At 37.6% G+C, this 140,090-nt stretch overlaps 3 protein-coding genes across 14 annotated transcripts; all 3 read right to left on the bottom strand.

The window, feature by feature from the left end:
* Nucleotides 1-18,587: 18,587 nt before the first annotated feature.
* Nucleotides 18,588-38,999, bottom strand: uckl1b (uridine-cytidine kinase 1-like 1b). Of its 9 annotated transcripts, none has more exons than XM_032576244.1 (15): nucleotides 35,234-35,570; nucleotides 32,694-32,887; nucleotides 30,703-30,809; nucleotides 29,556-29,726; nucleotides 28,042-28,113; nucleotides 26,988-27,177; nucleotides 26,804-26,865; nucleotides 23,625-23,644; nucleotides 22,370-22,468; nucleotides 22,169-22,262; nucleotides 21,690-21,752; nucleotides 21,474-21,596; nucleotides 20,512-20,619; nucleotides 20,256-20,412; nucleotides 18,588-20,116 (listed from the first exon to the last, which is right to left on the bottom strand). In XM_032576244.1, the coding sequence occupies exons 1-15, from the start codon at nucleotides 35,299-35,301 to the stop codon at nucleotides 20,037-20,039; spliced, it is 1,608 nt and encodes a 535-aa protein (XP_032432135.1). In that variant the 5' UTR covers nucleotides 35,302-35,570; the 3' UTR covers nucleotides 18,588-20,036. The 9 variants fall into 9 exon arrangements, with proteins under 9 accessions (XP_032432135.1, XP_032432068.1, XP_032432117.1 ...); XM_032576226.1 differs by lacking the exons at nucleotides 23,625-23,644; nucleotides 35,234-35,570 and adding exons at nucleotides 25,718-25,734; nucleotides 38,871-38,999 and having other exon boundaries at nucleotides 19,982-20,116; XM_032576217.1 differs by lacking the exon at nucleotides 35,234-35,570 and adding an exon at nucleotides 38,871-38,999 and having other exon boundaries at nucleotides 19,982-20,116.
* Nucleotides 39,000-40,363: 1,364 nt separating this feature from the next.
* znf512b (zinc finger protein 512B) lies at nucleotides 40,364-77,482 on the bottom strand. 4 transcript variants are annotated; one of them, XM_032576148.1, is made up of 19 exons: nucleotides 77,124-77,482; nucleotides 76,733-76,883; nucleotides 76,443-76,618; nucleotides 73,649-73,780; nucleotides 60,027-60,106; nucleotides 59,746-59,874; nucleotides 59,318-59,487; nucleotides 58,947-59,224; nucleotides 58,759-58,830; nucleotides 55,418-55,552; nucleotides 54,608-54,735; nucleotides 53,550-53,642; nucleotides 51,355-51,453; nucleotides 49,550-49,804; nucleotides 49,141-49,464; nucleotides 48,482-48,583; nucleotides 48,207-48,269; nucleotides 45,673-45,771; nucleotides 40,364-44,811 (listed from the first exon to the last, which is right to left on the bottom strand). In XM_032576148.1, the coding sequence occupies exons 4-19, from the start codon at nucleotides 73,776-73,778 to the stop codon at nucleotides 44,467-44,469; spliced, it is 2,502 nt and encodes an 833-aa protein (XP_032432039.1). In that variant the 5' UTR covers nucleotides 73,779-73,780; nucleotides 76,443-76,618; nucleotides 76,733-76,883; nucleotides 77,124-77,482; the 3' UTR covers nucleotides 40,364-44,466. The 4 variants fall into 4 exon arrangements, with proteins under 4 accessions (XP_032432039.1, XP_032432031.1, XP_032432048.1 ...); XM_032576140.1 differs by having other exon boundaries at nucleotides 76,443-76,883; XM_032576157.1 differs by having other exon boundaries at nucleotides 49,550-49,702; nucleotides 76,443-76,883; nucleotides 77,124-77,479.
* A 3,745-nt stretch (nucleotides 77,483-81,227) lies between these two features.
* Nucleotides 81,228-137,451, bottom strand: LOC116728208 (sterile alpha motif domain-containing protein 10). The gene is made up of 5 exons (XM_032576129.1): nucleotides 137,089-137,451; nucleotides 108,730-108,914; nucleotides 96,714-96,882; nucleotides 89,125-89,265; nucleotides 81,228-83,586 (listed from the first exon to the last, which is right to left on the bottom strand). Exons 1-5 carry the CDS (start codon nucleotides 137,099-137,101, stop codon nucleotides 83,564-83,566), a joined length of 531 nt encoding a protein of 176 aa, XP_032432020.1. The 5' UTR covers nucleotides 137,102-137,451; the 3' UTR covers nucleotides 81,228-83,563.
* Between the last annotated feature and the right edge of the window lie 2,639 nt (nucleotides 137,452-140,090).

The raw sequence follows: 140,090 nt of genomic DNA, 5'->3' as shown, positions 1-140,090 counted from the left end.
AGGATGGAGGAGATATCGATGTGGCAAAAAGATCGGGGGAAGGGTGGTAGTGAAGACACCTCTCACACCTAAACACATATTTTCTCTCAGTGTGAACTTGGACATTTGTAGAATGCAGAAGTTTAGGGAAATGGTAACTGAGTACATTTAGTCTTTAAATATTTCTATCTAAAACAAATTCATACTGTATTCTTTGTATTTCTTCAAAGTAAATGCATAAAAAACATTTTCCTTTAGATAACAATGAAGATCAGGAACCTGCTTTACCTGCCCTTTGTGTGCATCTGTTTGTTTGACATTAGAGCATTGCTTACACATCTCTACTTTTCCAAAATAACATTACCTTTCCACCGAGAAGTCCTTACTCACATCTCTATTAGAACGGAAATAACTGGAAAGTCATACTATTTAAGCTTCTGATGTTCTTTGTCTTGTTAGATTATGTGGAAACTAATATTATCCTAAGTGCTGTGTTAGAATACACAGTTACGTATATAAGGATTTAATTTATTAGGAGCAAAAAGCTATCTAAATCAGCCTAGCCCAATGTGAAAAATAGCATAAACTCATTTAATTTAATTAGTGGCAAAAGTACTTTAGTAATCCCTAAGGAAAAATAAATATTTGAATTTACTTTACACAATATGTTTTTTAAAGAGTCCTTAATTATGCTGATACTTATGGCCAGAAAGGATCTCTTTTAGCCGTCAGTCTTGCAGCTGTTCTAAAGAAGCCTCTGACTGAAGACAATATACAGTATATGTTGAAGAGGATGTTGAGAGTTACCAGTTATGGCCTTCACTATGTGAATAATCCTTCTTTGCTTCATCATCTCCTGGGGTTCTAGAGTAGTCCCCAGAACAGAACCAGCCAACAGATGATGGAAGAAGAAATCACATTCTCTGCTACAAACTGCTAGAAGACATTTTGAACAACATTGAAAAACAAAGGTGAGCATAAGGTCCCTTGTGCTGTGGGGCCACCTGTTTAGACACATAACAATTTGTCTTCAAAAACTATTAAATATCTGTCAAGAAGTCATTGATCAAGGGGATTATTGATGCCTCTTGTTTGTTTGTAGAAGCAAGTGCATAAAAAATGGACCAAGATTTCTCTATGGTGGTGTAAAATGTCGTTGCCAGATATCATCAGTGCTTGGTGGCAGTTTTTGCTGGTGAGTGTGTTTTTAGATTGAGGGGACAATTACATTTTCACATCAGAACAGGTTGGTTTTGAAGACTTTTTCTTTTAAAAAATAAAACCAACATTTGAAAACTGCTTAACGTATTTTCTTTGGTATGAGATTGGGTTGATGATGAACTAATGCATTCAAGTATGAAAAAAAAAGGAAAAGAGAATCTGTAAGAATGCATTCTCACAGTCCTGCATAACTTTCAAGAAGCTTTATAAACCTTGCTGCACAAAAATGAAGGATGAATATGGAACATCATACATCAGCTCCTTTAATGACAAACCAATGAGTTATAATTACCAAATGCAACAACCTCAGCCCTCTGGCAAAGCATTTTTCGAGAGTAAATTTTGTCTAATCTAATTGCTTATTTCATAATCAAAGGACGTTAGACGATTAAACCATTTTTTCTCTAGAAATTGTCAAGTCTCTAGAAGGCAGCTGGAGAGACTGAACTGGAACGAGGCTGCAGTTCCGCACCATGTCAGCCCTAAAGTCCTGAAGGCCTGTGCGGATCAGCTATGTCGGATTCCACAGCCCGTCTTTAACCTTACCGTGACTCAGGAGAAGGTTTCTGGTGCTATCTAAAACATCTCGCCTTGTTTCGGTACCTAAGGCTGTTCATCCATGAGTTCCCAATAACTATATTTCAATCGCTCCAACATCACACATCGTAAAAATCCTGGAGAGAATCATACCAGATCCACCGTCTTCTGCTTAGCAATGCTTAGCAACATGATAGCATGTTGTGGAACAAGGTAGGGAGAGCTTTACATATTATTCAGCTTACAGCAATCAATCAAGTTTATTTGTGCCTCATATTTCAGCAACAAGGCAGTTCAAAGTGCTTTGAAGAGACTTGTCTATGTTACAAGAACATTTAATTTCCCATTGGGATTATTAGAGCAATATCTTATTGAAATGAATGAAAATATCACATCTTAACAGTGTAGCCTTGGATAAAAATCCTTCAAGAATGTATCACTTCACTTTTTGGTTAAAAAAAAAAAAATCAACTGTTCTGTTCAATGCAACAGTCATTGATTCAGACGCTGACTTTAAGCTGTCAGCCTTAAGCAGGGAAAGGAGAGATCAGGTAAGCTTACCGCTTTACATCTTTCTTGTTTTTATTTTTTCTCCAGCTCCAAGACCTCACCTGAAGAAGTGTCAAAAGGTGATGCAATTTTAAGATGTCTTTACACTATTCCCCTCAGGCTAAAGTCTACTTTATACGGTTTGAGTAGCAGCAACAGTGGAGAGCTGTAAATGCAGTCCTGCTCACCATTATTGGCACCCCTTCATGTTTTGCATAGCTGAGTGAATATCTTGAGAAATAAATGGAAATGTTCAAAACTTATATCAGCGGGATCTTTCGATTTGAGGTCCAAAGTAATTTAACAAAGACAATTACTATTTCAACATAAATATTTTAATTCCAAAGGACAAAACAGAAAACCAGCATGTGCACTAATATTGACATCCCTCCTTAATATTTGGTTGCACAGCCTTTGGCAGCAATGACAGCCTCCAAACGTTTCTTATATTCATCTATAAGCTTCTTGCACTTCTCGGGTGGCATTTTCTCCCACACTTCTTTTGCAATATGCTCAAGCTCTTGTACATTTGCAGGGTTCCTTTCTCCAAAGGCAGATTTCAGCACCCTACAAAGATTTTCAATTGGATTGAGATCAGGACTCATTGCTGGCCATTTTAAAAGAGTCAATTTATTCCCTTTCAACCATGCCTGCGTGCGTTTGGAGGTGTGCTTTGGGTCATTATCTTGCTGGAAGACCCAGGATCTTCGCCTCAAACCAAGTTTTCTTACACTGGGCAACCATTTCGCTCTAGAATTACTTGATAATCTTCTGATTTCATGATGCCTGTGATACAGTCGAGGCCTCCAGTACCAGATGCCACAAAGCAGCCCCACAGCATTATGGATCCTCCATCATGCTTGACTGTTGGTATGGTGTTCTTTTCTTTAAAGGCTTCATTGCGCCGTCTGTAAACATACGGTTTGTGTCAATTACCGAAAAGCTCCACTTTTGTTTCGTCTGTCCATAAAATGTTGTCCCAGAAGGCTTGAGATTTGTCCAGGTTCTCTTTTGTGAAGAACAAGCGTTATTTTTTTATGTCTTTTCTTTAACAATGGGGTCTTCCTTGACCTCCGCCCATAAAGCCCCACTTTGTTTAGTGTGCGGCATATGGTACTTGTTGAAACAATCACACCAGACTGCTCCAGGTTGGTCTTTAGATCTTTAGATGTTTGACGTGGAGTTTTTTCCACCATTCGCACCATTCGTCGAAGACTTCTGTCATCAATTTTTCTCTTCCCCCCATGTCCAGGGAGGTTCTTGACTATTCCATGCCTGGAAAACGTCTTAATAACATTACGCACCATTGAAACAGGGTGCCAATACCATTGACATGGTAAACATTATAGGTTTTCTTTGTTTTCTCATAATTTTTATCTTTATAAATGTTTTTTTTTTTTTAATCATTTGCTGTTTTGCATCAAGCACAAGCTATCAGCAGTAAAATGTTGTTTCACTTGATGAATTTTCTTCAGGAAATATTCCATTATATGTACTTAAACTTCATGTGTGCCAATAATGGTGAGCAGGACTGTAAACCTAAACTTGTAAATTTGATCACAAATGCATTGTATGTTATGCATTTCATATAACAAATTTTAATGGATTTGTTATATATAATATATATATGTCAGGCTCGGACCAGCAAAATATTTTTCAAGTTATGCAATTATGAAATATGAACCGGCCAACATTTTCACCGCATTTACTATTATCTGCCTGGTTCAGAATAAAACTATTTTAGCATAAGCATTGTGCAGACACCTAAGGATATAAACAGAAAATGAACAAACAAGCAAATGAGTAATGCGATGAGATTAGACAAAACTGTGACAGAATGTGGAGAAGCTAAAGTTAACCATGATTTAAGACAAAGAAGATGATTTTCTATCAATTTCCTGTAAAGGTGGGTATTTTCAAGCCTCTAAAAACAGAGGCATATCAATGTTTCCGGTGAAGTCAGATTGTAATTGACTCTTAAAAAAAGACAATTTCCTGAAAGAACAAAAATATTCAGAGCAGAAATTAAGCCAAAACTGTACAAAAAATATTTGCATTTAATTTTTTTTTCAATAATTTTTTGTGTTGCAGCTCCAAAATTTGACCTAGCTGCATTTGGCCACTCTGTATAAAGGTTGAATGCATTTGCTATGGATGACCTTCTGAATGGTGACTTTAGTACCATTTGGGCTAAGGTCTGACTTCTTTGGGCTCTCTGACCACTCTGAATTTATAAAATGATCTTAAACATGTGTCATCTTTTTGGGATATCATATATCTTCTTTTATAACCTCTTAACCTACATGTAAATGAAACTGGGAATACATTTTTAACATAACCAATTGTGGAAAACAATTGTCTTCTGACAGCGATGTTCAGCCTCTGTATTGGCTTTTCAACTAAGTAGTTGAGGCCAAACAAGCTAAATATGCCATTAATAAGTGGCAAACATGCACATAAACCAGTCAATCCAAACAATATAAATATTGCAATTAATTCATTCTTATCAATTGATTTTCTGAAGATGACTGTCGACTCTGATTCAGCTCTTTTATGATTAAATTGTTTAATTTATTACCCAAGCTATGTGTTTTTTTTAATGATTTCTGCATAGCTAAAAGTAAAAACAAACACTGGCTTCTAACTTTGAGTAAGTAGCATTTCAGTAGTATTTTAGTAACATCAAATTTAGCTGTTTGTACGTTCTTCTATACTCCATGTAGTCACATCCTGCTTTAAAGCGGCCAGAATAGATATGAAGAAAAAGAAGCCTGATTTGGAATATCTGACAGTGCTATGTCAATTTCATATGCATTGTCTGTAGCAAAAATCTAATTATGTGAGACTTATAGCTCCGTCCTCTTAATGGCATTTTCTTTAAGCTATAATCATTCTAAAACAGGCTAGTTGTGATGGAGATAGTCTAGATAGTCTAAATAACTGATGAATTAAAGTAAAATTATAGAATCACTCACTCAAGATCAGTAGAGTACATCATATCTATAGATACATGATGTTGATGTCTCTTTGTTAAAAAATAGTAAATGAACCAGCTCAAAATAACATAATGGTCTGATTTAAAAAAAAAAAAAAAAATCTGTCATTGTCTAAATTAATGAGATAATGTTTAACAATTTCAATGCAATTTACCAACTAATCAACAACAATCACAAATTATCCCACACCACTGAAAAAGTTTCTGTTTTTAATTTGGTTTGGCTTAGGAAATTAGGACACATTCACTCTGGTGGCAGCTAAGCAATCATGCAGTTGGTATCATGGGCATAACAGCGATGCAGGACACCCTGAAAGCACATTTAACCAACAAAAAGAAAGTGTAAGAGTGCTATTGGTTCACATGTCAATGCACGAGGAACTCTTCAACAAAGAAAAGAGTGCAGAACGTAGTTGATACAACGCATTATTTATTTTAAAATACTAATATTTCTGTCAATACACAATGAATGTACTATCAGCAGATTTAAAAACATGTAAAACACCACGTCAGTATTCATATAGATTATAGTTTTAGATTCAGAAAGGCTTTGAGGTGCTTCAGGTTGTGTCCACTACAATAAAATATTCCCTAACTCTGAAAGGTGAGGATACAACTATCCTCACCTGTACAGGATACAGGTGAGGATAGATATTAGGTCTATCTTGTGTGTGGAAGATGTGCAAAAATTTTGCTAAACATCATAAAATATAGAAACATCAGAAGGATAGAGGGATTTTCCCAGCACTTGCAATGTCCTGGTTTAGAGTTAATAAAATGTATTTGTTTTAAAACACAATGGTTTAAAATCTGTTGTAGTTGGACTACTGTGAGTTTTGTTAGATTGGCACTTATAACAAAAAGAAAAAAAAATAGCATTGCCATTTAAATACCAAGCTAATTGTGATGTCAGCTAAACTGTGGTGTTAAATGGTTCACCAACAATTGGACCTTAGCTCCAAAGTGTAAACAACTTAGAAAATAAATCTGATCAAATTGTATAGAATCACTCTGGGAGCTAAAGTAAACAAGGAACTGCTAGCAGCTACTTAGTTACTTACAGAAAAGGACTCGGCACCTACTAACAACAAAAGGAAGAGACAGTGGAGGAATTTAAATCAAGTTGGCTGACAATAATTCTATATTATTTGTATTTATATAAATGCCTTTTTAGTGTATCTGTTTGTATCAACCAACGGAGAGCTGCTTCAATGGCACACTATTTTTTCTGGGCCTGTTAGCTGTCAGGCCCTGGTGGTAGGTGGTGTCTCACATTATGAAGTTTTTGCTCAGTGTTAAACATATAATTTAAAGTCAGCAATTATTTTACCTTTTTTGAGGTTTTGCTTCAAACCTAGTGACAGTCAGGTGAATATTGATCCCGGTATCGGCTCCCTTTAGTTGTTAGGTTTGCAGTGATGCATTTGCACACAGCTGCACAAATCAGGCCACTCTGCTTTTGTCACATTGTTAAATACATGCCCACTCACAATAGCAAATTTGACAGACAATGAATTTTTCAAAGGGAAGTTTTATGTTTTAGGGTCATGATAAACTTTTTGTAGTTTCACACTTCCTGAATGCAAACCACATCCGTTCTACACTGGTCCGTTTGTGGTTGGAGTGACAGTGGACTCAAATGGCTCACATTCTGCACCTAGCAGTCGATAGTAAAAGAAGTTTCCTGTATGTAAGTAGCTGCTAGCATTTCTCTGTTTACTTTAGTTCCTTAACCAAAAGTGCAGTTGTCAATGGAAGAGAGACAGAGTACTTGATAAATTGTCATGCATGATGAGTTTGGACAATGAGAGTAACCACATGCATAAGGAGCATTGCACACAGAAAAACCTCTGCCATGGGGTTAAAAGTTGGCCTTCCATCAACTGAAGAACATTTCTAGGATTAGAGGACTAATGTCTCAGCAAGAGCTAGAGAAACTCATCCATGTCTTTAGTCACATTAATTACTGCAACAGTTTCTACACAGGTCTGCCTACAAAATCAGACAGCTGCAGCTGATCCAGAACGCTGCTGCTCGCATTCTCACTAAAACCAGGAAGATGGAGCACATCGCCCCAGTTCTAATGCCCCTACACTGGCTCCCTGTAGCTCAGAGAACAGACTTTGAGATACTGTTGATAGTTTGTAAATCACTAAGCGGCTTAGCTCCACACTATGTTAAAGATCTTCTGTTGTATCAACCCGCCAGACCTCTCAGGTCTTCCGGTTCTGATCTGCTCTGCATCCACAGAACCAGAACCAAACATTGAGAAGCAGCATTCAGCTTTTATGCACAACAAATCTGGAACAAACATCTGAAAAACTGCAAAACAGCCAAAACATTGAGAAGCACAATGTGACAGCAAACCACACCAAAAAATATAAATAAAATTTAAAAAAATAGAGTTCACTTCTGGCCTGGGCCAAACAAGTAGACCAACGGACCTTCCTGGTGTGAATACAGCCTTAGTGTTAACCTACACACCAGACTGGACTGGAGACACTGATTAGTGATCCACTGTAAAACTTCCACAGAAGATCTTTCATCACCACAAGTTTAATTACCTATAATCAATCAACCAAGCTTATTTGTATCGTAACAAGGCAGTTCAAAGTGCTTTACATCGTAAAATCACTGTAGCTAAGGATTTCTGATGATGTACTGACAAACTTTTTTTTTTGTTTTTACAAATAAATATGTGAAAGGTCTGGGGTTCATTTGGTATGAGCTTTATGTACTTTTTTCCCCCCACTAAATAAAAGCCAATGTAACCAGTTACCTCTGATAATCATTAAGAGAGTAATTAAAGTCAGCATGTGATCTATGAAGGCCTCCGAGGTTTTTCAGAGAACGTTAGTATCAATAAGTATCACGAACACAGCAGGAGGTCCAGGATAAAGTTGTGGGGACGTTCAAAACAACATCCCAAGCTTTGACTCCTACCATTACTTGATCGTCCACCTAAACTGAGAGTGAACACCGTAGTGAGATCAAAAGAGCCGTCTTAGGCCTCCAGGAAAAGGATTGTTGAGTCTCATGGGTTTGGTGAGGATTTAAAAAGCTCTCAACTTAATTTTAAATAAGTCATTCCTCTCCCCTGAAAATAGCGTAGAAGTGCAGGACGCTCAAAGCATCTGCTAACATGCGTAGGTCTGGTGTTCCGTGCACAGTAACTTCAACTTGAAAGAAGACTGCAAGGTGCTAAAACACACCAACTTACTAAAATGGCATAAGAAAACCTACAATGGGCTCTTGCTGCTGTTAATATGAAAGTGAATATATGTGCATTCAGAAAAATACTGCAGCAACTGAAACTTTAAGGAGAAGTGTGTAAAGAGAAAACACAAGAAAATCACCAATGTCAGACTAACATTTTTTAGAATTAAAATAGAAAAAGATCAAGAAGAGAAATGTCCTGAAAAAATTAATTTAAGATGAAAACATTTGGCCACCAGAATTGATACCAACTGCTTCAAGGTTGAAGTAACTGTGAAGCATAGAGCTGAAAGTGTCATGGTTTGGTAATCTCTTGGTACAGCATGACTTGGCCACCTTGTCATCATAAAATCCATAGTAAATTGTTAATGATGTTTCAGAAAAATGTCAGACCAAGCGTTTAAAAAAAAAAAAAAAAAAAGCTGGAACAAATTGACCCAAAAAAAACCACCAGTGTACTGTGTAAGACATTTTATTATTGTCTCAAGTTTAAAGTTTGTATTAGATATTAAGCCGTAATTAAATTATAAACTGGTACAAATTTTTGTCTGTAGAGCTACAAAGCTGATGAGATCCATTGTGGAGCGTTAAAAATCATGTCACACTTATATTTTTAAACAAACATCGAAAAAACATGTATCCACTTTATTCAATTTCTCAATCACCCACCACATTTAGTTGATCTGTCATTTAAAGTCTCCAAAAAATACATTGAACTTCATGGTTGTAATATGACACAAATGTGAAAAGCTTCAAGGCAAAGCACTGGGATCTAGCTCTGCCTTCTGAAGCATTCGGTGGGATGCATGTGATGCATTTTTTTTGTCATAAAAGGTACTTGTGCAAAAATGCTTTTGAAAAAGTAAATCATTTTATGTAAATACTGTACATATTATAGAACATCTGTGTGATAAGTAATAACATTTTATCAACCACATTTTTGTTCTGAAACCTTTAAGGAATGAGGATTAAGGTTAGGATTAGGAAAAATGTGAAAGTAAGGTTATTTTATTAATTAAACTTTTTCTCGTATCTGTAACTGTTGCGCAAACTAAGATTATTCATAAAAAAAACTTTTATGAATTATCTCTATTGAATGAGTGAATGTGAAAGATCTGAAATACCTATAGCTCATTTCTTCTTAGCCTACGCTCACAAGTGCGTCGTGCCTGTAAAGTAAAATCAATACATTTTGCAGGATGCTGTGAAGAGATCTTCATAGCATCCTGTGGATCTTATGGATGTTCTTATGGAACATCCATAAAAAGCGTCCTTCCTTGTGTTTGTTCTCAAAACTTCATTCCTTCGCTTTTTTCTCACAGAACCTCAGTTCTGGCTCTGCCTCCCTCTTTTAATTTCTCTTCTCATCCTTCCTTCGTGCTTTCTCTCTCTTCTCCCTCTCTCTCACACACACGCACGCACGCACAGGCACCCAAACACACTCTCTCCCTTTATTTCTTCAGCCTCTTCACAGTCCAGATGGCCTAGCTGCCCCCACACTAACTCCCCCACATACACTCACTCCAACCGCTCCACCCCACTCCTACTCTCCCCCTTCCACAGGAACAGCCCTCCCTTTTCGAGGAGTAGACCTCACCCCCCCCCACCCCCCACCCCACCCTCCCATATAAAAAATTTAATAAATAAAAAACACTACCATTGTGCTCAGATTCACGATCTGCACAAACACATACACTCAGATACTCTCCAATACATATCTACTGTCCCTCCACAGACCACAGGCTTACAAACGCCCACTCTCACACACACTGACACACGAGATCTCCTTCAGAAATCTGAATTTGAGCAGCACAATGACTGATGGGAGCTGTGTAGGAATGCTGGTATAGTAGGTGTGATGCACGGCACAGAAAAACAAGTCATCGGAGCAGATCGTGGCTCAGCTCTGTGTTGGATGTTTCATCGTTGTTCAGACAGCAGAAGAGAATAAACTCGCAGACACCCTTCAGTGTTGATTCACACAGGGACAGTTTGTTTCAATGAGATGTGCATCTCAGTGCTGTGGCTTTAGCATGAGAAAAAGTGCCTTAAGAGTTGGCACGTATAGTGCTCATATTTTATGATTGACCTACGAGGGGTTAGGTCGTATAATGGACAGGGCTGTTTTTGGAGGTGGTGTCTGTTTGATGAGGTAGGAGGGTGGAGTTGTCTATTAGTGTTTTAGGGCTTAGTGTCATGGCATAAAGGGTTGGGGGTGTCGGACAGAAAGGAGGAGGGTGTGGTTAACGGTTGCAGCACTCACAGGAAGCCGTGAAGCAGGGAAAGGGGAAGTGAACCGCCCCCACACTGTTCCAAGGCCGTGGCGGTACTCTCCTCGAGGTTGGAACTAACTGACCTCAGAGCTCAACTCACACCACACCTTGCCTCTCACACACACACACACACACACGCACACACATGAAAACAACTGATAGCTAAATGATAAAGAGTCTGTTTCTCTTGTGTAACGCTTTCAGGGAAAACAAATTTAAGAAGTTCTCACTTCTTACTCACTTTTATCATTTGTGTTACATGGAAACCAGTCGCACTTCATTTCAATTGAATTCAGGTCAGAACGATTTTATAGACATGCCACCAATTCAAAGGACTCATCTCAAAAGAACTTTATATAAGCAAGTCATATTCATGTTACGTTATATAGAAATATCGGCAACAACTCCAACGCAATTCAAGCCAATAATGTACATAGACATGCATTCACTGGCAGACTTCTGAACTGATCCTACTTATATCCCATTTCACACAAATTCAGCGGTGTAAAAGGTTTTCCATCCACGGGGGCCGAGGTGATTGCATTCAGTCACTAACTGTGCAGCAGTCCCTCCTCCTGAGAAAGCAACTGGTTGTTTCTGCATTAAAATTCAAGGTAAACTGCACACAAAAGTAAATAAACAGGAGCCAAGAAAAAAAATCACCCATATTTTGCTGAGATATACACTTCACTCTGTCAGCTGAAGGAAAGTCATGTTTCATTTAGAAGAGGAGTAAAATTGCTTAGAAGCCAAATTGCAGCATAACATATTAAAAAAATCTAATCCGACCTTTTGTTTATTTATTAACTAAATACACATGTTGATTTGAAACATTTTAAATTCAGATCACAAGTCTCCTGACCACCAGTACCTAAAAGCGGAAAATGTAAAAGTGCTTTTAATGTTTATTATCATGTGTTTATTTTCCTTTGTCTATGTAATAGACATTTTTCAAATGCCAACAAACAAAAACACACATTCACACCTACTGAAAATAGGACAAATTAACCAGAAATATATTTTTTAGAACAGTTTACCGGAAAGCTGGAGTACCCAGAAAAAACACCTGTGTGTCACAGGGAAGCATGAAAACTTACAGGAACTTTCCAGAAAGACGAAATGGGAGGCACTGAGTTTAAGCTGACAATACCTCTGTCATTTAAGGTGTTTCTGGAAATACTGAGCTTTGTCATAAAACTAGTTTCTAACTTAATTTGTGTGTGAACTCACACAGCATAAAAACAACCTAAAATTCTTTCTGGAAGGTCTTGGTATTGTTGTCCCATTAAGGTCAATGCTTTTTTTTTTTACAGATATTTTTGGTTATACTTAGTCATTGAATTGTAAGAAAAGACATAATAAGAGCCGTCTGATATGACGTTATATATATGTACTGTATATACTGTATATATACATATATATATATATATATATATATATATATATATATATGTGTATATATATATATATATATATATAAAGATCATTTTACTTTATTTTATCTGTAACTTAAAGACTTTTGTGGTTTACGAATCAGATACCACCAACTTAAAATCATACACACACACTGTATGCTGACAACCGAACATCTTGTACTCACACCCACACACAGACTGTAGGCACGTATATATACAGTTATGTTCAATAAATGTTCACTAAATTAGAATATGAGTTCCGAAGGGGATCGTTAGGGAGATTAAAAGTAGCATTTGAAAACAGCAACCTTGAATTAAAAATTCTTTTTACTAAAACCACATTTCTTTATTAAAATATTTTTTATTCATCTAACGTATTCTAATCTTAATACATAACCTTTAAGTGGAAAAAACACTATAAGTAACAGAAATTATGTTTTTAAAGCATACGTAATATAGATAATGTGTTTAACTTGAATGAATGAATGAAGTTGCTAAAACATTATCATACCATTGTAGAACATTCCCAATTATATTTAAATTGAATTATATGTCTGTATAGAGTCATGAAAACATGATTCTATACAGACATTTATGGGGCAGATTAGAGATACTGCCCCATAAATTTTGGTGCGCTCTATTTATGAAAATGACATATGTGCTCTTGGCCTCACATTAAGGTGTACCTAAAAGCACCGGGGAAGTAGGAGGCAAAAAATCAATTACAATCTACAAATTCTTTTTAGAAGAGGAGTACAAAAAGGTCAACAAGTCATCCTGTGAAGTGATTTCTTTTTCTGTCAGGAGCATGACTGACACACTGTGAGCTAAACCGATGATCGGACTGCGTTGTACACCTGCCAGCATGGCCTCACACTTGGACACCGGCTTCTGGCTTCTCAGCCCTTCCACATGTTCATTCTCAGACAGATAACCACAGGCAATGTGCCTCAAACACGAACACGGCAGCCATTATTGGCTGATTCATACGTACAAAGTTGTGGAGCAAACAAAAATTAAAACCAGGAGGGAGAGCATGCACATTCAAAAATCATCCGCTTGCACCTTAAGGAACATTTAAGAAAACTAAGTAAAGTTTTATTTTTAATGATTTTTTTATCACTGTTTAATAAAAAAAAAAAAAACTAAAAAAAAACACAAAAAAACGAATATGATCAAATTATTGATTCGGTGACTTCTTCTTTCAAACCTGAACATTAATGAAAATAAAGAAAAGGTTGCCGTTGTTATATGCCAATCAGTTCCTTTTTGTTTGCAGAAACTTTTCTCAGAATGGAGGCTTATAAATTAAATTCAGAGTTTCTGTGAATTCATTAAACTGTAATACAGTCACAGTAAAACACACTAAAGATTCGGTGGAACCAACAAAGAGAGCAGCCCAGTGTTGTTCTTTGATTACTGACCGCAGTTCACCAGTTTCAGAGTCCTAACCATTATATCAGAAATTAAACTGTGCTCTATTTGTAACTTAGTAAAACAGAAAAGTAAAACAATTTCTTTATTGCATTGCTGTGAATAAGACAGATATTAAAATCCCCATACCAAAAGTAGAGAATGATCTTATTGGAAATAATAAAAGCAATTAGTTTCCTTTTGTATGTAATTTTTTATTACTGAATTACTGCCAGTAAAATAACTGGTTTATTATTACGTTAAAAAGTATATTCATAAAACCTCTTTTGAGATTTCTTATCTGGAGAGAAGAAAACAAAAGCATCAGTTTATTGATTGTGCTGAAATGGAATAAAAAGAGACAGAAATGTATATGACATATATGTGCTTAGCTATAGCGCAAAACGCCGTATTGTATCTTCTGTTTCAGAAAATGACATACAGATACTTTTAAATGAATGACAATAACCACAGACACAAATATCCATTGTTATTTCATTGGTTATTTATTGAATTTAGAAATAAATCGTCATGGGTTTCCATATCTACAACATGCTAAATGGAAAGCATTTTGTTTTGGGATTTTTGTGCACAACTCAAGCAAAAATGCAGTAATTTATTACTGAAACATTTCTCTGACCTCGTGTTGGGTAAAAGATGGATGGATTTCAGAGATAATTTTCTTTTGCAGCATAGAACATTGAAAATCTAACCATACATGCGTTGCTTCAAGTCAAATTAAATTTACAGACGCATGAAATAAATACCATCCAAAATTTATAGTAACTGCCTACACCTCAACTCCAATCAATTCAATCGAGTTTGACCCGATTTACAATGAAAATATCTCCTTAGGACAGTTTACAAGACAAAGACATATTCAAAAGATTAATGTTGTTCAATTATATGGATTCAAATGCATTTCCATGCATTTCAATTTTAACCTAATTATAGGAAAGTGTAGTCTGATTTCCGGTATAAAGCCAATGGGTTTGAAGTCAGACAATTTTCAAGCATCATTGTCCTCTCTTGATCTGAAACAGCCGTCTGCAGAAAAACACACAACAACTGAAAATGTCCTTCTATACAAACATAGATGAGTCTGACCAACTTTCTTTGATTTGTAGGCAATTTTTTCACATTAGAGAATAAGTTGGGAGAGTGTTTACTCAAAATCTTAAACACTGAGGGAAATTGTTAAGCAGACAGGAGAGGGCCCTGATATTTACAGTCTATGCAAGTTTTACGTTTCGAGACTGAAATTGTCATTCTAGACAAGAAAAAATCAGCCCTGAATAATAGCAATTGTCTTCTAGATTAAAATCAAAGGAAACTTTGTCATGAATTTAACTATGACTGACAGCATCCTTCACTGCTCTTTGGTTAACGTGCACATTGCTCCCTCTTCTGGTTAACAGGCAGCAGCATTTTAGAGGAGGAAATGGCTGTTTTCTTTGTTTTAGAAGAATTGATGTTAAGAGTAACTGTCACTTACAATTCCCAACTTATAGAATAGCAGAACTGTATTATTTGACAAGCATTTTCTTAAAAAAATAAGTGAAATCTACATTTATTTTACCAAAATAATGAAATACCTAATCTTAAAATGAGTCAAACTTCAGCTTTCAGGCTTTTAACTCAGTCTGGACAGCTTTGTGGATTTTTTTTTTAATTTTCTCTTTTGGGGTTTCTTCATACACTGTGCTGAGGAGAGTTGGCGTTTCATGGGCTGACGAACCTGAGATTGAGCCTGAAATCACCATTCTCAGGTTGGACAGTCCTGGAAAGAACCACTCAGTAGTCAAAAGAGCGGCCGCTGGTCTCGGTCAGGCCGCTCCGTGAGCCTCAGCTCCAAGGCGAAGGCAAAGAGTCCAAGGCGAAGGCAAAATTTCCTGACAAACATAAAAACAAAACAAAACAAAAAAAAAATCCAACGGGTGAAAAAATGGGAAATATGTAGCCCTTAAAAAAAAAAAAAAAATCTGATTTAGTTACATCTTTGCAAATGTAGAATGGTCCAGACAAATTTTATTCACTTTTGAGGCAAAGTTTCTACCTTATTATGTCAAGTTGCCTACAAGGCTAATTACAACATATAAAGGTGCATCTTCTTAGTTTTATAAATGTTGCTAAACTACCTACCGCCTATTTGTCTCCTTTTAGATAAATTTATGTAATTTCAGTAGATGTGAGATTTATTCACCTGTCCAACATGATAAAATGTTTCAGGCCTGAGATGAATGCATGAGATTTTGGCGGGAAGAATCATCATCCAGACTGGGGAAAAAAAGTGGGAAACTCCTAATAAAAATTACAATCAAAAGATATTCTCTTTGGTTTATTTTAAAACTTTTTTCCTGTTTAATTGCTTCGCTCATTTTCCGTAAATGAGTCATTGTGCTTATAAATTGATATGGTTTTAAGTTTTAACGTCAGACGCTATTATAAAGCCTAAATGCTACCATAAAGGTCGATTAAACGATATAAGAGGTGATGGGCTTTTTTTTGTCTATCTGTTTTTAAAATTCGATCTCAGAAAACTTAATGCACAGTCTCTGAAGCACCACAGCACCACATTTGTCTTTCTGTTGCCTGCTGACCTGCACTCACAGAGCAATTAAACACTCAGCCATCTGAGCGTAATGCACAAACTGCATCTCTCACTGGAAACATCTAAATCACCCTGGCCTGGCTTGATGAGGACTGTCCAGTCTCTCAGAGCTTCTACTCTCATATTAAAGTATGCAGATGGAGAGTGCACGATGAGACGCGCAGACAAAGAGAGAGGGCGAAGGGAGAAGGAGGGGGGAGAAGGGAAAGATAGTACTTTACCCTCTCAAACACGCTAATCTAAATCCTCTTCATGTGATTCAGAAATACTTCATTGTCTGAATAATTCATTTTCAACTCTGAGCACTGAGCTGCTGCTCTCCGTTGGCCTACATCACATCACATGTCCAACCCTTACACCCTCACAGCCTGATTGCACACTAAACCAAACAAATAGCAGCCATACAACATAGTTATTTCCCCACATTCCTATTGCAGTAATCATGGCACCTTCGCATAGCCTAATCCTGAATTAAGACCCTTGGAAGTGTTCAGAGCATGCTACGTACCCACATGGCAGACCCTGAGGTTCCTCACACCACAGTTCAAGACAAGGCAGGTAGACACCGTCATGTGAAGCACAGAGCAAAAGACACAAAGAGAGCAGAGGAGCAACCTGGCTGAAACCGTGTGATGTGAGATGAAAAAAGAAACACAGGTCTCTGAGTTTTAACGGCCACTCCTGCAGTCTTCAGCAAGCTGTGACCTCATCATGCTCTGTGCTACCAATGGGGATGCAACAAAACACACAGTGACACGCCACCTTCCTGTTTGTCACTGCCGGTGCTGAACTTTCCACTGACAGTTTCATTCATATAGTTTTCATCCATTTTGCAGAGGATTTTTTTATTATTTTTTTTTTAAACCATGCTTTCTTTTCAAGCGATCTCTTTTACTAAATAGAATCAGAAAGAGATTTCTATGTTAAATCATTCAAAGAATTAACATTTGAATAAAAGCACATCAATCAAAACTGTAAAAAAGTCTTTTAATTGCACATAAAAGTATTGAATTCTTTTTAAAAAAATGCTGCTGCTGAATGTTTGATATTTTTATCTCTTGCATGTTCGCTCTCCATCCCCCTCACAGCTTCCCTCTAAAAGAAAAATCATGCTTTGTGCCTGTCGATACCCACCCAGCAGGCCAGCAGTTTGTAATTGTCTCTCAGCCTCATGAGATGTGTGCCAATCATATTTTATGGTGACTGACGTCTCGACAGCTGTCAGGGCGATAATTATGGAAACTAATGGAAGATACTGAGGTTACTTTCCATGAGAAGAGGACAACCACAATATCCTTCCTGTTCTTCCTCTGTAGCGCAGGTAATGTGCGACTGTGCTGAACGGCTTAATATTAAGTCTGCTGCATTTGCTAAGGTGCATTTCACTTGCATCTGTTTTATAAAAGTGATGAAAGAGCAAAATTCACCTTCTGTAGGGAAGCTCGGGGAAATCGGTTTTTGTTGCACTATTGTCTGAAGCTGCTTTCAGATACATTCACACTCACTGAACTTTTTCACATTTTTGTCACATAAACTATGATGTTCTGTTTTTTTTGGTGAGATTTTATGTGAAAGGTCGACAGAGTAGAGCACAGTTGTGAAGGGGATGGAAATAATAAAAAAAATTAAAAAAAACCTGAGAAGTGCAGTGTGCATTTGTATTCAGCCTCGTGTACTCTGGCACCCTTAAATAAAGTCCAGTGCAACAAATTGCCTTCAGAGGTCAAACAATAAATATATTCTAAATGTGCGAAACTTAATCTTAGTATAATGGTTCTGCAAAGCCCTCAAGGTGTTGCTGGAGAACATCTTGATCATCTGACAGGTGAGTGTTCGATCCATCATCCTAAAATGAATATTTGACACAAACGAATACCCACCTCAGCTGACTGGCAAGGCAAAGATCATGAATCAGGGACGGAGCTGTGAGGCTTATAGTGACAGAGACCCATGTCTCAGGTATGAGAATATGTTCAATATTATGTATGGCGGAAAAGCTAATGCTGCTTATGCACCCTAAAAATATCATCACAATGAAAATACAAAATGATGGCAGCATGGTGTTATAGAAATGTTTTTCTTAAACAGGGACATGGAGATAAGATTGGAAATTCTGACAAAAACAAAGAAGTTAAAAACGACTAAAAATCTGAAACCTGGGTGGAGGTTCACCTTCCAGCAGGACCAGAGCAGAGCTACAATAGAAGAGTTTGGATTAAATTATATTCATGTAAGAATAGCTTAAATCTGTAGTTTGATTAAATCAATACTCAAAACATGATGTTCACACACACCTACCACCCAATCTGAATGGAAATCAGTTGTTTCGCTTACAAGAATCACGCATCATTTCAAGCATTGAATAAAAATGTACACCACACTTTTCAGATTTTTTTATTTGCAAAATAATTTAAAAACATTGTATGATTTTCCATCAGCCTTACAATAACACAATGCTTTATTCTGGTTTGACACAAAAAAGTGCAAATAAAACACATTGACATTTGTGGTGATTGCATAATAAAATGTGAAAACGTTCAAAGGGTATGAAACGGCACGCAATCATTTGATTTCAGTATGGAAAGAGTTTATTGGTGAGTAACAGGTTGCAAAATGGAGGAGCAGAGATAAGCAAATATGACATATGTTCAACTAACATGATGCAGTATTTTCCACTTTTCAATAAAACGTAATTTTACTGTACTTTTTTACATTTCCGCTTCAGATAAACGCCAATATTGCAAAAATGTAAATTATAAAAAACACTACAAACACTCAACGACTTGACCTTCAAGATATGAACTATAGAACTGGTGAGGGTCAATATTGCAGAGTGTGACCCCAGTTCTGGTAAACTGAATAATTTACAACAATAAGAACAATGAAACTTAAACAGATTAATATCATTTATTTTCAATAAAACTCCCCAATCAAAACATTCGGCACATTGTGGATATTTTTATACCATCATTGCCCTCTTTTCAAATCACCAATCCCACCTACTGGGTTAAAACTATATGCCTAATTTTATGCAGATAACCCATTTCCACAGCAACAAAAAGATGCACGCCCGTCCCACTCAGCTGCTTCATACATAGTAAAAAAAGATGTAAAAGACAGACATCCAGCCTTAATATATACACCACAAGTACATACTTAAAGCTGTATAATGAACTTCGGTTTTCAACATCCTTTTTAGGCTGGATAGGTCAGCATCCACGTTGAAGGAAAAGGTTGAGAGAGAGCTAAAAAAAAAAAAAAACACAACACCCACACATTTTCCGATTGAATGGTCCTTCAGAAAAGCCTCACGGCGATGGAAGTTGAGCAAGACGGGTTCGTGCTACGATTTTACTTTTCTGAAAGTTACAAGGAAGGAGGCATGTTGTGAAAAAAAAGTAAAACAACAAGAGAAAAAAACCCAAAAAGCTTCAGTTTTTTTTTTTTTTTAAAGTGTGCAAGCTCACATTCAATTGTGTCGTCCACAGTACATGACTTAAGGCAAGATATACATCTTAAAACTGCACTTTTTTAATAGATTGTCACAATTTAAATATTTTAGCTCTATAACAAACTGTACAAATAAAAAATATTTTGGATGCATAACAGCAAAGTCACTCAACAGTGTTCAAAATTGATTTTTAAATGCAATAATTTACAAGTTAGTCTATTTGCAAACTCCCGTTTCCTGATTTTGAATTATTTTGCATGTCTTTCCTGTTCGATCCCTGAAGGATGCAGGCCGGCCGCAGTCAGAAAGAGAAGGACGAGGAGCATGTCTTCAGATTGCCCCCAAAAGGCCTGAATCCTTAAAGCGTGAGCAACAATCAGTAACTGGGCTCGTCTAAGTCCTCGTCGCTCCAGTCAGGCGGTGCGTCCGTTCCAAAATACCGATCTCCAAAATTTCCTGTGCAGAATAAAAAGTCGTTTTATAAACTGGAATAGGCTAATTTTCCCTTGGTCAGATGAACCGACTTTGACACACTTTTTTTTTAGCTTAACAAGTAAGACTAAAAAGGAAAACTAAAGATTCAAACAGCACTCACCAATGCCGGGAATGATGTGAAAAACATCATTGACCTTCTTGTCCACGGCTGTGGTGATGATTTTCACCTGTGGGAATGCGTAGGCCACTGAATGGACTCCCATTTCCGCCATTAGCAAAGAAACTAACAGGATCTTGTCCTCCTGAACATCATGGTCCTGAAAATGAAAATAATAATAATAAAAAAAAAAACAGGTTAAATATTGAATGCAGCTTAATGAATGCAGAAAAAGGAAGATTTTTGGAGCAATCAACACCAGCAGAACTCGAACAGCCATCATGGCAGCAGCCCCAGTGGACACAGTGCAGTCCATCAGAATCACGTGGTCCTCGCTGATGTCTTTGGGTAGACGAAGGTAATGAAGCTGAAAATGTGCAGACAGGATGTGTGTGGTTAATACCAAAAACGTGACCTAACTGACCTGCTGCTATATTCGGGGCTCCTGCACTTTCCTAAAAGTCAAAGTTAGGAGCGCTTCAAACACCTGCTCATTGAAACCTTTATATTCATAAAATTGCATGCAACCGTTTTATTTTAATTACTCGTCCAGTGAAGTTAAGTTTTAAACTGCGTTTACTGAGAAACAGAAAGGTAAAGCAATTTCAGTTTTAAACACTTTATTCAAAATTCAAGAAAAACATGACTTAGAAGTGTTGTTGAATGATGCAGTATTGATTGTTACATTCTCCTCACTAGTATCAACTTGGTATCCATATGATTAAAAAGTTACACAACTAAAGATCTACTATAAATAAATACATAATTAAATACAGAAATAAATTTAACAGAACAGTGAGCTCTATTAATAAACTATACTGATAATATACTATTATGAAACAAGTTTGTGTTTTTATTATCATCACATGGAAAACACAATTATAGAAACAAGCAAAACAAATCTTGAAAAATATTTTTTAAAATTCCTTTCAACTTTACAAGCTTAGTGCATAAACACTCACATTTTTATAGTGCTACACGATTACTATACTCTTAAATTAGTTTGGATTTATATGTATGGTCATTATTTGTCAGACCAGTTATATTTCTATTTCAATGTTTTTTCCCAAACTGGTCAACTGCAAGGACAAATTTGCAGGAATTAAAAATAAAGTCTTCCGATTCTGAGTTAAATAGATCCTTGCAAAGGAAAGGAAAGTATGTTTAGATAGTAATGTGTGTCTAACAGCTCTGATGTTGCTACAGTAGTGATCGTTGTACCTCAGGTTCCCCTGTGTCCTGGTTGGTCTGGATGAGGATCTTCCCGATGCGGACGTCTTTACAGACGGCCCTCAGGGCTGGTTCCATGGTCTCCCCAGCTCTCAGGATGGACACCCCTGTAATCTTTTGGAGGAATAAATTAAAATGAAAAGAAAATCATTTTAAGTGGCTTTAAACTGTGACTATTGGAAAGAAAGCTAAATGAAGCTCACTCACTCTCTTTCCATGGAAACTCCTGCCTTCGTAGTCCTCTCCCTGGGGGGTCTGCACTATGTGGACCTGAGTTAATATTGGACAGCATCACAGTATAAACACAGAGCTGTTCAGAATGCTGTATACTGTACTGCAGACGTCTAGAACATACATTCAGACACGCTAAAGGGCATTAGAAACTCATGTGAGTGAGTGAGAGATGCACACAGCAACCCAGAATTAAGGTTTAAACTTTCCATTGTGGTGAGTTTCTAAGTTTCCATGCTTGTGTTGCAGGTCATCTCAGGCTGCATATCTCTTTCTAACACAAGCACTTCATCTTTCCATTTGTCTTTATTTTTTCACACTGTTCACATTTTAAAGCCATCTACATGTTTTGTTCTCACTGCGTCCTGAGCTGATTGTTGGCTGCCTTTATGCTTATTATGTTCTACAATACAGACTCCATGCGGCATAAATTGATTTATTTATATGTATTTAACCTGAGAGGGGAGAAAGGAGAGCGCTCGCTCAATCAACAGGCGCATCAACCTCTTTGAGTAGAAGATGAACTCATCGCGGCTGGTTTCCTTGTTTCTAAATGAGATGATCAGTGAAAAAATAAGAGTTACAAGGTTTATTCTGACAGCAGAGGCTTTACTCTGCTAAATCTTCCATTAGGGTATTTTTCTTTAAGCTTTTACCTGATGATGGTGTGCATGCCCCTGACTTGGGGTGTGCTCTCCAGAACGCTGAGGGTCTGGGGGAGGGGTTGGGCCTGGTGTGCAGAAGCCAGGGCTGCCCTGTAACCACGGCAACAAATAGTAAAGCGGGGGTGGCAGAGGGTGAGAGTGCCAAAAACAGAAAGAAAGATGGACAGAGACTTGAGTGCAAGCACAAATGGAGGCAAGCGCAATTAAGACTTGTGCAGAAATCTTGTAGAATTCACACAGAGGCGTGCACACACACTCTGTATATTCATATTCAGAAAATACACACACAGGTGAATTTACATGCAGATAAAACATTAAATCAGTAAAGATCTTTTTTTCTGTAGTAGTTAGAGAAAATTTGAAAAGCAAAACAAAATTGCAAGAGTAGTTCTGGACTGAAAAATAAAAACCACAGAAAACTGCAGAGTGCACAGTTTTAGCAGAGACCGGGATAATGGATAAAAAAAAAACATTACAACTAAAAAGAAATCAGAAATATTCTTTTCAATATTATTTGTAAGAGTAAAATAAATAAACGTCATGTTGAAGGGAATATAACACCATATTTCAACAAGTAATGTGAAAACCATCTACACCTAACACTTTCTTTGTTTTTCAAAGCTGATAAGTAAATCACGAGGCACTTTTCTGAAATTTAAAATTGTGTATGAAAGTAAATTTCATGCATATAAAGTTCGTCACAGAGTTGTTAAATTCCTCTGTATTGTGGTGGTTTGTTATGTCTCAAAGCTACTTCTTTCAGACAATACTTCTAGACTCTTCCTTCATCTTTATGGATAGATACCCACGTAAATATTTACTTTGACAACTAGAATTTGAGCTGGAGACTTTGCTACCTCTACAAATGCAGTTCAGATGAAATGCCATTACTGTTAAGCAAGTGTGTTTCCGACACTGGCTTTTTTCCTTCATGCCGTTTCCTTTTCTAGCTATTTCTCTATTTTCAGTAAGAAAATTACAACGTACATCTGTAAAGGAAAGCTGATATATGCCCTTTAAACAAAAACAAATTAAAAGTTTTCTTTTTTTCTAATTGGTCTCTGCTTAACCACTCAGACATTAGGTCTGAAAAAACTAACTGGTTGATTTTGATTTCCAGAGGAGCAGAAACAGTTATAAACACCCAGTGATGCAGTTATGTTGACACTACAAAATATCTACACCATCAGAAACATTACAGATTAGCAAAAGGCAAGAAAAGAAAGATTGTAGCAGATCTGCTCACATATCCCAGCGAAGTTTCCTCTAAAGGGAGATTTTTTTTTTTTTTTTGACAAGACAACAATCACACAGAAGGGGACAAAGAAAAGACAAACAGATAAGAGAAGACAAATGAGAAGAGACACAACATCAGGTGAATGAAAGGATGAAGGTTGATCAGACAGTGTAAAGTGTGACAGCTGCGACTATGTAGAAATATGTCAAATTGTCATTTCAATTCCAAAAGAACCGAAAATTAAAACAACAAAAAAACTCAATAGTGGATGTATTCCATAACATTAAGAAAGCCTAGAGCTATAGTCCATGGTTTCACATATTTCTACAGATACAGTAGAAAACAATCACCTTTTGGATCAGATTTTGATATCTGCATGTGCATCCAGTGTGTGTACGCGTGGGCGGTGCACAAGCGCTGGTGCGGCTGTCACTCTTTCACCGTGTAAAACAGTAAAGGTTGGTATTTCAGCTCACAGGCCCCAGCACATCCTGTGTCTAAAGACAGACACCGAGCTCACTTCCTTTCTCTGTCTGCCTCATGTACTGTGGCCGACATTCAATGGAAAAACTCGCTGCTTTGTAGTAGGGTATTGGAAACTTTCTCTGTGGCTGAGGTATGTGATAATCAACAATAGTTGCAGCGAGCGCTTCCTTTCTCTTTCTCTGCTTTCTGTTAAGAGTCTCTTTCCATCCGTCTCTGTTGTTGCCACTTAAAGGAGGGGTCAGTTGCTCAGACTCATGGCTGTATTTTTAGACACAGGAGTCAGGAAGAGTGTGAGCTGTCATTTCTTTAAACATAAAGAGAGGAAAAACCAACACCTTTCACTGCGTGCTGGCTGCGTCGCACCACGTTTAAACTTTTTAAACTACAGTTTCCATAGATTTGGAACTGGCCCACAGATTCAGATTTTACAGTCTTGAAACAATCACATCCCTTTAATTTTTTTTTCACATTTTTCTCACATTCCAACCACAGTTCTCATTATGCTTTTATGGGATTTTATTGGGTAGACGAACAAAAAGTTTAATATTATTGCGATGTGGGAGGAAACTGACATGTTTTTCAAACAAATAAACATGAAAATTGTGTCATGGATTTGTTTTCACGGCCCCTGAGTCAATACTTTGAAGGACTAGCTATTGTTGAAGCTACAGCTGTGGGTCTTCTGTGGCATGAGAACTAGTTCTGCGCATTTATAAACTGATTACTGCCCTGGTCTCAGGTTTGTTTGTTTTTTTGCAGCCTTCAACTCTTAAGGAACTTGTAGGCCAAATGATTAATTTTAGTCTAATGCTGTGTAGGATTGTTTTTTGTAACAATGGCTTTCTTTGTTCAACCTCACCATTATGGCTGTCTATGGGAAGTGACGGGACTAATTATCCCGACTAATGATTCTCCCAGTGGATCTCTGAAGCTCAACTTGGCTGGTTCTCCGATTTAATCTCTCCTTACCCAGCCATGTCTTAACGCTGTGTCACACTTTTTCCATTTTCAGATGATGATTTGAACAGTGCTTGATGAGGTGTTCAAAGTTCGGCATATTGGTTTAGGACTTACCTCTGCTTAAACACTTTCACATCATCTCTGACTTGTCCGCTGTGTTAATTGATACTGATTGTTTTCTAACGAAGCTCTGAGGCATCCAAAGACCTCTTTATTATATACTGAGATTAAATTAAACACATATATGCACTTTATAATGAGGCAACTTCTGAAGGTAACTGGCTGCACTGTATGTTATTTTGGGGTGCCAGAGTAAAGGGATTTTTTATGCGTAAAAAAAAAAATTGAAAATATGATTTTTCTCCCACCTTCTGAAAAAAGACTTGAAGTTTGTGGTTGTAGAGTGACAAAATGTATGAATATTCTTTGCACAGCTCCGTAACATATTACTATATAGTGGACGGCTTAATTCCTCATTAATACAAGATGCAACAGCACCACCTGCTGATGCGTCCTGGCAGCCAGCACGACAGAGAGGAAGACATGTTGGTTTGTGCTCAGCGCTTTTTCTATCCCTTCAAGTGGAAAGCTAAAGCAAGTGGTGAACTGGGAAGATGTCGAAGAGAGAAAGACATAGAGGATAAAGGCCACACTACCTGACGCTGAGCTCACGCTGTGAGCAACGGAGGGTGAGGAGGAGGGGAGAGAGTGAGAGAGCAATCCATCAGCAGCATGTGTGATACTGTGTTTGTGGTGGGGAGGACATAAAAAAAAGCAAACGCCATGGCAAAAAGTGCTCCCCACAAACAAAACTTGCGATTAGTGCAGTGGTACAGGAAAACCAAAAGTCAGTTTCATATGTCGTCTCATTTTAACAAACATATCATTGGTGGGATCACAGGTTGTGTAATGGAGAAAGAAGCAGTCGTGCCTTTAAAGACAATCTTGCTCTTTGTGTCCCAATTTCTTAAAGCTACGAGTCAAACTTTCTCCACAGAATCAATCAAAGTCTGCTGAGATACAAACTGTCACCAATAAAGCAGGATATCATGGTCAGTTTTTCTGTTTGTGCCATTTTGCTGCAAGTCATCACTTAAGATAGAATTAACCATCTTAAGCACAGCTTCCATGGGACAAATGAATCTGGTTATTAAAAAGAGCATCTGGTCAGTTATTTCTGTTTGCTTTTGCATTGTTTTTATTTTTGCCTCTTTCTTCACCTGCTTTTAATTAAATTTCCTTTTAATGACAATATAAAACATGGAGTAATTTTTAAAGATAACCAAAGCAGACTGGAAAACAACCTGCATTCTTAATAAACTGTGTTGAAATCTACAAAACCACTACAGCGTTCATTAAGCCATCTGATCAGCTTGATTTTTGTGCCTTTTTTGGTGTTATCAATTCAAATACACACGAAGCAGAATTAACAGTTTCCCTCTTAAGTGCATGTCTTCTAAAAATGTGAAATTCAGCAGGAGAAAGTCAAGAATACAAATCCAAAGAAATTTAAAACCTTCACTAACACTCAGGCAGTTCAGACATCCTCCACAAGAGGGCATGATGACCCTTGCATGCTAAATATAAAAATGGGCGTGAGCAAAAACAACTCTACCGAGTGCATATAGTTAGGAAGTAGTACTTAAAAATAAAAAAGATGGAAAAAATGAAAAGGAACGGGGCTCTATTGAAATCTATTATAATATCTCATTGCTTAGATTTGTGAGTATGACCCTTCTTACCTCCTCCAGCTGACTGTGAACATGCTGCACAATCAGGTCAATGGCTACCATGTTCCCACCACCTGACAGGATGACAGAAGTCTGTAGTTTCAGGGTTTATTTGTCTTTTAGGCCACAGTTTCGACTTTTATCTGATTCTATCTGATTCTGAACTAGTCCATGCAGTCAGTGTGTAAGCGCTCACCACGTGGCACCACTAGATCCGCCAGGCGCATGGTGGGCTCGATGTACTGCTCAAAAGCGGGCTTCACAAACTTGTTGTATTGTTTGATGACACCCTCGATGTCTCGGCCTCGTTCCGTGATGTCCCTCCGCAGCCGGCGCACTAAACGGATGTCAGAGTCGGTTTCCACAAAGATCTTCATGTCGAGCAGCTGCCGGGATGCACCACACAATTAGAAATGTTTGGTTATATGAAGCTTTAGTTCAAACTGATAAACATAAAGTAAAACGACACTGAGAATCTTATTGGTTGGTGGTGAATTCACCTCCTTTCAGATTTCAGATTTCATTGTATTATATTTCATAATAAAAATTATGGTGAAATTCTTCAAGGCAAAGACTACTGTAAGTTGATTAAGCTTATATTTTTTTGGAAAAAGTCCAATAAGGCTGAAACAAAGGGTGTCGTAACCTAGAATTATTTATTGTTCTTACAATTTGTGTCAAATTTACTTAGTATAATGTTTTCTTTTAATTAAATATATTTCAGTAATGACAAGCTTATTGGCAATATATATATTGCCAATATGCTATTACTCAAAATGTAACTTACATTTTACATAAAAATAATGTTTCATTTTTAATTATCAGTAAATAAAGGTATCTAGAATGCACAGTCAAGCTTGCAATTGGCAAAGTTTGTTTAAATATTTTTAGAAGTTATTTCAGCAAGAGACCCATATAAAATAACAGTTAAAGTAAGGACAACTTAAACACCTGCTACAATGAAAAAGAGAAAAAACAAGGGCACATTTTGAATATCCATATTAAATAAGTGACATTTAACAGCTAAAAACAAAATCTAGAAAGTCAATCAAATGTATCTTTGCAATTCTCTACTCATCTATATCCACCCACATGTGAATACATGTGAGGCTTCTGCATTTGTTTACTTTGCAAACAGATAAAATGAATATATGTGTCTAATTAAAAGACCTAGTAAGAAATGAATACACTAACGAAATACACTAAAGCAAGCTTTTTCAATGATTTGCAGATCAATATTTATGCCGTACCTGCAGGAGGGCTTTATCTGCAAAAGACATGATTCCCTCAAAGATGATGACACTAGCTCCATAAACAGTTTTCTATAAAAAACAGACACAAAACATTCAAGTTAAATGCCCATAGAAACAGTGATATAATGACAGATCAGATTCATGAAGTGATATCTCAGTAAGTTTTAATAAATGCTGAAAAATGATCACTGTTGCAAAAGTATTCCTACCCCTTTAATGGTATCGTAGACATTATGACAACGAATTAATTTAGTCTGACTGCTCTTCCCCTTCACTCTGACCAACTTAACTTTCCCTGCTGAAGAAAAAACACAGCATAATGCTGCCACCACCATGTTTGATGTTTGATTAGCATCAAACATGGGCAATGTGCAGTGTTTAATATTGAGTTTCCACTACATGTGTATGCAGGTTTTGGCCAGATCAGATCTGGGCCCACATGCCCAGAGATTATCAGAGTTCTCTCAGAGAGCTCCTAGCTTAGCCTAAAAAATTCCTGCTAAGAGTCCTATCTTAGAATCAATCACTTAGCATTAATGCTAAGTGATTGATGCTAAGAGTGATTGATGCAGCTGCAGCTAGGTGTGATGCTATCTTCTAGGGACTGTGATTACACAAAACACAAAACAAAATAAGACTAAAAAACAAACAAACAATAATATGTTGATAGAAATTAACCAATCATACACTCTAGACTGGATAAAGAAAAATGTGTCATGATGATGAAAATGAATTTATTGCCACACTGAATCAACATGTTTGATGGCAACTTATTTACATTCCCATCATCATTGTGGTTTGTCATGGCTTCTTGCCATGCTGGTCATTTTATTAGGTCATCTATCAAATAGATGGAATGGTATTTGCTCAGCTGTCAGCAACTCACTGGGATTGTTTGCTTATATAAAGTTGTTTGATCAATACAAAATAGGGAAGTAAAAGACACATAACCAAATAGGACAGAGAAGCAACGCCTACAGCTTTATCTATTTTATAGAGAATATTTCTGCTTTCTGTTGATATTTCTTCCCATCTTAAGACACTCTTATACTAAATAAAAGTCCTCCTCAACACTCCCAACATTTCATGAGTTTAGGTGCTCTCTAATAGCCTAAGGTGCTTTGGGAATTCATTTTACCATACCGAGGTGAAATTCTAAAACAAATCTTAGAATTCCAAAAAATCCAGGAAAAGATTTTTCTAAAATGTCATCAATAGGAGCTACTTTTGCTCTCTGGATTTTTTGTCCAGCATTTTCTTTTTGTTCTGTTCTCCATAGGCTTGTGCTAAACTGCACAAGCCTATGGTCACCTTATTTGACTTTCCTCTTGCTACTGCTCCACAAAGGCCGGATTTATGGAGCGAATGCAAATACACACAAGCTTTTTCAGGTTTCCGTTTGTAAAATATGTAAAAACTTTGATAAAATCCCATTGAAATAGTTTTTGCAACGTGAATAAATGTGAAAAAGCTAATAAAAAACAGGCCAGGCTGCGCTAGGTCGTCCTTACCCACTCTTTCTGTCTCCCATGAGTTGTGAAGTCATAGACGGGGATTTTCACACTTTTGCCCTGTTTGAGTTTGCGCAGGGTGTGTGTCAGCAAATCAAAGTCGAAGGCATCTGGGTGGTCAAAGTTATAATCATTCCTGGCTGCCAGCAGCTGCTCCTCAGGGGACAGGACCTGAGGACAGGCACATCGTTTCAGCACAGCGCGACTTCTACTGTAAGAAATTAGCCTGTGTTGTTCTTGTTTATGCAAGAACGAACTGAAAACATTTCATAAACATGAAATAAAAAAAATATCTGCAATGCTCTATCACAATCATACACAGTCAAATACTGCCACATGATATACACATGCTTGTGTGAAAACACTGATCCCTTCAAGAGCAGTCGAAGTTAGGAACCTAAATTTAGTAAAACATCATGCGCCACTGTGACGTCTGTACCAGGTGCTGTCTCTGTATGTATGCGTGTGTGTGTGTGCCCTTAGGCTGGTTGTGCTTTGAAAAGTCCAGACCTCCTATTTGGCAGTTTCTGAACACCAACACCTCCTTCTTAAGTGAGCTGATTACACACTTAATATGATAAACTGATGTTCCACGCTTTGTGTGGGCTGTAAGCTACTCCACCAGAAAAAAATGAAGTCGCTAATGTACAAAGAAATCCCTGTTAGCGCAGCGAGAAAACAGGCTGAGAGCTGTAGCGGTGCTAGTCCTTGGTCGGGTATGACCCCCTGCAGAAAAGGATTACACAACCAGCGTGGGCGAACTTGCAGAGGGGTAAAAATGAAGTCTCTTATTTAATTGAACTTCACTGCACTCTTTTTCTATTCAGTCTGGCCTCTCTCTCCTCTGTCACTCCTCTTTTCCCCCTCAGGATTCAAACTGTATTATATTTTGGTTTCTTTTTCTTCCACTATATTTCTGTCCTTCAGGCCAGTGGGAGGATTTAAGGGAGCCTGATGTGAGTAGGCACCAAAAATCTTTCAATTTAATGTTATGGTCTTATTTTCTTCAGTCTAAATTAACTTGCATTGATGAAAACTATACAAAAAATGTATGTGTGCACACACACACACACGCCCACACACCCCCGCCTGCACACGCGCAAACACACATCGGTTCATGTCAGACACGCTGCATCATTATAAGTACCTTATAAAAAGAGTCCATTGAGAGCAAAACAACCCATGGCACATCTAAAGCTTCAATGATTTTCCTGGCAACTGTGGTTTTTCCTGAAGCGCTGCCTCCACAAAGACCTGTCAGGATAAGTTTGGGAAAAAAAAAAAAGACGTTACAATATGTATTTATAGAATAAATAAAAGACAAGAGCTACACATATCAAAAAATGTATTATCATACAATTGGTGCATGCAATATTGATATTACAAACTAATGTTCTTAATATAATCTTTATCAGCAATTATTCCAAGTGTCACAGATTTTGCATGCATAACATAATCAGCCTGTTGGATTTGGAGCCTCACTGCAGCCAAACTGCCACAGATCACAGTGTCGCGAAAACTAAAGGTCACAGAAAAGAGATAAAAATATTCCAATGATAGAAAACAAACATAAGTGAGAGAAACATTTTAATAAATTGCAAAACTTAAAAATATATATCACTACTACATGACTTTCTAATATCATGTAGCCCAACTGTGATGTCATATAAAACAAGCATGAGTCTTACTTCCAGCAGGTTATTTTTTATATTATATTGAGAAATTATTGCCGGTGGATGCCCCATAAATATTACTATGCCAGAACAAGCAATATTTGTTAATAGTTTTTTTTTAATCAAAACTTTAAAGCTTTAGTAAGCAAAAAAAAGAGCAACGACAAATCTGCTAAATAAGGAAACTAAAAATGCTTTAACTGTGACAGTAATATTTTCCAATATAAAAAGCCAAACGGTCTTATGATATTAATTTATCTCATAATGTATAAAGCATTGGCAGACATTGCTGCTGTGAAAATGCTCTCAAAATATTGTAGGGATGATTATCAACCAACAAAGTGTCCAAATCTTGCTGACACTTAAGAGTGTGTGAGTAATCCAAACATTCAGTTGCACCTCTCAGGTTGCGAAGCATCGAGGCAGCAACGCGTAGGAGTTTTTCTCACTTCTTGCCTTACTTTCACTGACATCCAGCTCCTTCTGGCCTGCGTTCTCTCACACTGTAGTAAACAATTCGGGTCAGAACCCAATGAAATCGGGTTCTATTTGTACGCTCTGTTTACATTTACATCAGCTGCTTTTTATGCAGCTGGGAAGAGGATCAACAGTTTGGAAATACAGCTTTCACTCATCACTGGAATACAATATAAAGAAAAGTAAATCAGTGGTAATTTCTGCAAAGTACAATTCTTATTAAGTATGACCATTATGTCAAACTTGTCAAATCTAATTGAAAATGGAAAAAGAAAAACATATATCTTTTATTAGATATCAAGGTGGGACAGTTTAGAAAAATGGTTAAGAGGTGAATTTTTGACTTTCTTTTTATTACTGAAATGAAATTCAAAACCTTTATGTAAAACATAGAACACTAAATATATTACCCAATAAGCAGTATTTAATTTTTTGACTATCTGAAGCAAGTTATATATGGTTATGACTCTGCTTTTGACTTCATTGGTTTTTCAACGAGATTGTGCAATGAACTTTACGGTTTGCAGGAAGCAGCTATGTTGTTATAGTTATGTTGCTCCCTGTTGACAGTTATCAATAACAGATTTAGGCAACTTTAGAAAACCCCTGTTGTCAAAGCAAATCTCAGGAGATATATATTTTCCTATATGGAGGAGTTAGTAATGGAAAACACAAGAATGTTTTGATCTATGTGCCACAAACATGCAACAAGTCAGATTCAGGATGACATTTTTTCAGTCAGTTCATGAGGAAGGCTGTACTCCTAATCAGACTGGTTGCTGAAATGCATCATGGGACTTGAGGTTTTGTCACAAAGTAAGAGCAAGGAAACACCTCAGTCAAAACACAAATGATTACATTTACTTTTTAAACACTTGGACCACGGAGAACAGTGTTTTCCCAAAATATATACTGTACTATGCTGTTATGAGAAGGTAATCTTAATAAAACAAATTTGTAAATAAACTGTATGTCTGCAGTTTCCTACCAATGACGAAGGCCTCTTTGGACTGTGTTCCATGCTCATTGTACCACGGTGGGCGACCGGCTGTGTAGATGGTTCGTTTGGAGGTGAGGAGCAGCGGAGGCTCAGATTTACACTGGCTGGTGGTCCGTTTCCTGGGAGAAAGACCCAAGCTGACAGAGGGCAGCAGCCGGTCCAGCGATCCCTCACTGCCTCCACTTTAAATAAGCAAACACAAAAGAGATCCCAGCTTAAGTGTTTAGAGCAAAAAAAACACATGACATAATGAAAATGGTCCAGTTAAATGACAGACTGTACCAGCGATGACCTACTGTATCCCCAGCCATTGGTTAATGTTTAGTTTATTTTTTACATCTTCAGCAAGTGAACTTTGTACACCATTGTGGAAAAGGCAGCAGGTAAAGAGGGCATTTTTACAGCTGATTTTGGATAAAAGCTTAACAGATAAAGAAGTTCATAAACAACCTTAGGTCCTGGAGATAAAAATGGGTTAACACCAGATTTTAAATTTGTCCCCAGCTTTTGCTAAAAAAAAAAAATATAAGAAGACAGCCAAACATTCCTTTAGATGGAAGCAGAGACCTGTGTGTATAAATCAGCTCAGACAATTCAATCAAATGGATCCAACTGTTCAATCAGAGCACAGGCACAAAGACTTTAAAATGTATTCATTGCCCTTGGATTTTTCATATTTAATCACAAGCTTTGTTGTGTTTTATTGGGATTTTATGTGAAAGAGCAGCGCTAAGTGGAACGGGTTGATTGGGTGACACTTTGTAGAACCAACTGTTGAAATTACATAATTCTGCAAAATAGCTCAAACTGAATTGGATTGGGCAGAAAATATATAGTCCAAAGTCAAGTAGACATAGTTCTGGACTTTGACTAGGTCATTCAAAACCAAGAATATCCTTGGATCGAAATCATTCCAGAGTGGATTTGGCTGTCCTGCTGAAAAACGAACCTCCACCCAAGACTTTATAGTCTCTCGCTGGTTGTTCTGCCAGACTTCCCTGCATTTAGTTCCATCCATCGACTGACAGTATCATGCTGTGGGAACACTCTTTAAAACAAAAAACCCTGATCATTGATCGACAGCCACAGAGGAGGAAAATCTATAACCTCTCCCTGCAGTGAGCCTTACTAATAACTGCTGAGTCATGCAGTCAGTTGTCCAACTGAACAAAACGCATCGTCCCAGTAATGAAAAAGGTAAACAAATTACAACAAGCTGATTCAAATTAGACACAAGGTTCTCACTGGACAAAGACACAAAGTGAATTTGCATGAACTACTCAAAGCAAACACAATGGACATTCAAGTCTTTTGCAAGACAGAGAAGCAATGCTGATTACTGCAAGGACTCTGTGACTCATGACCAAAATAAAGCATCTACAGAAACTAATACTGAGTTGGAACAGCAAAAGTGGAAATACAGCTGCTTCACTTTGCAGAACAAAAGCAATGCAGCAACTAATTGCTTAATGGAAGTGTTTCCTCAGGCGAGCTACAGATCAATTAACCCATAATACTGGAAAAAAACAAACATTATATTGTAAAATCTAGCAGAATATTGTTAAGTAATCAAATCCTAGGAGAGCGCAAAACAGTACAAGTAAATCTTCAGATTACTCTTAATTTCATAATTGTCATTTTAGTTTTTTGCAAAAGAAAAAAACCCTAAATTTTTGACCAAAAAAATAAAATCTAACCAGTCCCCAGTTTTTAGCAACACTTACTGTAGTATGCGAGACATCCACACCTCACCCAGACAGGACTGTAAAGAGCCAGAGGCCATAACTACAGGCTATAAGAGAGGAATTCCAAGACGTCTGCTGTCATCCAGTCAATTCTCTGCCTCTAAAATCTTTACTCAGATCACATAGTTCCTCAGGTAGTCAGGAGGCGGTCGGGAAGCAAATGAAAAACTGGCAAAGATTTATCTTATCTCATCAGAGTCACCTGAGTGAAGCCAGGGAGTGTACTCAGACAACAGTCAGAGCTACACATGAGACGCGGCTCGCTCAAACTGGGTTATCAGTTAAAGCCAAACCACGGTGCCATAATAGATTAGCCTGGCTGGTGGTGCTGATTCATGCTCTTGCTCATTGCTCCAAAATGCAAAGTGCACACCATGGATGCAGCTTTGAGAGGAGGGAAAAAAAGGACAAAAGGTCAGATTGCAGGTAAACAAGAAAACTTTTTGGAGTGCGCGTGTGAAAAAAGTAAGCTGGTAAAAATTTTTGCAATTTTAAAATATCCCTAGAAATGCATAACAATACCAAACATAAACTGACATTTAATTACTTAAAAAAACAAACAAGCTAGAGCCTTTCTTGCCTCAATTTGTATAACAAAGTTGATTAGTAAGACGATACAGTCGCATGATTCCCCAGAGATCTTCTCAGTAGATAAACAACAACAATTTGATTCAAAAGACAACTCATGACGACATTGTTCCGCATTCGGAGAGGAAAAAGCTCCTTTGGAACCTGAAAATAAGATGTCAACATTGAAAATATATGAATAAATAAGACACTTACCTGCCATCAGGTATTAGAGTCCAACAGCCAGATATTCTAGCTCCTGAGTAAGCTGGTATAGTGTTCATGACAGGAGCAACTATTTCGGATTTGCTTGTGTTTTAGTTCAACACTTCTGCCAACAGGTAATAGTTTTAATACATCGGAGCACAGTAACACGTTGAACCACCACGCCCCTTGTTGCAAAACATCCAGCGACACTAAGGAGTTGGAGATATGAGGGGGTATTAACTTGGGTGAGAAACGAAACTTAAAGCATCTGTTTAGGTTTCAGATTCTCCTTCCTTTGGACAGAGGAAGACTCCACAGCCTGGTTGTTAGAGAAAACGACAGAGTGAAACTGCAGAGCAGTTTTTTCCTCCTCTTTCTCTGCTCCTTTTCTCTGCTCCTCCCCTTTGGCTGTCCAGCCAGCAAATCTCAGAGGATCACCTACCCCTTTCCAGATTATGTTCATTAGTTTGTATTAATAGCATCAGGTTAGAGCTATACCTCCCTAGTACTGGCACAAACACACATGTCTCATAAACAGTTTGGACAGTCAGTGACGCAAAACGTGGCTGGAGGGGCGACAGAGCGACCGGAGAAAAGCGACACAGACAAGGAAACTTTTAAAGAAGGAATAGACAAACAGGTAGCTGTCAGAGCTACCTGCTCATTGCTGATGTTGACTTTATCCAAAGAGGAGACGCCTCGGGCTGAGCTGAAGAGGTGACAACACGGAGAAAAAGAGGGAAGGGAGGAAGATGAAGGAGGAGGAGGGCGGGGAGGACATGATGTGCTTGTACCCTGCAGAGACTCACTACGTCTCTGCCTTACTCAGAGACTGGAGATGTCAGCACCACTGAAAACAAACACACACACACACGCCCACAAGCACACACACAGAAAGAGCTGTGCCTCCTCCCAGGGTTCACTCCCACTGAGGACGGAGGGAATAAACAGCATGATGAAACCCAACACTCCTGCTCAATCAGCTGAAAGTCTGAAGGACGGCCATTGGCAATGTGCAAGTTGCACCCTTACACTCCTCCTAGGCCAGGCAAAGCAAATATTAAGTCTTTATTTATTTGTTTATTGCAAATCTATGCAATTAAAAACAAAAAAAATAAAGAAGCAAACAGATTTACTTTAAACCAAAATGTCAAACCCCTACGGCTATTCTGACTGTACTACACACATCCAGCTTCTGTTTTCTTCCTTGATCAAACTACAATGGAATTCCTCTGATCGTAATCACAGTTATGGAGCCGTGGCCAGAGCTTTAAAGTGCAGGCTGAAGACAGCTGCAGCACAAGAAAGCCACACTGAAACAAGAAGCTCCAGTTAGTTGCTATGCCAAACATTCAAAAAACTCTCTATGGATACAAAGACGCAAAGCCAAGTCTAACACAGCAGAGGCAGCCTGGGAACAAAATATTTATCTACTGAAGGCATGATTCAGATTGAGTCTGAAATGAAATTCATTCTGTTGCTATTCTGTTTAAGTATGAGTCAGACATATTTTTACACAACAAGACTAGGCTGTTTATCTAGAAAAACAAGATTTTCAATGAACTACCAGACACTGGAGAACACAAAACTCATCTAAAACCAATCACAAGTTTTGTAACTTAAAAACTTTAACGAAGACATTTTGAATACTTTTTCCTTATTCCATATTATTTTGTAAGTGAAAAAGTTTAATCGCAATGAATGTCCCTACAGTACCTTGCAAAAGTAATAATACTCCAAGTACAGCCTCCAACTTCAATGCACTTTATTGGTGTTTTTGTGACAGACCAACAAGATGCGTGCGATACAGACTTAGAGTTTTATCAGATTTTGTAGTACTATTGTGATAAAAGTGATGAGAACTATTTGTTACTTTTGTTTTAGGTAAATGTTTAACATTGCATGACACAGCAATTTCAGTCCCACAAACACAAATACAGGTCTTGAAAAACAGCCACATATAGTATGACTAAACTTCACACAGTAACTGTATTAATCATATTTTCAAATTCAAAGATAAATCAACATCCTTCTCACAATAGGAAATTTCTCACAATAAATGATAAAGAAAATGTTAAATGCCAACCCCTAAAACCAGCATAAAGTAGTGGAGTGAAAATGATAAATCGGTTTAGTATTTTTTACAAGTAAAAACATTCCAAGTGCATCAAGAATAGATTTTAGGCTCTCTTATGTCAGTACCAACTTTTAATTAGGACTAAGTCTCTATCCGCTTTGATAAAGAGTGACATTAATGCCCATTCTTTTTTGTAAAACAGCTTTATCATAATCATATTCAGCTTTGTCCCAGTTTTAAGTTTTCCTTCGGTAATGGCCTGTATTTAGCAACATTCATCTTTCCTGTAACTCTGACCAGCACCACAATCCCTACTGAAGACAACCTCAATATGACACTACCACTACAATGTTTTATGGTGGGCACGGTGTGTTCAGCATTATGTGTAATGTTCTCTAACAAACCTCTGAGACCTTGAAAGAAAAGCTGTAGTGCTTAGATGAAATTTGTCATTGTTCACAATTTAGGTGATTTCTGAAGCTCATTGATTGCATTGGATGTAATTTAGCAATATCAAAGTTAATAGGATTGAATGCAAATGTACAACACACATTTATGATTTTTATTCATAAAAATCTACACACAATTATCTGCCACTTTGCATTGGTTTATTTTTAAATTTCTAGATAAAATATATTAAGTTGGTACTAATATGTATGAAAGGTGATTAATATGTCTGCATTTTCCATTTAAAACTAGTGATGAATAGCTCAAACAACAATAAAATATTTCACACTCGAGCATATCTTAAAAGAAAAGTCATTTAAATATTAGAACTAAACAAGACTTAGATTTTTGTGGAGTCAAAAATCATTCGGTCCTTGCCCTTTTTCAACTGTACATTGTAAGCAAGTCATTTCCATGTTCGATCCCCTTTTGAGGGCGTTTTTAATATTTGTGATAGTTAGGTTACGTAAATGAACAGGAGCAGGGACGTATGGTACTGTGCTAGTGCAGTGGACTGATCAGCAACGCCCTCTGGTGGTACTTCATGGGATCAACCTTCATGCTGCTGTGATGCAGAGATAATTTCTTCACGGCATAGCACGTGTACCTTAAATTACACTATTGGCCATTAAAATGTGAATTTCTTTCATTCCGTAACCATGAACACAGGGAAAATATAATAAATTAGTCCGGAATATTAAAAAGATTAATTTGTATCGCCATACAAAACCTAAATTAAAGTGGACTGTGGTCAGTGCCTTACCGTAATTCATGCCCCTCGGTTATATACGTGTTAAAAGTTTTAGAGCATGTATTGCTTAATATTGTTAGCTCATCGGATGTTTCAACATATAAAGTTATATCAGGAGGCCACTTGGTGTAAAATGGGACACGATGGACGTGTATATGAAATTTGTATGTACCTAAAATTCTACCTAGAACCTAGCAGCTATTATAAGTGTCAGTTTAATGGAAGGAACAGTGTGAGTGGTAGCATCCGTGAAGATGCTTAACTATTTTTGAAATAAAAAAATAAATATATATATATTATAACAATGTATAAAAATGCAAAAATAGTCCAAAGTTTCAAACGGCAAACACCCCACCCTGAAAGAGGAGTACCTGTTGGAAACAGAGCAAGTTTTCTCCTCGTTGTCCATCTTAGCAAGCCTTTCTTCCACGCTAACGGCAGACATTGCTTTTCTCTGTTGACAATCAGGTGTTCGGTCCTCGCTGAGGCATCATGGGATATGTAGGCGTTTCGTTATTCACTCTTCGAACGCAGTGCAGCGTTGGCTCTCTGAAAGACTTCAAGCCCTACAATGCAATTACAGATTTTTTTCTCTCCCTTTTTTTACAGTAAAAAGCATGTATAGTGCAGTAAGCTATGACATCACACGGGGCCTTTCCCAAAGCTTAGTGAAGTTTAACAGCGCAGAGTATATATATATATATATATATATATATATATATTTAATTATATGATAATTAAATATATTATTTAATTATCATATAATTAAATAATATATTTAATTATTTCTGAATGTTTTATTTTAACATTCATTTTTTTTTACTTTCTTGGCTACTCGTTAATTTGATGATGAATCCTGCTGCGGCTGCATGTATGGGAAATCCTTCCATTTCTTAATAATTGTTAAGCGTTTCATGCTTGAAAAGCTCAGTAACTCTCATAAACACTTACACAGCAAGACCCCACAGAACTGTCATAATGTGTGTCATTTCAAAATTTAATGCCACAATGCAATAAAAACAAACATGTGCACTGTTGAAATTGTTCTATGGTGTGCCAAAAATGAAATATTTACATGGGTGTTTAATTTTACAAAGTAAATAGGCAGATGAACTGATGTCTCATATGCTACAATGTGGTGAAGAGAAGGGATGAGGCTGGTTAGTCTACATTCTGGCCCTCATCTCTTTTCATGAGATTTGAATCATGACTGAAAGAACCTGCTCTTGGTTATCAACAGCTGAAATGAACTTCCTTCATAGGATGGTTCAACTCAGCCTTAGAGATTGGGTGGGGACCTTTCTGAATTAAAAAAAAAAGATAAAATAAAAAAATAATAATTTGAGGTTATTTTTGCATTTGATCAGGATACCTCCTGGACACCTCTTTTGGTGGATTTGAAAACAGGAGAAAGAAACTAGCAAAGGTGCTAACAGAGAAATTAGTTTCTTTCCTTAAGGTAGCAGTAACAAGAATAAATTCTTTCTGACACTTCATATCTAATAAGAACCCAAGTAGAGAACTCTTGGGAAACCTTTATAGGTTCCTCCAATAGTAACATTTATCAATATAGTAACCACAGGTTTTTGACAGTGACACATTATTTGTCATACAGCGTACAAGAAAAAAAACATTTTCAAATTGTTCTTGAAAATGTCAAGAACAAGCTGCAAAAACACAATGGTGTCACACTATATTTTTTCAGCCTTGTGAAAAAACATGCATACCTTGTTTAAGGTATGCATAGTCCTCTAAAACTCTTTTAACTTCACTACAACCTTTACCAGTTGTAGTGAAGTTATCGTGGATATATTGTATATAATGTGAATGACATTTAAAATAATACTGCTAAAGACCTTGCATATATACGACACTGATTTAGTCATCAAACTTTATTAATTAGTTAAGGGATACTAATGCACAGGTAATACAACAGGTTTTGGGAGAAAAAGTGTAACAGTTCAGACACAAAGGAGGAACTGATTCCTCCAGTGTTAAGTACTATACAGCTTAATTTCAGATATGGAAATCTTAATTACATCATCAGTCTAATTTTATCTGTTACCCATGTATCATAAACAGTTATGAGCCGTCGTGCAGCTCTCAAATATTTCATTACAATGGCCGGCACCAGTCGGATGCCAGTTCCTGCTTTTCAAGTAGGTAGCATACAAAACGAACCAGGGTAAAATTCATAGGCTAAGAGGATTTCTAAGGATTAACCTTGGTTTTGGAAATAACATTGCTGACAAAGGGAAGACACTTGAGCCTCCTGTTTCCCTGGGTACAAAAGTCACACCACACAGTCCAGGTCACTAGAAAGCTCCAACAACACTCCTATTTTCAAGCCTATTTTATGTTATAGTAAGTGCACTAAATACAGAAACAAACACACATACATATGCCTTGTTGCCCCCATATCTATATGTAATAATAATAATAATAATAAATGACTCTCTCAACAGGGTTTTTGTGTACTAAAAAAGCTGAAATCATGTGCATCATCAAAATGGACAAAATAACAGTGTATGCCAACAAAGTTTTTGTGGTCTACAATTATTTTTCCAACATCGTTATGTAAAATTCATATTATGTAAAAAGCATTTTAAAGCAATTAAAGAAAATTTGGGGGCGTGGACCGGGGAGTGGGTGGAAAAAAGCCACAGATTTCTAAGAAGACACATCAATATCAAAAAATTAGCAAGCCAACAAAATCAGCTAAATATGGTATATTGCTGTAAGTTTTAAACAAGTTGCAGTTTATTCACACTGCAGGATAGATGTGTTTTCCAAGTAATAGGAAGACAGATAGTAAAGGGTGTTATAAAATATAAAATATCCACTCTTATAAGCAGTGCTAAACTATCATATTGCAACACCAAAAGCTTGTCGGGTAAACACAGTCGACGCAATGTTGTATGAGACGAGAAACAAGCAGCTGACGAACTGATTCTGTGCCACAGCATCACACTCAACAGAGAGTGTCACCGTTCTCCGACATCCACTCTTTACAAAGGTGCTAACCGTTTAATACAAACACACACTCGCGCACACGCATACACGCAAGGTCTGGACAACTCGTGTTAAAAACTCGTCCATGGACCGATCAGTGCTTCTCTAACTTCTGCTCTTTGTCAACTAAGCCTAAATAGCAGATAAAGGCCCATTCCACTATAAAAACATATTCATCCCCATCTGAATACACTCCACTGTCTGATTAGTTCAGGAGGAATTCAAGTTGAATTTTTGCTGTACATTATAAAAAGTAACAGCATGGGGATGAAACCACTTGAACACACCAATAACATATTAAACTCTATATTCCTAGGGTATGTTCAGCTGACATCAGTGCTTGGATTTCATAACTTTGACATTTTGCTCCAAAATTCAGACAACTTGCCAGTAGGAAGGCTGGGTGGATTTGTAGATTTTAGGTGCATTGTATCAGGTCTTTAAGGTAAAGTGGCAAGTAAAGCACCCTTATTATCCCTCACATCACAATATATCCAAAACTAGCAGACTGGCTATCTAAGTAATACACACAAGAAAATCTAAAATAGATTTGTGATTTTTTTTTTCTTTTTTCAAAAGTGAGCGTCATTATCACACAAACAGCACAAATAAACCAAGTAATATGTTGTTTACATTTGCTGAAAAGTTTAACATAACTGTGGATTCAAGTATCTACTTTGACTTTTTAGCATGTTAAAGTGAATATAGTCTCTCATATTAAGTAATCAAGTAATCTAATCTGAAGTTGAAATGTTGAGGAACTCTGAACTTTGTTAAGACCAGTTATGGCTTTCTGGAATACAGTACCTTGCAAAATCATTCATACCCCTTGAGCCTTGTCAAATGTTTGTCATGTTAAAAGCACAAATTCCAATGTGTTTTAATGGAATTGTATGTGATAAACCAACACAAAGTAGTGCTTAGTGTAAAACAAGAAACATAATAAATGATTCTTATTTACTTTAAATTGTAAAAAATCTAAAAAGCATGGACTGCATATGTGCTCAGCATCTTTTAATCTATTGCATCTAAATAAAGTTTAATGCAACCAAGAGACTTCAGTTCTAGATTTTACTACTACAAGTAAAATCTCAGTATAAACCCAGCTGTTCCCCGTAGGCCCTAGACTCTAGGGCCTAGAGGGTTGTTGGAAAACACTGATGAACAAACAGAATCATGTAGACCAAAGAGCCACATCAGGCAGGTCAGGGATGAAATTGTAGAAAAGCTTAAAGCAGGGATAGAATATAAAAACAGCATCCTGAGCTGAGTTATTTGAAAACTTTACAAATCTGGCCTTTATGGAAAAGCAGAAATAAGAATACAACTAATGATTAGCAGATTGACACAAGCCATGCAGGGGAAAGCAAATGTGTGAAAAGTGTCACCCTGGTCAGATGAGACCAAAGCTGAATGTAAAACACTGTTCAGGAAAAGGTGATCTACAGAGTAATACACATGTGTATTATTAGTAAAAATACATTATAACTAATTGCTACTTCATGTTATTTAACCACAATGAAACAAAACAAAGCATGATGGAGTTTGTGGTTGAAATGAAAAAAAATGTTAAAAAGTTTGAAAGGTATGAACAATTTTGCTTGGCTCTGTAAGCAATAATTACACAGTCCTGTTTTACAGTTCAGACAGAGTTAACTGTTTCCTTTTCGATCAGAGCAACATTTTCCCACTCCTGTTAAAGAGACGACCTGCAGGCTAGATTGAATAGTCTTAGAGTGCAAAAAAGATAAGAGGAGAGCAAGAAGGGTAGAGGGTTAAAGTGCAAGGCAACAACTTTTAGCTAATTCATTCAAATACATCACTTTCTGAGAATGTTAATTTACATGTTTTGCCTGTGTAATAAAAGGTCATCATCTTAAACCTTTCTATAAAAGATAGCTTTTGTAAATCTTCTCTGCAGCTTAGACCTATAATAAAGCAGAGTCCATAGTATGGCCTCCTTTTAATAGAGATATGTCATTTGATTGTGCTGCAACGGTGCAACAATGTTAAAAATCCTTCCTTCTGCTAAATATTTTGTTTGGCCAGACCTTGTTTCGCTTCTTTAAATGAAATCGATTAAATAAAATCAATGTGTGTTATTGTAATTGAATTATCATCTTAAGAGATAAAAAAAAAAAAATCCCTTTTTGGGTGTATTAATTATCACCTTCAGTCTAAAGTAACCATGGAAATGTTAGATAAAAGGAACAGCATTGGGGGAAATAAAACAACTGAACATTGTAGCTTATGTGAAATTTGCTCACAAGAACCGGAAACCCAAAAAAGTAATGAAAGCAAAACTAAAAGGAAAAATAATACATTGAAACAATGTTGCACTAAAACACACACAAAAAAATTTGTGACTGACCAAAAGCCAACTGGACGCATCAGGCTTGAAAACGAAGGATGGCATCATTACTTTGAGTATATAGATATATATATATATATATATATAGTTACTGTTTATGTACACATACAGTATATCTGTGAAGAAACATGAAAAAACACCAGCTATCATAAAATGACTTCACCATGCTAATAGAATTTCCTTTTTAAATCCTTTCAAAACAATTTGACTCTTGCAGAGAAAATTATTATTATTTATCTATTTGGGATACTACTTCTGTTTAAAAACTTCTATCAATGTTAGGGTTTGGATTTGCACTTGGTTTATGGCCTTTGCTGAGGGAACAGAAACTGAAATGTGTGCCCTATAAAGGAAACAGAAGTGGAATGGAGGAAATGCACTACTGTGGTGATAAATGTTCATACCAGTGCACACATTAACTCTAAGGTATAAAACCAAGATTTAAAGACTCTTTTAAAATCTTTAAAGTTTTCATTGTTGATCTGGCTTTCTACTCAGTGCCAAGGTGGAAAGGTCCTTTTAGCTTCCAGGCGGCACGTTTACCAAAAGCATCCATTTTGACTCCAGGGTTGATAAAAGCAGTGCTACTCTGACAAAAAGATCTTCTTGGTTTTGTTCCGTCTGGAGGCAGAGGGGGGGACTTGCCTCTCCTGGCCTGGATCATCACTGTCCGTTTGGTCAGGGATCAGGGCTGGGGACTGTGCTGAGCAAGAGGGAGGGGTCATGGCTGGAGGTGAATTTTGGGCGGTGGTGAGGGCATCTGTCTTTGTTTGTAGAGACTCGTCCATCAGGGGGCGTTCTTTTGGTTTCCGGCCCCTCTTTTTACCTGAGGTGGCACCGTTCCTCACCTCAGCTTTGAATCCATTGTTCTCCAACCCTTTGCTCTTGCTACCAGAAACCACTTGGCTGGTTGATGCACGAAACCAGTTCTACAAAAAAGCACATTAAATCAATTAGAATTTGAACAAACATAAACATAAAACATAACAAGTGCAAACACAAATGAATATTACTTAACAACACACAAAGTGATATCAGTGAAGTGTGCATCTATTAGAATTGATGACTATGACTGAACAATTAGAAAATAGAAAAAGACCAATTAAAAATGATCGATCTACTGAGAAGTAAGTTGATGTACTGCACAGTATTTTGACTCAATACTTTGCTGGGGCTCCTTTTGCTTAAATTATTGCATCAATGCAGCTTGGCATGGAGGTGATCAGCCATTAGTTCTGCATTAAAGAACTTCAGGTTGCTTTGATCATTTATTTATCATTTTGGCCTTCACTCCTCCCAGAGAATGGGCCGCCAAGTAATTCTTGCTGAGCAGTTACTTTTATGGCACTTTTTATTAGCTTCTTATACTGCAAAGGGAGCGATCAGGATAATTTTCATTAGTTTTAGGAAACTTTTCTGTAGTAAGATTTATGTTTTTTCATTTCCTTCATAGCAGTCACTTCAGTGATGTGTTTGTGCATAATGCTACACAATTATCAGACACACAGCGTATACACTCATTAACAGGGAAAAAAACGGCTCAGTTTGCATGCAAAACATAGGTCCTAAGAATCAATCAATCAATCAATCAAATTTTATTTGTATAGCACATTTCAGCAGCAAGGCATTTCAAAGTGCAAAAGAATGTTTTGCATGGTGATCTAAGAATGTGGCATTTAATTTAAAAAAGTTTTTCTCAATGAAGCTGGCACATTCATGTTCAAATATACTGTATGTTTATGTCAGTGCATTCTTAATGGCTGTTTAAGTTTCCACAGAGAGAGACCCACCTGTGAGTGTGTCTTACTAATATGATATTTAACACCGCTCTCTGAGCTAAACTCCTTCTGACAGATCAGACAGGTGTACTTTCCCATTTCACCACCACCCTGAAAAACACACAGACAAGTAGAAACAAAAAATGCATAAATACAGTATGAAGACTAACTTGAACTAATTCAAATATACAATAAGCATGCATAACAAGCTCATCATGTTAAGTAGAAAGATTCAATGGATGTGCATTACTTACAAATGTGTTCTTCAGGGATGTGTTTATCTCCTTTATTGAGTGTTTCAAATTTATTCATGAATGGATCATTGTGCATATGCCTAAGTTTGGTTTTTGTCAATCTATGTGTTTTTGTGGTCATATGGATATTTAACATTAACCTTAATTATTAATCGTAAACTGAGAAATACAAGTGATGTAAATAAACAATAAAGGCCCAAAAGACATGTTTTATAAAATGTTATAAAATATGCACATTTTTAAAGGCATAAATTAGTACACCTACATATTTATTCCCACTTAAAATGACAAGTAGTGAGGCAAACGTTCCTCAGACTGATGTCAGAGACTAGTTGATAAACTGCAAGAAGTGTCATTAAAATTACTTCAACCAAAGGGTTACACTGGCTGTAAGGGGGCAGTGTTTCCCAAGTTGTTCCTCAGTTAGTAGACATGCTGATGTTTGTTGATATCTTTTGTTCAATGAGTAAGAAAATTACCTTTTGGGGTTTATCTGTAATAAAATTACAATAACCAAACAATAAAACAAGATTTAGACCAATATGTGAACTTTTCTGTCAGAAGAACTGAATATTTAATTAGTCCGACATTTTCTATAAGACTGAATGAGTTGTATCAAGCTTTACAATTTTAAGATTTCCTATGACCTTTTCTTTCAGATAAGCAAAGAGAACTCTTAATTAAAGGTTGTCTTATGAGATATGAGTTCTATGCCTTATCATATCTGTTCTACAGTATGTAGGCCTGTCACGATAACAAATTTTGCTGAGCGACTAATTGTCTCAAAAATTATTGCAATAAACAATAATATTGTTTGAAGAGCTTTTTACACTGATTTAATGGAAAAAAAAGTAATAACGCATGCGATTTCCTGCCAAAGATAAATACACTTTATTTTCAAAAGAACACTTAACACTGGAACTGATAAACAAAATTAAAAAAACAACCAAAAACAAAAATAAAATGGATTCTCAGTCTCCATTAACAAAAAATGTACTTGAATAAAAACTAAACAACATAAAGCCAAAGTGGAAATAAATACTGCATTCAACCAAAAGAGTACAGATTATGAAGTCTGTGTACTATATTGCACTTCAGTAATAATTAGATTTAAATAGAGAAGACGGGCACATCGACTACCTGATGCAATAGTTCACACTACACAATTTTCTGCCCCGATTTTCCCCTTACGACAATCTTAGAACGTTGGGCGTGCGATTTCGTAACCGATTATCCTGTAGTGTGTGCTGTGTGACAATAGATCGTCGTGGCCGCTCCGATCTAAATCAGGGAGCTGAGACTGGGACTGTTAACGCAGCCTGTCGAATGTGACAGGTAGCCAATCAGAAAGCGCAGATTCCCCTCCGTGCTTTCTGAGGGGAAATTATGGAGGGGAATCCCAAACAACTGACACAGGGCAACCCGAAGTCCAGCGGACATTGGAGATGATATGTGGAAACAACATTAATGTTTATTCAACATTTCGTGCAAAGAATACAGAAATGACAAGGGGAGGAGTTGGAGCTAAATTGTTACCGCTGTTGATAAACCCGGTAACTTTTCAGCTGTTCTTCGTGACATAAATAGGTTATAATGATTTTCATTCAGTCAGGACTGAATGCAATCTACATGCATTGCAGGTAGATTGTAGTAAAGCATTGATTAATGACTGGTTTTAAAATTAGTTAACTGGACTTGTAGCCATTATTTTGTGCCCTTTGTTGGACACCACACGGCACGATCGAACCCGATCGAACAGTTATACCTAGGATTTCCGTCGGCTAATGTGTGGTCTCTCAGCTTTTGAAAATGGGCCAACGGTCGGCCGACAGCTCTAAGATCATGTAGTGTGCACTGGGCATTACGCTAAGGAAATGAGGAAGGGAGAGGTCAGTGGAGCCTTTTTTCATTCAGTGTCATCAATAGAAAGAGAAAAAGGCTGGAAGAAAGGATAAAGCCCTTAATTAAAATGAGGTCGATAGTTTTAATTTATTGTGCGATTTATTGATTTATTGTTTACCGCGACAGGCCTAGTTCTATGGGGACAGACAAGAGCATCAGATTCTACTAAATTACCTACTTTTTTATTTTTTGGTGATGAATTTCAACATTTTCTTTGACCTATGTTCACTACAGACAAACTGAAGAGGAAACATCTGGTCTGGCAGATGACCTCAGGTTCAAATATTGGATTGGCTTCTATTTGAGTACATTTCAGCTTATATGATGTTGTCACAACAGATAGGTGTGATTTAGGTAGTTGATAGAGCTGCTGCAGATGGAGGTCTGTACCTGGCTGCAGTTGGCAAGGTGTGCCTTCAGTCCAGAGACGCTGGAATATACAGCTTCACAATTCTGAAGTAAAAACAAGAGCAATGGATCATAATGAGTCAGTGAACATATTTATAAAACTCTTATTATACTTAAAAAACTGAAGTGATTATTTAAACCTCTCCTTCATAAATAAAATCCCAGAAAGTTTACCCTTTCTTTTTACAAACTATGTACTTTAACCAAACAGATTTGTTTTCTGTGTTTTGACATGTAAACAAGAGGAATTTTCATACAGCATTTGTGCAGCAAATGAAGCCCTTCTCCTTCACTTGGTTCTTCCAGGTCTCCAGTAGCTCTGGGCTGAAGTTGGGGAGGCCAGGACGAGTGTAGTTCAACTGTACAGAAGAGAACATTTTTCCTGAATTGTTAACTGAAATAAAGTTTAACTCATTTCAATAGATATTTGTCTTTCTTTTTTGCACTTATGTATTCATGCTGTCATTAATCATTTACCACAGTGCATTGCAAACATCTTCACATTACTTCAGATTTTTTACATTTTCTCTAGGTATTTCACAAGCCTTAAACTATTTACAGGTATTTTATGTGGCTGACCCAAGCAATGTAGTGCATATGCTAAAACGTGTGGTGTGTATACATGCATTGAACTGCCCTGTATACACACCTTTATAGAACATTTAAGGGCATATTTCTAAAAGTTGTCAAATCTCATTCTCATTAGATTGAGAGTGTTTGTGAACATCAATGTCAAGTCTTGCTACAGATTCTCAACTGGATTTAAACTAAAACATTACATTGTTGCTCTGGCTGTACGTTTTTGTTTGTTGTCCAAATAAAATTTACCGAGGTTTGTGTTTGTGACATGACAAAATGTAAAAAACTTTTATCGATATGAATATTCTAGCCAGCACTGTATGTAATGTCTCCTCACCCTTTTGCTGTCAGGCACCAGGTCGTCCTTGATGCGTCGCTTGGTGCCCCAGTCTTTGGCCAGCTCATCCTCTGCTATCTCCTGCAGGTGGAACACGGCCACCTGAGCAGACTGCCGCCTCACTCGGCCGCTGGGTGTCCTTTCAAAGTCCTCCCCCTGATTCTTAATTTGTGCTGCTTTCTCTTTGCTTTGTTTTCTCTCCTGTTCCTTTTCCAAGTCTCTCTCTTTAGGCTGGCTGGTTGGGATTTTCTCCGGCCAGTCTTTCCTCTCGAGCAAGTTTTGCTCTTTTTTCTTCCCTACTAACGGAGAGTCTTCAGAGATCCCCTGGAAAAACAAAGACAGAACTCATTTGGGAGAAATTCTTGATGCTCCGACAATATTTCATCAGTCCTCTCAACGATCCACTTACCCTTTCCTTGCCTGTATTGTTGTTGGTGTCAGTGATGTTGTTCTTGTAGTTATTGGCATTTGTCGCTGTCGTGACAGTGGTGATGGTCGGCGGGTGCTCAGTGCGTATGTGGTAGTCTCTGCCTGCCTTGGAGCGGTAGCTCTTCCCACAGTGCTGGCACAGAAACACAGGCCTCTCATCGTCAGAAAACTCTCTTCCACAACGCTGCTGGTGATACTGGTAGCCCATCAGACTGGAAAAGTGGGCTGAACAACCCTGTGTATATACATATATGTGTATGCGTGTATGCATGTTTGTGCACAAAAGGTTTGTAAGATGGTGTGACAACAATGACAAGAGATGAGACAGGATGAACATTTAGCCAGGAAGGCAAAAAATCTCAATGTTAAAAGGAACAGTATTACTGGATTTAGTCAGCGGTTTTTAGTTGATGTTTGACAGGTGGTAATTTTTCTGTGTCCAAACATGTTACTACTAAACATCAATCAGGCAATCAGTTTTTCAAATTTCCTTCTTCTCTGAAACCTTTTGACCTTTTGTAGTCCCAGAAACAGGAACTGAGTGATGACGTACTGTAGCTTAGGCATCATATCAGAAATTAAAGCAGAGGAAGTTGAAATCATTCTTCCAACACATTTTTCTTGTCAAAATGTCATGCCTTTAGGAAACTGGAAGGAAAAATGTTTCTACAGAAATCAGACTGTCAATATGGAAGCGACATAATCAACAAACATGGCATGGATGGATGAAACCTAGCAAAAAGATTCATTCGTCTGTTGGCTTCTTCACATTTTGTGGAGTCACAACCATAAATTTAAAAGCAGTTTTTTTGGATTTTACTTGATGAATGAACACAAAATAATGCATAATTGTAAAGAGGGAGGAGCACCATACTTGGTTTTCTTTTTTTTTAACAAATAAAAATATAAAAATGATAGAAGATTACCTTTCATTGAAATTACAGCTGCACATTTTGGAGGGTATGTCTCTACCAACTTTGCATATTTGCAGACTAAAATCTTTGCCAATGGAGTATGCTGATAACAATTTGCCTCTATTGACGCAGTTTTTCAATATGATAGTAAATACTGTATATGATATGAGATTAAAATAATTCAACTAATAAAACCAAGGAAGTTCTTTGTACTGTATTTAAGATATCAGAGAAAGGCTGAATACAAACACACTATTCTTTTCAGATTTTTATTTGCCAAAACTGAAAAGCATTTTTTATTTCCTTCCACTTCAGTCATGCACTACTATATATTTCTGGTAACCTAGCACATACAATTAAAATAAAATACAATGATGTTTGTGGTTCCAATGGGTTAGAACTGGCAAAAATTAAAGGGGTCGGGATGCTTGTGCAGGGCAAGGTATGGGCAGATGGATAGATGAGTAAAACTAATATAAAGTTTGTCAGAACATCCATCCATCCATCCATCCGTCCGTCACAGGGACACAGAGGACAAACAACCATGTACACACACAGTCATTCAGGGACGACAGTCTAAACAAGATAATTTTTTTCCATACTATCATTTTCTTTAGTTATTTTGATATTAAAAATACTAAAATTAATTTTCCAGACTGGATAGGAGCCTTGTAAAATGAGAGTGGCACATGTGAGGAGTCTGAGAAAAAAAGACACCAAATCCAAACCGGCAAATGTGGAAAAGGGATTATGTCACTTTAGACAGCAAAACTGACAAAAATGTGAATGACAGATGTTTAAAAGAAATTATGATATATGATAAAAGGCAGAAAAGAGACAAGGCCATGGAAAGAACTAGAGAGAAGAATACCTCAGTAGGACACTTGATTCGTCCCATCTGTTTGAGCACTCGCCGCAGCCGTTCTCTCTCTTCGTGCTCGTTGCCCGTCTGGCCTTCGCTCCCTGAGGGCTGAGGAGGAACAAACACACCTTCATATAAGCTTGTCACACCACAAAACCACCCGCTTCCTCATATCACAATAACATTGTACCAAGAAAGCATGTTTTCCCTCTCATTTGTTCACACTGTGGCAGGATCATTGAATGATTTCATGGTGAGGCTGTTACTCAAGGCGTGTTTGTGACAACTGTCAAACTCATGTTTTAACTTGAATGTCGGCTGGTGCCAAACGCAGCCAAGACCAGAACAACAGATGGTAAGGCTGCCAGATAGAAAAAAAGAAGAGTGAGGCACTGAAAAGAGTCTGGACCTACTGAGTAATCCCAGGGGGGTTAACTTCACGTGTTTACTCAAGCGTAAAACGCTCCATGAGACACACGGCATGCAACTCTGCATCAGATAAAAGGTGAAGGTAAAGAGGAGATGCCCTTTTATCTCAACAATAATGTTTGCCTGCAGATTGAGCCTGTGATTTACACTGACGGGCAAAAAAAGGATAGCTGTGCATCAACATGCATTATTAATTTCTCTAATATATATAGAACAAAAGAAGAGTGAGAACCACCAAAGAATTACTTGTCCTGTGATGGACTAGAGGCCTTTCCAGGGCACAACCCAACTATCGTACAGACTATGGAAATAAGGTTTTTAAATAGCCTAGTCCATGTACAAACACTTCCAACACAAAGGGCCAAAGGTCCCTGAAAACTACATGCTACAAAAATACCAAACTACAGCACTAGCGGTATGCAGCTACTATAAACTAGTATAGTTTATGGCTGCAAAAAATAGGGACAAAAATAAGTCAATTAAGGCTAATATTAATAAAATAACCACATCAATATCAAATACTTATAAATAATACAGTAAAAAGAATCGCTACACATAAAAAAAAGGACCAGAGTTCAAGTTATGGGCTGAAAGATTGACAGGACATTAAAAAATGATGCTTCTATAAATCAAAGCCACTAGATAAATAAATCTGATTTAGCAAATGCTACTGCTGCGGTATGATGTTCTTTTCTGCAGTAATGCCTGCATAAATAAGATCAGTGGAAATACCAACTTGCCTTACAAATACATAATAAATATTTTTTGCCATAAATAATTTAAAAATAGGGGTCACTGCTGTGGCTAGAGTGAGTATGGTAACTGTCCTTCAATCAGACAGGAACAAGTTTAATTTCAGCTTTCCATTACTTCAGTCAGGACCTACTCTGAGATTTGGGTACAAAAACACAAGTGGCAAAACTATATCCAAAATACTGAGATCTTTTATATTTTCACTAACTATTTATGATCATCTATAAAATATGCGGTGCATTGTTATTTTCCTGAGATAACACGCCTTCTCATATCTCTGAGGATCTTACATACCTAACATGCTGAAGTCATCTCCACTGAGTTGAAAGGATGCCAGTAATGTCTGGCTACAAGTCCCTTCAGAAGATATATGGCTGATTCGCTCAGTTTAATTTTGCTGGTGCAAATGGATCATTACTCCAAAACTACCAAGCATGACACACTTCATAAATATACATGTACGAGCCCATGTATCAGCTCCTTGGAGCCTAGGTGCTCACCACCTAGCGACATACTACAAGCCTCAAAGTTTACTGCCTGTAGAGTCGTTAATTTTTTATGATACCTTTACAAATAAGCAGCTTTGAATTATTTAACAAACTTCATTGCAGTGTCATTGCTCTAATGCAAAACCGGGCATGATAGTATCTTAATGAAGCTCTTGGTCGACAGACTTAAGACAGGTCCAGAAAGAAATAGGAGCAATAAAACAAAAATGCCATCATCCAGGTTATGAGTTCCAATACAATTTTAAGGAATTAAAAACAGAGATGTATTTTACTGAATGAAAAGATATTTAAACATAAGGTATAACTTCATGGGCCCAGAGAAGAAGAAGCACATCAACACAAGAAAAAGTCAGAGCAGTTTCCAAACAGCTGAAATTCTCTGGTGTCAAAACACTCAGGAAATTCTCAAAACACCCAAAGCACTTTCCTCAGGGTCAGGCTAAGATTGATACACAAAGAAGACACAAGAAGGTGTGTATTTAACACAAAAAAACACAACACATGCCAGAGTACCTTGGTGCTGTGTTCTGCCATGGTGTGGTAGTTTAGACCAGCTTTGGACCGGAACTGTTTCTGGCACTGCTGGCACTTTAGGGCATCCTGGAGCTGAGGACAGAGAGGGCCAAACAGAGAATCATTTACATACCTGAAACAAAAACTAAAGTTGGCTTTTCACTAAACTGAATCAATCAAAGCACAAACATGTAGTCAGCAATCTGGTCAGTTCTCATAAAAAAACCCAACCCCTGAGGTATAAGATAAAAAAATTATTATATTACAACCAGAAACTAGTAAAAATACTGCACAGGCTGGAGATGCTGGCAGATTTTATTTTCATAGTCATCTAATGTATATACAGTTGTCACTTCAAAAAAGCCCGATTGTGTACAGATGGATTTTTGTTATAAAAGCCAAAATCAGGCCCTGAAAAGGCAAATTTGGTTCATCAACACAAAAACAAATATAACATGTAAATGTAATCTAATTAGCAAGGTCTGCCTATGTCATAAGATGACTCTGGAAGATGGAAGATTTGGTCTGCAAATGGCATAGTTAACTACCGATCCACAGGGAGGGTGTCACTATAACACTGCTGATAATACACACTCAGCACCTGAAAAACATTGTGGTATTTCTGGATCATATCTGTACAATGTAGAGTTGAAACTTAATGGATGAAACAGTAATCGAGGTAATATGCTAATTCACTATCATGTTATATCGCATAACATCACAGAATATGCAAAGAGTAATTAGAGGTCACACAGAATTATAACTTTGAGAAACTACTTATTATGGTTTCACAGTATCAATATCATGGTATCATGCTTCTTTAGTGTTAAAAATTTAACACTAAAAATGTACAACAACTAATGATGCTACTGTTACAATTAATTAGTCAGGCTATGTGCTCTGGTCCGCAGCCAGATCTTAGTATCTAAACTAACATGCTCATTGTAGTTTGGTAGCTTTAGTCATAAAACAGTGTTCCCCTACCAAAATAGAACATTGACCCAGTTGCAGTGAAGTTTTGGTTCTCTGTGTGGTAGACAGGTGTATTTCTTGCATACCTTCTGGCAGATCTCCATGTGTTTCTTCAGACCATGGATTGTTTTCCTGGTGACAATGGAGCAAGTCGGGCACACCACTTCACCTCGCTCCGAGATTGTTCGCTGCCACTGAGTGTCAGAAACACCACCTGAGCACAAATGGGAAGCAGGAAGGCTTGTAAAATGCATGTAAAATATTAAGGATTAGGAACATTTTATTGCTTAATGTTTTCTCAGTTTAAATGAATCTATCAGATTTGTTTTAAAATTCCCAGAATCACACTGAACAGATGAGCCAGCAAAAAGCAGTACGCACAATTTCAGATAGGAAGAATTAATTAAATTTCTACACCCCTGTAAAAATTTAATGACAGGCTTCCTAGCCCGGGTAATTTTAAATGTAGCTTTGTTACATACTAGTGACCTTTCTCCTACATGCTTCTTACATAATAATGCCTGGGATCTGGTCAAGCTACCTCTCCATCCTGAGGAGAATGAAGCAGTCACAGAAAATCAAGGTGCGAACAAATTTAAAGCAGGAAGTTCTTCAACATCTAACAAAATTAGGTGGTATTGCCCAAATTAATAAAAAAAATGCAAAAATCTAATAAATCTCAGCTTTTGAAATGCTGTGGCATCATTAAAAAAAACTATATGGAGGGTGAAGATTAGATTCTCTTATAAACTATGCATTAAGACAATATATCTGAGCAAACTTAGAAATCCTTTTTTGTTTTTTCAGATTTTGTATATAATCAGAATAGGTTAATTAATTTTTTTAGGTTCCCTATTTTTTACTTATTTAAGGATTTCATAGATCTTGGTTCTCACCCGAGCTTGCTGTCACTGGCTCTTTCTTGGAGGACTGAGCAGATGAGGGTCTTTTCTGAGGCTCATCGCTGAACCCACAGCCCTCTGGTCTCTTCACACGACCTGCCTTCAGCTTCTCCTCGACCTTAGTCATGCCTGAAATGCACATACAAAAGATACAACTAATGTAGTAATTAATTTGGACAATAAACTATTTAAAAAGATGTGGAGAAAAAAATGACAGTGAAGAGAAAATGATGGTCAACGATTAGTAAGAAACCAAAGAGCAAAACTTTGTGTACGATAGCAAAAAGTAAGAATGACAATCAACTGTAAATATACACTGCTCAAAAAAATAAAGGGAACACTTAAACAACACAATATAACTCCAAGTAAATCAAACTTCTGTGAAATCAAACTGTCCACTTAGGAAGCAACACTGATTGACAATCAATTTCACCTGCTGTTGTGCAAATGGAATAGACAACAGGTGGAAATTATTGGCAATTAGCAAGACACACTCAATAAAGGAGTGGTTCTGCAGTTGGGACCACAGACCACTTCTCAGTACCTATGCTGTCTGGCTGATGTTTTGGTCAGTTTTGAATGTTGGTGGTGCTTTCACACTCGTGGTAGCATGAGACGGACTCCACAACCCACACAAGTGGCTCAGGTAGTGCAGCTCATCCAGGATGGCACATCAATGCGAGCTGTGGCAAGAAGGTTTGCTGTGTCTGTCAGCGTAGTGTCCAGAGGCTGGAGGCGCTACCAGGAGACAGGCCAGTACACCAGGAGACGTGGAGGAGGCCGTAGGAGGGCAACAACCCAGCAGCAGGACCGCTACCTCCGCCTTTGTGCAAGAAGGAACAGGAGGAGCACTGCCAGAGCCCTGCAAAATGACCTCCAGCAGGCCACAAATGTGCATGTGTCTGCACAAACGGTTAGAAACCGACTCCATGAGGATGGTATGAGGGCCCGACGTCCACAGATGGGGGTTGTGCTCACAGCCCAACACCGTGCAGGACGCTTGGCATTTGCCAGAGAACACCAGGATTGGCAAATTCGCCACTGGCGCCTTGTGCTCTTCACAGATGAAAGCAGGTTCACACTGAGCACATGTGACAGACGTGACAGAGTCTGGAGACGCCGTGGAGAGCGGTCTGCTGCCTGCAACATCCTTCAGCATGACCGGTTTGGCAGTGGGTCAGTAATGGTGTGGGGTGGCATTTCTTTGGAGGGCCGCACGGCCCTCCATGTGCTCACCAGAGGTAGCCTGACTGCCATTAGGTACCGAGATGAGATCCTCAGACCCCTTGTGAGACCATATGCTGGTGCGGTTGGCCCTGGGTTCCTCCTAATGCAGGACAATGCTAGACCTCATGTGGCTGGAGTGTGTCAGCAGTTCCTGCAAGATGAAGGCATTGAAGCTATGGACTGGCCAGCCCGTTCCCCAGACCTGAATCCGATTGAGCACATCTGGGACATCATGTCTCGCTCCATCCACCAACGTCACGTTGCACCACAGACTGTCCAGGAGCTGGCGGATGCTTTAGTCCAGGTCTGGGAGGAGATCCCTCAGGAGACCATCCGCCACCTCATCAGGAGCATGCCCAGGCGTTGTAGGGAGGTCATACAGGCACGTGGAGGCCACACACAATACTGAGCCTCATTTTGACTTGTTTTAAGGACATTACATTAAAGTTGGATCAGCGTGTAGTGTTATTTCACTTTAATTTTGTGTGTGGCTCCAAATCCAGGCCTCCATTGGTTAATAAATTTGATTTCCATTGATGATTTTTGTGTGATTTTGTTGTCAGCACATTCAACTTTGTACAGAACAAAGCATTCAATGAGAATATTTCTTTCATTCAGATCTAGGATGTGTTATTTGAGTGTTCCCTTTATTTTTTTGAGCAGTGTATATTACTTTAGTAGAATTAGTGTTTTGAAAAAGTTTTCACATCACCTTGAGCTTTTGTACATTAACTCCAGTAACTTCTATTTTTTGTTTTTATATGAATGACAGTAGACTAAAATTGTGAAGTATTAAGAAAATTACATTTTCCTGTCCTGTACAGTTAAAAACCTGAAGAGTCTGACTTGTAGTTAGTCAATATTTTCTTGAACTGTTTTGGGGTTTGTTTCTATCTGCTTTGCAAATCTAAAGACATTAAATATTTAACTTTCTTAGAAATAGCTCAAACGCTGGCAGAAATAGCCTCGATCCTTATTTTGAACATCGATTTTCAGGTCAACAGAATCTCAATTGTCTTGGTAGGTTTGAAGTTGTGCAGTAATCTCCTTATTTTTTTAATGATGGATTAAATAGTTCTCTGTTGAGCATGACGATGGCTCAGGGATAAAGTGTGCGACCCATATATAGAGACCTTGGACTTCGATGCGGCCGTCACGCATTCCGAGTCCTGGCCAGATGACAATTGTTCCTTCCTGACAACTGTCAAATAAAAGCCAGTAGAGCCAATAACAGCTTAAAAAACAAACAAAAAAATAAGCAGTTCTCTGTTATCGCCTTGCCAATTGCCTTGAGGTTATAATTAAAATCAGTTGGTTGGATTGGATGTTATTTAGTGAAATAATAGTAATAGAGCTTGAATGCAAATCCTATGCAAACTTTTCAGATATTTGTTTTGGTGAAAAAAAATTATGCCATGTATCATCTTATCCTACTTAAATTTATGCACTACTTTGGCTTAGACTGTTATATACAAAACCAATAAATTGCACTGAAATTTGCAGCTATATTGAGGAAATATATGAAATACTTCAGGGGTTATGAAAACTTTTGCAAGACACTGTATACATATCTATGAGAGGCAGCCTGAAAGAGAGCAATCTGTCTTGCAAAACGGCAGATGAATTGTTTGACATGTGATGAGAAGTGCTTTACAGCCTGAATATGCTACATGAGTCACTGAGTATTTCCAGCATATCAATGAGACAAAGACAGAAGGAGGTTGGTAAAGCTGTGTATGTGACTCACTGTTTCATTTAGCCAGAAATGAAGCATCTCAGCAGTTGCCACATTAACGCTGTTAAAAGACTAGCTCCATTGATCAGTAGCAATAGGGAGCATTCACAATGACACAACCAAATGCAATTCTCTTGAAAGGGCCTAAAATCAACTCTACAGGGACACAGTGGTATATTAGTTCTCCTTAGAATTGTATAATTAAATAAAACATCAAATAATTCCTGAGGTCTTCTGTAATCAATGCTGATTCTGTCTACGCAGACGATCTATTTATCATCTTTATAACCATGGTGACATGGTAATTGAAAATGGTGGTAGAGTGCAAATTTCCATTAGAAAGGCTGGATTATCTGCAGCAGCAGGTGTTTACCTTTCAGCCCAAATGTCCCGGATATTGACGGCTGTTCTCCGGTGAATTTCTTGGGAGTTTTTTGCTTCCGTCCTGGACCATTAAAAAAAAAAAAAAAAAAAAAAATACAAAAAAGGAATTGTATCATTAAAGACGTAGCATACACGACAAACACAAAAGTATATTACAACATTTTGCTGCAATCTTACTGTGCCTCATTCGCTCTGGATCTTCGTCGGGGTAAGAAGAGGGAAGACTCCCGCCCTCACTTTCACTCCCTCCTGCGTCGGATGATGTGCTTTGTGACTGCGACTGAGACTGAACTGTGTGTGACGATGGGTGAATCTGCTGTGAAGCCGGGATCTGACTGTGTACTTTCCTCTCACTCTTGAGGTGGGTTAGTTCTCCATTCTGAGACGGTGCGGAAACCTCATACGTTTTTTTCACCTTAAAGAACACCGGCGATGGCGGACTGTTCTCCATAGGCCTAAATTCACACACCGAAGGAACAGATTTAGGCATTAAAACACTTAAAACATCTGCCTGGTGGCTTTGGGTAAGAATTTGAACTTTCAGTCACCTTTTCTTGATGTTGGATTTGACAGGAATCTTAAGAAGCTGCTGTTCCTTGGCGTCCTTGCTAACTCTCTCTGGGTGGTTCCACAGTTTGTGCTTCTCCAGCCGTACTTTTGTGGCAAAAGCTGCCTCACAGTAGGGACAGCCGTGACTCAGCTTCTCGGCTACAGTTGGCTGAAGAAAGATATCATGAGTGGGGACCTAGATTAAGCTCTCGCCCTACACATTATCCAATATTAGTTGGTGGTTATTATTTAAAGCTCTTAGGTAACTTAGAAGTCATTCAAGAAGAAAAACATAAATTGTATTTCTTAACTTCAATAGTCGTATAAGATTCAATTGCGTTTCTTGAATCTTTAGACCTTATCGGAAGAATCCAAACAGAAATAGCCAGCAAAATAGCAGGAAAAGCAGCAGAGGCTAGTGACTCACTCCTTGGCAGCGTTGATAGTGGTATTTAACGCCATAGATGCTGGGAAATTCTAGCCAACAGCCTGTACATGGACATTTAACCCTGGAGCGGCGCTTGAACTCTTCCTTCCATTGTATTATCAAATGGGCCTGCGTAGACATGATGACAAAAGAGTGAGAACCAGCAAATTCTTTTAAAAAAAAATTGGTTTATCTTGCAGACATTATCAAGAAACTGTCTTCTGTTAAGGGGTAACAAAGCCCAGATAACGCACCCAGACATGTCCAAGAGAGATACTCACAGGAATGCTCCTAAGCTCCTGACCGTCAGTCTTAGGCCGACCTTTTCTCTTCCCATCTGCTTGGTCGTCACACATTAAACCTGGAAAAATTAGAACAAAATATCTTTGGGATAAAAGTGACGCCACTACTTCACACTTAATAAAAGCTTGCAAATTGCTATGACAAAGTTTTGTGAAGTGTTCCACAAACCATTTTCACTATCTTTTAGTCGAAACAAAATTAATGATTCACAATCACTATAGAGGTTGAGTTAAGCAGGTAGGATAGACAGGTACATGAGGGATCTCCTAAAACCATGCACAGTGTCACATCCAGTATTTTACACTAGTCCTTCAGCAGAAAAAGTTTTTTTTCTTTACAGACTAAGAGCCCAAGACCTTGAGATGAAAAGCTTGGCAGTTCTGTTTTTAAGATGCAGACTGCTTTTATCTTCTAGAAATATAAACAGTTGAGTTGTTGAAACAACCAGTTAAAGCTTAAATTACTCTTTCAAACTAATGTGAAGCTTCTAATCAGCAGCAATTGTACTTTTTTGATAGGTGAACTGATATGACTTACTAAAATAAATTTACTTTTCAGTAGTATTCCAATTTATTTGATAGAGCTGTGAATTGTCCAAATCTATTTCAGAACAATTGCTTTCCTCCTGCAAAAATAAAGCAGGTTTTGGACAGAAACACACACGAGGAGGCGCTTCACCAAACATACAGAATCTGATATCATGGGATTCCCACAAAAACAAATGGACTGACTCAAGTGTGTGTAAACACAGAGCTAAATGGAAACCAGGGGAGTCACATGTCAGTCTTTCTTGTGCATGTCAATGTGTAAGTATGTGTGTTTTTGCATGAGTGTGTGAAAGTGAAAGCTGTGTGAGCAAAGGATATAAATTGCAGGAGCTTGAATGAACCTCTGACACAGCAGACTGCAGACTGACTGCCTCAGCTCACTCTGTTCTCTCTGTTGCGCCCTCTTTCATCTCTGATATTGCTGCTTTCCTCTTTTCTCACCACAAGACTAAGTTTCTCTCTTTTCTCTCTGCTCTTGCTCATCTTTCTCGATGGTTCCACCATCTCAGTACTGCTCTTTTCTCTGCTACAATTAAAACCCCCACACTCCCTCTCCGTAGCACACTGCTACCTGAGCAAATCAGCCCAGACAGATGAAGAGTGTGCTCCGTACAAGACTGCATGCATGATTGAAAAGGTGAGAAAAGAGGGAGAAGAGAATAAAAAGGATGTTGAAGAGGGAGAAGGGAATTTCACAGAAGAATGATTTTGCCTGAACATAATACTGAATGACAGTGCTGCAGGTAACCCTGGTCTGCAAAATGTGTCTTTACATATGCTCTGAACCTGACTACATCGACATGGCAAGACCAAGAAAAGCCACACAAAAAACAACCTGGAAACCTGTGTTTCCAGGTTGTCTAAAAAAACAACCTGGATCTTAAATACTCCAAGTTTGGAACATCTCGCAAAGCACTTTTTCAGTCCTCATTTGAAAGTGGAAAACATTTGGAACAACTGCAAATCTCACAAGACCTGTCCGTCCACCTAAACTGACAGAGATAATCAGTCAAAGTGGTAGTGAAGAGGGTCATGGCAACTCAGAAAACATTGTACATCATCCTAAACACACAAAGCTGCATATGAAACATGGGAGTGACAGCATCATGCGGAGGAAGTTATTTTCTTCAGCACAAAGGATGGCTTGATAAAACCTGTTAGACACAGCTGTAGACTTAGACTAAGGTTCAGTCTACAGTTCAGTGAGCCTCAATCCTAAATCAAAGCACATTCAACTACTAGTTGTGACCTCCACAAATTTGGTGTGTGAGACAAAATTTAAGTTTGTTGCCTACAAGCAAAATGCTATGTATGGAAGAGAACGTCACCCTGAAAACACAATCTCCTTGATCAGAAAATGATGGTGGTAGTATCATTCTGCGGACATTTTGTTTTTTCAGAAGACAAAAGGAAACAGAATCTGCAAAATTTTCGGTCTCTAGAAATATGACGCAAAGTGTGAGACATACCTCTCTTTTGCAGCTGTAGCAGAAGTGAAAAGCTGCTCTATACAATATTGACTCTTGTGGAGGAGAGTTAAGTAGAAATGCACACCACTCTTTTTTACACCTGTGCATCATTTTCCTTCTACTTCACTATTATTCACAACTTTGTGGAGATCAATCGCATAAAATCTTAATCAGACACACTGAAGTTTGTTTTTGCATCAATGTGAAAAGGGGTATGACAGATTTTTGCAAGTCACAAGAATTACACAGCAAACTTTTAACACCTCCACTTTCTTTCTTCATCTCTTGTTCTCTCAGACCCAAACCCGCAGACAAAGATCACTGAAAATGTTTGTGTCTAATCTCTTTTTGCAGACTCATAACATTAAGTTAGTCTGAAAATAACTGAAAATAGAGCAAAATAGAATGAGACGTGGCACAACATTGCAGACTTGAAACTTCAAATACTTGCCAAAATGTGTAAACATAAAAGCACACAGTCCTGCACAAACAAGTACACAAACCCATTACCAGTGTGTGTGTGTGATGTCAATGCATTGATATGAGTGTATTAATATTCTCCAGGCACCAGAGCATTTCTCTATTAGCTGGGTAGCAGCTGGAGAGGTGATGCACTTGGCAAAGCTGCTCTTTTGCTGGGAATGAAATTGAGCTTGCATTCTAATTCTTGTCCTAGAAAATAAAGGCCTTGAAAAAAACCAGCATAATTAATGAATTTTGCTCTTGGGAAAGATATGATCTTGTTGCTATGGGAATAACATCCACTTATCTTACCACAATTAGAGGCCTCTTTAGTGAAAGCAAAACAATCTGACTCAAATTTTGTAAACTGCGCTACAATGCAAACAATCAAAGCCTGTTCTGCACATAAATTATGCTTATGAATATAAAATGTTAACTCTTCTCTTTTGGATTATCTTTGTAAATAAATTACAATCTTTAAGCAGAAGTTTTAAGTTTGGAGCACACTGGTGCTCTGATGTTCCAGCAATCACGTGCATTGTTTTGGTCTGAAACAAAGCAGGCCCATTGTGTCAAACCCAAACCCCGGTTCTCATGCACAGGCCACAGGGATAAAACAGCTGTTCTGCTAATGTCAGAGTGTGATTCGCTCCCAGCTGCCTGCAACTGTTGCGCCACACTGTTTAACACTTGAAGGCGTGCAAGAAGAGAAAAGAAAAGTAGAGAGGACAAGAGTCAGGACACAGGAGTCCTGGCAGCTGTCTAACGATCTCAAATAACCTCTGCGTTCTCCTAGCTACGCCTGCAACTGCTCTCTCCCTTAGTGCAAGCGTTCACACATTACCCACAAGCACACACCCCTACACACAGCAGTATGCACGTACAGAACAGCCATTTGTTTTCCTTGACAAACACTTACACAGAAGCCTTTGTCTGTGTCTGCACAGTGGGCTACAGACCTACTGTAGTTATAAACAAACATTTGCCACGAACACATGCCTTGTGGAATGAGGGCATAGTTTCACTACTTCCTCAATCTAAATGGACAAAAGGTGAAGAAGCCAATACACCTGGGTTCAGAACACAATGCTTACAGTAAGACTCTGCTGCAGACAATGTGGTTTAGATTAAAAAAACTGTTCTCACATCTCTCGTTTCATATGCACTCATGTTTTTTTACTACTTTCCACGACCGCGTATACTGTATTTTCTCTGCATGTATTTTCATTTCCTCTCTCTCTCACTCACTCCATCACACACACACACTAAGCCCATTTCTTCCTCTTCTTCGTATACGCACCTCCTTTCGAAGACGTCCCCATATTCCCTCCCAGTCAGATCTGCTTCCAGAAAGTGAGTAAGACAGAGAAGTGAGGTGGAGCAGCGCCAGAAGACACTGACTTACTGAAAAGAAAACCAGACTCTGTCAGTGCGACGGGCTCTCAGGCTCATGCTGTCTTTGTCTTACTGCCCTCCCTCTCTTTCTTTTTTGCCCCACTGTAGCTGTGCTTAAGCTAAGCACTTCCATGTTTGTTCACAACTAAATTGTCTTATTATAGGAGAAGATGATCTAACCCTAACCTCAGGAACCATCATTCCTTTCTTTGGTGGAATTATCTCATAATGTAAATTTTTGCTGTTCATCAACAGAAGCAGCACTAAAACAGAAAAGAAAAGTCTTTCAAATGAACTCAACCTTATTCTCTGATCTTGATGGTGAGATGATCTTTGCAAACAGGAAACTAAAGAAACCTGCTACCTCAACAGGTCAACAGAAATATGGCTATAAGAAAGCTTATATGCTAAATAATAACTAGTTACTGATAACATATCCCAATTTTCTTACAAATGTAACATAAAACAGAAGAAGATGTTTGAATTAATTTAGACCTTGTGTCATCTCACTACTCTGCCTCAGTTCAATTAGTTACATTACAACTCAAAAAAGCTTAGTTGCCATTGGACACGACATAATGTACTAAAAACTACTAAAAATCATAACACCATAAATTCTTGTGTAAATTCTAAGCATTATATGTGGAAACTGAAACAATGAATGATTAATAGACAGTTTCACGGAGGCATTGACAAAGGTAGGTAGGTAGGTGGGTGGATGGATGGGTGGAATTGTTATTCACACTTCCATTAAACATTTCTACAACAGACCCACATGTGCTACATTGACATTAATATTAGAATGTACAGCCCATCCAAGCAGCTCATGTGCAAATGGCTTTCTGCATGTAAAAACAATGCTACTGTATGCTCAGAGTGCACAACTTTCCGTTGATTTGCAGGTTTGCACTCTCATGTTTCATAGTGCGAAACTGACTCAGAGTGGGAGATCCTTGGACCACATATTTTTAAAATTAGTAGCTAGCGTGAGAAAGCAAGTGTCCAAATGAAAAACTACTTTCAGGGCGCACAGTGCCTGAAACCACAGAATAACGACTCATTCCTTGTAAGAAGCGATGACTACCAGTTTAATACTACCACTAAACCACACATTACACAGCCAGTTCAAAGGAACAGACATGGTTAAGATTTCTGAAATGCAATCTGGATACTTACAAACTATGCATTGATCTTACAGCTGTTTTTCTCCATGCTTTTGCAGAACTAATGTGGTATAATGGGTTTAAAGACTTTCAATCACAATAACTCCAGCTGGCTGGTCACATATGTATAATTTCAAGGGAAGGACAAAAATAAAGGAGGAACCGAGCTGACAAAAGAACGAGCTAAATCTTTGCAAATGTGTACTCCACCAGCAGCTCACAGTGGGGTTTTTAACCGTTCCATTACATATAAATAAGCATAAAAATGACCCATGTTTACAGAACAAGCTATACAGTCCAGATACATAAAAGCCAGACACCGCCTGCTACGGAAAGCCTGCCGCTCCCTCCTTATGGAAAATGACTCCCAAACTTAAGATTCTTTCTTCTTACCAATCTGTTTGTCATCTTTTTCACAACTGAAAAACTCCACAAATACTACGTACTAGGATAATGAAGCTTATTAATAAAATTATAGGAACCAGGCAAAAATACCCCCAAATATTCTCCAACATTTTATTAATTTAAACAAAAGACAGTTAAAGAGATGAAGGAAGGAATTTGTTTATCCATCCAGAATGGGACAAAATACGTCAGAGGAACTGTGAGTACATGGAGAGAAAAGGCAAAAAACTGATGGAAACAAATGCAAATGTGCAGTTTTATCAAATGGCAGCTGTGTGCCAGAAATGAGGGTCTCACAGGGAGAATGGTCTCATTCTGCCTGTTTAGAACATTGATGTTTGCACATACGGACATCAGGCTGAGATATTTAAAATCACCAAAGGTATGGTTTCCTGTGCTAACATAGTCAATATAATATTGTAGGGAGATTCGAAACTTCTTCTGAGGCCATTGTCTTCTAAAGAAAGAAGCTGATAATGAGTGAACGAAATTTGTGCAACACCTGGTGCTGTTTTCTGTACACTGAAAACACACTTCATGTGCCAAAATACAAAACAGTATGTTTGCCCTTATTTTTTGTAAAAACAGTCCAGACCAGTCAAGACATAGACAGCACTCATATCCTGAAGGCATGCTGTGCTATGTGGTATAAACCTGTTAGTAGCTGACAAGTTTTGCAAGGTGGGGCCTCCATCTCCATGGATTTATTTGTCTAACACATCAACACCCACGTTTGATTGGATCTAACTCTTGGGGAATTTGAAGGTCAACACATCAAAATTATGCAGTTTAAACTGTTACTGAACCATTTATCACTTCATCTGTCAATTAACATAATGTTATTTCAGATCTGTGTATGTCTATAAACCAGACTGGGTGAATATTTTTCCCATATAACCACATAAGCCAGTGGCTTTCCACAACTTTTCACAATTATATTTAATGATAAACTGTATGTTTATGTTTTAAGCAACAGAAGACATTGCAACTGCACATTTGACAACAGAAACTTCATATTTATGGGTCTTTATTTTGTGCTCCAGCTGTACACATTTGACAAATATCACTCATTTGTCACAGAGATAAAATGTTTCAACATACTTTTCCATTTTTAATAATTATGATTATGGAACTTTTAATTAATGAGTTAATACGTTCATGTTTTCATTCATGACCTTTATACAACTATTATGATTGTTGTGTCTATGTTCCTTGCTTTTGGATTTTAAAGGAGCTTTTGGAAACTCACCACTGCTTGTATGATTCACCCTCAAACTGGATATACTGAAATTTGTCCAAGTGGGAGTCTGTTTAGAGTAGCCTACCAACCTTGTGACAAACCCTACCACTTATGTGTTAATTGTCTGGCTTTCTATTTGTAAATGTAAGATTGGTTGTTGTGAACTTCTTTTCTATTTTGCACCTTTTCTATCTATATGCAAACAGTTCCATGTTTTATGATGACCCTGATGAAGCCGACAAGTTTAAATGTGTTAATCTGTTGAAAGAGTTGCTTTTTCGATGTGCTAATTACAATATTGCGGCGTGTGCAACATTTTGAACATACTGTATTCAGAGGGTGGCTGTGCTGTCAAGGTTTTGTTAATAAAAACGGCAGAAGAGTTTGTGGGCAATGTTTCACAGGCCGCAACGAGAAGAAATATCTGCCCTATTTGAAAGTTCGAGCCTTGACTTCAAGCCTTATAGGAAGACCTTTGCAGAAGCTTAAAAAAAACAAACTGAGCTACTATTATGCAAAATACTAAAGACAATGTGCATTACTTTTAGGTAAGAAAAAACCCCACAGTAAGCACAAAAACTCATTAAAATAGCAACAAAAACATCAAAAAAGGGAAACACACTGACATTTTAATGGTACTAAGTTTTTAGTATCTTATTAAAGCCTTTTATTAAATAAAAATATTAATAATAAATGATTTAGTGGCAGTGGAAAATTCGGATATTTTCTAAAAAAAAAAACAACTAAAAATTGACATTTTACTATTGAGTGCAGGTACGAGGTTGGAATGTAAGCTTTTCAACTGTATCTTATCTGAGTTGCTCAGGTGGGTCATTATGAGGAAGAGGCTTAGTTAATAAGACTAGTCTGACAGGATAAGCTAGTGGTGGCTAATCCTGAGTGGGAAGCACCAACTGTCAAAATACCTGCATTTGGCTGCAATCACACAAAGCTGCATCAAAATAATCACTCTCAAAATGACTGATGGTAAACATGGCAAATAAAACAGGAAATTTAAGGCGCATTAATATAGAACATCAGCAGGAATTAAGGAAGCAAAAACTGAAAGCTCAAAGCCGTCAAGATGCATGAGGAACACACTGAACCTTAGATGTTGATGGAAAATCTTATAAAAAATATGTAAATATTTTTTTTTTAATGTTCTCTTGGAGTTTGTGTGTAAAAGTTTAAATATGAAAAAATCACAGTGGGTTAAAATACTTAACCAGCGATTTTGTAACTCTCTGCAGCAGGTAAGTGGACAAATCAATATGAATTACTCCGTCATACTACCATTGCAATGAAGCCTTGATTGATGAGCATAAAAAAAACCTTAATTTGATATTTTTTAAATTGTATATCAGTGAATTCTATGTAAATCATTTCTGCCCAACATCCTGTCTTCTGCAACAGTGAATATTCTGCTGCTACACTGATGTGTATAGACATAACTTTATGAAGAACATCTACAGTTAACTAACTGCACAACGGTCGCAGAAAGCCGCTTACATTTATGGATTTAAGCTGGCTCATCTGCTCAAATATCTGTGAAATTCCTAAATTAAAATATAAGGTACCTACTGTATATAGACACTTACAAAATCAGATCAGTCAAAATCAACATATTATTATTTTTAATGTTTTGTAATAAATCTCATTATGCCGCCCTGAGGGATGTCACTTTTATATTCTGGAAAAAAAGAGAATATTTTTCCTATTCTTTACATTATTTAACATTGAACATGCTGTACCTAGCGTGTCTCAGAAGTCGGAGGTTTTGAGCTAGGAAATATATCACATATAATATAATTTTTGTTTTTTGCATGCTTCAGAACAGTGGGACTTGCTATTTGTGTATGTGCTGGCTAATATTAGCAATAAAATACCAAAACAGCATATTTCTCTCCATTCAGTATGTTCAAACATTCAAGGAACATGTCCACAAACAGATCTACAGAACTTTTGGTGCTACTGGTTTATTTAGATGCAAACACGATGAAGTCCACGCCTGCATTCTGTGGGCGTGCGGCCATCTTGAATACTAGACGTCCTCAGCAAGCTCTGACTGTCTGAGTTGTATTGTTGTTGCTTTTCTGCCTGGGAACTCAGAAAATCTGACTTTGAAGTACAAAGATAATGCAGCAGCATACTTAATGTAATTCGAATATCTTCTGGATTGCTTTAGGTCTAATCTGGTTTAAAAAGGTATTAAAAATTAATACGTTAATATCTTAAATAATATCTACTCCATATCTTCTACTTACTTTGAAAGACTTTCTTGAAGGTATACCACAGAACCAGACATTTTTTATTTCCTTTTAAACGGTTAAGTGTTCTCTGAGCCTGACAATATTTTTTGCAAAGACTGACTTAGCAAAGAGTCAGCAAACACTGACTTTTTGCTAAGCCTGCAGTTGAACGGAGCATTTTAAATAACAGATTTATTTCTATCTAATCAAAAGAAATAATAATACCAGGTTTAAACACAATATCAAAGGGAAGAAAACATAAAACAACAAAGAAAAATGTCTCAAAGTCAACCTCAAGGACCACATCCTCCCATGTGATCTGTCTGGTGTGGCAAGATTAAAGCTTAATCACAACACTTTAGGAACGCATGCAAGCCGATCTGAACTTATTATCTTCATGTTTCAAAGCACGAAGACTTTCAGGAAACCACGAGTACAACGAAGAATGGCTTAGACAGAGTTTGTTTTCTATTATTTCTTTGTGCTAAATTTTATTCAGGAAAAACCATTAACAAACAAAAGACACGAAATGAAAAATTATACATAATTAGTCTGATAAAATTCTTGTTTATTCCAATGTTTTAAGCCAAACCAGCTGAGTGAAACAGTGTTGTCGATGAGAAGAATGTGCTACACCAATAGTAAATAGATGTATAAGTAAATAAACTTATAGAACACTTTTCTTGACATACAGACCATCCAAAGTGATTTTTCCACACAAATATTCACACCAAAATGCAGATCAGCAGATCACTTCAGGTACATTGTCTTGCACTTCAGTGAGAAAAATCTGGAACCAAACTCACAACCTTTCAACCGCACAGCCGTCACCTCATTCTGCAGGTGCGTCACTCATTCTCTACCCACAGGATCACATATAACGTGTCCTGTTTACAGCTGGAGGAAATTTGTTTCACTAATAAGACAATAAAAAGCAGATTCAGTCAATTATCAAAAACCTTTATATGGATTTTTTCAGAACTCAACAGTAATCTTTTCTGGATAGTTTTTGGGGTTTGATCAAACCCATAGTTTTGGAAGTTTACAAAGATCATACTGTAGAATATTTTTACCTCACTATAAGTCAAAATTCCTATAATGGAAAATAATGCATGGGACTGCTTGAATGTGATATTTGGCAGGTTATTAGATTTCAAGAATCATACATTAGTCCTTTGTGTGCCAATACTGCATATGGTCAGTTGTGTGGACTCACTTCACTGACACTAATCCTCATTCCTTATGTAGCAATAGATTGTTTGGAAAAGAATGGAAAGGAGTGCGGACATTATGACAGAAAACAGACAAGATGAGTTAGGAATGCAAGGGTTTTACCATAACTAATAATACCAATATTTAATCATAACTTGTCATTACATCTATTCCTAATATCATCTAAGCTTCATACAACTTCTCCTGAAACAACTTTAACAGCTAATTGTTTTAGATTAAGATCAGAAAGTTTAGGTTAAATAAAAATAATAAAAAAACTATGTACAACACTAAACACAATGATTTAATTGCACTCGTATCCCTGGGAAGCTTTGCATGTGAGTCAGAGCAAATCAACCGTAGGAAAAGAAAGCGGAACATATGCACACACTGTAGAGTATGAAGTTACCTGGAAAAGTCCCATAAAAACCTGGACCAATTCATCACCTGTGAAAACAGTACTAACACAGACGCACACACGCAAATTCCTAGTCATGATCTGCAGGGTTACTCATTAAAGTAGCACATTTGTGCAACTTCTAGTCTTACAGTAAGGAGAAAATGAGGAGACAGCCACCAACTTTTCACTGATGGATCTATAAACGTATCTTTATTGAGTAATAAAGAATAGGGTAAATCTATAAAATATGACACTTTGAGAGCTTGCATGTAAGAAGCTGCCGTTTAAACTGACTCACTGTCTTACACCAAAATAAACACAACATGAAACCACAAGACCAGCACATTAGTAGGAAGCAATATAAGAGAGCATGTTCTGAATTGGTGCCAGCAATCAGATAAGGCAGATAACTGGAAAACGATAAAGAAGGGATTTTCATAACGACTTAAATGTGTTTTTTGTTTCTTACGTTTTCTGTACTCCGGGCTTCATCTTGGTGAATAAGGTTTGTATTGACGCCCATAAAAAACAGGCACCACCGAACACATGCAGGCCCCCGCATGGATATGAAAATACAGCCTGGGGATTTTACTAATAACAAACACAATGAAGCACCTCTGTGTCTGGAAAAAGGAGGCTATTTTGCAGCAACCAAAACAACTGGGTCATATTAGCACAGACCCAGCTTTCCAAGCCTGCCTGATGCTATTACCAAAGTCATGAGGATCTGCTGGTTATTGAATTGAAAAACCATTCCCTAGTCTCGCTTTCTCCTTCCAAAATATTCCATCTCCATCCAGATGGCTTGGGGTTTCAATCATGTCAGTGCTTGGCAATACGTGTTTGTTTGGCTTTCTCACTGTAAGGCAGTCCCAGGAAAAAATTTTGTAGTTTCCAGGCCCTTTCTAATGAGAGGGGTAGGGTTACATACAGACTAGAACCAATGATTCTTAATAAAATATAAATCATTTAAAGAAATGCTGCAGGGACTAGTTAGAAATATAGTGGGGTAATCAAATCTTTTGGAAACAATGCAAAATTTTCAACAGCTAACCCAAAATGATAAATTTTCAGCAGATAACAAAAAACCAAGATACCAAGTGACATAATAATTCATACCTCTATTAACATTTTCATATTCAATCACATTAAGTCCATAAACTCCAGTGCATTTCTTGGTGGTTTTATGTGATAGATAAAACAGGTGGCATTACAAGAAAGCGGTTGTTCAAAGGAAGCAATCAGAACTCTTACTTCCAGGTTTCCAGAAGCTATGCACATGAAACACAGAAAACATGTAGGAAAATGTGTCCTGGTCAGATGAAGCCAAAACTAAACTATGTGGCCTACATGCCACAAAAGTTTATGTGACAGGCAACTAACACAACACAATTAACATCTCCACAGTGACAAATGTAGGTGAAAGCATTTGTGGCATGATAACCTGCATCATCAGCTGACCAGACTTGAAAGGAAGTTAGATGTTTCTGAAAACAAAGCAGGTCTGGAAGAAAACTTGACTAGACTGCAGCAGAGGTTCACCTTCCAGCAGAATCTGACAACCTCTGCCTGTCTTTTCCTTTTATATCATGTCCATTACGTGAAGAGGAAGCAGCCTGTCACCAGGTACTGACTGGGAGTGTTTGGGTTCAATATTTCCAGCTTATTTTAACCTGCTTGTTACTGACATCTTTAGATTTAGAAAAAAAAACACAAACACTGATACTTTGGTCTGTATTGTTATTTTATAGTTTTCTCCACTGTTTGTTCGATGAGGGAGTTAAAAAATATCAATAAATTTACAAATTAAATATAAGCGCATGGATGAGTTTATCTATATTTTGCTGGGACTTTAGTGATTTAATCGTCCAAATGTTCTTTAGATGATGCAGTTGTCTTTATGTATCTCTGGAGATTCAGTTCTAGGTCCATCACTACATACAGATTTTGGCCCTGATCACTTTCTAGCTGTAATAAGTGAAGCTGTATGCAGATTCTAGATAGTTCTTCTTTAGGTTCAAAGATAATAACTTCAGTTTTGTTTCTACTCATCAGAAGAAACTTCTGCACATTCACACACTGACTTGACTTTCTGCACATTCTCTGTGCTTCAGTGGGTTCATTGTCACCTGGTGGCATTGTAATGTAGAGCTGTGTATCATCTACATAGTTATGGTAATAAATATTATAATATGAGTTAGTGGTAACATGTAGATATTAAATAAGGAGAGCCCCAAGATGGAACCTTGAGGTACTTCACATGTGATCTTTGTTTGCTTCAATGAAACGTTGCCTAATGATATGACAAAATCCCTGTTCTTTAGGTAAGGCTTGAACCAGTCAAGTAGTGTACCAGAGGTACATTTAAAAATTGAAATGTTTTTTAACAGCGGCATTTGAGTTTGAGTCTTTCATTGCTTTGCCATGGAGATAACTAATGACCTAAAAAAAGATTTAAAAGAAGTGATAATAGGTTTAAATTATCACTTTTATCGCTTCGTCATAGCTGTAACGGATAATACCATAATTAAATTTTAAGTCAGCACTGCCCATGTTGTACTGATACTAGTAACCACAATCATTTACTTATGGTTTATTAGTTGTATGTCAACTTAAGTTACATTTATAAAATCCCTTAAATTAAATTTTAATTGGAGTCAAGAAATATTTTTAAAAAGAACAGAATACAAAAATACACTAAGGTTTTTATGTTAAAAACTTCCAAAATCTGAGATAAGCTAAGTATGTTAGACATAATTAGCTTATGTCTATCATATAAACTCCAATGAAATATACAGAAGTAATAGACTCTAATATAAAATAAAAACTCCCACACAGTATGAATGCTTTTGTACGGCACTGTATGAACAAAAATTCAAACACATTTACAATATGTGTTAGTATGTTATGTCAGAGGTCACTAGTAGGACAGATGCTCCACTTCACATCCCCAGATGATTCCATCTGGGGATGAAGCCACTACTAACCTGGTTTATCCCAACAAAAGCTTAATTCTCACTAATTATATATAAAGAGGGACATTGGTATATCACTCACTATGTTTGTTGTTTTCAGGGCACGGCGTGCTTCTAACAAACTCCTGGGGATGTCCATGCTTGGGTGTTTGGCCCCTTGGCAGGCCTGGTGAGGACAGCTTCCCAAGCCTGGGGCCACTGGAGCTCTCCATACCTACAATGGTAGATTATGAGGTTAAAGGCTTTCTGCTGCTCATTAATCTGTTCCCAGTGTTTGTAAGAACATTATTAGCACTCCATTACATCAATAGTCTGTGAAGATGCTCTCTCCTTGTTAATGCAGAGTCTTCATACTGGTCATTGGTAATGTTGGACTAAAGGTGGAGGCACACACATCATCTGCAGTGGTAATGAGGGTGTGACCTTCCATGTTTCATTTCAAAATCAATAATCTGACTTGCACACTAACTTCATGCTCTGCCCATTAGACAAAAGGTATGTCAAAGAAAGGACAGAGACAAGAACTGCTGCTCTGCTTGCTGTCTAGCTTATGAAAAACCAACTGTGTATTAGGTCACCTGGTTGACAGCAAAGTTTTCTGCTTTACATTATTAATTATCAACATTAACTGTTGAATCTCAACATGCCTACTGTATAAATAAAATGTACTGTTCCTAAAATTTTGATGAACAAGGCTGCCAATTGTTAATTGACAGCCAACATGCTTTTAGAATCCAACATGCTTTCACTCAAATGTTACTTTTTATAAATTACAACACCAAACTGTATGACACCCAGTAGGAACCAATCAGTTTCCATTTTCACGCCATGCTTTACAATATATATGCGCTTCTGGATGATGTATCCTGGAAATAATTTACTTTAATTTTGCTTAAAGATATTCTGACATGCATAGCAAGTGCTCTGCATTAAACAAGAAGTTGAAATGCACATAAGCACAAACAGGAACTAGAGAGCATGCAGGAACAGTAATTTAGTATGACTGAGGGGTGTTAGATCACCCAAGCCCTGAAACTAACAAATGTGGGTAAAAAAAACAAAAAAACAGAAATGAGTAATTGTGAGACTTTAGTACAAAACCCAGTAAAAAAAACTGAACAAATAAACAGAGATTAAGTTTGCAAGGTTCTTTGCAAAAAGTTAAACATATACTTTCTTTTAAATTGGTACATAGCTAATGTATATGTACTGGAATTAAAATGTAGCTTACTTCAAATATTAAAATACAACATTCACATTGTAGGAAAATACTTTGTGAATGTTTTGAGTTTGTGTGAATTTTTTCCCTCTGTTTACAAATGACAAAATATTAAAATATATGCGAACAAACAATGGAGCTAACAAACTTTCAATAAACTTGGTATTTTTCTCACTTAACAAGCTAAAGGCCAAACAGTTTCAGCTCCACCTAACACTGTAAACTGTTTGGTAGGTTTCTCTAAAATATTTCATCATACTGATCCCACGGTTTAATGATCTTTTATTTAGATGTCAGAGAAAGTGGCATAGTGACTGTATATACAGAGATTAGTGCTCCACTTCCAACTACTACGAACTGCTGGTCAGCTATCTGAAAGACGGCCACTATATATTATTTTCTGATTACAAGAAAAACATTTATCTGTTTAGAAATAGTTGTGAAAAAAACAGTCATGACATGAAACGTGAGTCTAATGAAGCTAAAACTGTTTTGACACTACAGCTGGCAAGTCACAAGCAATATGTCTGTCATGAAGCCAACTGCAAGCTGGCTAACTGAGCAGATAGCACGACAAAGTGACCAGCAATAAATACTGGTGTATCTATAAAAACCAGAACAGCAACAAGAGGAAATCTTCTGAACATTGAGAACTTATAAACTACAACAACATTTAGCAAGTGTTCATTCTACATCTTTGCTTTGGTCTATGTAGAATCAAAATAACATTGTTATTAATTTAGGCCCTGAGTTAATGCACCCGTTTTCAAATTTTACACCCATGTTATTTTTTAGTGTTGTCATTTTGCACCCACCTACTTCCATTTAAAACCTTTAAACAAATACAATGTGATTACACCATTGTGTATAAGTTTGTTTTTACTTGCAGTAAAGTTTTGACCTGAAATATGAAAATAGTGATAAATTGCTAAAATTTTATTTTAAAAAAATCCATAGTTTTCTGAAATCTGAGTATTAAAACCTGTTTTATTTTGTTGGATTCTGGTTCAATACAAATTCAAAAAAACTTTCTTGATCCCAAAGGAAAATTAAATAACTCTTATCCATGTTCAGACAAATTGATTGCTCTAAAATGTTGTGCCATGATCAAACCAAATTAACTCTAAATAACATCCAACTAGTAGACATATTATTTATTGGACTCCTAAAGCTACATTTCCCTACAGTAAGGCTAGAGCACATATTAGAAAATAACTTGAAACTTAAGAGAGTCTCTCTACAAAAGTACTAAATGGCAAAAGGTTGGAATGACCAGAAGAACCCAGATAGCATTAAAATATATACTTTTAAATTGGTTGAAAAAACTGTTTCTATTTTAAAATAAAACAAATGTGATATTATTGTGAAACAAGCATTTTTACTCTCATGTTTTTGTTTTATAATTAGGAACAATAATGTGCCAAATACAATAAGTAATTCCATAAAAGATTCTTTGACACCATCCTTCAAGTTGTAACGAACACAAGCCTGCTACACCTCAAACAAACCAACATGCAAACAAGTATTTCCCACTGCACGTGGCCCACTGCCACGGTGTTTGTCAGCTATGGTCAGGCTCAATTTGAACATGTGAGTACGGTAAATAAAAACAATAAAAGTGTTCCACTTTTTCCTCCTTTAGTCCGACCACACCTACCTGAACTGTGGGGTCAGTCACTCAGCAGCAGGAGCCCTGGGGGGCCCCACCGGGTCACCCACGTGACGGGAGGAGGAGGTCAGGAGACAGGCACCAAAGTGGGCGTTTTTTCCACCAATGTTATGTTACATGGCAATCACACCTGCTTGTACGTCAAGGGCCGTTCAAACAGGAGGCTGGGGGGCCGAAGGGACACGGACAGCCGTCAGCCTCGTCTCTTCTGAACACGACGACAAAAAGACGAATCACACTCCCGAGTGTCCATGAAAAGAAATCCAGTGTAGTTTCACCTCATTCCCAGTTTCCAAACGCATTCTCCTCCCTCCTCCTTTTCTGCATTAATATGTACACCACGAGGCACTTCTCCAACCTCCGTCTTCTCCTTAGACCCTCCAGAAATATTAACAAAACACCCAGGAAACACGGCCAGGTCCTCGGCTCCTGAAGGAAAAATATTAGAATACAGAATGGTTTATATAGGCAGTGAAGCAAAATGGCGACTTTATTACGAAGGAGGAGTAAAAAAAAAAAATCCCTGCGCTGGCTGTAGCTGAAGGGAGGCACAAAAATATGTTTAGTGCAGTAATTTCGACGGCTGTGAGACAGTCGGTTAGAGTAAAAGAAAACGAAGCGAAGGAAAAGAAGAAACGTCGGATGTTAGTCCAGTCCCCGGCTCCTTACCTCGGGATTATTTCGGCTTTTTTATACGGATTTTATCTCGGCGGTCGTGTACAGTATTACAGTAGTGTGTGTTGGGTCATGCGCGTATCCACTCCACCTTTGACAGTTGCAGCCACAGTCTTGATGCAACTTGCGAGCTCTCGCGTTGTTATTATTATCTATTTCGAAGTGAATAACAACAGTGTGGGGTTGCTCTGGCTGATAGAGTCGCTGCAATATACCCCGGCTCTCGCTGCTCTTTCGACGTAACGGCGCTGGTCCCTGACGAAAAAAAGGGTCAGGGCTTAAATTCCTCATATCAGCCCTCGTTAAGTGTTTGCATCGAGCTGCTGCTAAATATTCGACCAATCTGACCCGCAGCTTGAGTTCAGCCTGTGCAGTCTTCTCTCTGACAAAAAAAAAGACATCTGAAAATCAAGTATGAGAGAAATTTACTGAATATACCACTGAAGGCAAAAAATATTTCCTTATGTCATCATTACCAGTCTGTAATATTTGCTTATATTTCCACAGAATTCAAGGTCATCACCTAAGATATTAAGTCCTATTTATTTCAAGTAATGGCATTAATGGGTCTAATGCAATATTTAATCTGCATTAGATGCTCTGTCAGCTGGCTGCAGGGTATGTGCACATGGCTTTTCACCCATCTAAAGCGGCAAATAATAAATGTTTCACATATGGTGGGAGCCTACATTTTTCTCATAAGGACAGCTGACTTCATGAATCATTCATGGTTTCATTGCCACCTCTCTGTGTTTCAGTACAACAGAGGGACTCTCTTACTCTGACTGGTGCCAGTCAACATGGACTGATATTCTCCTATTAGTGGAAATAATCTGAAATCATGATGTAATTTATGTAGAAAAAACTATTTTAGGTATCGCCTCTGGAGGGCGGCATAGCTTAACTTTAGTGTTGCCAAGTATATTGCTAGAATTGCCAAATATGTAGTGTAAAAGGCATATGGGAAATGAAATATATTAATAATACGTAAAAAGGGTGAGAGACATTATTTTTGAGTTCTGTGCGTAAATAAAAAAATGCATACCACTTATTATGTACACATAGTTGTATTAGAGTATCAATAATTAGAATCGACTATATGAAATTTATATTTTCATTCTTAATCTTATTCGTATCTCCATTATTATTATTACTATTCTTACAAAGTAGGTATTCATTTATTTTATTCAATTTTCTGTTGTAATTTACTTGTACCGCTTTATTTACTGCTGTTATTGCAACTGTGGTTGATAATAATGAAGTATTGTTTTTTCTTTTTCTTCTTGTTCTTCTACTACTACTACTACTACTACTACTACTATTATTATTAGACAAATAATTCATTTTTATTTGTCTCTCCACGTTCAGTCAAGGTTTATGACCAGAAATTACCCACTAGAGGGCAGTACAGTTCAATCATTTCTCAGAGTAAAAAGGCAAAAACAAACAAACGCCTCATCATTGTGACTTCAAAACTTATGATTTGGATGCACATCTTACTGGTTTTCGCAATTGTTGACTGTACAGTGTTTTTTTAAGACTTTGTATGGTTTTATGATGTAATGTACCTTAAATTGCCTTGTTGCTGAAATGTGCCCTACAAATAAACTTGATTGATTTGTAGAGCCCAAAATTTCCTGACACTCCAGGAAATTTTGGGATATTTTATATTTGTTCATAAGTGATGACTAGTAGAACCATCAAGTCTATGGTGATCCTGAGTTACAGCTGCCATTCCTAGCTGATCGAGTTAAATCTAAAACACACGTTTCCTGTTTAATCGGTTCTGATAAATACTTCACTTTGCGGCACTGTTAGACCCGTGAACAATACTTGAGAGCATGATACAGGTTTATGCTTATTCTCCTTATCAGCTGAGTAAGCACAATCATGTATTTTTTTTTAACTGGCAAGAGACAACTACTTTTTTCCTAGTAAGTTTTCAAATCAAAAGCAACTAAGCGCACTAACGTCATTCTCATTACTATCTTTTAACACTCTACTTGACAGTTTGGCTCCTCATGAAAAAAAATACAGTTTTGAGCTATTTATATCATCAAGAGCCTTCAGTCAAGCAGCTGTTAAAGGAGAGATGGAAGACATAGGAGTGTTTCACATTTAGTTTCTGTGCTGTCAGAGAATTGAGAGCCAGCAGATCAAAGTCACAAGGAAATAGTTATGAATCAGAAAAAGCACGGGTCTCAGAGAACAGTCACAAAAGCTCCCATTGTGGAAGCATAGTTTCCAAGTGGCAAATAGAAGAAAACAAAAAGAAAAACATAATAATAAACAGATTCCAATTAACTGAAGCATCCAACCATCTGCTATGCAGATTTATTCCCTTACCAAGGTTGAGAAGGTCACTGTTCACTGAATCTGTTTATCATACATGTGCCCTGGAACTAACAGGTGAGATGCTTGATGTCTTGCAGTAATAGGATTTATTTGAGTGTGTATGTGTGTTCTCAATGCGTGTGATGATGCGTCAGCGAGAGACAAAGTCATCATCTGTTTGGACAACACTTTGTTTTCACAGAGTCAAAGTTGTGACTCATGGACCTTGAATAATGTTTCAGAACAGATGGAAGATTAAGGCATATTTAAATTATATAGTCAATAGCTATTCTGAAAATAAATCTGGCTCGGGGTCTAGTGGAATTATTTTACAGAAAGGGTATTTTTTAAAGAAAACAAAGCAACATGAATGGATCTGCTGAAAACAAAGAACTACCTCCAAGTTCTTTGACTCAGCTCAACAAGTAGAAAGTTTCAACTTTAATACAATTGGGTGTTTAAACAAAGTAGTGATCCAAAACACACAAAAAAATTGTTTTGGAATTGTTAAAGCAGGGCTATATAAAGGTGGTGGAGTGGACATTAAACCAAATATTAGTGCAGGTGTATGAGTTGGGCCTGTATGTGTAATTCTGACCATATATTGACTAGAAAAAAGCTAGTGAAATTCAAACTTGTGCCTGCTTTGGAAATTCACTGAAGTTGTTGTCCACCCTGGAAAAAAGAAAGGGTCAAATGCATCATTGAAAGAAAGGGTCAAATGCATCATTGAAAGACCAGGATTAATCTTACATTAAGTCGCTTAAATAGTGCATGTAAGCCTTTCACTTACATTGCATTAAATATCACTGATGTGCATAATGTGGGTGTCTTTGGTTGCCTGTTTGCTATTTCACAGATTATTAAATTGTCCAGGCAGAACCCCGGCTCTTGCCCGTGGACCACTGGAGAAATGCAGGCCTTGGTGATCCTTTGCTGGACTAAATAAAGTTAGAAGATGGATGGAGTTGAGGACAAGCACTGATATGAATCATGTCAGTCCTCCAAAACAAACTGTTTCTTAATGTATTTATGTCTAAGGAAGACTTTGTGATTCACTGGAATGAGTTCTCTAGCTGTATTTTTGTATGAATATCAAAACCATCATAGTAATTTCACCTCTACTTGCAGATACATCTATATTTACATATATATTTTTTTAGTACACTAATTTATATAATGGGAAACACTGTAGGGAGAAATACAAATTAAGATGTTCTTATTACTAAATTATCCACTGAATATGCAAATTAGTACTTTTATACTTGCAACGTTTTATAAAACAAAAACTAATTTTAATGTAAGCAATTAACTGGGAAACTATTTTGCTTCTCACTAATTTCATTTTGTCTATTGCAAAATGAAAGAAGGAACTGTGATTATGTATCCAATTTTAAATTGTGGTGCACTTTTTTAATCTTTTTTATGTTTATGAACAAGTTTAGCTTTTGAGCAATTAAAGGACATTATTTCCCTTGATGAGAGCAATGCAAACTTTAAATATTCATCAACTGAAAAAAAGGGATGAAGCGATAGCACAAACATGTTTGAAGAAAAGGTGGTAAAGGATTCTGTACTATAAGGACAAAATCTTAATCACTTAATCACTTGGGTTTTTTTTTTTAAAGAAAAATGTAGTATTGAGCATTCTTTTTTAAAATGATTTTTCTATTGTCCTTTTTGCTCACATGTGGTTGTTTTAACATCAGTTTGGTAAAAACTATTAGCTTGATCATGCAGACAAATATGCACCATGTCAGTACATCAGGGTCAACAGTTTTTCTCAGTAAGTTTATTCAAAAACAGCTGTCGTCATGTTCCATACATACATTTATGTTTGAATCTGTAGAGCAGAGCGAACTGTACTTTTTCTGCATTTGAAACAGTTCATCGATGATCAGTGAACAGAAACCGAATGTGTTGATATTTACAGTGGATTAGGTCTACTAAAAATTACACAGTGTGTTTTCTTTCTTTTAACAGTCAGTCACTCACTGTTCCCTGTGACTCCCTGCTAAAGGATGCATGGATGGATGTTGGATGGGCAGGTTTTCTTCACTGGATGTTTGTTTATTTTATTCATTTATGTGACATGAGAATCATCATTCTGCAAAGCTGAGCGTTACTGCCTGGAATTACATCTGCAGATCTGGCTTCAGTCACTTAGGGAATCTGGTATCTGGCTTGCTGTCATTGTTGGCAGTCTTGCTTTCTGAGCTTTAGAAACTTCAGCATCATCTCCGGGAAAGAAACCGAACGGAATACAACAGAGGGATGTATTTTTTTTCCTCCAGTGCTTGCAAGTGACAAATGATGTAAAATATAAAGATTCACACACAAATGACTTTCTTTCCCTTGGCAGACCTTCACAGCTCTGTGGAAATGGTTTCTTAATTTAGCTACCAGATAGTCCTTTCCCATTTACCTGTAGCTATTCAAATTATTGCTTTATCAGACCTATGCAGTTAGTGAGCATTGTGTTAACCCCATGAAACCCTTTGATCAGTCATTAAATCACAAATACATAAATTAAAGTGTTTGTTACTCTACTACACTCAATTATATATAAAGGTTAATTTTTTCAGTACTACACTGCAGAGAAGTCACAATACAAAAAGGATTATTGTGGGAATGACATTCATCTCATAGTATTGTAGATGGAACGTTTCCGTCATTTTACGTTAGTAGCTCTGTTTGTTCATATGTATCCACACCATGACTCAAGGAATTAACCCAGAATTCCTTGATATAAAAACATGTAAAATAATCACTGGTGTAGTGGTCTTAAAGGGATAGTTCAGATTTCTTCTATGTAGTTCTGTGCAGAGGTTATGAGCAGTCAATATCTTACCCACAGCAGATACCTCTATACATAAACTGTTACATTGTAGTTGTTTTCCACTGCTCTATTTTTTTACCACCAGGAAGTTACTCTTCAAGGTTGTACAACATGAAGTACTTGGCTAAACAAGTTTTACATTACTTGTACTTGACTAGGTGCTTCAGTGTAAATAACTATACACCTCTACAGTATGGAAATAAATGCCAGCATGAGTGTCATCTGTAGCTCCCTACTAGCGTTCCCATGAAGCTCAAGTTTTTGTAATCATGCGGAGTGAGTGCTGAGCTGAAAAACCAAACTCCCATGCAAAGGGTGAACAAAGCACACTGCAGAAAGAGAGAGTGGTGAGACTGATCACAAGCAGAATAAGAAAAAACAACAACTATGCCTGTTTTTTTTTTTTTAAATAAGTACAGCGTATGGAGACACTGCTGTGCTATCTTTCATGTATGGATAAAGTATGTCTGAGAAACAACAAGTATTTAAAACTAGATATTCTGGTGAAAAATTCCTTAATTCTTACTTTCTCTTTTGAATGAGCACCATATTACGGTTGCATTGAGGCTGTAGTGAAAACTGTATATTTCCAAGTGGCTCACAGACACAGAGAGGCATGCTAAAGGGCTTACATACAGTATATAAAGCAGTGTTTGAATGAATCACAAGGATTCTTAAGATCAAAGTTCTTGTGCTTTCCAACTAAGCAAATCCTGACCAGCAGTTAGTTTAACTCTCCAGATAAAACTACTCTCCAGATCTCTACAGTTAAGCTGTTCAAAGAGCTACTGCTGCAGACAAGACTCAGACTACTCATAGCTGCTCCACAGAACTATTTATTTAACTAAATCAAAGCGGATCTCTATGAGTCCAATTTTTCAGACTTTAATTTCAGTCAGAGCTGTCCAGTTGGTTCAATCGAAATGAAAATCAAAAGGGACATTTTTAATGATCCCACCAGTGCCAGGTCTGGATCATCCCTGGAATAGTGATAATCTTCCATTGCATCATTAGGTTACAGAGGGTCTCCCTGCTTTGAACGGCTCTTTGTCTTTGTCACAGTGCCTGTAAAGCAGATTGGCTGCATTGAATGGGAATCCTCCAGACCAGTTGGCATAGAGTCTATAGGCTCGTCCTCCCCCTGCTTTCACTCGTTGATTCTCCGCTCACATATCTGGAGATAGCAGCTCTTCTGCAGCTCCTGGAGATGTATTGTGACAGGAGACGAGGAGAAGGACTGCCAAGCACATCCTTTGATGAGCTAAGAGAAATTTCCAAAGGAGGCTGTGGAGAGAAGAGAAGGGGGAAAAAAAATTAGTGCATCACCAGGCCTCACATGGAAACAGTGCTGTTTTTAAGTGAAGCGATTCACTGTTCCCACGTCAGGCCTTTAGCCGACTGGTGGCCAGAGGTCTCCATGGACGTCTATTTTATTCTAAGTAATTATTATGGATAGTCACAGTGTATGGGAAATGCTGCATGTAATAACAAGCCAACAAATTACAAATAAGTTCTGTATTAGAATAAAATAACAAAAGATCAATAGCAATACACATTTAAAAATGTATTTTGATTTTTTCCCCCAAGATGTCTAGTCATGTTTAATCACATTAGAATACGATTAATCGAGAGTGGCAAAAGCACTCAAACCCCTTGAACATTTTGACATTTTGTCGTATTATAACCTTAACATTTTTTGTATGTTAATAGATTTCTTTTAATGTGAAAGAAAGTAGCAACACCATTATAAAGTTGTAGTTTTTTGGGTTTTTTTTTTTTTTTACAATTACATAAGTTTGGTCTGCCTTTCATTTAAGCCCTACTGAGTAAAAAAATTGCAGAATCTCATTTCACTGCAATTACAGCTAAAACTCTTATGTTTCTATCATCTTTCTACATGCAGAGGCTGACTTTCCTTTGCCTGTTTTTTTTATACTTACAACAGAAGAGTTTTGGAGCTGTAAAGTTTCAGTATTCTCAGCAAATCAGTACGGGCAACACATCTTTTTGTGATGGGAGAAGATCAGATGTTTTAACGACAATCTTTGCAGTTGGTTTAATTTTTCCTAATTAGCTAAGGTTCTTGTACATGGCAGATGGCTTCACACAAAATCACAGGCTGACTTTGATCAAAAGTTGATATGTTGAGCAGCAAAGAGTTATTGGCAGTTTATTATAAAGATAAACCAACAGCTAGTTCCTCAGCAGAAGAAGGAAGACAGATTTCTCTCTGGGCTTTGATTCGAATCCTCAGTCCCAAAAGTTTCCGGATAAAAATCCTCACACATTGCTCCCTACTCTCTGAGCGCTGTGGCTCTGGGCTATGGAAGATATCAACTTTACCTTTCAAAACAGTTTCCAAAAATAGAATAATACAATATGCATATAGAAGAAAAAAATGGCAAAGGTTTTCTAAATTGATGATAAGGCTCTGATGTAGAAGAAAATGATGAATATGAGCTTTCTGGAGTATTAGTTGTACATACATTCATTTTACTTCAGCTTTGATGTGAAGTCAACAATCTTCCAAATGTTTCCAACTATATCACTATGTTTTGAGAATTCCATAAAATAAAGAAAAGAAGCTGCGAGAAGTTTATTTAGCAATGAAGTAATCCAACATTTAACAGGAAGTGAGTTTTAAAAATATGATGAACATTTTAATTATTACAAATATGATTACAACACAAAGTATACATTTTATGCTGTCTGTTGTTACTGATCTTAATTCAGAGCACATTTACAAATCTGGTCAAAGAGCTTATATATTATAGAATTCAATAATTGCTGGGCTCAGTTTGGAGTAAATGGAGAAGGCTTACATTAAGCTTCTGAAATGGCCCCAAACTCGACTAATATGGATTAATCTTAGAAACCAGCCATGTATTTAGAAAACAGTCTATTTAAATGAACCATATTATTTTGAACAAGAGCATTGGCCAAATATCCACACAGAATTATGCCAGAATTAATTTAAATGGTTAGAAAAGCAGAAGATGCAGCTTTCCCTGGGACATTTATCCAATCATATCTTAGTGGATATGATTGGATATTCACTGTATGTGAACATTTGACCTTGTATGCATCTAAGACAATAGACAATAAATTCAAACTGACAGCAAAATATAGTTTTACTATAGTATGTTAGTACAGTCAGACTAGCCAGAAACAGAATGATTTAAACAAATTAATGAAAACCCAAAAATAAGACTATATTCAAGTGTATGAGTGGACATAAACGTTTGACCAGAACTATATTACATGTTCACTGCTTCACCTGTTTTCTGATTTACCATACAAACGCAAGTCAACGCCAGTGGAGTTCAGCCTTCATAGCCCAAAAGAAAACCTGTAAGCAGTTCAGTCTGATTGCATCTGAAGTTATACCTATACAAATTAAATCATACATCAAAGCCCTCTATTTTGGGGGGACTTTATTTTTTGAGTCAAACCCAGAAAAGCAAAGGCAAATGAGTTATTGGAGCTGATATGTGACCTAGGCATAACCAAAATGTTTTAATCCTTATAATAACCAAGCAGCTGGCTCTTTTGCTACTCTATCCTCTGTGTGGTATTTTCACAACCTAGACCAGATGTGTCATAATTTTCATTTGCATGGTAGCCTGAACTTGCACAACCACTCTCGAAAGAAAAGCTGTGTAAGTGATGCTACAGTATACTGTTCTACAGTTTACTGGTTAATCTATATGGCAGACATTTCACTGGTTTGCAGAAAATGAAAGCAAACCCCTGACAAAAAAAAAAAAAAATTCTTTAAAATGAGTCTTTATTAAAAAAGTTCAATAAATTCAATAAATAAAGAAGGATTTGAACGTGTATGCAGATCTTTTATTGGTCATTTCAGTGAGGCGTAATTTAATATTTTGTGCCATCTGTCAAAAGAAGCTGGATGCAGCATTTCTGCGTCTTGCGAAGGGTTTTGCATCACAAAGCCTTTTACACTCCTGATATGAATAACGTGAAAGCATTGTAAAAGTGTCACGGCTCATATCAGAGACAAGCTTGCATGGGAATTCAGCTGCATCTCTGTATTTTCGTTCCCTTCGCAGAATTTATTGTGAGATCAATATTCAATTTTTGGTAAATCCATTGGAGATGTATCAGGTCTGACAGCTGGTATGGCGGCTCCACTTAATCACCGCAGAAGTGTGAGCGTATTAGAAGAATCGTTCAGGGAGAAAAGTTGCAGTTGTGTGCAGAGCTGTGCGAGTGCAACGCCTATATGTGTGTGAGCTGCCGTCTGAATACACCATCTTTCTTTCTTGTTTCATGCTCTTATCGTTCCATTTAACCATGACCAGGCCTCTCCACACTATTCAGCACAGAGCAGCCAGCTGGCTCGTCTTCGTTCTCTCGTCCACGTAACACAGTCATACCCACAGCATTTCACATTTTCTCAGCCTAGTCCTACCTAGTTTGAAATTTTACAATTATTTTTATGTTAACAGCATTATACAGCTCAGATAATTCAAGGAAAAAAACCCAGAACTGATCACATCAATTTCTTATAAGGAGAGAAACTGGCAAAGAGTTTATCTTCAAATATTTTTTATTTCAGAAATTATTCTCTTTAAACATTTACAGTTTTGTAAATAAATGGTAACTGCGCTGTATTCTAGTGGCTGTTTATGTGATAGATAGACCAACACAAAGCAGTCAATAGGTGTAAAGAGGAAGGGGAATTAGTTTTCCAATTTTTTAAAATATAACACATTGCATAATGTATGATCTATGTTAGTTTTAATTTTTGAATTTAGATAAAATTAGTGAGCTGATGGAAAAGTGGGGCTGCCTTTGAAACAGAAACGCTACCGCAACCAGGCAAAGTTCCTTTGGGCATTACCCTGAGCAGCTTCTGCCCCATCAGCACAAGTGAGGGAAAACAAAGTTATATTTAATGAGCAAATATTTTATAACTGTGTGGTTGGGTGGATTAGAAAACATAATTACTTTGTAAAACTGTTATTTCAAAAAAAAAAAGTTTAAAGCTTTGACCTCATTCAACCTTCACATCCAGCACGTTTCACTTCTTGTCTCATGACCCCACCCCACAGCTTCCCAGATTGTCCCACACCTTTGTAACCTCTCATTTTTCTCCAAACTTGTGAAAACCAAGCGTTATATGAGGTCCCCTAATTAGCCTGCCCTTGTAGCTCCGAGTTAAAGCCTCATGAACTGAAAAATTACATTGGCACTGCCCAATTAACGGAGGTGTCTAACAGCAATTTAATACTCTCCCCTTACCTATTAGTTGTTTCGCATCTTTGAGTTTAATTCTGTCTAACATGCTTGGGTGATTTGAAGGTCATCAAAAGCACTTCTTACACTGTGAATTGTGCCATTAGGAGGCATGTGCACACCAACTCACTTAAAGTAGATAGAAAGGTGTGACTGACTTTTTTTTGTAGAAAGTTAGTTTAAGAAGTTGGAGAGAAACGTATCTATTAGTGTAAAGCACCTGCAATATCTCTACAATGTGTAAATAAGCTAAGTCATGAATGATCAGTTTGCACTGTGCCTAGCTATTATTTGCTTCCTACTTAATTATTAAGAGCATCATAGAACTATGTTCTTAGCAGATTCATTTATAGAAAAAAATTGGGAGTTCCAAGTTTTAATGCAGTTACTGAACAAAACATAAACAAAAACATAACTTTTAAAAAAAGAAGAAATATGCTATAATACCTAGCTCATGCATCACTGACAATTACTTTTTTTAAAAATCTCTAAATTGTTCCATTTCGGCTGGTTTTCTTAAAAACTGAATAAGTCAGCCATGATGACTCATCTTATCCCTACAAACTATTAATATTAGTCCAATTCTGGACGTGGATGTGAAAATTTACTTGAAACCAGCTTTAATAGAAAAGAGCAAACTCAGTCAATAACTGAGTAATTCAATTTAACAAAAGTCTTCAGTGTGTGGATTTAAAAGTTACTGTAAAGCAGCCTGTGGCAGATATGCAGAACCAAATTGTAACAGCATCAGCAGCTTAAGAAGTGAAACTGTGAGCATGCCTTTGAGCCAACGCCACCTTTATTACTTGACTAGCTGTTTACAGTATCAGCCCATAATGAAATAGTAATAGCAAAAAACCTTGCAATATGATTTTAGAAGCGGCACACCTAAACTAAGCACAGGGTTGATCATTTACTGCATTTATTTTAGACATGTTTGCAGTAAAAAAAAAAAGCTATTTTACTCAGCATGCAAAACAACCCTATAACAAATTAAAACAAGCTTCAGAAATACAAAATCCAGAAGCTTATTGCAGTTCATCCTAAATTCTGCTGCCCTCTTCTGATTCTAAGCATGTATTCAGCAAAAACGCTTCTATTGCTCAATTTAGGTCAGGGATTTACAATGTATCATACCTAACGGAAAACCTGAACCTGAATACAAACCCAGCGTTGTTCTCATCAATAAATATGTATAACAGACCCTGATTCAATCTGCACAACCTAAAGGACACAAATGTTATTTAGAAGAAACATTATACAAGAAGAAAATTCAGGAAATCAGAGTTTGTCTGGGCTTGTTTCCCTGTGGCTGGGTAGTAAAAGCGGTCAATGAAGCTCTTGCTGAGATGCAATGCAGTAATTCCTGAAACCCCCACCAGTAAAACCACAAACAACTGCGCTTGTTTGTCCGGCTCCACACATGTCGCAGCAGGGATGCATGGTCCCACACTGCCTCCTCCCACTTTGACAAATCTCAAACCAATTTGTCTGACTTTATTGTTCCCTCTCCCACTGAAACAAAGCACAGGAACCAGAACACAGTGTTATGCGGTCACTTACTTCTGCTAAGAAGCTGCAAGTTGCGGACCTCTTCTCTGACCTGGAGCTGAAGGACTTGCTGGAGGACCTCCTGCCTCAGGGAGTCCTGGACGATTCCCATCCGCTCCAGCTTCTCCCCGTTGAGGCGGAGCAACGCCCGTCCTGCCAGCAGGAGGTTAGGAATTAGTTAAGAGTTGTCCTTGACTTTCTGATATACCTTTTATTTAACACTGAGTGTCAGTGTGGATTCTCAATAATTTAACAATGCTCTTCAGAGTTGTGCATACCCCCAATTCCAGCATGAAGGTCATAATAATCTTTGATTTTTAATTATGTAATTGAAGTCTGTTACAACATGAGACTTCAATCATTTCTTTAAAAAAAAAGGATACTTGGTACACAAATCTGCAATTTCTTGCAGATTTTTCTAATCCATACATACATCCATACCAGTTATTCAAATAGACTAAAATATTCACATACACCCAATAAGTAGCAGCATAAATTTCCCTTAATTTGCAGAAAAAAAACTACAATTATTTTTAAGTGTTAAACATGTTTCCAGTTATGTTGTCATTTGCTTTTGATGAAGCTGAAGAATTTCAAGATGATCCTTCATCTTCATTGCTCTATTTACTTTGTGCAAAGCATCAGTACCACCAGTAGTCAAACAAACCCTCGGCATGACAGCTATCACCACCATGTTTGGTACTTAAAACTGTTTTTTCTAGGCATGAAAGCCTCACTTTGAGAGCTTCAAACATTATTATTGTTTTGTGGCCAAATAATCTCAATCCATACCTTTAGACCAGATAAAATTTGAAAATACTTGAATGTTCCAAAAGGACAATAAACTCAAAGCCAGGCCAAACCTGGATCTAAATTAGAAAAAGAAGGATGGGCGTGCCGTGGTGGCGTAGGGGTTAGCGCGACCCGTATTTGGAGGCCTTCAGTCCTCGACGCGGCCGTCGCGGGTTCGACTCCCGGACCCGACAACATTTGCCGCATGTCTTCCCCCCTCTCCTTCCCCGTTTCCTGTCAGCCCACTATCATATAAGGGACACTAGAGCCCACAAAAAGACCGCCTGGAGGGGTAAAAAAAAAAAAAAAAAAAGAAGGATAAAATTATCCTAGCCTGGTAAAAACCAGCCCCTTGTCTAAGGCTATTAGTTTCATACCGTGGGTCTGGGCTCTCAGCTTTTGAGAAACAATTGCTTCCTGGAGGCATGAACTGTGTTGAGGTTTTACATTCTACCCAGTTGCTAACTTTTGACATATATTATGCGCCTGTTCAACGTTATGAAGCTTACCAGAAATTACCTGTGCGGTAAACAACCATCCTTCACTGCGAAAAGAGAAGTGCTGATCCAAACGAGACGGCTGTTAATGTTCAAAAATTCAAATTCAAAAATACTTTATTGATCCCGAAGGGAAATTACATGTTGCTGTAACTCATTAATTCAAAGTCTTCAAAGAGTTAGATAATAATGTTAATATTTGGAAGCGTGGCCAATACGCACTTAATGACTTTGTTCACTTCCTCCACAGCCATTGAGAAAGCTACAGGCAGACGACAATTCTAAAGCAGCACAGAAAATCAATGTCATCATTCGCAACTTCTCCTGCCGGTTGCTGATTGGCCTGGTAAAAGATCTACCAACGGGATTGAGAGGGGGAAGCCCAGACTGTTCTGGAAGAAAGATTTTACTTGAGCGAAATTGCACAGGAAGGCAATGGCCAGGCTAGGTCTGACCTAACCTCTATGGAAAATTTGTCAACAACGAATTAAAGCCAGACCCATGCCAATGAAGCAATCAATTTAACTTACTTACCAATTACCAGGGAGAGAGTTAGTGTTTACAAGCTAAAATAATAATATGGCAATCATCCTTATATTGAGTGTATGTGTACCATCTGTCTGCAGGTCATGGCAATTCAATGTCAACCTACTTAACACAAAACTGCATCAGTGAGGATTAAACATCTTCACTTCCCTATTGAGTATTGCAAAACTGCAGGTCTAAAAGAGAGATAAGGCATAAATTACACAGAAAACTTGTGAAAATATAGAACTGTATGTTTTGAGGTCTGCACATGGTTGTTTAAAGGAAACAAACACATATCTGACATTTACAATCCCCTGCAAAGAAATTTATGTTTAAGCTTGTAGACTTACTGCATAATTTACATAAAGGATGTGGTGATTCATTATCTGTTTAGCAGGGGTAAACCGTTAATGAATAGCTAGATTTTTTTTGTGGTGGGATTTTATTACAGTGTGTGGCAATTAACCCTCAAGACACAAACATTTAACATATCATTACCCAGTGTAAACAGAATTTAAAACCAGGCGTTCTGTAGACGGGAACGGTACGAAAGCTTATTTGCATGGAGGTTCAAAAAAGGAACAGATACTGCTGTGGTAACAAGAGCTACAGTGTGTCCTTCAGTTGCGCAGCAAGAGGAGGAATCCATCATACCTGCAGCAGCTCTGTACGACATCCAAAACATAATTGGACTCATTACTCATGTGGCTCCCTCTCCTTATCATTCGATTCATTCCAATTTCCCCCGTTTAAATATCTGCACATCCTCTGCTTCACTGGTCTAGTTCTTCTTTTGCTTTTTTATTTAATCTCTTATTTAGGTACATCTTTTAAATAACTCCTGCAAAAGTATGAACTTTCATCTCTAACTCCTAATAAGCTCTATTTATTAGTGCAATTTTACCCTCCTTGTGCAGTCAGTAAGCTTGCATGTGGTCTGAATGCAGAAGCAGTGGAGACAGAAGTGGGATAAAACAGAGATAGTCCAGAAAACCAAAATTAAAAGGCAGCTTTCAGCTTCCTTTGATCTCCCAGTCTATGAAATACGAGTACATTTTCTTAACAGAGAAAAAGAAGTCATATTTTATGAGATTGGCATCACAGTGCAAAACAGCTTTGAGGGTTTGATGGTTTGGGTTTGTCTGGATCCCCTAATAGTCCCACTGGATGCAGTTCTTTTACACTATGTATAAAGAAATACACAGCATTCCTAAACCCCCTAACAACGACTAAAAAACCCAAGCACAATAAACAAAGGAATCCTCATCCTTTTGGAACTGATAAAAAATGATGCCTTGGACAAAAAGCTTGTTAGATTTTTGATTGTCCAGGAGTTAAACGGACAAGTGCATTATTTGTTTTTGCAGAGAACTGTGTCATTCTTCAAGTAAATAAATCCTTTCTTTTATCACTGTACGTTAGCAGAGATCTCTGAGCAATGCTGTGCCACTGTCACAAATCAAACTCAGGCTATCTATTCAAATGGGGGGGTTTGGAATAAACCAACATAAAGTTGGATGTCATGAAAAAATAGTTCAAAAAATCTGAAAACTTAAGCATGCAATTCTGTCTGCATTCTGTCTAGCTAAATACAGGACAGTCCTTGCACAAAATCTGTTGGATGCTGCAAAAATTTAGTTCACTTTCCAGCAGAACAACCCTAAACATACAGTCAAAATTGCAAAAGAATGGTTTAAATCAAGGTATATATGTGTGTTAGAACGGTCCAGTCAAAGTCCAATTGCAGCACCAAGTGGTTCTACAAAGATTTGACTCAGGGAGGAAGAATACAAATGTACGCCACACTATACTGCTCAGCTTGTCTGTGAAAACTTTGAAAACCTTATATCTTTCTCCCACTTCACAGCCATGTGTTACTTATTGTTGGTTTAACACAAAATGTTAGGAAAATACTTGAAGGTTCTTTGTAAAATGACAAAATTGGATATAAAAAAATCAGAAGGTATGAATACACTTTTTCTGTTAAAAATTTGCATTGAGTTTAAATGAAGGATTCAATAGACCAACAAACATAATTTCAAAGAGCAATTTTTATATAAACTTTGGATGGAACAAGACATGAATATGGAACTGCTTTATAAACAGTGCAATTGTTACCTCTGATGAAGTTTAACTCTCCTCCCTTAAAGGAAAAAGCAGTGTGACACTTCTCAGCTTTCACAACTGCTGTATGGTGTGTTTATGCCTTTGTATGCTCATGCTGTTCAGAGGATGATTATTTGCTTCTCTTACTGTGTCAGAAAATTTGTATCTAATAACCAATTTATGTGCAAACAAACTCTTGAGAACTAAACAAGACACGTTTTATTTTGTGCATGTGTTTAGTATTTTTCAAACTGAAATGAACTACTTTCTGTGTATATACACTCATTAACGTATTTGCCTCGCCTTCTCAAAAGCCCTGTCGTTTCTAGAGCTTGCCAACAGCGGTACCAGCATGTCCCAGAATACCCCCTGCCCTTGCGCTGTGAATAAGTGTGTACAAACGAGACAAAGCAGATGAATGGAGCTCAAATCAATTCCCTTCAGACAGACTTAATGCAGCTCCTAATAATTGCCTGCAGATAGGGAAAGTATGCCGTCAAAGGGAGAAAAGAGACACAAAAACAAAAGCTTTTTTTAAAATGGAGATCGCTTCCCTCAATTTGGCTCCCAACTAAATTGCATATTAATGGTGTCTTTGGGCAAATGAGAAGCAATTCTACCTTGGCTAGGGCAATAATGACTCTTGAAGTGGTCTGACAAGCAATCCAAAACACGGAAAGGTAAAGACTTTCTTACATAAAAGAGGAAAAGCACTTTAAATTGTACGTATAGAACTCCTGTTTTTCCCGAAGCCAAACATTAAGTATTACATTTCTAAAATCTTTTAGAAATGTATGCATACCCACTAAGCAAGTAAAAAGAGTTTACACACCAAATATATGTCATTATTACATTATGTAGCAGTTCAATGCTCCAAACTTCGACCTTTAGGTACCATTATGCCACACACGGGCATAATAGATTTTTGATACATTTTCAGTATGCTTGAATCAGGGGACATACATACAAATATGTAAATCACTTCTTTTTTTTTATATTTTGCTTTGAGGCAGCAATAAGAAAAGAATCCTTTTCAGTTTCAAAAATGTAATATGATTATCTTCTAAAACTTTAAAAGTTTCAAGTACTTTTTAAAGTGAAGTACTCCAGCCATGTTTTCAGTGAGTTATGTACTTACAGAGCTCACAGGAGACATGGCTGGAGTATTTTCAATATAAAAATTCAAAGGCATAGCCAGTGCCTGGTTAGACAGATGATAAAATTATACAACAATAAATAATAACTGAATAATAAAGTAAAACAGAAAAAAAGGATCTTCTCAAAACAAAATCATTAAGGCAAAACACATAAATTTGTTATAATAAGTTGTAACGAGATGTATAGCTCATATAAAAGGTCATAATAGTAAAACAGCAGCACCTCAGAAGTCAGTCCTCATGTCTTAGTTGAGTTCTCTCCTTGGTTCAACACATCTGGATCGAATGATGCCTCATTAGCAGGCCTCTGCAGAACATTGACATGCTGAGGAAGTAGTAACCAACTACCACCAAAGAGAAAACAAAAATATCCAGGTATCTAAAGTCAGTCCCGTAAGGACTGATTATGTGTGCAGGGGCGTTTTGTAGCTAAAACAAAAAAACATGCTAAGTTTTAAGGGTTATTGTTTCAAATGCTAACTTGCCGTATCCTCCACTGTTATTGGAAGTTTCGTTAAAGAAATGTAAAAACATTAAAATAATATAAATTCATTGCAGTAGAATAATTCCACACACAGAAAAATGTTGAAAATTCCAATATGTGTAAACTTATTCAGAGCGGGGAAAAAATCCCCATGTGACGAGATAAAACCTTCTAATAAGAATCACCTGTGCCATAAGTATCGATAGCCTTTGCAGACCCAAAAAATCAGTTCTTAATTAGTTTTTTCCCCCTGCTGAATCAGAGCATTCAAATTAACAGTTGCACTTTTTAACATTTTTCAGAGTAGGATTTTGCCACTGCTAATGAATACAGATTTATTTTGGAACTCTTTTTATTATTTTTTTTTATCAGAGGTAGCTATAAACACCCTGGCGGGTGCTTCAGGCTCAAATTAGTTTTTTAATGCAAAACTAACATGTAGTCTCTGTCCCAATTCACACGGTTATTAATATGCATTTCCCTGCTCTGCCTTTAGGAAAAGGATAAACAGAAAAGGAGATTGTGGTAGTCCTCTATTTTGGTAGTCTATATATGCATTAATACCGTTTAGTAGTAGCTAAGGAATTAGTAGATGATGGAAACTTTAAATGGCAGAATAATTAGCCTGTATATATTAGGTAAATGCAGAATACATAAATATATAATGTAAACATTATGTACTGTTTGGTGGAACCAAGTTAAAATTACATAACACACAGTCTGATAATCTAAGGCTTCACAAACAATGACAGTAGGAGTATTGAAAGGTAATTTTCTAAGGTTTGCAGACACAGCAAGTTAACTTTTTTGATTTCTCGTAATACATATACACCACAAATGTAAATACAAACAACAAACTCCAGTACTGTCCTCAGGCAGCTTGTTCCACTGTAACCGTGCCCTAACAAAGAGACTGAAATAGATACATTTACTTATGGGTCAGTGGTCTAATGTGGTACAGACACAGAATCTAGCACGGAGCTACTAATAGCTTACACAAAAGCCATGCGGGTTTAAGTAGAACACTTTTTGTGCGTAATTGTGTCATGATGACTCCAAAAACAAGAACTCATTTGGCAATTTAGCAAAAGAAAATAATAATAATAATAATAATAACATTAAGTAAAATGATGTGTCGCTGGCATCACAGAGCACATGAGAGCTGAGCTGCTTTCCTTGCCTCTTTTTCTACAAATTCTATAAACTGTATCCATGTCAGTGCAGTTTTGTCAAGCTTGTTAACCCTAAAGCAAATGTGTACATACAGCATGTGTCTCCTCAAAAGCCTACATGCAAATGTAGTCTGAGTGGTGAATGACCCTACGGCACCATTCAGCAATCTGTTCTCTGTGCAGCCATGAAATACCATTTGGCCTCTTAAGGTTTGAAAGAAATGTGTGTAAGTCTTGGATCTGGATCTGCTGGTGGTATGTTTTTAAATGTAGAGGTGCCTGCATGTGCTTTTGTAGGGATTTTATTTTGTAACAAATACACACTTATTACTCTGTTTTCTTTCTGCAGCTTTTCCCTTCTTCACCTAATATAGACTTTACCCTTTAAGTCACCTCACAATGAAGACTTTAAATCTCAGTTGCAGATTTTTCAGTTTAAATCCCCTTCAAGATGAAAATTTAAGCTGTAGGATAAAAAAAGACCCATGTGACACCTATTAGCATTTTAATGCATTCATTTGATGTGCCTTAATAGAAAAATGCATCTAAACTGTGTATTAAAAAAACAAACTCTAAAGGTCATGGAATAACTTCTATGATAGTTTACTCTGAGGAACATTCAGAAGCAATATTCTGATAGAAATACAAATACCCAATGGTAAAAGCGCTACACTAATTTGAAACATTTCTAGGGTTGTCATGATAGTATTGTATCAAGTTTGAAATTATAGTAAGAAAAATACCTGATATTCAATAATATTTTGTGTACTGTACATTTTTGTACAGCCGTACAATCACAGTTATTTAATGTCATTTAATGCGTTATAAAGAAGGTGTGCTTGCATCTTTCTGCAGTGTGTTGCACCTGTGATAGCGTGATGGGAGAAGGCCTCTACGTAGGTCAGGTAGTTGTGAGGACAGTGTTTCTTCAGCCACTTGCAGACATCCTGCTGAGTCCACAGCACCACAGGTTTGGACAGACAGGACAGCGTAGGACTGGTGTGATAGACGGTGAAGGCTTCACCTGGATGCAGCTGAAACACAGAACAAAAAGGTATTTTATATCAGTCCTTGTAATGGGTATGACCAAGTGAATATGTTTGTATTTCAGTCTTCATATGAAATACAGCTCTTTTTTCCCCAGATAAACTGCACATGCAGTAACTGATGTAGCTCATTTCACCTTGCAGGATTGTCACATTATGTTGAAATAAGATGAAGGGATGCATTCAAATACCACAATTTTAAAGAAAACTACTCCCAGTAGTAGAAACCAGAGACAGGAAAATAGTAATAGGAAAACAATCATCTAATTGCCAACAAATTGTAATATTGACTGACATTTTTCCTTAACTCTACCAAACCAAAAATGTTTTTCCTGATTAAAAAAGTTGGTATAATTTGCTTTATACAGAACAAATTTAATCAACACAATTAGCTCAGATGTAGCTTGATTCATTAGTGAGATTAAGGTTTGATACCTTGTGGGCATAAACAGGCGAACAGATGTTGAATTAAATTTGAATTAGCATCTTATGTTCACCTCACAACCCCTCATTAGGAGGAACACCATATAAAAAAAACTGCTCATGGTGTTTCTTTTAAGATTTTTGTCTAATAGTTTCACTTTCATTTGTCTTTTTGCATTTCTTGTTTTCCGTTCACTAACCTACACAGACTTGTAGCCAACACAGGCCTTCCTTTGCATGAGTCAATTGAAGGAAATTAATATGGATATTACAAAGTGACAACCGGCTCATAAGGCCAGAAAACACAACAATCACCCTGTCCCCTCAGTTCTCATTAGAAGTTACTTACTCTCATAGCTAATCCATTCAATTAGGTTCTGGCTGAGCTGACTCTAAAACAAAGACTTTGGCTTATTTTCAACGGAAAAGCACTGAACGGCTGCCAAATGTTGCACTCAATAGCTGACTGCGTTTAATGAGATTAAGTATGCTGAAATGTCATATGCACAAATGCAACATAGACACACTTTCATCGAGAACAGAATGGTCAGCTTGCAGAAAAGCTGCACATCTCAATTTGGCTCTCATGCAGTAAACACTGTGTATTTGTATATGCAGCTTCAATTACCTTCTCTTTTAATAAGCTATCAAATGTTAAGGGCTGGTCAACCAAGTGTGATCTGCTTTATTGGACTTAATTGAAAACATCTACATTTCCCCTCTCCAGTGTGCCTGTTTTCCAATTACACACATATTTCTAAGCAAGTCAGCTTCAGAAAATTTACAGCTGAGCCCAGTCATTAGCTGGAATTGAGTTTGAGAAGATGTGGAACTGGTTTCTGCTCTGGATTATTAAATAAGATAAACAGAGGATAATTATTGCTTGTACAACAGGAAACCAGAGAGTTATATTCTTTTCACATTGCAAATTACTAAAATTAACCAAATAACTGAACCCAATATGGAACAGTTTTATTCTCTCAGCATTCTAGAAAAATTCAAGCTGTCACCTAAAATCCTATTATTATATGTATGGATTAAGAATGGGGTGCCACTCAAGTTCATAATGGCAGACGAATGAATACTTTGGTAATATAGTACATAGGTGTAGTAATTTCATAGCAAATTTCAAATGGTTTACATTTGTTTTAGATCTGCTTGTACATATATAATGAAAATGTAGCAAATGGCATTCAGTGAAACAGACAGAAAAGGTGAGCGCATATAAAATAGGACAAAAAAGGGAGGGAATGCTGTGAGCTGTAGAGTTAGCTATACTCTGAGTGTGAATAATGGCCTTCATCATCAAGAAGCCAGACAAGAGGGAAATGGAATAATAGTTCCCAATCATCCCTCTGTCTCTCTCTTTTTTCCATCCCTCACTCTTCTCGCTCCATTTGTTGGCCATCCATCAGACTGCATCTCCTCTGGCCAGATCCGTCTAGTCCCTGCTCACCCTTTGCTACCTCGCAGCTCCTCCTGAGACCTACTTCTGTCCAGCTGGAGGAGGTCCCTCATTTGTTACATATAGAAAAAAGACAGAAAGGATAGGGGCACGGCAGAGGCTGCATCTGCTGAGGCGGTCTATAAAATGTTGAGGATATGGACTGGGAAGAAAAAGGAAAAAAGCTGGCAGTTGCAAAAAAATACGAATCTATCTGGAGAAAGACAAACTCTTATGTGACAGGTTCTTATTCTGTTTTATTAATGTAACACTTTCTAACTAAGTTTATTTATATAATGCCAATCCATAGCAAATGTCTCAAGACATTATGCAATAAAAAAAATATAGCTTATGTACAGAAATAATCAATGAAACTTCATCAGACCATGTATCTGAGATATTTTATCTCCAGCACGCTTTGTACAGCTAACGAAGCTCCTGATTGGTTGTAATAAGGTGTTAAATAACTTGAGACAATAATAATCATTAAAGTTTTGCTGTCCTGCTGAAAGTGAACTTCTCGTACCGCCCTCTATCTATCTTCCTATCAACTCTGTAATGAAGCATAAAGCTGCCAGCACCACTTTCATTATAAAGATAAAGATAATGCAGTATTACTTTTACACAAATATATAGACGACTATGATGTCTGATTTTCTTCTCTGACTAAAGCACCTTACCCTAAGTGTTTACTGTTTCCTCTATATGGCTTGAGGGAAACTATAAATAGGATTTATTATGGATTTCTTTTTACAAAAGCTTTCCTCTCGACACTCTTCCATAAAGGCCACATATATGGATCTCTCAGTACCCACAGCTGACAGATCCTCCCACCTGAGTTGTGGATTTCTGCATTTCCTCCATCGTGGGCCTTTCATCTGATCTCCCCACTCCATAAAATTCCCCCAAACTACACTGGGGTTTGAAGTTGTACCATGACAAAAACGTGAAATAGTTGAAAAGGTCTAACTGCTTTTTTTTTTTAAGGTACAGTATTACTGAAAGAATTATGAGTGAAATCCAGAAAGGAGAAAATGTCAAGCTTTCAAAGTAGGAGTTGATTGATGTAGGTTGAAAACAAACATGGTTAGATAATTCTAAATGTTTAACTCATTGTGCTGTTTTAGAGACCAGACTATTTTGATTTAAAAAGAATCAGCCTGTAGCCCTCCAATAAATTCTGAATAAAAAATATGCAGGTTTATATATCAGTATTTCAGAGTATTTTTTGTGCATTTCAGCCCATCCTTCCCTATATCAAACTCTGACTTTCTCAGTACTTTCCAATTGATCATTCTGTTTGTGTACTGAAACAGCATTTTTTGCCATTCACTGCTCCTTTTGATCTATCATGTCCCATATCCTCCTCCACTCATTTCACATAAATCTCAGGCTCCTCTGCCTGACACTCTCACTCCACATCTTTTTTTTTTTTTCCTTTTTCATCTTCTTGTCTGTTCGCTCTGTGCATTACCTTGACTTCTGTGAGCTTTGTCCTCCCTTAGTAATTTTGAGAGTGCGCGTGTGTGTTTGCAGTATCTTCATGTGTAGTTAATTAGGGATTAGCTGGAAGTCAAGAGAGCGTGGGGAATCTGCTAAATTCATTCTTTGCGACCAATAACACACCTCTTCCGATGGCTGCCTGTTAGACCCTGCATGAGATTGACGATCGATTCAATGCTAATCAGCAGTAAAAATTCTACAGTACAAGGATGAATAGATTGATTTTTTTATGGTATGCATATCATGTACTGCCTCCTTACTTTCTCTCTCGGCTGTAAATCTTCTCTGGGTGTCACTTCATCCCTCAGCAGGATACTAAACACTCCTCCTCTATCATCCCTGCAATCTGCTGTCTGACCAAACAACTCCTTCCCTTTCCCCAATCTTTGGTGCCCATCGAACTCTTGCTCTGCTGTCATTATAGAGTTGGATCTGCAATCTGTCTCTCTGATCCCAAAGACCCTGGCAGATCATGACATATGATCCAACATATCTCTTTCATCCTCCTCCCTCCTTCGTCCCTCTGTGCACAAATACATTCCTCGGCCCCCCTTTTCTTGGCAGTTTCGATTCCACCGTTTAGCACCCTGTTATTTCGCCCTGTTCAGTCTAGTCTTGTGCCTTTGTTTAAGTGTGTCAGGGTGATTCCGTAAATGCTTCAGTGGCTTTTTGTCAAGTGTCTACTTGACTGTTCTTGTGTAAGTAACTTTGTGGAAGTGTGTGAACCCTCAACCTCGGCCAGCTTTTGTGCAGCTCTGTTTTTTGCCTGTCCCCAGGACTCTGAGTGTTTAAAAAGGTTTGCACTCATGCAAATATGAGCAGCCTCTCAGTGGGTGGACAAAGAGCCAGATGGGATTTTCGCAAAGCTCTCTATTTAGCATGAGTCAAACATGTGTCTTGAAGAGTGCAACACATCACTGAGTGCCAGGACAAGGACAATATACACTCAAGCATTTCTGGCTCTTTGCCCAGCAGCTCTTATTTTTTGTGTGTGTCTGTCTGTTTTCTGCACTTCATCATCACGGTTTTAAACAACCAAGGTGATCATTAGCTTCACAGAACTCGTCAGCCAGTCGACCACAAGGATCCCTGCAGGTGGCTGTGTGATTTCCAGGATTTTGTGACTCCATATGCAGACAAAATAATACAATACAAAACAACACTCTTTGGTGCAAATGCAGTAACTAAGTGACGGAATTTGTTATCATCAGTGGGATGTTTGCGATTATGTCAAAGGAAATACAGAAGCAGGAAACTATTAAAGTCTGTGGCTTATTTGGGCTTCGACAGACCAAGACAGAGCCAGAACTTCAGCAGGTAACAGGTAGGCTGAATGGAGAGTAGGGAGAATGCTTTGCTTTATCCCACTGAGACTTTAATCTCTGTCTGTCATGTCATAAGGGGAGCTGCAGCTGAGGTGCTGCAGTTGACGGCGCTGCAGAAAAAATCTGTCAACAACTGGGAGCATAAGAAGAAATGTAGAAATAGTATGTTCCCATTTTAAATTTTAACTACTAAGTTTGGCTTTACGGGTCTATTTTTGCAAGTCGATTCCAACCATTTTGCAAAATGTTTTTTCTCTACTTATACTGAACCTTGCAAATGCTTGTAAGAAATGAAAGGGCTTTCAGACTTTACCTAGCTCCAAACCTAAACAAGAGAATATGCTCCTCAAAATCATGTGCTTCCATGTCATTAGAAAGGACAAAAATGATGTGTATAAACAAGCCATAATAATATAAACTACTCTCATTCTGAGAAATGGCCCTCTGCTAAGAGAGAATCGGCATAAATACCAATACTTAAAGGTAAAATACAAAATAATAGTAACAAAACCCCACAAACATTGTAAATATTTATACTGAAAATGTATAACTGTGGTGAGAATACAGTAGACTAGAGATAATAAAGTAGACTAGAGATGACTAAAAGATGTAATCTCTAATAAAAAAAAGGGCTGCAAATTACATGTGTGTGTGTTTTCTCCATTAATTCAATTCTTTGTGTCAGTGTCAGCTCAAAAGGTCAGCCACAGCACTGGGTAATGAGAAGGGAAAAATAATCACAAAGCAGTCTTTCTTATTCGCCCACCAAGGCAAAGCAAATTAGCGCACGAAGAAGGAGCTTTGCTTCCTGTAACAAGCTCAGTCCTGCTTCAGAGAAAAGGAGACTTCTTAAATTGTGTCTTTGTTATTCCACCTAGTCCCCGGTCTCATCTAAACGTTCACCCACAAGCTGTGTGGCAGACAGCAAAATGAGCCGCGCACAGAAAACCCTCCCTTAGCCCCCATCTGGTTATCCAAACAGCAGCCAAGGCACGAACGGCACAGAAGGTGCACCGATGAGACAGTACCTCATTATTTGGAAAAAATTCAGTAAGCAGAGAGGTCGGTGTATTGGTTCACATCCAGCAACCAAAACACAGTTAAACTTAAAGAGAATACTAAATAAGTTTGTTATTGGATCGTTTGGATAATTATAATTTGTTTAGCTTACACCTTCCTCCTATTCTAAATCACTGAAAACAGGATATATGGTTGCTAGTGACCATATGTGTCGCTACACTCCATTTGAACCAGTGACACTTAGAAGCTGTGGACATCTTTGATACTAACAATCATGTTTGTGCATGGATAAACACTACCACTACCACCTCTCCTTCCTCTGCCATCATTATCTCTCATCACCCCCTGACTGGGAGTTTGCACAGCGATGCATAACGTGCTTTATCAGCTTTGTTAAGCACATAAGAAGGATTCCCCAGGTCCTACCTTACATCCAGAAACTGAGCCGTGTTTTACTTAAACGGCTCCCTCATTAAGGCCTGTGTGTGCCCAGCCAGTTTAATGGAGAATAATCTAATCATCAGTCCTGAAAGGACCGCATGCACACACAAGCAGTTAACACAATACGTGCGCACACATTTGCACCCCAATAAACACACATTTCTTATCATTACAGCTATATGAGCAGAGACTGTGGTATTTTGTAAATGCACGTAGAGCTGGACTCCACTCTCATTTGTTAAATAATGCAAAAAGAAGCTTGTCGCCACAAGGAAGTGATAAGCTTTAGTTCTCATGGTATAAAGGAGCTGTAATTATCCAAGCTTTGTGTAATCACACGGAAACAGCTCTTCACTCGTCTCTTATTAAGCCTTTTACAGCTTTTGCAGCTAAGAGGACTCTCTTTTATGAATTATTAAACAAACTGAGTACAGTGTGTATGTTTTACAGCCTCAGAATTACAAACTTTCTCAAAAAGCGGTCGGAAAATGAAAGAAAGGACATCCACGGGGCTATCTGCTCTCTATCATTTAAATATTTAAATGGAATGAGGGAGTTGATTCACATGCCGTTTTAGGTGTGATGCATTCAATCCGCTCTAATATAGTCATTTTTCATTTTGATTCACTTCTCATTTGCTTTAGAAGGAAGTAAAGTTTCAATAAAGCACTGTTTCCAACTAAATGGTGCAGCGGCTGCCTGCATTGTATCGCTACGATGATAAGCCACTAAGTATTCCTCACATGCCTGACAGCACTCAAATGAGTTTTATATCTGGTGTTTAACCTCATTGCTTTTAGAACTTAAATCCCTGGTGAGAAACATTTATCTGTAAAATAAAGAAATATTTCAGACATAATTAACATTAAACATCATCTCTTACTTTCTGACTCACTTAGACCGCACAAGCACCATTACATCAGCACTTGTACGACTATTACATAACCCGTTCTTCTCTGGTGGTTCTACCACTGCAGAATCAACCAAGATCAGGCAGCAATATGCACAAGCTAAAGCTATTATGCATTCTGTCAAGGTTGAGATTTGATCTGGGGAGGTGCAGGTCTGATGCTGAACATTTTGGCCCATCTCCAATGACATCGCACAGGTAGATCTCTCAATTTGCTTTGGAACTGAACTAATAAGAAAATTTACTCCAGAAGGCTCCAGGTAAGACTTCAGAATCACTGTCATTTGGTTAATAATTCTTAAAACTTGCAAAAGATAACAAAAACTAAGTCCTTAAATTCTATTTATTTTGGTGATTTAAGGTACTATTTTCTGTTACCTATTAGTATGGCTAAATTCACACAACAGGGAAAAGCAACCCAAATATATATATATATATTTTTTGCCAATGATCCAAACCCGACTTTTTCATGATAGTTTGAACGACCCAGTTCCAACCGCTTCACCCCCCAAAGATATGATTTACTCCACTTTTACATGTGGTACTAAATCATATATGTATCTGAGAGTTTTCAGCGCATCAGTCAGAATGTTCATATCACATTTTGTCCAACTTTTATGTCATGAACATGAAACGTAGCATAATTTTTAACCAGGAGCAGCCAGATGGGATAAAACCGGATATAAACAATGACTGACGCAAGCAATGCAGATGCTTCTTTTTGCACTGTTATGATCTTGTGGCTATCCTGTTGTGCCACAACTTTAACATGTATCCACAATCTTGTGAGAATAAGCTAAATTTGTAGTTTTATGCGGCAGACTGTTATTATGGCTTTTGGTTTTCAGTTGTGTTAATATTCTGATCATTTTTTGATTGTTCATTATTATTGTAGTATTATCATCTTAAGTTCATTCCTCCATGTGTTTAATTTCTTTCTTGTGTTCTGTTGGTTTAGACTCTTAAGTTGGTGTTAGGCTTTCTGCTCAGCACTTTCTCTCACCTGGTTTCCATGTCACTAACAACACCTTCACAGTATTTATGATCACTGTTTTGTCTCATTGCTGGTTTGAGTTCCTTTAGGTTCCTTTCAGTTTACTACTAATGAAATCTGTCTGTAATCACTTCAGTCTTGTATGCATTTGGGTCCTACTATAGCCACACATCAATACCCAGACATTCTGAAGTTTATCTCTGATCTGTAGTGCTAAAAACCAAGGAGACTGCTTGGCATTTTCCAGTGGCGGGCCGTGCATTTCACACCTAGGCCTTCAGTAGTGCTCCGTCTGAATCAATCCAACCCTCAATAACTATTTTATGGCTATAAAACGTCTACAGCTGCGACACACATAAAAAAAGCATCAAAAATAACCTGATAAAATTGCAATATTATTTAGGAATATAGCAACATTTTACTCACCAAAAATCCTAATTATTTGTACACAAAATCCATCCTCCTTTCTTTCCTCAAGAAGATTTCAATTACTCTGTTGTGCAGATTATCCGTGCGTTTCAGTTCCATGAAGAAGTCATTTTCTATCGCCATCGAAGCTAATGCTGAAAGTCGAGCCTGAACTGTCGTATTTCTGGCATAAGTTTTAGTTAGTAGACTGAAAGTGGCGGACAAATCCTTTTCCCGGTTGTGACAGGCTTGCTAGCTTCGGAGTTGCCCGACCTTGCTTAACAATGTCCAGCTTTTCTTGAAAAGTCCGTCTTGAAAATGGCTTTGACAGTAAATCTCCAACCAAATCCATTTCTTCTCCTCCTTCACCCATTGTGGGTTGACAAACCAGCTATTAAATCAACACAACAACATCTTTGCTTGTGCAGCTCGCTACAGATGCAGTTTGCTAGCTCTGGCTAGTACACTCTTTGACTATCCAATCAGAGCGTGTGAATACGCTGACGTTTCTTCTTCTTCTTCTTTTTGTTTTTAATGGCGGTTGGCAAGCAACTTAATGGTGTGCATTACCGCCACCTACTGGTATGGAGTGTGGATCAGGACGCAACTTAAAAAAAAAAAAAAAAAACGCTGACGTTTCCGTACGCATGCTACAGGGCCTTGGTGTCGCCAACTCAAAATCTGATTGGTTGAAGCAACAGTTTGATCGACATTTATTTTATGCTACAGGGCCCGCGGAACGGGCTCTTTGTGCCTAAGCTTCCGCGTTCGGGGAAAAGCGGCTCAATCTTTTCCGATCTATTGAAAATGGCTCTTTACACTGGGTATTTGCAGGGCTTGTCCAAGGTAACAATTAATGATGTACATCGATCCGAAGCCCCAACAAGTAAGCTGGAGAAAGGTTTTAAGATGTACGCCTCGTTATAGGTTCACAGATACGAAGGTGAGTTTTACTTTAAACTTTGTGGCTAACATTAGCTTTAGCTTATGCTAGTAGGAAATATTCTCTGACATTTTTCTTGTAAAAACGTGCTATTTAAGTATCTAAACATTTTTCATCCATTCTAACGGACAATGTTTTTACCTTATGTTCAAGTATATTACCTGCGTTTATTGTCGTTAGTGTCAGAGACCAAGTAACGGGGATTTTACGGTTCAGGCTTTTTGCTTCTGAAGCATGAGGAAACACAACAAGCCCATAGCTTAACAGTAGAGCAGCTCTGGTGTCGGAGTTCTAGTTCAGCTGACTGTTCAGGTTCAGAGTTGTTGCTTTTAGAAAAATATGGCCGTGTTCCTTAAGGTCTCCGTGTTATTTCGCTTTATTAGTTTTGCATTTGTGGCGACCACACAAGTGTGACATTTGTGTTTATGACTTGAAATTGTTAATACAAGTTCTGTACTTTATTTTGGAGAAGAGTTTTTCTTTATTTTTTTTAATGTGCTCTGTAACATTTACTCCACGCCAGCAGGGGGCGGGTGGCGGTTTTGGTGTCCTGCTTGTATTTTCCCTCATTGCTGCATGACACTTGAGGTTAACAAGCCGTTTCCTCGTCTTTCTCCTGTTCTTCAGGTGGGTAAATATGCGAATAGGTTTTTAATCCAGTAATTAGACATGCTGGAACGTATTTGGAATATTTGTGAACGTATTTGGAATAGTTATGTACTGTATTAGTTATTCAGTTTTTGACTTTGTGTCGTTGTGTTCGAAGAAAGTAACTACGCACGGTGTACATGCTAATATTAGCCATTAGCCAAGTCTGTTTAATACATGCGCTTCACCCACTTCAGGTTATGCTGGAATAACCGTTAGAAACTGAAGAACTCTATGTCTATTTTTCTGTTTTGGCTTTTGTAAGGTCCCCACCACCAGTGTTAAAATAGTTCTTTTACCATTAGGATTCAGGATGGAAAAAAAAGCGAATTTAAAAATGATGTTTGGTTCTATTAAGGACTTTAGTTTATTGAAGGTCAAATGCAGTACTGTCTTAAGTTAAAAAGTAGCTGGTTAATGTAACCACTGTCCAATGCGTTTCATTTGGGATAAACAGCTTAGAAAGCTAAGAAGAAGAATGAATGGATATGTGTTTAGGAAAGAGATGTTTGTTTTGTCGCTAAAAGATGTTTGTTTTTGCCACTTATGGACACTGAAATGTATTAAAAAGGTTGAACTTTGAATATATAAACTGTAAAGAAAGAAACTCAATACAACAAGTATGTTTGGATGTAAAACTTGAATAAATTGCTGCATGACACTTGAGGTTAACAAGCCGTTTCCTCGTCTTTCTCCTGTTCTTCAGGAGTATATCTGTCAACAGCGGTGCTGTCGCTACGGTACCCGTTACACATGCTTCTTGTGAAGCAGGACGGTGTTTACAGCAGTGTGTACAGGCGGATCAGTTGCTCGGCTGCCTGGGTCTGGTCTGCTCTCTCATTCCCATAAACTCGCTCTTTCAGGCTGAATACAGAAGTGATTCCATGGAAATAACACAGGAGGCTCCTTTATCTTCTTCTTTAGGCTAAAGAAGTTGATCCGGAGTGAGGTGAAGGCTGTAAACTTTGCTGTGCGGCGTTAGCTTTATCTGGTAGCAACGAATATTTACAAGCCATCGTCTTCTTAATTCAGGACCGCTTGGAAATCCATGAAAACTTAAACGCCCATTATATTAGGAAGACAACAAAGTGCATAGTATTGTTTTATTTGCGTCTGAAATATGACTTAGTCTTTTCTAGCTGTCATAGTAACTCAAAGCTGAAAAAAGAGAGCCGCATTTGCGCATGCGGTTGTGACGTCAGTGCGGCAGGTGCAAAGAGCCCACTGATTGTGAAGGCCTCCAGGCAGATTTCTTTGATGCTGGCAACAAATAGTGGCTGAAATATGATTGGTTAAATGCTTAAATATGAAAATACACGTCTGGAAGCAGCGCAACCAGGGGACTAGCAATGAAAGGAAGCGGACAGACCATTTGGATTTATTTAATACGTATTCATGGACAAAATATAATTAACATCAGTCTGTGATTCAGATATTTTTAGGCCAGCAGAGAAGGCCTTGCAGGCCCTGACGGCCCACCACTGGCAGTTTCATTGAGAGAACATTTTTTGTTTCTGATATTTAAATCAGGAATTACTGCATTGACTGTAGATACTGGAGTGGGATATGGAAGTGGATGTGAGCAGTGAGGTGCAAGAAGAAAAAGACGGTTGAGAATGTCAAACGTATTTCTGATAAGAGCACTTGATTACTTAAAGAGCACTTGATTACCGAAATATGTTTGACCTTATTTTCCCAGCAAAACCGCCACTTGGGGTTAGTTTCATGGACCGGATGCACTCAGTTTCTGCTCTGTTTGTGCAGAAATGCTTCTACCTGGATGCCCTCTGTGCCCGGCTGCTGGAGTAATTTGACGGTGCGCGTGTGCGCTGTCTTCTGGCCGCGGCCGTCGTGCCAGGTCAGGTTGCTGCCTCCGGCCCGACGCGGCAGCTGGTAGCTCAGCTCCTCAGCAGACACCGTGTGCTCCAGGGAGGCACGGCAAAAACTGAAGCTGGACGCCGCTGGTCAGGAGAGAAAGGGAGAATTTTAGCTAATCAGCTTTTTCTATCTTTGCTCACATAAAATCTTTACAATGAATGATATTGACATTTACTCTAATGTATGCACACTGCTTACCAACTCTAGATATGCTATAAACAGATGGCTGATGCAATGATGATTCTGGGAGATTGAGCTACTTCACTGTGATTTCTAATTATGCTGAGTGCATATTCAAAGAGGGAGCACATAATTTCTGGAAAAGTAACTCTCTTACCAGACTGGTTCCTGTTATATAACCTCTATATCATGAATATATGGAATGTGTCTCACTCATCTTGCCCTCCACTCTTCCTCTTCTCTGTCCTTCATTCACCCTCCTCTCTCAGGAATGTTGGATGGATGGACAGACGTGTTAGCTGTGACATGGCGAAGCAGCCAACTTGTCAGTTTAGGGTCAAAGTGCAGTTGAGTGAACGCCATGAGGCATCTTATGCACTTTGAATCAAAGCTGACCTGTGGTTTGTCATCTCTAGCGGAGCTATTATCCAACAGTGAAATGGAGTCGTAGGGCTTTTATTCCCCTAAGGGGTAATTTAATGCAATGTAATGTGAATTAAAGAGGAGGAGAAACATTACCTCAAGATCTTTGGGAATCTATTTAAAAGTGTTAAATCACAAACGAGTTACTGTTAGGCCCAAAACTCATTTGTCAAGAGAACCAAAGATAAAACAGTGAATAGTAATAACATCTAGCATGAGTTGCAGTGTTATTTCATGCCTGGATGGATTGGCAAGAAGCCCATTTATTAGGGGTTAATAGCAACCCGATTGTGCTGCAGACAGCCAGTATCTGGTAAATCCCTTATACATGGCTGCATTGTTCAAGAAAAGGCTCCATGGAGCAGAAATGATTAAAAATAATCAGTGGTTAAAACAAATACAGAAATAAAAAGTACATATTTGAGTACATGTAAAAGAGCAAATTGTATTTATCAAATAGTCATACAACCGCATCATATCAAAGTATGAAACAAACAAATCGCAAACACCTGTTCTAGGTTTTATAAAGCAGGTATTTAATTTTAAAACACACTGTTTAGACACAACTAGACTCTTAGAAAAGCCTGTCTTTCCAAATCAAGAAGGCATTACTCTATATGCATATAAATGGTTAATTAAATGAATTTATATCAAAAGCTTTTCCAGTCATAACAACCGCTTACAGCACTTCAACCTAGAGCCACATTCACCTAATCACACTCATTCCTACATGAAGAACTTAGGGTAAAGTGCCTTGTCCAATGGGACTGCACATCGACATGTGACAGGAGGAAGCTGAAATCACACACACAACTTTCAAATCTTCCTACTGAGCCACAGTCACCCCCACAGTCGAATAATGACATATCCTCCAGAACTGCACTGTGCCACTGTCTGTTGTTATGAACAGGGAATAGATTGTGTTCTTGACAAACCCCCCCACAAACTAAAGATTCTCTGCAAGAAGTTGAACATCTCTGTAAAAATAAACAGGTTAAGAGGGTAGATCCTTGTCACCCATCAAAGACAGTCACTATTGGAAATACTTTTTGTCTCAAAGGATTATATAGCACAGGAGACTTGGCTTCAAAAAACGAACACAACAGTGAGGGATTAGGACATAACCGTTTATGCCATGGTGACAACTGTAGTAGCGAGTCAGCAGAGATTTTATAGAAAGAATCCATCCATCCATCCGTCCGTCCGTCCGTCCGTCCGTCCGTCCGTCCGTCCATCCGTCCATCCGTCCATCCGGCCGGGGAATCCCAACGCTTTTCCTGATCAGCTGAGAAACCTAGTCCATCCTACGTGTCCTGAGTCTTCCTTTTTTTTCCCTCACTATCTGAGCCAGGAGAAGGCTCAGACAGTGATGAATTTGATGGCAGCTTCTGTCTGAATGGATATCAGTATTTTTACTTTGCTTCCAATTAGCATTAGCTCCTGGATCCTTTTTGGGGGGAAAATTTCATGTTTTTGACACAAACACCTAACTGCAGACTAAGTTGCAGTTAATCTGCAGTTGGGCTTAAAATGTGTTGCACGATATGATGTAAATGTAAGAATATAAATATACGTGAGTGTCGGTGTCTGCTTGAATCAAAGAAAAAATTGCTGCTCAGAGCCAGAGCAGATATTTGAACAACTGCACTACTTCATAGAATAATTACATTTTTTAGAATTCATCAGCTATTCATCACTGTAGCAAAAAACAAAGCAATTTTAAATCCCTTTTGTTTTATTGCTCTCATAACATTTTTCCTGATATGCTCCCTATCAATGAAAAAAATCACATAAATTGTACGTTCTGAACTCACTTTTGAGCTGGAAACACTGGAAACTACTGTAGTTGTTTTTTTGTTTTTTTTGTCCTATGTGGCACATTGTGTTTTGATTTGAGGCCCAAGTTCATATTCTCGCAGTAATGTTATTACTTTTCACCTGCTTTCAGATCAGTTCTGCACTGTCTTCTGCATGCTTTCTTTAACACTTCTTTTTTCATAGATTTCTCGATTACAGGCCTGAAAATTGGAATGAATAAAACGAATGTGAGCTACAAGCCTGAACAAAATTGAAATGGATAAGTGTTGTAAAAACAATATACGACATTTTGACTGCACTACAGCTGGTTGAGAAAATGCAGGAGATGATTTCAGTTTATTACGAGTCTGTAAGTAACTGCAGACTCACAGCATATTCAAAGCAGCATCCAATTCTTTTGTGTTAATTGAACTACCCTTTCAAATCTTGTCAGCTCATGTGAATATGGTTATTGAGACAAAAGGAGATTTGCTGATTATAGAACTAAAAGTGGAACAAGGCGTAACAAATGTCATTTTCATTTCTTTCTGATGTAAAAAAAAAAAAATCTTTATAAGAGAACAATGTAAGACAAAGCTTTCAGGCGAGCGGGAGAAACTTAATTTCATTTTCCCCAGTGCATTTTTACTCTCTCAACAACAATGAGAGTTAAATTTAAGACTCTTCTGGACTTCATATTAACAAAAAGAAGGTGTGCTGGTTAAAATAAGCTCAGAAATTCAAAAAAATTAATTGATCGTCTATTTCTGATTATTCTAGCAGGATCTCAGGGAGGTTGGTGTCTATTTCCAGTGGTCATTGGGCAAGAGTACACCGAGTCACCAGTCCATAACAGGACAACACACACATACACACACACCACCTACCTAAGAGGTAGAGGGACTAATTAACATTCTTGTTTTTGGACTGCAGGAGAAAACTGGAGTACCTGGACAGAACCCACACATTCACATGTAAACTTCATGGAGAAATTCACAGGATTTTCTTGCTACAAAGAAACAGTGCAGCCCACTATAAAACACACAGAAAACTTTTGTTTTTAGAAATTATCAAAGGTCAATTTTTATGACCATTCCCCTCAGGAAAGAAAAGCTTCAAACCAATATCATTAATGCTATTGACTATTGAATATACATTTCTAACTGTGCAAGATGGTTATATTTGCAGACAGAACTGGTAAAAAAAAGTATATGGAAATGTAACTTCATCCATCAAGGGAAAAACAAATCTTCTGATTTTATTTCACAATTTAACAGCAGAGCACTGAAACCTGTTGGAAGACAGCTGATGTTTGAGGAGAAACACCTGGCTGCAGCTGAGAAGAGTGAAGACAAAAACACGTTTTCTTAGCGTACAAGGCTGCTCGAGTGAACAACGATGAATACTGAGTTCTCATACCTGTGATGCAGGAAGGAACAAGGGGGAAGAAAGGGAATATATATATAAAAAAAAAAACCCTGTCAGGAATCAGTGAAGTGTAACCTTGTCCAGCCTATCTCCGTCCATTTATTTCTTACTCTGCAGAGATGTGCATCATTCCTGACTTCCTTTTTCTGCATGTTTCAGCCTTGCTGTCTTATGCGGTGTACTCCTTTTTTTCATTATCTTTTTTTTTTTTCTTGTAATCTTTTTGCATTTCTCTGTCTTTTTATTGTCGTCACGTCCTTGGGGTCGTCGGGATCAACCAGGGCCCAACTCAGATATAATTACTGCCAGTCAGCCTAACGGCAGGAGACAGGAGGGAGGAACATGGAAAACTAAGCGCCTTAAAACCCTAAAGACCTGCCAATCTCTCGGAAAGAGACAAGAGGAAGCAGAGAAGCGAGAGCGAGACTGACAAGGAGAAAGAGGGAGTTGAGCTGTAAATTAGTCCTGGATTCCTGTAAACCAACCTTGACTGTATCAAGGTAAAAAGATCTCAGGAGGAAGAGACGTTAATGTTACAAGCCAAAACTTTGCTGCTAATAAACAATGATTCCACACTTGATAGACATAACCTTTAAAATGAAGAATTGCTGGATTATGACCTCTCTCATCTATTAGAATCTAAATCTCTCCACAGTGCTGGACTCCCTCTCCTAAAGCAGTCATAAAAATGAAGGCAAAGCACTCATTCTGCAGTCTTTAATGGACTTAGTTGGCTTAACCTTCTGGCACAAGATACCAAAGAGAATTTAAGATCAGCCAAAGATAATTAAATATCCACACACTCAAACTAATGTCCCCTTTGAAGCAGCATGGCAGCGAGACTGAAAGCTTTAAGAAAATGGGACTGACGTTTATTTAGGTTCTGCTAAATCTCGTTATATCTTTGTGATTTCAATCAGATTTAGGGGTTATCTCTCACCTTTCCTCGTCTGCCAGAACGTGTGCACGATGAGCCTGGACAACTGCCAAGTCCCCACTGCCCTATTTGTCACTATCTAGCGTTGTATTATCTCTCAGTACCCTTGTGAGTGACTTTTATCACCTCCACCCAAGAGAGGGGGCGGTAGGACGAGGGATGATGGAGAGTAAACGATGGGAGTCAGAATGTAATGTTTTAATAAAAAAGAAAACTATACTAGTAAAATGAGGATTCTTTTTAACTGCGTACAATTAAATTGCCGTGCTTAGATAAAAAAAAGAGGACTGTTCAGAGTTCCTTTCATAATAATTTCATGCAGTGTTTTTTATTGAAATTCTCAGTATATTAAAATTTATGTTTGTTATAATTTTATTGAATTTATTAACACTCCAGCACTAAGAGACGGGTCATTTAGACCCCATGAGTTTTCTACTCTGTGTGGTGTGGTCGCACCGACTCCATGTGCGCTTTTATGAGATTTTTTTGTGTGTGTGTGTGATTTCAGAAAGTGACAGTCTGACGGGACAACCGCCCACTTCCCGCTGTCTGACTGTGATATTTGCCGCGCACCTCCTGAGTGTCGTGCTAAGACCGCAGCAATGTTAAAATCCTGACCTTCAAGTCTCAGTTCTACTGGGGTGTCCAACTTCAGTCCTCGAGAGTTGCTGTGCTCCATATTTCAGATGTGACTGTTCCAACAAGCCAAAAGTAATGTCTGAATTACTTCCTCAGAATATTAACAATTTCTGCAGAAGCCTGGTTCATTTCATTAAGGTGCATTGAACTTGGAACACTGCAGGACACCGGCTCTTTAGGAATGGAGTTGGACATCCATTGGCTGGAGGCCAAAAAAGCACTGAAATTTCCATCTTATGATTTTTTTAATGGATTTGCATTTATCTGTGAGTTCTCCGTCAATAACCCAGCACTTTCTTTAGATTTTTTTTTACATAATGGAATAAGGATTTAGGTCCAGAAACCCCCAAATTTTTTTTGCTGTACTCGATTTTCTTTAATGCATATTTTGATGTCTCGGAATCAGGTATGGAACATTTATCAGAACCAAGACATTCCAAGGTTTTAAAAATGTATAGCTTCAAAACCATTAAAATGCTGCAACTTACTGTTCTTACAGTTTATGAAGGCCACTACACAGACTCTCACTAGCAAGAACAAACTTGTCTGCCTACAGATTTTTCTTGTATTGAAGAACAGTGTTTTTAAAACAATCACTGCCATGGTGTCCAAACTAAAGGAGTATCACTCTTTTCTTATTAAATCAATACTTTTTAAAACTTCAGTTGTAAAGGTTTGAGTGACACGTCTGTTAAGCAGCTCACTGCTAGCTTCCTGAGGAGATAGCCTGACTTATTTACTAGATATTTAATAAACATTTTAAAATCCTCAATGTTAGCAGGTCTGTATTCCAAATTTAATTTTAAAATGTAAATGTAAAAAAATTATTTTTTTAAATGTAAAAGTTAATATAACAATCAATTCATGTAACAAGTAGGATTTTTGTGACTATATGTGTTAAATAACTAATTTTAGAAGCAATATGAATGATTATTGATTTTCGGTTTTAAATAGAAACTATTGGATAATGTTAAAGATTTCAGTTTAGACATTTTGTACAAATACTGTAAAAATGTGGCGGTTTTTTACTCAACGTTATTAGACCATGTAAATTCAAATCTCACACTGACCTTTCTCTACTAAGGAAGAGATTCAACCATATTCTATATTTTTTCCACACTTTCAAAGACTTCATAGGATCCCTGGCAGTTGGAACAAGAAGTGCCAAAAACCAAGGGCAAAGTGTCACAGAAAGCTTTACATGAGCGTACAGAGGGTAGGTAGGTCAAAGTGACTCAGCCCAGTGAAGTGTAACCTCATATCACCTCCTCTTGACTGAACAACCTATCTGCTGTGCAGGAAGGATAGTTAAATCTCAGAGGTATTCCCTTTTGAAAAGGTAATTAAGATGTTAGGTACGGCACCCTGGAAGGTCGTTTCGAGCCAAATCCCAGAGTAGATTAACATGGCATCGTCCAGCATTACTCATTTGACTCCAAAGAGTGTCTAAAATGGTCTATTTTTGCTGTGTAGGCTCTTTTGCAGAAGCCTGATTCTTTTTTTCTTTGATAACGCTGGCATCAACCTAGCAGTTCACATTAACTTTACCCTCTTGCATTGAGAGGAAGGCAGTTGGTCTATCCACCTTATTTTGGGCAACATGCAGAGGATACCATGGTGCATTTCAGCTGCTTGATATGGGTATTTACTTGCTCCAACACCCCAGTAATAAAAGCATTCTATTTGCAGTATAAGTAATACATAAATATGTACAGTCACCCTGTAATCTTCCAGAGTGTGAAACATCATAATGCAGTCATTTAATGCTTGTGTAACACATTGCGCTTGGTGTCCCAACTACTGCTTTGAGCACACTAATATTTATGCATGCTGCTGGTAAAGTAAGTGGACCTTTCAACACTTCTAGTCCACTAGAACCCAGTTTGAACCCAATGAATAAACCTTGCAGACCAGAATACCAGAATATGTTTAGAGCTTCGAATATACTCAAGAACCCCGTGATGGCTCACATTATGCACTGCAGTCTATTATCCACTCTGACAGGGCGCGTTCGCTGAGGATGGGGCTAAGGTTTACCTTTCACTAACTATCAGTGTCACGAAAGCAAGTAAATAATGGGATGATAGTAAACAAGCACAGATTCAACTCTCATCGTGGCACAGCATGCACAAATGCAAGCTAAATTCCCTCATACCACTAAGAATGAAGGTCAGCATTGCCATACATACATTACTGTGAGTGCCAAGTCGCACAGTCGTACATCTGTGGAGTTTCTATCAGCATTCATCCAGGCTATTGAGGCTGAACAAAGCTACAGAGAGAATGCCGTGTGGATGGAGAGCAAACCCAGGAATCAAATCACAGGGCAGCCATGCCTCAGGATGCACAGAGCTGCCCAGCACACAGGTGGGGATGGCATTTTGTTTATGATTCTACAAACTGAGCAGAAGCACTTTCCTGGGAGAACGTAACCCTGCTGACATGATAAATGCCAGTTTCCTCTCTGTACGCATAGCTGCGAAGGAAAACAAGTCTGGAAGACCAAGCACATTCACAAAGTCAGACAGAACTATTGATCAGGTATTGATGTGTCACAGAGAGAAGACAAGGTGGATAAACAGTGTCTCTTCCACACAAGCAGTGGTCAAATCTCTTATTTAAAATAAATATGACTTCATTTCTTTCTTTTTTTTTCACAACTCAAAATACCCCTGAAAAGAAGAGTAAGCATAGTATAGAGGTGGGACATTTTAACACTTACTGAAAGAATGTGGAAAGGAAACCTTAGAGCTCAGAGAGTAATGCAGAAAATAACCATAAAATGGGTGCAGAATAAGCCAGAATAAATTGAACAGACCAAAAGGTGCAGAACATTAAGATTAAGAAAAGGTTAACAATAATTTAAAGTAATCAGACGCAGTGTTTTTCATCGTCTCCCCTTCACAGCCAAAGCCCTCATATGATGACACGGGAGGACAGATTAGATCTCTTTGCCTATCAATAATCCAGAGTGAATGTCAAAGAGGAAGGGAGAGGAAGGACACAGAGAAGGAGGATATGAATCTAAGTAATAGGATATGAGGTAAAGTTTGATAAAATCAGGGAAGGATATAAACGAGTCCATCTGAATTAACAGAAGTTACCTGATTTTGAGGTTTAAATCTTGAACATAGCTCTGTGCGTCTGATACAAACGCTCCTGTAATCATGCCCTCATCAGATCAGATGAAACACACTGTTCTGCACAGAAATATAATGTGTTCACTACAGCTCGATAGGGGATGATAATGCATTGTATGTGGACTGTTCAGGTGTGAAAAGGAAGAAAAAAAATTCTCATCAGTATGTTAGCACTATTTTGGTCTTTTTGTTGTTGCTTGGAGAAAGTACAGAAAATATCAGAATTTACCTGCACTGTACTTTTTAAACACATTGCTATTTTTCTTCTTCTATTTATAAAATAATGATTGTTTTCTATATCTGCTGTGATCTTGCCACCACCCTTTGAATGAAAGAGGGTAGTCAGCCTAGTCACAAAAATCCAGGCAGCATACCTGTCATTTATACCAAACATGTATAAATGATGAGATAGGAAGACTTAAAGCAATGAATAAAGAGTGTTGCTCTGGTACATTTTACCTGAACAACACTAAGGTAAAGAGTACTCCTGCTAATCATTTGTCCTACAAAAACTATTATATCCATGGCAAGGGCATAGTGTAACTAATGCAGTAGTTAAAAATTAATATCTATAGGTTTTTAATAATTTTTAAATGCTGTGCAAACATTTGTCATCCATGTACTCCAAATACACAGAAGAGCTGGATTGCAGAAAATTGATAAAAGGAAACAACATTGTTGAAAGAAAAAGTGACACCTGCTTTCTTACTAAAGCTATGGACTACAGTATATCGGGGGTATCCAATGCACGGGTCAGGGGCCATGTGCAGATCTTAAATATGTACCATGGGCCCCAACTGGAATGGTAAAAATATGGCCCTATTGGACAAGCAACTGATGCAGGCTTGGGTCCTTTTAGATCTGCTTTTAGATAATTCATTAAACTAGGCTAAATAAGGAAGGCGTTCTCAAAGAAAGATAAATCCTGTTCTTGTTACTGAAAACAGAAAAGTTTTCCTTGTCTAAAAAAAATACAAAACACAATTAGAAAACTGTATGCCTTTCTTTAGTAACAGAAAAGTTCAAAATTCATTATGTTTCGGAATTTACAATGATGTAAAGATCTCTTTTCTTCAAAACACAAACTATTTTATTCAATCCAATAAATTTTATTTATTGTTAAGCAGATATATGTTTTTTGTTTATATGCCTTTCATTTATTTGTTTTTGCTGTTTACTTTGAGCGGAATGATTTTGGCCCATGTGACAAAATGTTTGGACACCATGTTGTTTTGGCCAAACCAAATTTCCTTTTAGAGTTTACAAGGAGATTTTAACTAACTTACAGCCTCAAAACCTGGATATGAATCTGCAGTATAAACTTTTTAATATACTTTGAAATATAGTTGACTATAAAATGCAATCTCATTTGTACGTACGGTGTTTTGCATAACTCTTTAATTTTTTCTTAGTCTTTAATATTTTCCTTCCTACAATACACCTCCATCTTTTAGTAGGTCGCTACTCCAGACACGTTGTTGTTTCAAGATTATCTCATTAATATTTCATTGGAAATTTTATTGAGGTAAACAAGATATTTGCTAAGATGGGTGTTGTGATATCTACACATATTACAAAGAATACTAATTAGGAAACGATTCCAGATCAAAACTGGAAATGGGAGAACTGTCCAAATTCTGGTTTATGAGGCAAAAGTAAAAGCAGCACAATCCCATGTATACAATGTTTTTTGTTTTTTTCCAGAGGTGTTATGATTTAAGCACTGCTACACCTTTGCACCACTTGCTCTATGTTAGCTTTACCCAGACATTGTACTCACATTCACACACCGATGAGCAACACAAGCTCCATTAGGCAGCTATATGCATAATGAATGGTGCAGTCAGAATGGTGGATGTCAAAAAAAAGAAGAAAAAAAATCCTGGCATGAATGCTTTTCTAATGAAGAGTTAAGTACTATTTCTTTCACGGCATATAACATGTATGTATGTTTGCATCATCTTTTCCAAAAAGTGTTAAAAAATTAAATAACATAGCGCTCTTACTGTGGAAGTAATCGGGAGATCATTCGGTTTGCATACAAATGTTACTGTTATGATTCACCTCACATAAAAATCATCATCAAACTTTATCCAAATTAGTTTGATTGTCACATCGGGATGAATTAGAATAAATGGGGCACAGCATGAAAAAGGGGAAAATTACACAGAAAGGTCAAGTAAGTAGGGAACAACTTCATATACATGCAAAGTACGAGCACATCGCTCACGTAAGCAGATGAAGCAGCAGCAGCGATAAAATGAGATACATGGATTAAAAACGTTCCGACCACTTTACTACTTGATTCTTTTTCCTCTGATGAAATGAGCTGTGGATATTTCTTTCACAGGTTAGTCTCACATATTAAAAATGTCACAATATGAGTAAAGTGTTGATGCCTGAACAAGCAGCAAATCTGTCTTTCCATCGAGGGCAAAAAAACAAAAATGAGAAGATTTCAAGTTTAGTTTGCAATTTTCTACTTTGTAATATTTAAAAATGTGCACATATCAATAATTGGAGCAATAACTAAAAAGGCGAGGAGTGTGACAGAAAAGGCTGGACAAGGACCCCAGGCTGCTGCCATTTATAGTGTCAAATTGTAAAACTGCAGTAAAAATGATTGCATTATTCATTCCTTGAAGTTGTTTCTAAATATATTTAATGGGGAAGTAAATCATGTATTCATTATTTTAACATACAATGCAGTCTGTACTGTATTTTTAACTGATCAGTTCAAAATCCTTATTGTGTTTAAATGAACTCCACCAAATGCCCTTAGACTAAATACTGCATATTATTCAGACTATGGCTTCCGGAACTACAATATTGGTCTACGTAAATGCATTCTTCATATTTGTTGATCTTTTGAGAAAGATAAATAAATCCAGTTCTAAAACTCTAATTATTGCAGATTCGTTTCCAGAAGGAAAGTTCACCGCTTCAAAAGTTTTAGATAGAAATGTTTGCCATTATGTTGTGTTGAATACCAGTCGATTCAGCTGTCAAATCATAATAATAAATTCCTCAGTCCTTCAATGTTGCAACTGCTTTAATTTAAAATGTCACCATTTGTTCAGTTTTTCTGACACAGAATGTTCCTGTGCAAACCTCTAAACCAGACTGACATTTTAAGGTTGTTGTCCAATGCTGTTCTTCTGAAGGGCAACACAGTAAATGTGACAGGATAATTTGGTTTCCTAAAGGTCTAAAGTAGTCCCTGTCCACCCTAACCCAGCACCAAGTCATCTTTTTATTTCAAGAGCAATTTAAGTCGACCACTCGGAACGACGAGCAAACACACCAGATGGTCTACTAATGAGCTTTATAGTGTTCCGCATCGTGAAACAGATTTTATCATTAGCTTCTTATAAAAAAGAAAAGGATTCAACAAGACTTCACACACGCAGCTGCAAGTTTTTGTTTTCTGGCTTATACATAAGTATTTAAGCCCTTTGAACTTGTCCACATTTTTTGCCACAATAAAACTAAAAATGTTAATATATTTTTGTTAGAATTCTTTATGATGAACACAGAGTTGTGAACAATTTTAAAGCATAGTGAAAAGGTTTTTACTATAAAAAAATGCAACAATTTAGCAAAATTGCTCAAGCTTAGTCTCTATCTGACTAAGCTTGAGTTCAGGTCAATATTCAAGACCTGTATGGTTTGTACCAAAATGTATTTCCTCTTCCTACTTTTTTATTAAGTCGTTCAGGGATCTGCAACCACAGACCTCAGGGATCTGTGGTTGCAGATCAGAGATTTGCAACTTGTGGCTCCGGATCTGCGTAACTGGCTAAAATAAATAAAGAACCTATTAATGTTTCCAACGTAGATAAAATGAAAAATGCATTTTTGCTTTGCCTTTTTTCAGTATGTGAAACCTATGTGCTTTTTTTTAACATGATTTTGAATTAATAACATAACTTAGTTATTGTGCTAATTTGGGCATATTTACAGTATAATAAATTGCAGTAATGTTGGTGCAATGTCCTAATCAAATAAAAGAACATCAAGAAAATGAATACCTCCTCTTTTTAGAAAATATTTATGTTTTTCTTTAGTCTACAACCTAAAAAATGAAATAAAATGTTGGTTCTTTAAAACTGACAATAACGGTGCCAGAGTATTCATCAAAATAACTTGTGGATTGTGTTTTATGATTTAGGCCAATGCAGATTTCTTTTGGGAAAAACATTTGAAAACCATGAGTCCTTCACTCTTCACTTCACAACTATGCACTACTTTGTGATTTAATATGACAAAATGTAAAAAATTCAAGCATGAATAATTTCACAAGACACTGTGGATTGTTCTTTCAGTGATGCATTCAGAAAACTATTCAGGAGATATCCGCATCTTTTTTCCTGCTTTCCATAAGGAAATCCCTTCCACTGTCACTTGTAAATCCGTTTAGAGATCCCAACTGATCCATAAAGATAACAGTTAACCACACTTGTATTTAAAAATTGCATCTAGTCTATAAATCAATGAAGCGCCCTCACCCCGTAGCCTGATGAGAGAAAATGAAGAGGAAGGGTTCAGCGGTCAATAAATTATTGAGTGTCCCTAAACCATGGGAGTCACGCGAGTAGTCCACTGTGTTAGCTAATGTATCTCGGCGCTCGTAGATCTTTGTAATAAATTAGAAAAGAAATGTCTAAGCAGTGAAGCGTTACTAAAGTAAGCAGTCAACATTCTGTGGCTCATTTATTAGTATTACTACACACAGAGATATTTCCATAAACCGAATAACCATTGTGGGGCTTATCTGAAAAATTGTCCTATTCCTAAAATAAAATCAGGAAGACAAAAATAAAAATCTGGAAAAAAATGTGGAAATAGGCTTATGGCAGGAATACTAAACTAAAGGGAGAATAAAATAAAAGTTAATGCTCGACAGAAGCTGAGAAGTAAACAAAGAGAAAAAGCACATTGCAGAGAGATGGTAAATGGGTCATCTGTGAGGGAGATACAAAGAAATACAAAGAAAACACACACACAAAAAACTGAAAGTAGTGAATTAATTTGGAAATTTATATGAATAACAGATTTGAAGGCTGCAGTAGTACGGTCTGAAGTGATCAAGACAGCCGTGTTTCTTTTTTTTCCTTTAAAGGAGGGTAAGGAAGAAAAAGAAAGAAACCAGAAAAACCAGAAATGAAGGGGAAAAAAATGCAAAAAAACGTGTGACGGGAGGCCACACAGGCACGCTCAGGCAACGCTGCTGATACAGGTGAGAGGGAGAATATCAGCAGTGCCACTGGCATAAACAATCAATGTATGAAATTACTCTGCTCTATCTCCGCTCTGCATATAATTTTAGCAAGCGATGCAATTAAATCCAGGATTTCATAGCCTCAGCTCTTCTCTAAATGGAATCATTAGGTAAAATGAACTTTTACAATGTATTTAGCTATAAACCTTTTTTTTTAACTCACTAAAAAGTAATATTAGGAAGGAAGGAAAACAGATATTTCTGTTCTTTATTTATATGTTTTTTATTTTGCATTTTTCCAGGGTTGTCTGGATGAACACTTCAGGTTTCAGACTTGTTGGTAAATAATTTCCCATAGCTCCCAAAGATCCATCACATTTTAAGACGTGCTTCTGATGCCCATCAAAACACCTGGCACGTTTCTTTTTTCTTTTCCCGATACTACAAATCCATCTGAATGTGATTTAATGTTCCACTTTTCATTTATTTCCTGGGTTTCTCCCAGCAACTCCCTCTAATTTCCATGGTCGTTAATCTTTATTATATTGTTTACAAAGAATAAACTTCAGTTATTGAATCATAAATTTCATTTGCTGTCTGACATTACTCAGGTTTCCAAAACTGTTTTAAGCAAATCAGCATAAATCACAACATAAATCTTTATATTTTTCACTCAATTAAACGTGTGAAATGTTTAGGTTAGTCTCAAAAACAGAGCAAAGGATGACAGAGGCTGGCACATTGTCTGTCCACACGAGGCAAAATCTGCTGCACATGACGTAGTGTCTCATGGAAATTACGGACATGTAGGTGCTGAAACAGTACAGGATTGTGCAAAATAAGGTGTTTGGCATAGTACGTCAGCTAACTTCATATTCCCCATTCTGGAGGCAACAACAAAGGGATTTTTTCATGGAAAATTAAGTTAATCAGAGAAAGAGAGATGAGGTAAAACACTGTGGCATCCTCAGTCACAAACTGGGATGATTAAATGGAAGAATTAAGAAGACAAAACCGATCTGGTAATGTTATCGCTGTTACTCTTACTGTCAAATTTGTTGAAGGTTTACTGTTGCATCTGCTTCATCAAAGAACACCCATAGAGAATTTAATAGAAACAAACGGGATGTTTGTTTTAGAAAGGTAAATTGCTTATTATTATCTAAGTCCATGCTTAGGTAATAATAAGCACAATCCAAAGTGCTTAGATAATAATAAGCATGGGCTTATTATTATTTTTGAAGATTATCATCTTCAAAGATTTCTACAGTAACAGCTGTATTTCCCTATGCGTAGGTTACTAACACATTTATTTTCCAATTAGACGTAATCTGGATTTGTGGTTTTCTGACATTAGGAAGTAGTTCTCTATATCCATGTATGAAATGTTAGGCAGCCAAGGCACTTATAACACTTTCATGAGGTATACTTAAAGTCTGCCAATTAAATGTATTTCAAAACTCTTTGATCTTCCTTTAATTGCAGTTTTTAATACTAGTTTTCACCAACATTCCTGCATGAGTCGCCATGAAAGCGCTTATTTTGACGTCATTGCAAACACCCTACAGGCAATGCAATATGAATCCTAAGTGGTGTAAAAACTTCAGTACATTTACTCGCTATTCTCATAAAAATCAAGGGCATGTGATATACACCGTTTAAGATATTTTTAGTTGTAGATTCACCCATAAAAGCCAGAATCCAGTCTGCACCAGGTGTCTTCTGTGTGCAATTCGTCCAGTACAATCCGTTCTGGACTTCTCCTCTGTATTCACTCCCATCAGTCCAACCTATCGCTGTGAGTCTCCAAGCACCCAACTGTAGTGATTTGGGGTCTGTCTCTCTGAGCTTAATTGCCGTGTTATCACCGCCACTCCTGCACCGCCACCAAGTCCCGTCCTTTCAGTCAGACGGACATGCCAATTACAGCTCCTCCACACAAACAAACACACCCACACACACACACACACTAGATGTTGATCCCTCACAGGGTTCCCTGAGGCTGCACCATCAGGTAACAAAGTAGACAGCAGCTGGAACAAAGTGGGCAGTTAAGGATAAAACGGGGAAAAGAATCAAAGCTTTTTGTTGCCATTATTCACACATTTAGACAAGTACAGGCACGAGCACAAAGAAAGTCCCAGCTGGAGTTTCTTGTCCAGGCCAAGTGATCCGAGGGAAACTTTCTATTTCCTTACCTCTTAATCCTGTAAACACTTACAAACATTCCCACACATTCACACATCTCCGTGATTTTCTATTGATTTTTTTAGCTTATCTTTAGCTAGCAGACACAATCCAACAGTTTTGAAATATCCATATTTCCATTTGCACTTTGTTTCACTTCCAGGAGGAAATTGATACGACTGTCATGGGTTGGTAGTAAATACCAGTTTGGATTAAACATGGAATTAACAAAACTTAGCCAGCCATCAAAAAACTCTATTATTTCCTAAATGATGAGATGCTATGTAAAATCCAAATAAGCACAGAATGAAAGGGTTTGTAAATTGGTCAACTAAAATATGTTGGCAACTGTGATTTCCAATGTACATTTTAATAGATATTCATTAATTAAACAATTTTGGTCTAATGTACTGTCAAAATTTAATCTTAAAGGAGCGGTATTATGTATTTTCCAGGCACATTGTGCCATTTCACAGCACAATCAGGTAACCATGTTGTTACCGTCAGTTGTTATAAAAATGCTGTATCTATCAATTATAACTTAAAAGAAATTTGACTTCACAACATGACACCTTGAAACTGGCCTCTGTCTCTTTAAGAAGTTCCTGCTCTTTCCGACACGCCGCCTTCAGAACATCATCAAAACGAAGCTCCTCCATTATGCTCTCTATAACAGTTCATAAGAGCGTTCGACTGTGAAGTAGTTTGTAAGGTAAACTCAGCAAACTTGCAGTTCCACCAGGATTTTTCTAATTGCTGCTGCTAGTCTGGAGAAACTGGGTGGGAGAGGTACGGGGGAGGGCTGCTCTGTGAGGCGGGAGCTCAGCTGGAGACTGCAGCTCCAAGGAGGAGCTAACTTTGTGAGTTAGTCCTCTGAACAACATCATGAACTTTCGATCACATTTAAGTTTCTAATGACATCCCTGTTTGGGCTCTTTCCACCTTCTCACCCATTTTTACACAAGGATTAGACAGAGGACAAAGTTGTCTTGTTATTTTGTTCAGCAAAATTTTGTTGAGAGTTGAAGATGGTGCTAAAATGTTGTTTCCATACATAAAAAAAAAACAAAAACAGCCAGAATGGAGATGGTCTCTGCAGAGTCTTGAAGAGGTTTTCTGTGGCGCATCAGAAATGCAGTCAGCTCTCCCATAAGCATGATCAAGCTTAAGAGCACTCCCAGTCTCACACAGTGAGATTGTGGTGGTTCATTATCACAGTGACAGCATAATGCAATGTTTCCCAACCCTGGTCCTCAAGGCACACTGCCCTGCATGTTTTAGGTATTTCCTTGCTTCAGTCCAGCTGATTTCAATTGATGACTGATTAACAGGCGTTTGTTGAACTGCAGTCAGTCGAATCAGGCACATTAAAGCAGGGAAACCTCTAAAACATGTAGGACAGTGTGCCTACACTGGCATAATGTATCCTGGGTGCTTCATGGAGGAGCTTGGCAGCAGCAGTTGTCAGTCTGCTGTGTAGTGTGGCTTGCTCACCTGTGTACACTGATCTTGAGAGAATTTGAAGCAGGACTGCTCATAACAGCCAGAGGCTACAAACTTATTACTCCACCAAGAGCTTAAATCATTTTAGCTCTTTGTGCTTAAATGGACCGGGATTCTCTTTCTATGCTAAATTTTCAAATGCCGAACATCCAGATAATATTTAGGGTTAAGCATCACATGTCTCTGGCCAATACTGTCTGCAAACAGATACAAAATATTCATGCAGCAAAAATGTACGCAATCCAGTTCAATAACCCCCTTAATCACAATGCAACATGATTGACAGATCAAATAAATGAGAACTCATACCAAGCAGCAAATATGCCTCACATCCTTTTAGTAATACAGTAAGCACAAAATGTGATTAATTTCACCTTTCATAACAAAGCAGTCCACACAGTATTGAATCCACATCTCCATGTACTAAATACTATTTCGGAGTGGCACCTTACATCGGCTCAGGGTCAAATCCCCATATAGCAAATTTGCTCCCCTCGTCTTTACCCATGCACTACCTTTTTGTACCTATAACAAACCATTTCATTCAGGAACTTAACCTGTGTTTCTAAGTTTATTTCTCTTTGTTTTCAATCCCTTTGATGAATTATCAAGCAAAGTATTCATAACAATATTTGGGCATCATTTCATTTATTCATTACTTTTTGAAGACAAACATGTTTCTATTCACTGTGGTTTTTATCCCTGTCTGGCTCAGTTTAATCTTATGAAATGTAACAGACAGTCTCTTAATCAAACAAAAATAACTTATCAGAATTACATAAGTACATTTCTTTAAAGCAGGCAATGAGAATATTGGAGAAACCTACTTTAAATCATGGATTATGAAAGTAAGGGTGTGAAATAATGCATGATCTGTCTGAAATGTTCTGTAGAAAGCAAATCCTTTTTGCACCTGATAGGTTCAGCTATGTAGATAGAAAGCAAGAACAATAGGAGACTACTATTTTTTTATCCATCTGCAAACATGACTGGACAGTCAAGTCGTCTGCTTTCTCTATTCATGACTGTCATGCTTCTGCATTCTGCAAACATTTGCATATCATTTTAAATTGGGTGAATTTCAAATAATGCAATGTAACGCCCTCAAAATTCATATTGACAGAGATCTACAGGTTCATACAGTAGATCTCTGTCAATATGAATTTTTCCAATCCCAATCTGCACCAGTCCTCCAACTTCCCCTCTGTTGACATGAAAACAATCCAAGATATATTCCTTACAGCTGGGTGAATTGGACACTGCTGCTGTGGGCTTCTCTCATGTATCCACCAGTTAATCAGCCTATTTGTAGGACGATGTGAGTGTATGTATACTTGTACTTTAATGATACTGCTGGCTCTAATAAGTGTGTGTGTGTGTGTGTCACAGCGGTTTCATTTATTCTGTCCCAATGTTCCGGTGTCAAACCAGTTCTAGTTCCCATTATCTTCCACTCCACTGAATCATCCCCTTATTATCACCATGCGTCACACACAATCAAACACACACTCTGAAGCACACAAAAACATACCCTAATTATCCCACAAATACGTCATTTTAACAAATGGGCTATTAATAGCACATGGGTGAACAAGCCTTTTTAACCCATTTTTTTTATTTCTGTTTGACAGACAGATACATTATTCCACGAGTATGCTATTATAACCTTACATGTTAATATGCCGGATGATTATGGACGATCTAGGAAAGAGTTTCACTATCTACCCCTTAATTATTTCACTTTCTGCCGAGTTCATCACAGGGTCATCAAAGTGTGTCTAAGCTAAATCCACACAGGCTTGAAAGGTTCAAGAAGAGCAGCTCTATTTGTACTTGTACATTTTAAAAATCCTTTCTGTTTTACAGAAACCACAAAACATTTCACAAACTTAAGATCGGTCCCATCCCGAAAATGCTTCTTTCCAAAAGCTGGTGACTCATCCCATCAAAAGCAAAATGTAAATGTGAGGAAGCACAAGTGCAAAAAGCACATACAGTTTAACTGTTTGTAAAAGTATGTGTGATTGCTCCTGCCAAGACCCAAAGCCTGCAGTGCTCCAGTGACCTGTTATGTAGGGCGAGACCGAAATGCTGGGATGACAGCTTAGAGCCCGCCCCCACTAACACTGACTGGCAGTCCGGTAACCTCGGCTGCCTCTCGAGACAATAGCTCAGTCTCGGTTTCACTTTAGCATCTGTCATTTCAGCTTTCACAAAAGCAAACTTTTCATATTTAATATCATGACTTGAGGAAACAACAATGTCAGGTTGAAGGAAAATATTGTTTCTAAAAGTATTCTAGCAATCTGATGTTTAAGGACAGGAGTCACACTGTGTAAAGCCTTCTTAATTCTGTCAGTGTATTCACAAAGCAAACACATTAGTGTCTTTCAGTCCTACAGTCTGTAGTGGTGGTTCCAAAATCTGCAGTCGAAAATCAACAAGTGTGAATTTTTGAGGTGCTCTTTGAAAATCAAAAACAAGAGATCAAAAGTGATCATCTCAAAGTATATTTATGCTATAAATCTAGATGAGGTTTTACAAATACATGAAAGTTAGATACTGGCTGTTAATACCATTTGCACTGTCATTGTGTAACTTTTATAAAAAAAAATACATATATTTTTTTACATATTAAAACTTAAAACTGTCATCATGTCTTGACAGATAATCTGTAAAAAAAAAAAAGGACCCCATAGTCCTATCATCTGCAGAAATAAACACACCACTCAGCCAGAAACAACCAGAGCCAATAGAAAGAAAGGAGATAGATTATATATGTCTCATGTTAGTGGCACATGAATCTTGCAAAATTCATACATAGAAAAGTTTGGGTTAGGGTGTAAGGGCATATCGAAAAAGCAAGTTGAGCAAAGAGCAAAGTCTAGATCCAAATTGAGTTAGACGTACTCAAAAAAGGTGAATTAAAGTAGTGACTCAAGTTGGCTGAGAACAAATGCAAACCATATATTTTCAACTTTTATGTATAAACTAATTTAAAAAGCATTTATCTCTTTCCTTTAAAGCCATAAATAGGCACAACTCCTTGTACGCATATCTCAAAAATCCCAGAAAAATATCCTTTAGTTGCATCCTCTATAACTAGATGTGAAGACCTATTTGGTACCAGATTGGTAACAGGATGTCACACTCTAAATTACTTTTTGAATTAATTAAAAAAAAATTAATAAGAGCTGCATGAAGACATGTGTACATCTTGGCTAAAAACAGCATGTCTTCTTTACAGCCTTCAGGACATCTTCTGGACTGTGGCATTAATGTCAGTTTATATCTGTGGAAAATCAGATTACATTATGTGCTGAAACTTGCTTGTTATTTTTAGCTACTACAAAATACCACTATACTCTGACGGACGCGTTTTTGTAACATGCATTTCCCATTGTGACTTTTCATGCTACCATATGATTCTTTTAAAAAGACATTAGTTCCCTTGAGATGAGTTAGCATGTGAGGGAAAAAATAAAAGTTTTCGAAAATGTCACATGTTCAGTAAGCATGGAACAAAGTGAAAAACTGAAGCATATATCTATTTTAAGAATCTCCAGTGATATTTAAAGGACAGCATCAGACAGGCAGAATGAAATGTAGAACAACAATACAATAGGTTGAATGGTGCATTTTACATTTAATATGACAAAGAATCTCCTCATCCTGTATAATTAATGTGTTTTTCCACAATGTAGTAGTTTTGAAGCTATTTAACTTAGAAGCAAAAGTTCAAAAATTGTCTTAAAACCATGAGTATGAGAATGGGGGCTCAACACAACCTTTAAGCTTCCTAGCAGCCAAGCGACTGTAACAGCCGACCCCTAAGTGTGATGTACTGATGAAGATCTGTTGGATGCAAGGCAAAAACACAACAGGACATAATCTCTTATCAGTATCACACATTGCACAAATCGTGGTGAAGTGCGCTATGACAGAATAGATAACTGGACCACAGCTAAGTGCAGTTTCATCAGAAGTGGTGAGTTCCTTCCCATGCATGTTTTTGTTATACAATGCTGGATTTACCTTATAAGCTTACATGAGTGTGAGACATGAGTGTCATTATTGGTGATCTATGAATGTCAAAGGGCTGCTTAAAGAGCTGCTTGTCTTTGTTGGTTTATGATAGACCTGTTTTTCAAAATGGACAATTGAAGCTAGAGGTAATAGTACTTGACAGAAGACCAAAGATCTAATATCCAAATACACAAACCATGAGTCAGAGATTGTTTTTTTGTTTGACCAGTGCAAGACAGTCTATTTTTTACCATTACATATGTTTAATTTAATTACACATTGTTTTACTTCACCAAAATATACATACCTAAAAAGAAAAAAAAACATATTTGAGACATTCATGACCTCCAGATTATGCACTCCTACATTAAATCCAGTAAACATGAGCAAACATACAAGAGCATTGAGCTACATTTGAGCAACTCTTGCTCAACACCCCAGCTGTCGAGGTGACACGCTGACTCTTGGCTGCCCATTGACATGGTAAATCGAGGGCTCATTCTAGCATAAATGTGAAAGCCAAGGGAGGACTTGGACTTTGCCAGAGCTTTATATGGAAACTTTGCATGAATACATACACAGGAGGAGCAGGAGAGAGAGCAATGCAGCAAAACATGAACAAGGGATATAAGATAGATGAATGCAACAGAAGGTGAACCATGCAGAGGTAAAAATGATTAAAAAGTACGAAAATATAGGCAGGAAGAGCGAGAGCAGCGAAGGGAAGGAAGCACTAAATGTGTGATAAGAGGGGAAGACAGAAAATTGATTTCTATTTTTGGAGGAGGTAAGACCATCCTCTGGAATAAGTCTAAAACATATTTGAACTAACATCGAAGAAACACACACACTTGGTTTCTTCCATATAAACTCACATAATCTCACATGCCGATGAGACCTGCAAGAGATCACGCAACGAGATTGCTTTCAGGAACTTAATTGCTTTTCGAGTGGATGAGCATGACTTCTGCTCCTAAATGCGAGAGGATGTATGGCTTGTTAGGGTGTAACTGGAGCCATCAGCAATTTGGTTAGATGGACAATCTCCACAGAAGGGTTTACTGACCCCCAGCAACTCAGTAGGAGGAGATGCCTAACCTATTAACAAAGAGTGAAAAGCTCCACGCTTGCGCTCTCACACAAGGCCACACTTAATTAGGCCGTTTGTTTAGCACACTCTAATGGAGAGGACAGCAAACCGTGTGAGAAGGTTGTTTTTCTCCTTGAAACTGCGAGCTGAAAGACATCTGGCCAAGGATAACACAAAGGACAAAAACGTGTTTATAGCCCAACAAGCCCTCTTCTCATTTAGTGTGTCTCATTTTGTCTGGACAGATGGTGATGATAGAAAGCAACAGCAGATAAAATGTGAAAACTTTAAATTCAGTAAGTTCTCCTTTCATTTAATAGGACATGTGTCACTTTACTTGAACAGTAAAATAATATGAATAATTGAGTTGACATGTTTCAAATCAACAAATGATTGAAACTGTATCTAAATCGGTGCAATCCTTCAGCAAAATTATATCTTTCTTTTTTCCCTCCTCAATCGCTCCATTGCTGAGTAGATGGCTAATTAAAGGAAAGAAATTGGATATGGGCCTTTGCGCACTCTAATTCAGAAAAAAAAAAGAAGTGACGAGAGGGAGGTAGAAATGTCAGACCCAAGACGAGGACACAGGATCAGACAGGTAACGCCTTGTCCTCTGGGTAAGCATTTAAGTGATGGCAAAATGTAGCAATAGTGAGGGCAGAAGACTAACCAAAAGAGACATCTGAGGTGGGACGCTTTAGGGCATAATCCAAAACGCACCTCGACCTGCTTATGCTAATCCACTCTTGATTTATCCTGCAGTGATCTTGTCCCCTTTGACCACTATTTCTCTCTTTTGAACAGAGACTTCTATATCCATTAAAGTCTTAAATGCTCAATCAGGGTTTAAACCGTGTTGGATCTCCATCTACAGCAAGTTATCACTGAGGCTGAACATTTAGATTACATTACCAAGTAAAAGGCATTTTCTCAGGCTTACTTAACAAGTTCAGGGTATTTGTAAGTCTTACCAGTATGACTTTCAAGTACATGCAGGTAAATTTATTTGCTGGTGCTAATTAACATGAGCAAAAATGAATTTGCACATGCTGTAAATTCTGAACTAGACATAAAAATAAATCTGATTCTAAAAGTATGTCATTAGGCAAAGAGCACATGAGACATTATAGATGCAATTGACAGAAAAACTTTGTATTTATTTTTATTTATGTAAATTACTGGTGGAGCAGATGGGATCGTCAAAGACCAAAGCATTTTGTGTTATGCAGATTGCAGAGTATAAATCTTGTATGCTGAAAGCTGATAGCTATTTTGGCAAATATATTTTTTTTAAATTCAATACTCACTGCATACAAGGCAGAATAAAAACTAGATTTTTCTCTTTCTTTTTTTTAATTTAACCAGGTCAAATCCAATGAAGATCCGGATCTCATTTGCAAGAGAGCATAGACAGAAATCTGCAACACACAGCAACCTTGTTACGCAAAAGCAAAACAAATTTAACCATATACACAAGTTTAAAACAAATTTTTAAAAGCAAGAAAAGGAAATACAAAGGACATTTTAGTGCAAACAATAGTCACAGTCTAGAAAACCTATTCTGAAGTGTTTGTGGTTCTTCTTCTGCATTTAAGATGCCCTTTCATTAAATGCATATCTAAACATACCTGCAAGAAATAATAGCAAAAGCCAATGACTGTGCCCTCAAGCTGAATGACAAGTTTATACACACTTAAGGTCCAGGTTTGTGAGCGCATTTTGAAACGTGCTATTCCTGGTTCAGTTTATGCAAACACATCCATCTCTGTCTGCTCTCTCTCTTTCTCTGTCCACTTCATGTTTATTCTGCTCTCTGTGGGTCTAAAATCCACAGGATCAGGTCAGGAGCAACTACAGGCCAGCAGAGGATCAGGGTGTTGATGATGGATGATAGGAGTGCTTGTGAGTGGGTGTGTTTCTGTGTGGGTGCGGACACATTTAGTAGGACTCTCTATGCATTAAAATGACAACCCCCCTGCTGTGAGGGATGATAATGGATGGTGGGGAATGAGGTTAGGCTCTTGCATGCCTTACATGCATGTCCACATAGAAAATCCCTGTATAACCTCACAGCAGATCTGGAACAGAGGAGGTTAAGACTCTATTACCAAATCAGTGAACTCCAAACACCTAAAAACCATTTGGCTCCACCACCAAATGCATCACATGGACCGTCATTAGCAGGCGATGCAATACACACCAGGGAAAAGACAACAAGGGTGTGTTCATGTGCTTACTGCTCCTCCCCCATGCTTTTCCTTGACTGTGACACAAAAAACCTCTTTTGCTTCATCTAACATAAACATATCCACAGAATAGAAATGCACATGGTCAGACGCACACTGAGTCTGAATTACTTTGCTAGAAGGCTTCTCCTGCAAGTGGGGAATTGTTTCACAGCTGAACAATGGTGTCACCTGATCATAGGAGTGACGGTTTATGTGACACTCCTGATGATCCTTCATCAAGACATACCCACTATTTGAAGATACAAATCAGTGTTTCAGAGAAAGAATGCCTCGTGCATTTCAATTATACAGTTCTCAATGAAATGTCCATTGAATGTTGCCATGCCCAGTGAGGTCGAAATAAACAAATAGCTTGGGTTTTGATTGAGTTCCAACTGTGTAGTCGCCTCCCCGAAGGCTGTCTGGTTGCTGATGAGCAAGGCTGTGTGTGTGTCTATGTGTATGTACATTTTTCTGGCAGCACGAGGATGGATGATAGCCATTCTGACATTCTCTGCATCGCCACAAATCTTTAGATATCTAGCTGAGCCTGGTCAGCCTTGTCTTTTTGAGCATAAAAACAATAGGCTTTTGGTTATTTTCTCTCTAAAAATAAAGTTCTTCTGCTAGACAATGTGCTTTTGGTCTGTGCAGTGGTGAAGTGTGTATAGGAGAGGCAGGAGACAAAGACTGATGTGTTTGCATTGGCTGCTTATCTCTGATTTGACTATACTTCCAGAGTTTCAGAGATAAGTAAGGCAACACTCTAGAAAAAATTTACCTGCTCAGATTTTTTAACATGAAGGAACGTATAGCTATGTAGAGTACATTGATGACCAGCAGCCAATATTTTTTACTGTAAATGACATAAGATCCAATTAAGATGTAAAGGCAACTTTCAATTCAACATTTTCTATCCTTCCTTTTGTCTGCCGTCTTTTATTAGAAATGCAGCATCACACGTGTGAAGGAGCTGTCACTGTTAAACACAGTTTCATAAATGTCTTTAAAAAGAACAGTTCAAAATCAGTTCAAAATTTAAGCTGTCTTCAACTTATGTTAGAAATGAGCAGAGCTTTAATCACTACATCAGTATCTGTATATATGTGCTGGAGAGTATAAATCCTTACCTTAGCTCTGACATCTTGTAATGATAGAACATTGTGGATTTCCAAATCCCCAATATTCTATGACATAGAGAGCTTGAAAACTATAAAATAAAGCAGCCCTCCGATCATCTACTAAGAGTCTTGCCTTTTCCCTTCCTGAAAAATTGATAAGTGTAAGTCCTATTAAATCTCATTCCACCAATCACAGTGTCCACACTGAAGAATGTTGTTGTAAGTACAATTTAGTAGTGCTTACATATGATGCGATCATGGATCACAAAAAGATCCAACTTTTTCTAAATCCTGAGCAGAGTAGGATCAGTCAAGCTGATTATAGACAAAGCCAATTTCAGTCACAAGTCGATTTTTCTGCACATTACTGTTAAGGATAATTACTTTTACTCTCGTTTCAGATGTTGCAATACTTCCAGACCTACTGGTAAATTTAGGCAAATATCTGAAAAACTGCATCTGCTTCAAATTCCCAAACATGGATGAGAGCATAATTATGCAGCATGTATCAATGGCAGCGAGAAAGAAAAATCATTCTGTCAGTAAAGTACATTTACACAACATTTGAGATGTCTATGTAATTTAAGTAGCCATTTAAGCATTTGTGTAAATGTAAAAAAAAACAACAACAAAAAAGGCTTTGTAATTTGTAGTACCTACTGGTCAGCAGGTGACAGTCTGCCAAACAGTGACACTGCAAACTAAAAGCAAATTGAAAACAATCTGAACTTAAATGTTTTACTGAACAAGCCTGACCTATATAAACTCATACACCATATGTTAGCATCCAGTGTCTCACAGGGTGTCCTTCTCTACTTTCAACAGTAAAAGAAATATGGTTTCCACTCTCTTTTATTCTTTTCACCAACATGCATTAAAGTTTAAGTGGAACAGTGGCACTTTGTGACATCAGTGCCCAGGGCACTGCATAAATCAATGCTGCTTAAGCAAACTTCAGTTCAATTATAGATAGTTCAATGTATAACTTCAGGCAAAGACACCATGCGGCCATGACATTACAACCACTGACAGATGAAGAGAGCAACACTGATCTTCTTATTGAAGAGCAATGTACTCCATATGGAAGATGTCCCGATATTTGACACTTTTCAAAACATTTTTAAATGGGGTAATGGGTCAGAACGGTTTTGATATGAAAAGGAGAAGCTGAAAATCATGAAGGTATACAAACTTGTGCATTGCATTAGTGTATATTTGACCGATTTTCCTAAATAGACACAGATAGAAAACATACGCGGCACAACAGAGATGTTCCAACACACATTATTGTCCTGGAGGAGGAAAAAAATAAGCTTTGATTAGACTTCACTTAAGTTTGCTAGCCTGCAATAAAAACCAACCAGCCATGCAAAGGACAGACGGAAGAGTGTGGAAAACAAACAGGACAAACAGCGCATAGGTGTTAAAGTGAATTTAAAACACAAAAGAGAAAAATTGTGTGTCTTTGCTCCTTTAAACTAAAAGGAGGTGGGAGAAGACAACCCCTGGACTTACAGAGAAGCATAAATTTCAAGCTGAGGCAGCAAAATATATAACCTCATCACTTATTCATCGAAGTTGCAAGGATTCTGTGTTTGATATGCAAGATTTAGTAACTATAGTGAGTATGATTACATGGTCTCTTTTCTTGCTTTTTAAGAAATAGAAATGATAATATTATTTATTTAAGATGGAACTATTGTAGAACAGTACAAGACAATTCTATTTCTATTTAGGGCTAATAAAGAAAAATTAGAACAACATTATTGTTTAATCAATTTGTTAAATGTAATAATTATAGAACAAAACACATGAAAAAGCATTGTCATAAAGTGGCAAATATAATTTAATCATTTTGAAACGGTGGAAAAAGAAACAAAAAAACAAAAGATGAGGGATGAAGACGCTTCTAGTTAAATTGAATATTAGTCCCAAAATGCATTATTCCTGGATCCAGAACCCAACTACATAAATATACAATGGAAGAAAACTATTTTGCCAGCTAAATGCTGTGTTTTAATTACAACTCCTAAATAAATATCACAAAATCCTTTCTATGCTCCACTTTTTACAGTTTAGAAATGCATAACATAGCAAAGATAGAAGAAATTGCGTCAAGTTTTCTTTTTATTTTAATTGACAAAAACCCCTAGCAAGAACCATGTCAACAACTTTAATTATCGGCATGCTGTGAATGATTGAATAAATAGGCAGCTCTATTTGTGCGGATCTTCTGATGTGAGGCTTTTACGGTCACAACTCACAAGTCAGATCCGAACAAAGTCTGTCAGAAAACTGTCCGGCTGAGATGCTCCGCAAACTGAGCGCTCTTACCGTCCACAGCCATAGTCGGTCTCAGCGTGTATCTCTCCGTGGTGTCAACAGGACTCCCTCATCCTCCCAGAGAGATAAAAATGTAGGCTACTGACAGAGAGGATGAAGCGCGCCTCTTGGCCCCCTTTTAACCCGCTATGTGAGCATGGAGGAAGCTCTTGATGCAGCCGTGCTGAGAATAAAGGAAACTCGCCTCACACCGCCGCTCTCTGTCGGCTCACGGCCATTTATTGTCCGGGACGTCGGGACCAGTCCGACACGAGGCTGCTCCTCCTGTGTCTCCGCCCCCTCTCCATACCTGACCGCCGGGAGACAAAAAGGTCATCACGCCCCGACGGCAGCTGTTCGTGGGTACACAAGAGACGCAGCAACCCGTCTGTCCCTGGCGCTGAAGACAAACACACATTTGAATAAAACCACTAATTGCTTTAAAGTGGCACCTGTCGGTTTGTTTCACTGGATCAGTTGTTTACTGAAAATCTACCAAAAAAAAAAAAAAAGGAGGAAAAACATGTCGATTATTGTTGTAACTATAATACAATTACTCTATAAAAAGAAGTTTATTAAAAAACTAGCAATTAATGTAAACTACAGATTAATTAAACATATTTGTTTGCAGATGTACTTCTTAGTTTTAATAAAATCAAATGTTTTATTTTAGTAAGAGATCCTGCCTGAATTATGTCTATATTCATTTATTCAATTACACAGTTCCATTGAGATCAGAAAGGTATAAGGATGATCTAACCAAGGTTTACCTTTTAATCGAACTGAAGTCATTGCCAGTCTGGAGGATGATTATACAAAAGTTGCAGCCACAATTTAGATGTGACTGACAATAGCAAAGTCCCCATAAGTCAAACTGGGTTCTTGTCAAAAAAGAATGACAACTGCAATAATAATGAATAGTTGAGAATGCCCAAGAGAAATGGCTGGATAAATCTCATTATGTAAAAGCTTATGATGTAATTCTTATGATGTAATTATGATGTAATTGCTATCATTTTTATAGCAAAGATGATTGCTATAAATCATAGCAACCATTTTTGCTATGATTTATGCTGCTCCTCTGCTTACAGCCTCTCCTTAACCTGCTGATTAACTTATTGCTCTTGCCTTGGCCTTTGTTCCTCCTCCTGCTGTTGAGTGCCGGCTCTCACCTGTACTGCTGGCTATGAAAACTCCTGCTCTGCTCTCCTGATTTTGTACCTGACCTGTTTTCTGCCTCCTGACCACTGCCTCTGTTTCACTGAGTTGCTCTGATTTTGGCTCGGAGCCTCGATTTATGTACCTAGACCTTGATTACTGATTCTGGATCTGTTTTGCTTTTGCGCCCAACCCCATTCCTGCTTGCACATGCATACAATTTCTGTTAATAAAAACTGTTTGACTCTTTCTGTGATTTGGTTTGTGTTGTGGGTCTAAACCTACTGAAGCCATTGCAACATACAATGCAAGCTGGCAAAAGTATGAGATGTAGCCATTCAAACAACTTTCTTGCTTATGTTTGGTCTGAAAAACATTTTCAGGAAACTATTTTAAATCATTGAACAACATCTTTTATAGTTGCTTGTAAAACATATGAAATCTGATGTTCTTTTTTCTGTGAGAACTGTTATTTTTTGTACAGATCGACAATCTCACAACTACAACATCTGTGCGTCTAAAATGGATCTGATTGAGCTGCAAACCACAGTGATGCATGACCTTTTTTTGTTATTGCATTTTTGCTTGTGTGCAGAAAATGAAGGCATCCACTACTATATCTAAATTTCTGAAAATCTCAAACTGAAATTTTATTTTAACTCCTTTAACATCCAAAACACCTGTGGTTCTTTGAAATACATTTTTAAGAAATTGTTGTGGACATGTCTGGTTTACATATATTCAACATGTATATCTACTTCCATACTCTTTCCATTATTGGATGATGGCATTAACAGAGCTCTGTGAGATGTTCATGTTCTTTATAACCAAACAATGTGTTAAATATTTAGGAGTTTAGTGTGTTAGTTTAGTGAGTTTCGTCAGGTCTTCAGGTTTCTGTTTGTTAAATAATGTACTCTAACAAGTCTTTGAGGCTTTTACAGTACAGTTGTATATATACTGGGACTAACTGTGAACTCCATTTACTATTTGGGTGACTTCTGCAAACACTTGGTTCCACTGTGGTCTTGCACATAAAATCCAAACAAAAAAGATTGTTTGTGGTTTTAATTAAAAAAAAACAAAAAAAACTTTTTTTTTTTTTTTTTTTTACAAGAATTTGCAACATAGACATCCATGTAAGAATGATAACAATAACAGCTATAATAAAAAACCCGAGATTACTTTTGAAACATCATGTAGACTTTGTATTTCTACCTTTGGGACTAAAGTTAAGGCAGGTGCTTTATGCAACCAAAATTTACTTTCTATGAAAGACTGAGGGATTTGTTTGAGTGACTATGGAAAACGATGAGCGCCACCTAATGGATCAATGTGACTCTAAATCAATGTGATTTAGTGATTTTTTTTTTTAAAGTGAAGAAAAAGACTCAGAGGAAATCCACTAGCAGATAAACCTAAAAATGTAGCTGTGTCTGAATGGAAACTCAAGACAGTTGCTATTTGCTCATCAAAAGGCCGGGGTTCACATCAAAGAAAAGACTGCCATCGAGCTGTAAATGTGGCTTTGTCAGAATTATCTCAAATCATCGCAGCTAATTCAGCATGTATTTGCACGGGTGGATGCATACTCCTCTGCACCAATGGTTTCCTTCTTTTTTTTTTTTTTTTGCAGAACACTGAAGCGACTCTGAAGGACTACGTAAAAAGATGCGCACCCTCCCCAAAGCCCTGGAACTCGATCATCAAAGGGGAACAAAGCACCGGTTGGTCTATCAGGGCTTCACTAGAGAGCCTGCTGATTGGGAGGAAAGAGGACTGCATGCTCACAAGTGCACACTCATACACATTTATACATGACTTTAAAAATGCACGTTAAGACCGACACACATTTG

The sequence above is a fragment of the Xiphophorus hellerii genome, chromosome 1, assembly GCF_003331165.1.
Source record: "Xiphophorus hellerii strain 12219 chromosome 1, Xiphophorus_hellerii-4.1, whole genome shotgun sequence".
NCBI lineage: Eukaryota > Metazoa > Chordata > Actinopteri > Cyprinodontiformes > Poeciliidae > Xiphophorus > Xiphophorus hellerii.
The sequence above is the reverse complement of the archived record's forward strand: the minus strand, read 5'-3'. Positions and strand labels throughout refer to the sequence as shown.

Bases quoted from the DNA above. Each gene is read 5' to 3' on its own strand.
- uckl1b (XM_032576177.1), bottom strand. From the start codon at position 38,944: ATGTCTGCCGTTAGCGTGGAAGAAAGGCTTGCTAAGATGGACAACGAG. The intron at 28,114-29,555 runs GTAAGGACGACC...TGTTTTTTATAG, and splicing joins ATGGGAGACAGAAAGAGTGG to AAAACTGTTTATGGAGCTAG. The intron at 21,597-21,689 runs GTGAGTGAGCTT...TTCCTCCAAAAG, and splicing joins GGAGTTTCCATGGAAAGAGA to ATTACAGGGGTGTCCATCCT.
- znf512b (XM_032576140.1), bottom strand. From the start codon at position 73,778: ATGGAGAGCTCCAGTGGCCCCAGGCTTGGGAAGCTGTCCTCACCAGGC. The intron at 49,465-49,549 runs GTAAGTGGATCG...TTGTTTTTCCAG, and splicing joins ACAATACAGGCAAGGAAAGG to GGGATCTCTGAAGACTCTCC. The intron at 48,270-48,481 runs GTATGAAAATTC...TTTTTACTTCAG, and splicing joins TCATTTGCTGCACAAATGCT to AATTGTGAAGCTGTATATTC.
- LOC116728208 (XM_032576129.1), bottom strand. The intron at 96,883-108,729 runs GTAGAAGCATTT...TCTGTGTTTCAG, and splicing joins CGGGCACAGAGGGCATCCAG to CTGCATCCAGGTGAAGCCTT. The intron at 89,266-96,713 runs GTGCAACACACT...TCCTGCTGGCAG, and splicing joins CTCCCATCACGCTATCACAG to GACGGGCGTTGCTCCGCCTC.